Here is a 121,896-nt window from a genome sequence, read left to right as displayed (position 1 = left end):
TATCCAGCAAAACTCTCAATTATCACAGATGAAGAAACCAAGATATTCCATGACAAAACCAGATTTACACAATATCTTTCTACAAATCCAGCCCTACTAAGGTAATAGATGAAAAACTCCAACACAAGGAAAGAAATTACACATGGACGGACCCATGGCTCCAGCCTCATGTGTAGCAGAGGATGGCATTGTCCAGCATCAAAAGGAAAAAAAGCCCTTGATCCTATGAAGGCTCATCTCTCCAATGTAGGGGAATGCCAGGGTGTTGAAGAAGGAGTGGGTAGGTGGGTGTGGGAGCATTCTCATAGATGGAGGGGGGGTTAGGGAGGGGATATGGCAGAGGGGAGAAAGGGGATAACATTTGAAATGTAAATACACAAAATATCCAAGAAAAATAAAATTAAAAAGAAAACAAGTTTATGGTGAGAAGACAAACCAAAAAGAACCATTATATAAGTTTGGTAGGAATGTAAATTAGTCCAGGCACTATAGGAATCAGTATGTAGAATTTCTTTTAACAAAAAAAAAATTAAATACAGGTCTACCTTAAGAAGCAGCTATACCACTCCTGGGCACTTTGCTGAAGGGTTCCACAGAAACTTGCCCATCAGTGTCCACTATAACCCTAACACCTGTAGTCACAATGGCCAAATTATGGAACCCTCCCAAGTGTTTATTAGCAGAGGAATGGACACAGAAAATGTGATCTGTGTACACAAAGAACTATTTTTCAACCATAAAGAATGTGTCTTGCAGGATAATAGCAAAAACTACAGATTATGAGATGAAATCTCAGGCCCAGAAAGGCAAATATCCCATTTGTGGTTCCTAAGTTTTATATAGAAGGGAAGAAAGAAAGGAGGGGTTGTGGGACAGTGAAAGGCACCCTGGTTCCTGGTTGAGGAAGCTGGAACACTGGTGACCCTGAAAAGGGCAATAGACCTTTTCCCTGACCCTCTGGAAACCAGGCCCATCACTAGCCCACAGCCCTCCATAGATTTGTGGCCATCAGTCACTTAAGAACAACTCCCCAATCCCCTTCACAGGTAGAGGATGTGACCACAGGCCATGTAGACTCAAGACATATTCCATTATAAAGAGGTACCTAAAGCCCTGGAGGCTTAACCAATCATCTTTTCTTTCCAAACATTCCTCCCTGCAAAAGGTATTTCATCTCAGGCTCACTCTGAGAAGTGTGAAAGGGTTTTACTCATCCATTTTCCACCATGACAATAAACACCTTAAAACCACAGACTGTCTCTATGGATCTATCATGGGGAGCCTTAAAGAAGACCTTTGCTTACAGAGCCTCTGTCTAATATCCCAAAGAAAGCCTCCCTGTGCTCCTAACCACCACCACCAAGCCTGCAGCCCGCCACTGCCTTCAAGCCAAGGGCTCTCCCAATGAGACCAGCAGCAGCTGCTTGTTTTCCCCCTCAGCCCCAGGCTAGATCCAGCCCTGTGGGCCCCCACTCTGCTAGGGGAAATGAGAGGAACAAGGTCAAATTATATCATACGATAGAATAAAAATCTTTATGGCTTTTCAGTACTGTGCTCAATGAATATATACCAATATAATAAAGTACCAGCAAGATGGCTCTGTGGATCAGGGTGCTTGTTGTCAAGCCTAATGACCTAGGTTCATTCCCTGGGACCCAAATGGTAGAAAGCAAGAACTAACTCCCTCAAATTGTCCTCTGATTTCCTCATGTATGCTATGTCATACATACAAATAAACGAATACAGTGAAAATGAATTTTCTGCTTTCCAATGGAAAATAAACAAATAAAAAAACAAAACTTAAACTTAGGGCAGAACATTGAAGTACTGCTTTCAAAGAATTGCTTTAAAAGCTATCCCAACTCAGTTAGTGTTGACCTAGCAACAATGACTTTCTAAAAGCTAGATAATGGCAGAGTATAATGACACATACCTGTCATCACAACACAGGGTATGTGAGACAGAAGAGTCATGAGTTAAGAGGCCAACATGGGCTACACAGCAAGCCCAACAAAACAAAACAAAACCAGACAATGGGCCAGCATCTTGTCAGTAGACACACCTAAAAGTCTACTAGCCAGTAATACTACGGGGACCCCATTTCTTCCAGACTCCAGGAAGGTTCTGAAACACAGGTTGGAGGCAGCAAGAATGAAGACACTAACCACCAGCTGTTATTCAAGCAAGTATCCCCAATAGCTCAAGCCATCTTTATTTACACAAGTTCTAAAACATTCAAGCATGAGTAGTTTCAATTTGTTTCTTTTTAATCATTTTCCAAAAATCACAATACTTACCCATTTTAGTTTCTCTTCCCCACTCTCATCATTGACCTTTACCCATATCTAAGTATTAACCATTATTTCATATCTAAGCATGAAATTTATATTGCAAGCCAAAATGATTATTAGCCAGGCACATCTAAGTCATACTGTATCCAGGCTAACAGACACAAACCCTAAGGTTTATCTTTATTAACATTATGCTATTATATTTTTGGACTCAGCAGACAGTAAGATACTATACCTAGAATATTTTCCAGATGTAAGTCTAATAATTTCTAAATGGTTTACATACCACTTTTACATTAGCAGTAGTTTTTTGATATGGTTCTGATCTTTTTTTATACATTCCCAGAATGGTAATGATTGATGCCTTATTTTAACTGTTGGGATCAAGTTACTTTTCTTCCTGGTAGTTTCTACTTTCACTATTATCTCCAAAGGGACTGGGAGACTTAGAATCCTTTATTAATTTTTTTGGCACCGAAGAGATATTTCCCACCCTTCAATTTTTCATTATGTGTTCCCATAATTTTTTAATAGCATCTCTTTTTTTTATTATTATTAACTTGAGTATTTCTTATATACATTTCGAGTGTTATTCCCTTTCCCAGTTTCCGGGCAAACATCCCCCTCCCCCCTCCCCTTTCTTATCGGTGTTCCCCTCCCCACCCTCCCCCCATTGTCCCCCTCCCCCCAACAGTCTAGTTCACTGGGGGTTCAGTCTTAGCAGGACCCAGGGCTTCCCCTTCCACTGGTGCTCTTACTAGGATATTCATTGCTTTTAATAGCATCTCTTAAGAAACCATCTCCTCGATCTCCACCTATGCCTTCAGACCCAAAACCTGCCCACACTGAGCTAGTCTTCCAGGAGCACTCCCACTCCTAAGCCTACACATATGGGACCACACTTTCTCTCCATTGCTTATTCAAAGAGAAACCCACAAGGAGCCTGCAGGACATGGGAGCTACAGGTGAGCCTGCTGTAGGACACGTTAGGTCTCCATCTGCACCCAGACATAAGGCTGTCGCACAGCGCTGCAGACCCAAAACCTGCCCTGAGAGAGCTGGTCTCCCAGGAGTGCTCTCACACCTAAGATCACAGGCTCACAGGCTACAGGCCCAAAGGAGGGACAAGATCCAGTCAGAGACAGCAAGACCAACTAACATCAAAGATAAACAGATATAGAGAGACAAGCACAAGAACCTCAGCAACAGAAACCAAGACTACTTGGCATCATCAAAACATAGTTCTCCCACCACAGTGAATACTGGTTATCCCAACACACCAGAAAAGAAATATTTGGATCTGAAATCATATCTCATGCTGATGGCAGAGGACTTTTAAAAGGACATAAATAACTCCCTTAAAGAAATACAGTAGCTTCTGGTTTCTGCCTGGGCGCACAACTGACCTGGTCCTACAGCTCTCTGTACCCAAATCCCATGTGGGAGAGAGCTGGACTCTGAAAAGTACAATCCTGAGAGGTCAGGCAAGAACACCACTGCTGCTCACATTCCTGTCCCAAGAGAAATGCACCTAGAGCCCCCTGGACACAGAAACCTAGGTGCAGTCAGAAACAGGATCCTTCCAGTCTCTGCCTGTGCCCAGAGCTGAAAGACAATCAACAGGAGTGCTGACACACCTGACAGTAGAGAAAAGACCACCACTTCTACTCCCAGGGAACCACCTGGAGCCCTCAGGACACAGGAACACAGGAGCATTCTGGGACAGAACACTTCCAGTTTCTGCCTGTGATGACCCAGTCCCATGGCTCTCTGTACCCAGATCCCACTGGGAGAATCCCATTACTCAGGAGGGTTTTGCACAAGCTTACAGAAGGGTCAAGCCACTATTAGAGGCAGCTAGAAAATGTAATACCAGAGAAACCAGATGGTGAGAGGCAAGCCCAAGAACCTCAGCAACAGAAACCAAGACTACTTGGCATCATCAGAACCTAGTTTTCCCACTAAAGCAAATACTGGATATCCCAACATACTGTAAAAGCAAGATTTGAATTTAAAAATCACATCTCATGATAATGATAGAGGCATTTAAGAAGGACATAAGAAACTCCCTTAAAGAAATAGATGACAACACAGGTAAACAAGTAGAAGCACTTAAAGAGGAAACACAAAAATCCCTGAAAGAATTACAGGAAAACACAACCAAACAGGTGAAGGAAGTGGACAAAACCATCCAGGATCTAAAAATGGAAACAGAAACAAAAAGAAATCACAAAGGGAGACAATCTTGAAAATAGAAACCCTAGGAAAGGGATCAGGAGTCATTGACACAAGCACCACCAACAGAATACAAGAGAATAGAAGAAAGAATCTCAGGGGCAGAAGATAACATAGAAAACATTGACACAACCATCAAACAAAATGTAAAACGCAACAAGGTCCTAGCCCAAAACATCCAGGAAATCCAGGACACAATGAAAAGATCAAACCTAAGAGTAATAGGTATAAAAGAAAACAAAGATTCCCAACTTAAAGGGCCAGAAAATATCTTAAAAAATTATAGAAGAAAACATTCCTGGCATGAAGATAGAGATGCCCATAAACATACAAGAAGCCTACAGAACTCCAAATAGATTGGACCAGAAAGTGTTCTGGTAACATAATAGTCAAAACACCAAATGAACAAAACAAAGAAAGAATATTGAAAGCAGTAAGGGAAAAAGGTCAAGTAACATATAAAGGCAGAACTATTAGAATTACACCAGACTTCTCAACAGAGACTATGAAAACTAGAAGACCCTGTACAGATGTCATACAGACCCTAAGTGAACACAAATGCCAGCCCAGGTTACTGTATCTAGCAAAACTCTCAATTAACATAGATGGAGAAACCAAGACATTCCATGACAAAACCAAATTTACACAATATCTTTCCACAAAATCAGCCCAACGAAGGATGATAGATGGAAATTCCAACACAAGGAGCGAAACTACACCCTAATAAAGGCAAGAAAGTAATCTAATTGCAACAAACCCAAAAGAAGATAGCCAAATAAATATAATTCCATCTCTAACAATAACAACAACAACAACAAAGAAAACAGGAAACAACAATCACTATTGCTTAATGTCTCATAACATCAATGGATTCAACTCCCCAATAAAAAGACATAGACTAACAGACTGGATACATAAAGAGGACCCAGCATTTTGCTGCATACAGGAAATACATCTCAGTGACAAAGACAGACAATACCTCAGAATAAAAGGCTGCAAAACAATTTTCCAAGCAAATGGTGTGAAGAAACAAGCTGAAGTAGCCATTCTATTAATAGCAAATAAAAGCAACATACATCCAAAAGTAATCAAAACAGACATGATGGGACACTTCATATTCATGAAAGGAAAAATCCACCAAGATGAACTCTCAGTCCTGAATATCTATGCTCCAAATACAAGGGCACCTACATTCACATAAGAATCCTTCTTATTGCTCAAAGAACACATGGTACCTCACACAATAATAGTGGGAAACTTCAACACACCTCTCTCATCAATGGACAGATCATGGAAACAGAAACTAAACAGAGACATAGAGAAACTAACAGAAGTATGAACCAAATAGATTTAACAGATATTTATAGAACATTTCATCCTAAAACAAAAGAATATACCTTCTTCTTAGCACCTCATGGTACCTTCTCCGTAACTGACCATATAATCAGTCACAAAACAGGCTTCAACAGATAAAAGAAGATTCAAATAATCCCATGTGTCCTATTAGATCAACACAGACTAAGGCTGGTCTTCAATAACAAAATAATAATAATAATAATAATAATAATAATAATAATAATAATAATAATAACAACAACAACAACAGAAAGCCCACATACACATAGAAGTTTAACATTGCTCTACTCAATGATACTTGTTAAGGAAGAAATAAAGAAAGAAATTAAAGACTTTTTAGAATTTAATGACAATGAAGGCACAACATAAAACTAAACTTATGGGACACAATGAAAGCAGTACTAAGAAGAAAACTTATACCTCCAAGTGCCTCCAAAAAGAAACTGGAGAGAGCATACACTAGCAGCTAGACAGCACACCTCAAACTTCTAGAACAAAAGGAAGCAAATATACCCAAGAGACTCCTTGAAACAAGAGACAAGAGAAAATAATCAAACTGAGGTATGAAATCAACCAAGCAGAAACAAAAAGAACTATACAAAGAATCAACAAAACCAGGAGATGGTTCTTTGAGAAAAATGACAAGATAGATAAACCCTTAGCCACACTAACCACAGAGCACAGAGAGAGTATCCAAATTAACAAAATCAGAAATAAAAAGGGAGACATAACTACAAAAACAGAGGAAATTCAAAATATCAAATACTAGGACAAAAGCCTATATTCAACAAAACTGGAAAATCTGAAGGAAATGGACAATTTTCTAGACAGATATGAGATACCAAAGTTAAATCAGGATCAGACAAACCACCTAAACAGTCCCATAACTCCTAAGAAGAGAGAAACAGTTATTAAAAGTCTCCCAACCAAAAAAGCCCAGGACCAGATGGCTTTAGCACAGAATTCTCTTAGACCTTCATGGAAGACCTACTACCAGAACTGTACAAACTATTCCACAAATAGAAACAGAATGAACACTATCCAATTCCTTCTATAAAGCCACAATTACACTTAAACCTAAAACACACAAAGACCCAACAGAGAAAGAGAACTTCAGACCAATTTCCCTTATGAATATCGATGCGAAAATAATCAATATAATTCTCGCAAACCAAACCCAAGAAGATTTCAAAATGATCATCCATGATGATCAAATAGGCTTCATCCCAGAAATGCAGGGATGGTTCAATATACAGAAATGTATCAATATATTCCACTATATAAACAAACTCAAAGAAAAAAAACACATGATCATCTCATTATATGCTGAGAAAGCATTTGACAAAATTCAACATGCCTTCACATTAAAAATCTTGGAGAGATCAGGAATTCAAGGCCCATGTCTAAAAATACTAAAAGAAATATACAGCAAGCCAGTAGTCAACATCAAACTAAAGAGAGAGAAACTTGAAGCAATCCCACTAAAATCAAGGACAAAGCTGCTCACTCTTTCCCTCCTTATTCAATATAGTACTTGAAGTCTTAGCCAGAGCAATAAAACAACAAAATGAGGTCAAACGAATACAAATTGAAAAGTGAGAAGTCAAAATATCACTATTTGCAGATATGATAGTATATTTTAGTGAACTCAAAAGTTCAACCAAAGAACTACTAAGCCTGATAAACAACTTCAGCAAAATGGGAAGTTATAAAATTAACTCAAACAAATTGATAGCCTTCATCTACTCAAAGAATTAACAGGCTGAGAAAGAAATTAGGGAAACAACACCATTCACAAGAGTCACAAATAACATAAAATATGTCAATGTGACTCTAACTTAGCAAGGGAAAGATATATATAAAAAGAACTTCAAGTCTCTGAAGAAAGAAATTGAAGAAGATCTCAGAAGATGGAAAGATCTCACATGCTCATGAATTGGCAGGGTTAATAAAAATATACCCCCTAGTTTTTCCTGAAATAAAAACTTACACTAAAAGTGGAAGTGTTATCTTGCATGCAGAACTGAAATTATATTTTTATTAATTAAATTTATTCTTACACATGACAGAGAAACTACACCTATGAATCCTCCATGTAATAATGGTTTTCCAACCAAGATCTACATGAGAAATTCTCTGGTTGAAATGAAAATGTAGATGGGAGAAATTTCATATGACTTAACCCCTAGACAAGCTACAGCCAATTCACTGGTAGTGAGAGAAGGAGAGTCAGTTTTCTCAAAGGATAAACCAAGTACATTATTAAATCCCAAGTGGTCAGCCCTATGAACATGTACATACAAGCATCTGCTCCCATCAGCTTCTAGATGAAGACTCTTGGATTATGATTGAGATAGGGACCAATCTATGACTATTGTAGAAATATTTTGAATCATTTCATTGACTTTTATTCCTTCGCCGTGTTTAGTTCTGCCATAGGTCTCTAGAATAGATCCTTTCCCCTTTGGTCTTCTTAATGCCTTGCTCCTTGCAGCCGTTCACTTGGGAGCACTCTATCTGTGCTTTTCCTCTTTTCTTCCTTCTTTCTCTAATCTTTTTTCTGTAGTCAGCAGAACCCCGAGGAAAAACGCAGGCCAGAGACCAACTGCTGGCTCCAGTGACCCAGAGGTCAACCACAAAGCCCCTGCCTTTTATGATTTCCATACAAAATGTTGGCCACTCTTTTAAGAGACTGTGGCAGTTTTAGGTAACAGGACCTAACTTGAGGATGTAGGACCACCAGAGTGGGCCTTCCACATTATGGGCCAGCATCCCACTTAATCTAGCTCTGTGTTCGTGGGACAATTAGCAAACTGCACAGTCAATTCCCACCCACTATGAGAGGGTCCCAGTCCCAAGCCTTCCCTACCAGGATGGGTTTATATCCTTAAACAATGGGTCAAAGGAAGTCCTCTCCTCAAGTTGAATGTGTAAGGTGTTTTGTCACAGCTATGTGAAATACAGTCTTTGAGTTCAGATCCCTCACCTTGAAGTAGGAAAGTAACTGTGATGTTCAAATGGTAAATGTGGAGCCTGCCCTAGGACTCAGCTGCACACTAAACTTGCTTCTCACCCCATTGTGCCAATCTCTCCTGTTCACTTCCTCTCCTGTATTCTCTCCCTCCTTCCTCCTTAGTCAAACACACAGCACCTATATAGGTGAGTTGTAATGTCTTGTGTTACTCTTTGTTAATTTCTCTGGAAAAAAATGTTTTACTTAACTCACCAGTGTCATGGCCCATCACCTATAAACAAAACCTTTACTCTGTCAGGTTCTGCAGAAAAGGAACTTGCCAGGGCAGAAAACAAACTTCCCCAGGTCTCAAATAGAATGGGTACTATGTTACTTCCTGCTAATTTCTCTAGAAAATACATAACTAGCCAAGGTCTCAAGGCTAACATCTGCAAATTGCAGATAAAGCATCTGACTCATGGCATACTTATATTGTAAAGGAATGCAATCACTAACAACCTACTTTATACTCAGTAAGCAACACCCTGTTGTAAATCATTAGCCTTATTAGTTCTTATCAGGTGGTAATAAAAGTCAAGCTCAATAAGGAATTGATATGAAGTCTTCCTTCTATTCTATTGGCTTAGTTTTTGTTATTGTTGTTATTGTTGTTGTTGTTATGGTTTTGTTGTTCTTTTGTTTTGTTTTGTTTTTTGTTTTCTGAGATAAGGTTTCTCTATGTGGTCCTGGCTATCCTGAAACTCTATTGTAGACCCGATCAGGCTGGCTTCAAACTCAGGTCCAACTATTTTTGTCTCCCAAGTACTGGGGATTAAAGTCATATACCACAACCACATGGCCTCTCTCCTATTTTTAAAGAATCTACATTTTCTCAACCTTCAGTGTTTCATATACTTCCAGAATAAACAATTACAAATAGTCAATGTACCCAGTATATACATATACAATAACATACATACATATATATTACACAGACAAATGCATACACATTACATATACACTCTATAGGCACACACAATATACACATTTACTCACTACATATGCAGTATACACACGAAGCATACACATACCATACACACTACATATACATATTACATATATACCCATACAAACTATAAACATGCACATACTATAAATACTAGTATATTATTTACATATATGCTACATACATACAATATACACATGTATACACATAAGTATACAATGATATATATATACATATAACTGTATATTTACAACAACATTAATGGACATATAACCCATCTACTCAAATTATTTATATATATATATGTACACACATATACTAGACATTTACATATATCTAAAATCCAAACATCTGCATGCAATATATATCAGTACATGCACTCTGCATATATATATTCATTCTCTTCACACACATATAACATATATACTACATAAATATATACATATATATCACATATATTTTAGTGGTGTTCTAGTATACATTTACCATCTATCTTTCTGCAGTGGGAAGCCATTACCTAACTTGACTTCTGGGGATTAATACATACTATGAGCCCCAGTTTGATAGCAGAGATCCTGACTTGCAGCACCTAGTAGTTCCTGTGGTAAGCCACAGGTGATTTCAAACTACCATCATGAGCAAGAAGGCCAGGCAAAGAAGAGGAAGGAGATCAGCAGGTCAAGTAGAGAAACAGGGGTGAGAGTGTGGGAGATGGGACAGAAGGGAGCAACAAAAAACTTTGAATAAAACATCACAATGAAACATATTTCTTTGAATGCCAAATTTAAAAATTAAGTTTTAAAAAGATAAACAGCTTCATTTTCAATAGCTGAGTAGTATGCCATTGTGTAAATGAATCACATTTTCTATATCCATTCTTCAGTTGAGGGACATCTAGGCTGTTTCCAGTTTCCGTCTATAACAAAGAAGGCTGCTATGAACATAGTGCAGCATGTGTCCTTGTGGTATGGTAGAGCATCATTTGGGTATATGCCCGGGATTGGTATAGCTGGGTCTTCAGGTAGAACTATTTCCAATTTTCTTAAGAACCTCCAGTTTCATTTCCAGAGTAGTTGGATGGAACTAGAAAATATCATCCTAAGTAAGGTAACCCAGACTCAAAAGAACACACATGGTATACACTCACTGATAAGTGGATATTAGACAAAAATTTCAGAATATCTATGATACAACTCACAGACCATATGAAGTTTAACAAAAAGGAGGCCCAATTGTGTCTACTTCAATCCCACTTAGAAGGGAGAACAAAATAATCACCAGAGGCAAAGGGCAAAGGGACAGAGGGACCAGGATGGGAGAGGGGATGGGGAGGGAAAAAGAGGGGCAGGGGAATATATGGGGTAGGTGAGAGAAGCCCAAGGGGGCAAGAGAAAGAATAAAAAAGTGCAGCATGTAGGGTTGGGGTGGTGGGAACCTCGAGAAAGTCCCAGACACCAGGGATGTAAGAGGCTCCCAGGACCCAATGGGAACGACCTTAGCTGAAACGCCAACAGTGGGAAGATGGAACCTGCATAGACCACCTCCAGTAGGTAGATATGGACCCCATTTGTGACATGGGACCACCCACCCATCTTCAAAATGCTTGACACAAAGTTATTCCTGTCTAGAGGAAATACTATACGTAGAATATTTAGCAGATGTAAACCTAATAATTTCTAAATGGTTTATATACCACTTTTATATTAGTAGCAGTTTTTTGATAGGTCCTGTTCTTTTTTTATACATTCCCAGAATGGTAATGACTAATGCCTCATTCTTAATTGTTGGGATCGAGTTTCTTTTCTTCCTGGCAGTTTCTACTTTCACTATTATCTCCAAGGAACTGAGCGATTTAAAATCCTTTGTTAATTTTTTTGGCACTGAAGAGATATTTACTACCCTTCAATTTTTCATTATGTGTTCCCATACTTTTTAATACAATCTCTTAAAAAACCATTTCATCGGGCTGACACACTGGCTTACAAGAAGATCTAGTCACTGTCAGAGATAGCAAGACCACCTAACACCAGAGATAAGCAGATGGGGAGGGGCAAGGGAAAAAACCTAAGCCACAGAACCCATGACTACTGGGCATCATCACAACACAATTCACCCACCACAGTAAGCCCTCAAAACCCCAACACAGCAGAAAAGGAAGATTTTTTTTCAAAACATGATGATGTTAGAGGACTTTAAGAAGATCATAAATGACTCCCTTAAAGAAATACAGGACAAGACAGGTAAACATGTTCCCTTAAAGAGGAAAAATCTCTTAAAGAATTACAGGAAAACAAAACCAAACAGGTGAAGAAATTGAACAAAACCATCGAAGAATCTAAAAATGGAAATAGAAACAATAAAGAAATCACAAAGGGAGACACAACCCTGGAGATAGGAAACCTAGGAATAAGATCAAGACTCATAGAAGCAAGCATTACTAACAGAATACAAGAGATAGAAGAGAGAATCTCAAGGGCAGAAGATACCATAGACAACATTGACACAACCATGTTAGAAAATGCAAAAGGCAAGAAGCTTCTAACCCAAAACATCCAGGAAGTCCAGGACACAAGGGGAAGACCAAACCTAAGGATAATAGGTATAGAAGAAAACAAAGATTCCCAACTTAAAAGACCAGTAAATATCTTCATCAAAATTATAGATAAGAAAATGTCCCTAACATAAAGGAAAGGATGCCCCAAAACATACAAGAAGCCTACAGAACTGCAAAAATATTGAACCAGAAAAGAATATAATAGTCGAGACTCCAAATGCAGAAAACAAAGAAAGAATATTAAAAGCATTAAGAAAAAAAGGTCAAGTAACATATAAAGGCAGACCAATGAGAATTATACCAGATTTCTCAACAGAGACTACTGAAAACCAGAAGGTCCTGGGCAGATGTCATACAGACCCTAAGAGAACAAAAATGCCAGCCCAGGTTACTATATCCAGCAAAACTCTCAATTAACATAGATGGAGAAACCTAGATATTCCATGACAAAACCAAATTTACACAGTATCTTTCTACAAATCCTGCCAAACACAAGGACATTTTACACACTAGAAAAAACAAGAAAGTAATCTTGCAACAAAACCAAAGAACAGAAGCACACAAACATAATCCCACCTCTAACTATGAAAATAACAGGAAACAACAATTACTATTCCTTAATATCTCTCAATATCAATGGACTCAATTCCCCAATAAAAAGACACAGAATAACAGACTGGATATGTAGAGAGGACCCAATATTTTGCAGCATATAGAAACACACTTCTGAGAAAAAGACAGACATTACCTCAGAGTAAAAGGCTGGAAAACCATTTTCTTTTTTTTTTTTTATTAACTTGAGTATTTCTTATATACATTTCGAGTGTTATTCCCTTTATCGGTTTCCGGGCAAACATCCCCCTCCCCCCTCCTCTTCTTTATGGGTGTTCCCCTCCCCATCCTCCACCCCTTGCCGCCCTTCCCCCAACAATCTAGTTCACTGGGAGTTCAGTCTTAGCAGGACCCAGGGCTTCCCCTTCCACTGGTGCTCTTACTAGGATATTCATTGCTACCTATGAGGTCAGAGTCCAGGGTCAGTCCATGTATATTCTTTAGGGTAGTGGCTTAGTCCCTGGAAGCTCTGGTTGCTTAGCATTGTTGTACATATGGGGTCTCAAGCCCCTTCAAGCTCTTCCAGTTCTTTCTCTGATTCCTTCAACAGGGGTCCTATTCTCAATTCAGTGGTTTGCTGCTCAAATCAAATGGTCCAAAGAAGCAAGCTGAGTAGCCATTCCAATATGGAATAAATCGACTTTCAACCAAAAGTCATCCAAAAAGATAAGGAAGGACTTCACATTCATCAAAGGAAAAATCCATCAAGGTGAATTTTAAATCCTAAATATCTATGCTCCAAATACAAGGGCACCTACATACATAAAAGAACCCTTGCTAAAGCTCAAAGCACACATTGCACTTCACACAATCATAGTAGGAGATTTCAACACCCCACTCTCATCAGTGGACAGATCATGGAAACAGAAATTAAACAGAGACATAAAGAAACTAATAGAAGTTAAAAATCAAATGGACTTAAGGAATATTTATAGAAAATTCTATCCTGAAATAAAAGGATATACCTTCTTCTCACCACCTCCTGGTACCTTCTACAAAACTGACCATAAAATCGGTCACAAAACAGGCATCAACAGATACAGAAAGACAGAAATAATTCCATGCATCCTATCAGATCACCACGGACTAAGACTGGTCTTCAATAACAACAATAAGGACAAAACGCCGACATATAAATAAAACTTGAACAATGCTCTACACAATGATAACTTGGTGAAGGAAGAAATAAAGAAATTAAAGACTTCTTAGAATTTAATGAAAATGAAGGTACAACATACCCAAACTTATGGGACACAATGAAAGTTGTGCTAAGAGGAAAGCTCATAGCTCTGAGTGCCTGCAGAAACAAACAAGAGAGAGCATACATCAGCAGCTTGACAGCACAACTAAAAGCTCTTTAAAAAAAAAAAAAGCAAATACACCAAAGAGGAGTAGAAGGCAGGAAATAATCAAACTCATGGCTGAAATCAACCAAGTAGAAAACCAAAAAGAACTATAGAAAGAATCAACTGAACCAAAGGCTGGTTCTTTCAGAAAAAAACAACAAGATAGATAAACCCTTAGCCAGATTAAGCAGAGGGCAAAGAGAGTATGTCCAAATTAACAAAATCAGAAATGAAAAGGGAGACACAATAACAGAATCAAAGGAAATTCAAGGAGTCATCAGATTCTATTACAAAAACCTATGTTCAACAAAACTTGAAAATCTGCAGGAAATGGAAATTTTTCTAGATAAATAGCAGGTACCAAAGTTAAATCAGGAACAGATAAACCACATAAACAACCCCATAACTCCCGAAGAAATAGAGGCAGTAATTAAAAATCTCCCAACCAAAAAGAGCCCAGGACCAGATGGGTTTAGTGCAGAATTCTATCAGACCTTCATAGAAGACCTCATACCATTACTGTCCAAACTATTCCACAAAATAGAAACAGATGGAGCACTACCAAATTCCTTCTATGAAGCCACAATTACTCTTGTACCTAAATCACACAAAAACCCAACAAAGAAAGAGGACTTTAGACCAATTTCCCTTATGAATATCGACGTAAAAACACTCAATAAAATTCTTACAAGCCAAATTCAAGAACACATCAAAATGATCATCCAACATGATCAAGTAGGCTTCATCCCAGGGATGCTCACATGGTTCAATTATAACCATCAATGTAATCCACCATATAAACAAACTCAAAGATAAAAACCGCATGATGATTTCATTAGATGCTGAGAAATCATTTGACAAATTCAACACCCCTTCATGATAAAAGTCCTGAAAAGGTCAGGAATTCAAGGCACATACTGAAACATAGTAAAAGCCATATACAGCAAACCAGTAGCTAACATTAAACTAAATGGAGAGAAACTTGAAGCAATCCCACTAAAATCAGGGACTTCCCACTCTCTCCCTACTTATTTAATATAGTACTCGTAGTCCTAGCCAGAGGAATCAGACAACAAAAGGAGGTCAAAGGGATATAAATTGGAAAGGAAGAAGTCAAAATATCACTATTTGCAGATGATATCATAGTATACTTATAACCCCAAAAGTTCCACCAGAGAACTACTAAGCCTGATAAACAACTTCAGCAAAGTGGCTGGGTATAAAATTAACTCAAACAAATCAGTATTGTTCCTCTACACAAAAGATAATCAGGCTGAGAAAGAAATTAGGGAAAAGACACCCTTCAGAATAGTCCCAAATAATATAAAATACCTAGGTGTGACTTTAACGAAGCAAGTCAAAGATCTGTATGATAAGAACTTCAAGTAAAAGAATGAAAATCGATCCATTCTTATCCCCTGTGCAAAGCTTCAGTCCAAGTGGATCAAGGACCTCCACATCAAACCAGATAAATTCAAAACAGAGGAAAAAGTGGGGAAGAGTCGTGAATACATGGGCACTGGGGAAAATTTCCTGAACAGAATACCAATGGCTTATGCTGTAAGATCAAGAATCAACAATTGGGACCTCATAAAGCTGCAAAGCTTCTGTAAGGCAAAGGACACTGTCATTAGGACAAAACGGCAACCAACAGATTGGGAAAAGATCTTTAACAATCCTACATCCAATAGAGGGCTAATATCCACACTTTACAAAGAATTTGTGAAGTTAGAATCTAGAGAGCTAAATAACCCTATTAAAAAATGGGTACAGAGCTAAACAAAGAATTCATAGCTGAGGAATATTGAATGGCTAAGAAGCACCTAAAAAAATGCTCAACATCCCTAGTCATCAGAACAATTCAAATCAAAACAACCCTCAGATTCCAACTCACACCAGTCAGAATGGTTAAGATCAAAAACTTAGGTGACAGCAGATGCTGGCGAGGATGTGGAAAAAGAGAAACACTCCTCCATTGTTGGTACAACACCTCTGGAAATCAGTCTAGAGGTTCCTCAGAATATAGACATTGCACTACCTAAGGTCCCAGCTATACCATTCCTGGGCATATACCCAAAAGATGCTCCAACATGCAACAAAGACACGTGCTCCACTATGTTCATAGCAGCCTTATTTATAATAGCCAGAAGCTAGAAAGATCCCAGATGCCCTTCAACAGAGGAATGGGACTAGATGGATGAAGCAAAGAAGTGCAGACCGACAGGAGCCGGATGTAGATCGCTCCTGAGAGACACAGCCAGAATACAGCAAATACAGAGGCGAATGCCAGCAGCAAACCACTGAACTGAGAATAGGTCCCCTATTGAAGGAATCAGAGAAAGAACTGGAAGAGCTTGAAGGGGCTCGAGACCCCAAAAGTACAACAATGCCAAGCAACCAGAGCCTCCAGGGACTAAGCCACTACCTAAAGACTATACATGGACTGACCCTGGACTCTGACCCCATAGGTAGCAATGAATATACTAGTAAGAGCACCAGTGGAAGGGGAAGCCCTGGGTCCTGCTAAGACTGAACCCCCAGTGAACTAGTCTATGGGGGGAGGGCGGCAATGGTGGGAGGGTTGGGAGGGGAACACCCATAAGGAAGGGGAGGGGGGAGGGGGATGTTTGCCCGGAAACCGGGAAAGGGAATAACACTCGAAATGTATATAAGAAATACTCAAGTTAATAAAAAAAAATAAAATAAAATAAAAAAAAAAAAACAGAGGAATGGATTCAAAAAATGTGGTATATCTACACAATGGAGTACTACTCAGTTATCAAAAACAATGACTTCATGAAATTTATAGGCAATTTGATGGAACTAGAAAATATCATCCTGGGTAAGGTAACCCAATCACAGAAAAACACACACGGTATGCACTCATTGATATGTGGATATTAACCCAAATGCTCAAATTACCCAATATGCAATGTACAGATCACATAAAACTCAAGAAGGATGACCAAAATGTGGATGCTTCACACCTTTATAAGGGAAACAAAAATATCCATAGGAGGTGATAGTGAGGCAAAGTTTAGAGCAGAGACTGAAGGAACCCCCATTCAGTGCCTGCCCCACATGTGGCCCATATATATATAATCTCCACCAAAACTAGATAAAATGCATGAAACAGGTTGACAGGAATCGGATATATATCTCTCCAGAGAGACACAACCAGAACATGTCAAATACAGAGGAGAATGCTAGCAGCAAACCACTGAACTGAGAACAGGACCCCTGTTGGAGGAACTAGAGAAAGGACTGAAAGAACTGAATGGACTTGCGACCCCATGAGAACAACAATGCCAACCAACCAGAGCTTCCAGGGACTAAACCACTACCAAAGACTATACAGGGACTGACCCTGGGCTCCAACTGCATATGGAGCACTGAATAGCCTTGTTGGGGCACCAGTGAAAGGGGAAATACAGAAAATGTCGTGTATCTACACAATTGAGTACTACTCAGCTATTAAAAACAATGACTTCATGAAATTCATAGGCAAATGGATGGATCTAGAAAACATCATCCTGAGTGAGATAACCCAGTTACAGAAGAACACACATGGTAGCACTCACTGATAAATGGATATTAGTCCAAAAGCTTGGAATACCCAAGATAAAATTCACAGACCATATGAAACTCAAGAAGGAAGACCAAAATGTGGATGCTTCCGTCCTTCTTAGAAGGGAAAACAAAATACTCACAGGAGGAAATACAGGGACAAAGAGTGGAGTAGTGAGTGAAGAAAAGATCATCGTGAAACTGCCCCACCTGGGGATCCATCACACAGGCTGCCGAACGAGTCACTATTGCTGATACTAAGAAGTGCTTGCTGACAGGAGCCTGATATGGATGTCTCCTGAGAGGCTCTGCCATATACTTACTGACACAGATGAGGATGCTTGCAGCTAATCATTGGACTGAGCATAGGGAACCCAAAGGAAGAGTTAGAGAAAAGACAGAAGGAGCTGAAGGGGTTTGCAACAGCATAGGAAGAACAACAATATCAACCAACCAGACCCCACCAGAGCTCCCAGGGACTAAACCACCAACCAATGAGTACACATAGAGAGACCCAGAGCCACAGAGCCACATATGTAGCAGAGGATGGCACTGTCCAGCATTAATAGGAGGAACAGCCTTTGGTCCTGTGAAGGCTTGTTTCCTCAATGTAGGTGATGCCAGTGCATTTATATGGGATTGGGTGGGTGGGAGTGAGAGCATCCTCATAGAAGCAGGTGGTGGGGGAAGGATATAGGAGAGGGTGAAAAGGGGATAACATTTGCAATGTAAATACATAAAATAGCCAAGAAAAATAAAATTTAAAAAAATGTCAAAATCACCAAAAAAAAAAAAAAAGTCATCTTCTAAATTCTAATCTCTTCTGTTAAATAGTTAAGTAAGCAAGAATAATTAACCTTAGTGACTTTCTCCAGCTTTAGAAACAGGCAGGAATAGTAGGAAGAACCAGTTTCTATGTTCCTAAATAAAATAAATAAATAAATGAATGAATGAAGAAATGAATGAATGAAAAAAATAGGCTCAATAAACCTCAAAAAAAATTTAATTCCTGCATAGAAACTTTTACAACGACTCTTCAGAGAAAGAGGCTTTTGTTCCTACTAAACTCAAATGCAATCATGACTGACAAAGGAAAGCTAAAAATTACCCTAAGAGTAAGCAGAGCCAAAGCTGGAGGGCCTGAGGCACAGGCATATTGATACCATTTCCAGGAGTCCTTGCCAAGTAGGCATGAATCTCCAAAGGTCTTGTTCTGAGGAGCTCCATTTGCAAAACAGGGTTACATCATGGCTTTTCACATTTCCACAACACTGTTGATCCCTAAGCTCTTGGCTTCCCTAAACCAAAATGAGATCAGTGCTCACAGCGCCACTGCCTCTAAAGCTATATTTCCCCTTGCTGAATAGCCTGTTCCTCTGGTTTCATAAGGTAGTTCTTCTTTCAGCTTCTGGTAAAGCTCTGACTTCTGATAAGTAAGTCTGGAAGCCAGGACTGTCTGCTGTCTGCCAGCCCTTAGGCAGGACATAGCCTGCTTGGGAGAAAACTGGCTAGAGAACAATCACCATATACCCCTAACTTGTCAAGAACTAGGTGTTCCTGGTAGCAACCTGTGCAGTGCCTTGATTTTGTTGCCCAGATGGCAAAGAACTTGCAAACATGGCGGTGGGCAGTGTGCCCAGAACAACTGTCTTCATAACAAGCTGTGATAAGGGACAGTGAGGAACAAGCTCCAGATAATGGAATGGCACTCAGAAGCAGGTACTACTCCCAAAGAACAGCTTTGTTACCTCTTAGCCTCTTTGGCAGCTGGCAAGCTCACTTTTATCATTAGAAGGCTGAGGGGTGGGTCCATGAAGAATGTAAGCTTAAAGAGGCCTCTTTATATCACAGTACATGTGCAGTTCAAAGAGTTTGAGGGCACAAGCCAAATCTATTCCACTACTTGCTAGATAAAATTTGTTGCAAGCAACAGCATACTGATAAGGGTTAAAGTTTTCTTTTCTTAAAAGACATAAACAATAATTGTACCAAGAGAATAGCTTCATGGGAAGAGTTGGATGAAGTCACACATAAGACATTTAAGGCTAAGTCTGGTTCATTACACCCACATGGGAAAATGTGGGGTATGCCATTCAGTTAGATTAACAATGCCTTCCCAGCATAAAACACTTCCCAGCAAGCTTTGCTGCAGGTTATGGTCATGTGACTGAGATCTGGTCTTTTTGATTCACCATGAATTGGAACTGCTCCTTCCTATGTGCATTCAACCTCCCATGATGCCCTCACATATATACCTAGACAGACTTATGACAACTTTTAAACTGAGCTGGATTACACCCTGGGGAAGATTCATACACCCACTGCTCACCCGACTCGACTTGTCTCTTCAGTGTCTACATTCTCTAGCCAACAGCTTGATACTTTCAGCTGCAGACTTGATCATGGCAGGTTTCAAGATCTCATGGGTGCATAGGAGGCTCTCATGGCATACCTACTGTGAATATGTGGCCTAAAGCAGATAGCCAAGATCAAATCCTGTCTTGACCCTCACCCATCACCCAAATGAGAGCACAGTGCCTCCCTGTTAAATGAAGATCATTAATAAACTCCAGGGGCTCATTGGTAAGAGTATGAAAGGGAATATAGGAAGTCAAAAAGCCACTTGGTTCAGGCTCAGGCTTGTACAGCTGTATCCCATGAGGGCTACGCTGGCCAGGGACCATTCTAATACCTGTGTTTTAAGCTTTCCCTGTAGCTCACCTTATTAACTTTTATACCAGGCAGGATGTCAACTGCAGGCAACAGAATACCCAAAGGACATGTTTCTGTGTATATGTACATGTTCCTGTCGGTACATTCATGTAGGTATGCCTAGGTATGCTCAGTGTCAAGTATCTTCCTTAATCATGCACTCACCATTATTTTTTTGAGGTAAGTCTGTCTGGTCTTTCACTTAATCTGGAGGCTATCAACTCAGCTAAACTGTCTTGCCAGTGAACCCCAGGGATCCTGCTGTCTCTACTGCCTCAACTATTATGCCTGGATTAGGATGGGGTAGGGGTTGGTGGGGCAGATTACACTTAGCTCTTCATACTTACAAAGCAAACACTTTACTGAGCCATCTCCCAGGCCCAGCACAACTGCTTTTAAAGGGGCTTTGTGGGAGCTGGTTTCTATGTCAACTTGGCACAAGGTTAGGATTCACCTGGGAAAACAGAACCATGATAACATGTTTCCATTAGGTTGCCTGTAGGGCATTTTCTTGATTGTGAGAAGGCCCAGCTCACTTTGGGCATTGCCACTCTTGGCCTGGTAGTTCTGCGTGTTATAAGAAAACAGGCCAAGCAAGCTTCTGTGGCCTCTGTATTAGTTCCTGCCTCCAGGTCCAACAATGACTTCCCTCAATGATAGTGATGTAGACCTCTAAGCAGAAATAAATCCTTTCCTCAAGTTGCTTTGGGTCATGGTGTTTTATCACAGCAATAGAAAACCTAACTAAGGCAGGCTTCAATGTGTCCCACAAGAATGGCTCTAGCTGTCCAGATCTGGGACTTTGCCTGGTTATCCACTCTACCCTCCTGGTCCATGTCTCCTCTAGCTGGTAGCCAGAAAGCTGCTTCAAATTCCTAGAAAGCTGCCAGGGCCCGATTCTTTCAGGGACCATCTCAGGAAAGCAGGGCTTTCTATAAGATTCTCCCCATCATCCTACGAGCCTTTCTATTACATCTGCTGAAGTTCTCCAACTTGTCTGTGTCTTCTCCAACCTCAGGTGACCTTCATGGGAGCAGACTGACTAGGGCTATCTGCACCCCCTGTGAAGACTGAAGCACACAAAAAGAAAGGGGACGCTAGGGTTAGACTAGCAGTTGATGCCTAGTCTCTGGTCATCATGTGCCTAAGGAGGCTAAAATTCAGCTAGTACTTTGGAGCACCTCCCACACACCAGACATTATGTTCAGGGCACAGTCATAAACAAAGCAGCTGCTGTCACTTCCTCATCTTGTGGTGACTGAAATGCTATCCTGAAGATTGAGGTAATGTCTGGTAACAAGACAGTAGGTAGCACAAATGTTAACCACACACCTGGGTACTACACCACTGTCTCCCAAGAGCATGGGGACCTTATTAGAAAGATGTGGGAGTGACTGCCAGCAGGGCTACTGGATTGGAGTACTAAGTGCTAATGCTCCTGGCAAGAGTATTAGCAGTTTATGTCCTCATCTATATCTGCAAAAGAGAGTTAACAATGTCGACCTGACAGAGTACTGGGAGTTCAAAGAAGCTGAAACATGAAAGCTCTTGATTGTTGATATCCACGGACTAGCACTGACAACATGTGGCTATGTAAAATAAAATAAACTGTTCTAGTCGTAAGTGGCAATGGTCATGTGTTGAGAGTTCCACAGCACAAGTGGCTGGAGGCTGACAGACTGCAGGCAATTTAACCAATACCTGGCATGGTCATATGCTATACCTGTGTGAGCTCGGAGTGACACCATAGAGTTTAATGCAGACCTCCTCACCAAGTAGTCAAATGATAGTCATTTATTGAATAAAATGAAGCATCCCAGCCCCAGGATCTCATCCTGTAAGCACCTGCACGCCAGTCAACACAACCAGTCCAATAGTAAGCATGTTCTCTCAATCTCCACCCCAGGTCCAGGAGAGCAGGAGGTTAGTAATCTTCAACATCAGAGTCCAAGTCTGAGCTTTGCTGGTTCTGAATCTGACTCTGCTTCCGGTACAAAGAGGCCACCTGAGGAGAGTGGGGGAAGGAGGTTATCAGCAGCTCACCAATTACTCCCATCTCTATAGCTCCTAACCAGAAGCAACCCTTTACCTAGGGCCTCACCTGGTCACTGGTAGTGGCCTGCTCTGGCTGCTTATCCTCACGGACACGAATGAACCGAGGGAAACGAAGGGAGATCCCTTTTTCTTTGTCCACCTGTGGGAGAGAACAGTGGTAGGGGAGGGGCTCTGCTGGGCTGCAACTGCAGTAAGCTGACAAATTACTCCCTATCTGGTCTCTTCTTCTTTCATGACCTGGGCCTTAGATCAATGGGGCTGAGCAATGGGCCGTGAGGCTTAAAGAAGGTGTTTGAAGTCTTGGTACCTGATGTTCTGTAATACTCAAAAAATGTAAGATCCTACAGTTACATATGTTGTTAGCATCCTAATAGCCTTGAGTGTTGAAAAGCAGTCAGGGATTTAACGTCATCTAGCAGTTCTCAGGGGCCAAGCAGCAGTTACCACAGCTCTCTGTGAAGCTATCTCTTTCTCACCTATGAACACAGGCGCACAATTGGCATTTCTGTGAGGATTACATGGGTGATATGCCAGTTATTAAACTATGGGTGAGTCATAGTAAAGTAGGACAAAGGTAGCTCCTTGCACTTGGTGCCAAGGGCCCTGGCTCTCTACTGTATAGTAAGTATATAAATAATAATAATAATAATAATAATAATAATAATAATAATAATAATAATAATAATGAGATATACCAAGCCTGGTAGAACTTGTTTGTAATTCCAGGTGCTTAGGAAGATGAGGCAGAAGAATCAAGTTCCAGGCTTCTGTGGGTTAATAAGAACTTGTCTCTAAATATACAAAGGTAACAAAAATACACAAAACAAAAACACAGGAGAAAAAAGAGGGGTCTGGTGAAGCAACAATACCTCAGGGAAGGGACTTGGCTCAAAGGTAAAGCCCCTGCCTAGAATTCCCCAGTGAGGGGCTGGGGGCATGGCTCAGTGGTAGAGACACTGCCTAGAATTCTCCCACTGAGCACTAAGGGCATAGTTTAGTGGTAGAACACCTGCTTAGACTCCCCCAGTGAGGGCCTAAGGGTATATATAGCTCAGTGGTAGAGCCCCTGCCTAGAATCCCCCAGTGAGGGCATGTAATAGTCAAGCAGTTATCCTAAGCACCAAGAAAACCCTAAAAACCAACAACAGCAAAAATCTAGGAGGTCCACTTTGCAAAATACAAGTCTGCTTCTACTCAGAAAGTACATACCAGTCAAGCTTCAGAACAGCAAGTAAGGTCAAAGAAGGAGCCCTTTAAGTTGAGTTGCACTGTCTCCTGGGTGCTGCTCACTGACGGCTACCAAGTCTGCATCATTGATCTGCTCTCACATATGGACATTAGCCATGGAATTACAAAACTTGGTACCAAGACAAATAATTCTGAGTGACTTCAGTAATGAAGGAAACACTGGTGAGGCATGCTGAATTTTCCTGTAAGTCTGGGTTCTCAAGTTACTTTGAAGATGAAGGTGAGATGCTACCAAAGGGAGTAATGGCACTGTCTTCTTTTATAGCTGAGAATATCTGACATCCACATATATTCAAGGCTTTTTGATTAGTATAAAACAGATTAGTATAAGAACACCACATTCCAAGATCTTTCCCCATCAACTCTGCCTTCCTTCCCTCCAAGGGTCCTTCCCAGACCCCAGCACTCACCAGGCCCCGAGCAGCAGGGTAGATGGGAGACAGGGAGAGATCAGCACATTTCACCTCCCACACAACACTCGGGTCTAGCCAGTGGTCTGGGGCCACTGCCCCATCAATCCTCACATAGGGGCGTGGGGTAGGCAATAAAAGGGCCTGCAGTAAGCAGAGAAAATAGAGATGAGTTTAAATCTCAAAGCAAGGGCCAAGAGCAAGGGATGGAGATTAAGGAATGAGAGAAGGGGCCAGAAAAAAAAAAGGAATGAGAGAAGGGGAAAAGAAAATGGAGCAATCCTTCAAGCTAAAAAGCTAAACAAGGAATATCAAAGGGAAATGGGGAAAAAAAGAATGGAGACACATTGAGACTGAGAAGGATACTAAAAATAGAGGCAGAAGCCCAGAGACAGAGATAGAGACATAAGACAAAGACACAACACACAAGGGGAAGAGAAGTTTTTGAGAGGGGAAGCACAAGCCTGGGGAACAGCAGAAAGATACCCAAAAATGGGACAGAGATGGGGTATAACCAACACATAGGGCAGAGCTTCACACTCTAAAATGTCTGAGCCCACTAAGAAAAATCATCCTTCTCTAGAGGCTCATGGCACTTTTCAGGAAAAACAATCAGAACCCAAGGGCCACATGTGTGCTTGGCTGGGACATGCAGTCCCTTGGACAGCATCACCAGGAAATTTCTGGTAGATCTGGGACTTGAACCTGGGTGTTCTGGGATCACATGCAGCCAGAGCCCTGCACAGAGTAAGTGTGGTAAGAGGTACTGGGTGGTCACAGGGCCCACCTGCATGCTCTGATGATGTTCTTCCAGCTCCTCGTCGCTGAATCCGGTTCCCAGCTGCAGGAGAAAATGGGAGATTAGAAGTTCAATTAGCCAGCACCTAACACCATTCCTACCACCTGAGATGAAGTGGAATGATGCTACTGAGCTATCAGCCACAATTCTCTGCCCTGAAAGGCTGTGCTTTTCATCCCTTGTCATTTGTTTTCTAAAAAAAACAGTCCACTCTCCTCTGTTGACTCTCTCCAATGTCTAGGCAAGATCTCTACCACTGAGTCATAGACCTAGCCCCTCACTGGGGGATTCCAGGTAAGGACTCTACCACTAAGCCACACTCCAACTTCTCACAGGGGATTCTAGGCAAGGGCTCTACCACTGAGCCATGCCCCAGCCCCTCACTGGGAGATCCTATGCAGTAGCTGTACTGCTGAGCTACATTCCCAGCTTCATATATAGGATGGCACTGGCCTTGTGACTTCTTACCTCCCAAGTAGCTGGGATCACAAGTTTGCACTGCCACTTACCACTCCTATTCTTAACATTACCAAGGCAATGCAAAAATGGGAGTAGTAATAGTCTGTGCTGGCAGCTACCTATAACTGCTTATGTAAGTTTCTAACTAGACAAGTGCTGTCTATATTAATAGCCTTATTATTTCTTGCCTTCGACCATAACAAGTGTTTTTAAACTCCATAAATATTGTAAAATAACATACTAGTGCCCAAAAATATGACAAATTTCAAGCTACTTGATCACGTGGGTAAACATGCAAAATATCACTCATTTACTCCAAGTTGACTGAACCTGCACATGCATGATCCCAGGTACATCTCAGAGTAGAACTACATCCCTCCCAATTCTGTGACAGCACCCAGTCCCCAGGACCTTGCATATGGCCTGCAGCTCTTCACTCTCCTCATCGTAGGCAGCCAACAGGAAGCCCCCATACCGGCCAGCCCGCTTCCCCCGGCCCAGGTAGGCACCAATCACCACAAGGTCTAGAGTGTCGCCCACACCTTCAAGGTAGTCCTTCTTCAGCTGGGGAGAGAAGTAAGGGATGAGAGGAGCAGAAGAGCAGGTGGGAACTTGCTATTTGAAGTTTGTACTTGAGAGCTTTGAGGAAGAAAAGCAAGACTCATGGGAAGCTACAGGTAAAAGTGCTTTTCAGCTTGAAGCAAAGCAAATGAGCTAGAGGTCTATGAGGGCAATCAATCATCTTTGATCTTCCCAGGCTGAGCTAGAATCTGGATCCTCCTGTCTCAGCCTCCAAAATGTTGGAGTTACAGTATGCACTACACACCCAGCTTGGGGGTCATCTTGTTTTCCTCTTTGCTTGCTTCAGTTCCCAAATAGTCAATGTTAATCCACTCAACCCATTCCTTCACACGTACCTACCCATTCAGGAAACACTTATAAAGCACCAGTTCAGAGTGTCATGCAGGCACTTAAGATTATGAAAACAAGAGTGAACTATCACTAAGGCAGGGAAGGTTTGTATACAATGACCTGATTCTAGACAGGAGAAACAGACCAAAACAAAGAAAAAAAAAAATGTACAGCAGGACTGGCTTGCATAGCTCCCAAGAGCCTCCATCTCGTGGCAGAAAATATTCCTGCACTCTCCAGATTTTTGCCCAATCCTACATCCACTGGCTTATTCTCTAAAAAAAGCAGCCAGAGGACACAGGATCACATGACTTTCACTAGGATCCTGCTGGCTTCCTTAAACTTTTAGAAAAGAACCTAGTTTCATCTCATAAGGTCCAAGGTGCTACAGTCTTACAGCCTGCTCCCTTGACCGCCCTTGCTCACTATGTCCTACAATATTGAGCCTACGCCACCTCTGGGCCATTGCAGCTACGGCTCTCCTACCCACTCTACTCACATAACCCACCCCTTCCTGCTGTCCACTGCTGGGCCCAGATGTCACTTGCAGAGAACTCTTCTAAATGACCCAATGCCCTCTGAAGACCCTCCCTAACCAAGCTGATTCTTTCCATGAGCTCTTCAGAGACAGGTTTCCCTGGACACAACCCAGAAACCTCTCCTTTGTACACCTCATGCAACAAGGACACAAGGAAAGGGACATAAAGACCAGGCTTGGCTTCCTCACAATGATATCCCTAAGGCTTAGGCTAGGAATAGAAAAGCCATTAGCCACACTTTACTAAGGGAGGATATCTAACTGGGGTAGAATCATATAATGGTATCCCATGCTCAATTAAGGAATGGATGGAGACTCTGTGCACAATAGGGAAAGACATCCACACTGGGAACACCAAGCAGAGGCCAGAATCACCTTGAGCCAGTTGTGTGACCTCTTGGCGATCTCATAGGTAGCATCAACATCCAGGGTCTTCACCATCAGGCCCTCACAGGAGTCTGTAGGAAACATGGAAGCCTGACTATGGAAGCAGTGGCTCACAAGACATAAGCAGGCAGGATTTCAGGCAAATCTCAGGGTTTGGGAGATGGGAACATGGTCAGTACAGGTACAGCAAACTTCAAACCCTGGGAGAGAAAAGTAGTTATACTCACCCTTCACTGACTGCTCTAAGAACTCGGCAATCTGCTCGATGTCCTTGGTGTCCAAGGAGGTGGCAAAGACAAACTCACCCTCTGTCTCCACAAAGTTCTCACGGAGTAGCTGCCGGCGTCGAGACAGGGGCTGGCGAGCCAGGGACTATGAAGAAAGAAAGTGGACAACATAGAGGAAACGAAAACTACACATGTCTGATCTTTACAGCATACACAAGGGTCATACATAATGATGTATCTATGAACGCCTTGGGGAAGGAGGAAGGAAGAGCCATCAGGACTGCTGTACTAGAGCTATAACTGTAACTGAAGGAATCAGAGAAAGGCACACCCCACTAGCATGCTGGACTCAAAATTACTTAGTGGGGAACCACCATCTTCCTGGTAAAAGATAAATACTTTGTGGAGTTATAACTTAGTTTTTACTTATTACTAGTTTATTTATGTAGGTATGGGTATGCTATGCCATGCATGCACATGGAGGTCAGACGATAATTCTGTGGGGTCAGTTCTTTCCATTCATCTTCTATGTGTTTCAGGGACTGAAGTCATGTCATGAAACTTGCCTGTCAAGCACTTTTACATGCTGAATGGTATCCCATAGGCCCCAATTCTTATGTTTTTAACCACACCCAACAAGGGTTAGGATAATGAAGTTCACATACATGTCCAAGAGGATCTTCCCTATGCTAATGAAGAATCGCTTAATGAAGAATTAAGTGAGAAACACATTAGTCAATGCAATGGTCCCTCAAAATCTATGGAAGCCCTGCCTCAGACATCAAAGTTCATACATCCTTTATAAACAAGGGTGCAGTAAGCTAGGCAGGGGTGGTGCCTGCTTACTAACTTAGGAGGCTGAGGCAAGATCACACACAGACACAAACTTTATACCTACAGACAAGACAGATATAATCTGAATGAGATGTCATCTACCCATGGGAAGGCTAGCCTCTGTTCACCTTACTTCTCTAAGGTAAACTCATCTGTCTGGTAGAAACAATCTTCATTCTGTGGCTCAGTTAGCCAGGACCATTATAGACTGTCAGTTTTCTTGATGGCCCAGTAACATAATCAGATCTGGACCAGTACAAAGATTTCACTGGCACTGGCAAGACAGAAGACACTAAGCAGAAAGAAGAGGCAGGAAAAGAATGAGAGATTTCACTACTCAGCCCAACCCTATAAGCACATAGGACAATTTCTCACCAGGCTGTGGTGAAAATGAGTTCCAGTATCCTAAGCGACCATTTTCAAACTTTTCTGTCTCAAGACCCTTAACAGTCTCTTTTCTTTTCTTTTCTTTTCTTTTCTTTTTTTAAAAGCAGATACTAGAGACTAGAGATATTTATGAGGCACCAGGTCTCATAAATACAGGCACATACTTTACTTCTAAGCTCATTAGAGAATTCTAGGCAGGAACTTTACCATTGAGAAATAACCCCAGCTTGTTAAAACATACTTGAGGATTCTGTTTTAAGAGCTTCTATTTAGGGGACGTTAGCATTTTAAACTCCACCCCCAACAGTTACCTAGCAACAGCCAGGTACGCCTGACATTATAAAAAGGGCTGCTTGTACCCCCTCATGCTCTTGCTCCCTCTTGCTCCTCTCTTGCTCTCTCGCTCTTACCCTCTTCTCCATTTGTCCCCTCTTCCCACTCCCCTCCCCACTTTTCTCCATGTGCACATGGCCACCCTCAACTCTTCTATTTCTCTACTTTACTCTTTATCTTTCTCTACCCTACCACCCTCTTAACTCACCTCCCCATGTCATGAATAAACTTGATGGGGGAAGGTTTGTTTCAGCATGGGTCCTGCTGAGGCACCCCCTTTCCTCAGACCTCCATAGAACATAATCCCTCCTCCCTTTATCTTTTTAACAACGCAACATTGGTGCTGAAACCTGGGACATAGCCTCTCTTTGTCTTTTTATAAACACATCAGGGGGAACAGAGAGGGGGTCATACTTGATATTTGTGACACAGAAATTTGAAATTTAAAGACTTGTTAATTCATTAAAAAACAGTGCATCCAATATACCCAAATAGCATTTATAGTTCCCTTTTTTGTATTCTACAAATGAAGCTTGTGACCTTGAGATCAAGCTAGACAGGTAGTCTACTCCTGTGCTACCCTACATTTCTCCAAACTGCATGTTTCAGAAAACACACCTCTATCTAAAACTGAATAGTGAGAAGAGGGGCTACAGCTGAATGTACAGTGTGCAGACCATTTTGTTCAAGAGAATAGAAGCTGGTTTTTCCATAGTTTCCACAGTCATGGGGACAAAAACCTACTTCATACAAATGTGATAGGAAGAAAAATCATATAAATGTAAAACCACAAAAGAAGTCCTCAAAAACACCCTGCAAGGGCATCTGGGAGCCTCCGTCCTCCAGAACCCACACTTATGAGAGCCACTGCCTGAGCATGAGATCCCAGCTCAATGCTGGGGTAGAATCAGAAACAGAAGCCAGAGAGACAGCTCCAAGCTCACTCCAACCTGCCACCCCACGGCCACCTGTCACAAAGCAGAACTCACCTCTCCGTTGAGGTAGATGAGGTCAAAAGCATACAGACACACTTGTACCTGTATCTCCGATGCATCAACCTCCTGGTTGGAGCAGAATAAAAGACCAGGCATGAGGGAAGGGGAGGTGGCATTCTGTGCCCTCTCTCATCATGCCTCAGGCTGATTCCTACCATCCCTCACTCCTACCTCTGGCTAAGGTCACACTGCCTAGAAGGCAGCATTGCTGCAGGTATATGCCCTAAATGAGGGTGGCTCTTGGGAAATCCTCACTTCATTCTCCTTCACAGGATTTGCTTTCCAGCCTCCCTTGTAGCTAATGATGATAAAATGCTACAATTCTAGAAATATAAATAAGTATAAATATAAAAGGAAATATAAAAGCAAAGTCATCTGAAGTACAATATATGTGACTTCCCCAATAGAGCTTTCATAATGAAATTATAGATACAGGAAAAGGACTCTTATATTCCCTAACTGGGATGCTGGGATAAGAATGTGATGGCTTGGACGATGGCTTAGCCAAAGCTAAGAGATCCACATCCAGATTCATTCTGCCCCTTAGAGAACCAAGTAGGATGCCTAAGTCAGGACTGGGAGGAAAGAAACAGAGTGTGCCACTGCTCCAGAACTGTATGGGTTGATGCTACCTTGCGCTTGCGTGTGGTGAGCACTTGGAATGGCTGGATCTGCTTCTTTTCCCGGTCCCAGGCCACAGCCTCAGTGTCCAGAATGAAAGATGTGACTGAGGGGTGTTTAATCTACGAAAGGAAGAGGTCAAAAGACAAAAGCAATCCAATGAATCCCTCTACCCTCCCATTGCTCTCACAATCCACAGCTGACCTCAGCAGGACACAAGAAGATAAATCTTCCTGAGTTCTCACCAAGGTACACTAGCTTTCCTGATGATTTGCCACTTGGTACCAAAGACCAGATACAGCAGCAGCAGCAGCCAGAGAAACTTCCCTCTTCTCTTAACCACATTCACCTTTCTGTGAACCCAGTACTTCCACTCTGAGGTCTCTGACTAAGCCAGACTGTCCCCACCTCACCACATCCTGCTTCAACCACCCCAGCTGCTGGTCTCCTGTCCTGCACTAACCAAGACTACAATAGTCTCTGGCCAGCAGCCAGGGTATCTGTCACAAACCCTGATTATTACTGCTGTACTTGATGATAAAAATGGTATGCCACTTCCCTGAGTTGTGATCCTCTCCTTGCCTGGTCCCCTCAGCCTCTCTTCACTTCAGTACAGGAACAGGTGGTCTGTGTCTCTAAGGGACAGGTGACTCACAGCACTGGGCCTTTGCACTGCTTGCCTTCCTCCCTAACCCTTTCCTGTGGTTTGCCTTCCCTGGAAATGGAAAGCCTTCTTTTCCCAGGTACACTGTCAGGAACAGTCTTTCACATTGTATCCCAGAGCTAGCTGTATGGTTTAACAGTTCTGCTTTCTTGACAATTCACAAGGTCCAATTCAAATCTACTTTTCCCTCACTCAGTGCTGGGGATTGAACATAGGGTCTTGGGTAGTACATGCCAGGCAAGCATTCTACCACTGAGCCATGCTACCAATCCCTCACTGGTGTTTTCAAGGTAATGGCTCTATCACAGAGCCATGCCTTCAGCTCCTCACTGGTGCACTCAAGATATGTGCACTACTACTAAGCCAGACCTCCAGTTTCTCATTATTAAGACTCTACACTAGTGTTCTAACCACTGAGCTTTATCTCAGCCACAGTTATGGTTCTTATTCACCACAGACGTAGGACCTTTTCTTCAGAGTCCACAATGCCATCTCTAATGAAGGTAGCAAGCCCTGGCTATGGTACCACAGGCTATGGCACACAGCATAATGTGCTAAATAAGAATGGGCATAGAAGACAACATACTGCGTAAGGCCACTTCTGGGATACAGCAAAACTAGGATGCGCTCAGTGTTTAAGAGTGATATTCTTGCAGTGGATCTGAGTTCAATTCTCAATATCCACAAGGTGCAAAGAAACCCATGGCCTAAGACCCGGCCCTCCTTTGCCTCTGAGCTTGTAAAGCTCCAGATGCTCACAGGCCAGTATCTTTGAGGTCCTCTCAGCCTCATCCCTGGACAAACTCGAGCCTGATCCAGGATTCTACTAAAGTCATTCACAGGAACCTGTGTTAGACAGTATCCACAAGCTGAAGCTAGTGGGTGTGGTGGGCTGAGTGGGACATAAGCCTAAACCCCTTTTTCCCTTTGTTTCTGTCTGGAATGTGGTGGCTATGGGGAGACAAGAAATGGGATGAAAAGCTGGCCAACCAAAGATAGTGGAGTCAGAACAGCCTACACCTGCATCCATATTGAAGAAATAAGCAACATCTGCTCAGGCCACACGGAAGTCAAGTTTGTTATATGCAGATATCTTTTTTCCAGACTTCCTAGTGAGCCCTACCCCCACTGCACCAGGTTGGTCCAGAGGGGACTGTACTACAGCCCAGGAGGCAGATGGCTCACCTTGGGGATGCGGCTGATGATGTCAGGATACTTTCCTGAGTTGTCTTCCTGGTTCCTGCTGAAGATCTTCACTTCTCCACCTTCCAGAACATGTATCTACCATCACAGGAGAAGGAAGAGGAAACCAAACAAGTCCTTCCTATATGACACTATCTTCAGATCTCACCTTCACTGTCACCTTCAGGTTGGGAAGTTCAAAGAGCTGCTACACAGATCTGAGCAAATCAGCTCAAATTTCCTGATACCTGTAACCTGTGTCTGGCATCCACCATCTTTTCTTTTTCCTTTTTTTTAAAACTTTGCTCTGTGTGTGTGTGTGTGTGTGTGTGATTGTGTGTGTGTGTGATTGTGTGTGTGTGTGTGTGTGTGTGTGTGTGTGTGTGTGTGTGTGTGTGTGTGCATGCTACTTAGGACCTATACTGAGTACCTTCCTCATACAGGAAGGGCTGTGCTTGCCCATACCTGTGCCCGCTGCCCATCGTATTTATACTCGCAGGTGAAGTCGACCTCCTCAAAGCGTTTCAGGACCTCACGGACACCCCGAGTGGGATGGGCCAGCATTGGTTTAAGAGGAACCCCTGGGAGGGAAGAAACCGAGTTAGGGGGGGGGGGGGGGCGGGGAAAGGGAACAGATAAAAAAATTAGAGAAAGAGACATAAGCTACCAATAAACCTTTGGACCTACAACTCACTTCTCCTGACATCATATAAGGGAGAGGACCACCACATTTCAGATGAGAAACTTAGGTCCCCATACCAGCCTCCCTGGAAGCTATTAATGGCCATAAATGGACACAGAAGTAACAAGTAACAGAAAAACAAATAATATGGTCACATCAGTCACATCCTTTACAAGCAACATTACTCCCCCTTTTCCCTGATCATCAGCCTTTAAAGTGAAAGGAAGCAGAGAGAAGGATAAGATAGAAGGAACCCAGGTCTCTAGATGAACACTGGAGCACAGCCATATGGTACCATGGTTGCCTGTCTTGCTTTGAATATGTATGTACATAACAAATTCTCTGCAGCCAAGCCACTGCCTTCTGGACACTTTTTGCTGCTGCACCCTATGCCCTGCTCAGTTCATAAGGGAGACCTGAGGGGGAAAGATAAGGGCCTCACCAAAGGGAACAAGTACTCAGAAACTGTCTGGGGGTAGCTGTTTACACCTGCTCCATGGAAGATAGCTGCCCCAGCCTTGAGGGCCCATGGACAGATACCTGGGCTCAGCTTGCAGTGCTCTGGGAGACTTTCCAAGCCATGTTCCAGCAGCACAGGGATGATGCGATCCAGATCAGGCACCTCACTAGGGATAGGTTGGAGAGAAGAGAGCAAGATGACAAGGTCTTTTGTTTTCTTCCATGGTGCTGGGAGAAGCGGTAGAACCTAGGCCTTGGGCATATGAAGAAAATGATCTGCTGCTGGACTATACCATACCCACAACCCAGATAGGACAGACCTAGGCAGGCAGTGGCAAGGTCCAGGAAGTGGATTCTAGGCAAGCACGCTCTTAGCCCCTCACTGGTGGATTCTAGGGAAGCAGTCAACTCCCTGATTTTATAAGACAGGATCTTGCAATATATCCCAAGTTGGCAGAGAACTTGAGATCCCAAGGGTATACTAGGATTTCATGGGTGTACCTCCACACCCAGCCCATGAAGAAAGGTTCTTTCTACAAACTCCTAACTTGAAAACTCTACTGTCTACATACAAGTGCAAGTATAGAGCTCCCTTAGCCCATGCCAGACCTGGGCTCTACTTATCTCTGTGACCATGTCCCCACTCCTGCCACCAGGTATTCTACTCTCAGTCATCACACATCATGCTGACTGCATCCTCCATTACCCCTTGCTCATATTCCAGTGACTGTGTCCCACTCAAGGATATTGCTGACTTATTCAGCTAATCTGAGACCAGGCAGAATGGATTGGACAGAGCTGGGCAGATGGTGGATACTCCAGAGGCTGAGCCACTGGAAGATGTGAGAAACTCATCACCCAGGGCAGTCAGGTGCAGATCAGGTGTGTTGGGGACATTTATGGAACTGCTCCCTGTCCTTCTTTCCTCTGGCATGGTCACCAGGTCAGTAATGATCCTAGGTCACCTGCTGGCCAAAGTCCCTCCATGTGGCTCACTATAAAGCCCTAATTCTCTCTGTGCTGGTAATATCTATTATGAGTACCTTAGGGCTTTGGCTGAAACTCTGAGCATCTTGTACCTGCAGCCCTCAAATGCTATCTCCACCTTTCACTGCTCACAACCCAGAATCATCCTTGTCTAGACCACAATCCCTTGTTATTATGAGCCCTGTGTCAATCACTCACGTGTTGGTCATCATTCTGCCCCAACCCTGCATCTCACCAGAAGGTTTGCTTCAAGATCATGCCTTGTTCTTCCAACCACATCTTTCTGGCCTCTGCTGTCTTGCCCTTCCCAGCATCCACCACGGCTGTGGGAAATTCTATGAAAAGACCCACCAGCAGCTTAGTAATGAGCAAGACCTCTTAGTTATTCAAGGGTCCAGGGTCATGGAGGGTGGTGTATGGCATGTGACAGGGAAAGGAATAAGGTAGGCTGTCTAAGTGCATTCTCAGAGGAGAATGGGGCAACAGATGGAAAAGAGAGGCCCCAGTAACAGGGTGGTGGGACGAAAATGGGCCAGAGCTACTCACCTTGGCCAGGGGGTGTGAGGCTCACAGCCTGGGCAAGAGCAGCCAGTACTGACTGCTCAGCCAGCCCAAGGCGCAGCCGCCCACTTAGGGACCTGAGGATAGAGTAGCAGGTGTGAGCTGAATGGCCACTCTCATCTTGCCCTCCACACTTTGCCTGTTCCTGTCTCCCCAGCCTCCACCCTTTGTGGAACTTCTTCAATATTCAGACAGTCTTCAAAGCCTCAAAGGGATCCAAGATATCACACAACCCCTAAAAGACGAAGAAACCAGGGCTAGCCAGAGATGGCCACGACCGATGGTCAAAGGGAGACAGAAGCAGGAATCTCACAGTCAAAGGGGTAGAGGCTTGAGAAGGGCAAGTCACAGGCCAAAGCTGAAATAGAACCTGACTTATGGGTGTGACAGTCAAAAACCTGACCCAGCCCATGCTGGCTATTTATACTGCCTCCACCTCCACCTCTATCAGCTCCAGTGAGGATAATAGGATCTACCTCACAGAGTGGCTGGGAGACTAGATGGCATCAAACAGTAGATACAGGGCAGAACACCTAAAAAATTGCTTCAAGATATACTTCAAGAGAGATCAGTAACTTTCCTCCCACTGTCATGATAGCTTTATGCTATACTCAGGCCAAGGCAGACATCAGTAATCAACTACAAAAATTTACCCTTAGCTCCAGAATCCTTCTCTAGGCAGCATTACCAATGGAGGAGAGTTAACCCATGAAAGGTGGTAATTATGGTTTGATATGAAATGTTCCCCACAGGCTCATACTTTAAATGGTTGTCTACAGCTTGGTAATACTATTTGGGGAGGCTGTAGAAACTTCAAGAAATGGGCCCTACCTAAAGACGCAGGTCACTAGGTCACTATGTAAGAGGTTATACAGACCTTGGTTCTGGTCTTACTCTGCTTCCTCATCTGCTGTGATGTGCGGAGCCTCCCACACATACTCTGGTTGCCACAAACCCTACTGTGCCTTCCCCACCAAGATGGACCCAAACCGTCCATCCAAGTCATGAACTAAAATATTCCTTTCCTCCACTAAGTGGTCTAACCACAGTAATGCAAAGGTAACTAAAATGGACTTCCAATGCAAAGTCAGAACAAATAAACTGGGTCATGTTGGTACTTTTCTCATGAGAAGGCAGTCAGGGTGTTAGCAATGTCTGCAGTTGCCAAATGCTCACCAACAGGCCCATATGCCTCCCCAGTCTCATGAGTCCCATGTTTACCTGGCAATAAACCGGGCTTCTGAGTAGCGGCAGGCAACAAAAAGGCCCTTGATAATGTCCATTTTCTTGGCCATGGACTGAACAAAGTAAAGAACAGGCAAGGAGTCATCAGAGAACACTTTTCAGCTTTGGAAAAGCTGCCACTGCCATAACCACCACCACCACCACCACCACCACCACCACCACCACCACCACCACCACCACCACCACCACCACCTGTTGTAATGTCTTAATCTGAGGCAATGACAATGAAGCTAGCTCTCTTTGCCTCTCTTCCTCTGTCCAACAAGCATTAACAAGTGTCCCGACACCAGGAGACATGGCATTAGATGCTATGTTCTCCAGAGAAAAATGGAAAGAGACATTGTAAACCACATAAGCACAAATGAACACTAAGGTCCCCACCATGCTTTGGGTCCTGGGATATCTGGGTTTTGGGATAGGCCACACTGCTCTACTTACAGCACTGCCAGTGAGCCGGGCAATGTCACAGAATTTGGTAAAGACTCCAGAAACAGTAAGTGGAGGTGGAGGCAGCATGAGCCTCTGAGTGCTTCGGCTGTTCTCCGCCACTAGCCCCACATCCCCCTTCTCAGCTACCTCAGCCCGGATGGACTCCAGCTGACGACCTTGATAGAGGAGGCAGTGGGGAAGAAAGCAGGAGAGGACACTGTAGCAACCTGTCTCTCTCCACTGGCTATGCCTCGCTAGTTATCTGGGTTTATAGGGCTTCCCCTTGTCTACAGATTGCTTCTTCCGTGCAACTAGTTAAGGACCTATCCCCATTAGGTCAGTGTAAAAAGCCTAAGCAACGGTCTATGACAAGCAGCTGGGTAAGCACACTCACACTGGGAGTCATGTGTAGATGGAACTAAAACTTATGGGATGGGGCCAGTGGAGGTTGAGAGGGCTGCCTGTTCGATCCTCAGTTGGTCTCTAACAGTCTCCAGCCTGTTTATTGTGTTTCTACTGTTCTGCCTTTCAAAAAGTATGAGGTGTGCCTTGACCTTGCTTATGGTTGAAAACAGAGTCCTAATATGGCACACTTGAGGTAAGAGCAGGAGGCTGGCAAGATGGACAAGCAGGTAGTCAAGTCAACTGAATAGCTTTCATCACCCCTCCTCTCCATCCCACAGCTCCTCCCAACACAGGCTGTACATCCCCACCCTATACTGCCCAGACCTTGAAACTCTGGCCTTGTCAAGTACTCTTCCATTGGCCTCTTCCTTCATCCCCCAGTCCCAACTCTTTCACAAACTTCAAGTGCCACCTCTTGTTGGATCCCTCCTACCTGTGGCCTGGGCAACTGCCTTGAGGAGGACACCATCACCAACACCCAGTTCTAGACCCTGCTGAGGCGGCCCAAGGCGGTTGAGGCTGAGATAGAGAACAGGGAGCAGGTCTGTTGGGGACAGGGCCACCACGGAGCGCAGCAGGTTGCTCAGTGTCTCCACCATCTTAAGCCTGGAAGAAAGGGCCAGGGTGTGTCCACCTATGTCAAGGTCAGTGGGATGTGGTATCCCAGGAAGTTAGAAGGAAAAATAAAAAGAACAAGAGAAAGGAGAAAGATAAAGAGCCAAGGGAACAATGACAGCTTGTTTGTGGAAGGGTGGCAATGAAAATGGTGGTAATCACTGACAGAGAACAGCAGCCCATGCACAGACACTTCCTCAAGAAGGCATTGGTTTTAAACCCTTTCTACCATTTAACTGATGGATTCATGCCCACTCTGAGAAAGGTGACATTATTATCCCCACTGTATAGGTCAGGAAACAGGCACAGAAAGACTTGCCCAAGGTCAGGAAGCTTAATCAGGCTGAAGTTCTGGCCAAGGCTGTCTACTCTGGGACACTCAAGCCACTGAAAATGATGGCCATGCCTCCTGTAAAATGCTAGTTGTGTAACTGTGACACAGATGGTAACTGTGTGCTTGCTGTCTGCCCAACTTACGTGGTGTAATTAAAGAGCCATATAAGCTGGGGATATGGTTAATTTGATAGAGTGCTTGGACAACACATACAAATCCCCACATAAACTGGGGTGTGAAGACCCACATGCAATCCTAGTACTCAAGAGGTGGAAGCAGAAAGAGCAGTTCAGGGCCAGCATGATCTACATGACACCTGTGTCCAATAATAATAATAATATACAAAATAAAGTGAGGCTGTGTTATTCTTAGAACAAGCCTAAAGAACAATTCTTTTAGAAAGGCAAGAGGAAAGAGAAACACAGCATCACCTTATCACCCCTGTGCAAAAACCACAAGAATGGATGGCTGATACAGAAAAAAAATCAACTGCTAGATGTTGGGATATACAGACACCTTCCTCCCCAAACCCATGTATGCTCAGCTCCAGAATGTGACATATCTGGAAGCAGGAACTTTGTAGCAAGCTGAATAAGGGTGAGCCCTAAACCCAGGGCCTCTCCGAAGAGAACATGGTAATATAAGCCTAGAAATGCCAAGGCTGGCTGGAGTCCCAAAAGCTGGAAGAAGTTGGGTCAAGTTCTCCTCCAAGAGGAGTAAACCTGCCTGCCAACAACCAAACTGTTACCACCATCTTAGCTTTAGACTTCAGGTTCCCTGCACTGTGGGGAAATAACTTTCTATTGTGTTAATTCACATAGTGGCAATCTGTTTCTGCTGTCCTGGGACAGCAACAGAAGTGAAACAAAGGTTAGGAAAGAAACAGGAAGGCTCCACAAGGTTGCCGAGAGTGAGGCTGCACAGTGAAGCAGCCAGGCGCTCAGCCTTGGGGCCAGGTGGATGATGGAGGACCAGACCAGCAACATCGTATGCAGTGAGAAAACGCACCATCTGAAACATTCTGAGGAAACAGACTACAAATCCAAACTCAGAACCTCCAAAACCTTCAGTAGTAGCAAAGTCACAAAGAACACAGATAGATGGAAGGGATAGGCCAGCTAAACACCATGAGTAAAAATCCCAGACAAGAAACCAGGACAGAAAAGGGAAAGTGTCACAATGCAAATGAACGTGGGAATCCCTGTCACTAACAGCTGGTGTCAACTTCTTGATTCTGCTCATTTTCTGACCACATCTCTAAACCAGAATAAGATAACAACAACGCAAAGAAAGGCAGTCCAGAAACATGGGGACACTCTATTGTTTTGAAAGTTCTCTTTTAAAGAAAAAAATGCTTTTAAGAAAAATCTGTACCCCAAGATGTTGGATTATAGGTCAGACAGAACAGAACGGCCATCCTGCAATTCAATATGAGATTCCCCAAAAGCTGTCTCTCCCTATGTTATTTAGATAAACTCAATCTTCATAAAAACAGAGATATAGTTTTTCCCTTTACTCATGGGGGAACTGAAGCTTAGAAAGGGAGGCCCAGCCACCTGCCACAGGCACACAACCAGCAAGCAGAGCAATGCTACCTGTCCCCTTGGCTGCCTCACCTAGCTGCTGCTATGAGCCACTTTCTGAGCTACAGATCCTTGTACTGAAAGTCCTTCCCATGTCCTCCATCACCTCACTTTGGGGTTATATCCCATGGGAAGTTCTTAAACATTCCCAAGGAAACATTTCTAAGGACAAAACATTGAGGGCAGCCTAAAGATGTATTAAAATGAAGGAATATTATAGGGATGTTTATGTATGGCAGGAAAGCTTAAACTAACATAGAGAGCTAAAAAGATTGAGGCTGAATGAGGTATACCCCATAATACTTATATCATACTAGACACATAGAAGCCCTAGGTATATATAAGAGGCCAGGAAAGGAAAGGATTTGGGAAAGAGCAAAGGAGCCAGCATGGACAACTGATGCTGACACAGAGCATCACCAGGAGGAAAGGCTCGGATCTGCAGGAGAAATTCAGCAAGCAAGGTCATCCTCACGGTACCCAAGACTAGACTTCCATTCATTTGAGATGGAGAAACAAGACTCAAGTCACTCTGTGTACTGCATCCCCTATAATTCCTAGAATCTGTTTCATAACTCTGCAGACAGACCTAGCTGATCCTGTGTCTCGCCCAAGCATGCTCAACCTTTGACACTGACAAGGGAGGTCATTTGTAAAGTTTCAGAATGGCAGAATCAAGTTACAATCAAAAAAGACTTCTCACAGTGCATTAAGTGTTAAGACATCTGTGTTCAGCTGCATTCATAACTATTTTGGCTGCATGCAGCCTCTGAGCACAGGCTGGACCCACTTAAACTAAGAGACTACACCATCAAAAATGATGCTGTAGCCAGGCCTAAGGGCCCAGACCTTAAACAGTAACACTTGGGAGGCAGATAAGGTGGATCTCTTTGAGTTCAAGGCCAGCCTGGCCAACATACTGAGTTCCAGGACAGCCAGTGTTACATAGAAAGACCCCGTCCCAAAAGCCAAAAGAAAAGGAAAGAGATGCTAAGGATCTTCTCAGGAAAGGACTCAAAATTAGTCAGCCATTTTTGTGAATAAACAGTGACCATGATGAGAAGTGAGGAAAGACTGCCAAGCAGGATGCAGCACACAATGCCGTGCTGAGAACAGTCACAAAGAACCCGCCCCCATGAGACTGAGTAATTAATTACCGAGCAGACACCTCCTCAATCTTCTCAAATGTCCGGGCCACAGCAAGAAAAGGAACCCTGAGAAAGGAAAAGAGCTGTATTAGAAACACTTGAATAGGCCATAACACCCTGTATCAATCCTGCCCTTTACATCCTCCTGGGTGTAAAATGCAGAGAGAACTATCCACTATCCCTTCCCATAATTTTGTGTTCCCAAAACAGGGATGGGAGAAATGTACAGCTCTTCCAATAGAGGCCAAAACGACAGACTCCCATAGTCACAGGGACAGAACTTAATACAGCTTGGGAAGGTTAACTCCTTACTTTTGGCCATGTTTCCAGCAGGCATCTTCAATGGGATGGTAGTTACTCTTGGAAGGATTATAATTGGTTGGATCCGGGGCTCTATGGAGGCAAAGGGAAGTTAAAATTGGGTAACTCTGAGTCTAAGAAGTTACTTTTCAAAGAAATGTTTCTACTCTGTGTTGGGCCTGGCTCACAAAGTCAAAGGTTAACACATTCCTGTCTCTTCACTGGTGGATTCTAAGCAAGAATTCTAGCACTAAGCCATGCATCTACCCCCTCATTGAGGGATTCTAAGCAGGAACTCTACCATTGAACCACTCCCCCCATCCCATCACTTGGTGATTCTAGACAAGTCTACCACTGAGCCACAACTCTAGGACACATATGGTTTTCAATAAAGCATGGATAGGGTCTGATTCCATTACATTATAGGATGTGTATCCACCTATTCACCTGATTGTCCATTTAATAAATCTTGTGTTCATAACCAGTGGTATAAGAATGACCGAATCACAATAAAACCATCATTTAGCAGCCTATTCAGTCCCATGACTCTAATCTACAATGGTTACCAGTAAAGAGAAGTGGCTCTTGATCCAAACCCATTAGCCACCCAGTGCTGGCAGAGAGGCCCTCAGGAGATTCCAATGCAATGTCTGCTGCTTCCAGAGCATGCGCTCAACCTGGTAAGCTCAGGATGGGGGAATCAGTGTTCTAAAAACTGAGGGTAGAGTGCTGAATGGTACCAGTGGGCAAAGAGGCTTAAGATTTTGTCCTGGGAAGAATGCAGAACCACTCTAGGCAGGTAAGCAGGAGTGAGGGCAAGAATTACTACAATGATTACCTTGTTGTATGCCCTTAGCTCTTTGGGGCTCATACTGGAAGCTGGAGGTCAGACAAGACGCCAAGCAATCAGTGGGTAGTGGGTATGTAAACCCCCTAAACAGTTCTTACTCTGCCTGTATCCTAAGGCTTTGAAGTAGGGTCCAATAGTGTCTAAAACACTGACTAATGACAAGCCCCGCAAGAGGAAAAAACCCAAGCTAGGGCTGAGTAATGGACATGAAGAAGAGAATGTGCCAGGAGATGTTTCTCAGACCTGGGCACTGACTCACCCCTTGGTCTCTTCCTTCCTTGGAGTGTCTGACTCTTCTTGTTTGACTTCAGTTTTCACTGCTGGTTTTCGGGGTGCTGCATGGAAAGACAGGAAGTAGAGGGTCCCTACTCCTCATAGGCCCAACTCCCGTGCCTTGTTCAGCCAGCACTGCCTAAACAGAGCCCCAACATCTGCTGCCTACACAACCCAGATGGATAAAGATGAGAAAGGTGCTCACTGAAGAAACTGCTCAGTGGCTTGGCACCCCTGGCAGGAGGCTTGCTCTGTTCTTCTTCCTGAGGCTTCTGTTTCACACCTGCCTTACACATTGGAATGTTCTCTGTCTTTGTGAGGGTTACTGACTCTGAAATGAGAAAGGGTAAATGGTGATACGAACAGTAGTTGGGGTTAGTCAGTCTTGTGCACTGTGTATTCAGATGCTGAGTTCTGTGCCCCAAGATCAGGTTGCAGCCTGGACATGGGCACTGTACTGACTGATGTGCTGTAAAGAATGTTCCCCAATAATCCCTGATTGGTAAATAAAAAACTTGAGCCTGTAACTGGGCAGCACAGAGAGGAAGGTGGGACTTTGGATAGAGTGAGGTGATCTCAGGTAGGGACCATGAGGGAGAGAAGGAAAAGGGCGAGCAGAAAACAGTTGCCATAAGGCAAGATGGAAGATGAGGATGGATGACAAGCAAATAACCAAGAGAAGCTTGCCCTGAGGATACACATGAAAATAGCAATACTCAATTGGCAAGTAACAGGGTACTTATCTGGTTATTAATAGACTAATCAGGTTAGAATAGCTCAGAACCTGCTCAGCATAGTACCAGCAGTTTGTTAATAAAACCTGATGTCTCTGTGTCATTTACTATGGATCAAAACAGAAACCCCCTGTAAAATTAACACTATAAAAAGTTTCTACCTCTAAACGTTAAGATCCCAAAGTTATTGCACCTTATGAGTGTAAAACTGAGCAATTCTGACCTTTCTCCATCTACTGTGTAAATGCAGGGACTCTCTGGCCTAATGTTCATTCCTCAGTACTAATAAAAGCACAGCTGACACTGGACTGAAAATGGAAAACTTAGGAATGGTAGTGAAAAGAAACTTCATCACCCAGCTGGGAGGCCATCAGCATGAAATACCAGCTACTCGGGACACAGACGTAGGGGAATTACAAAATTACAAAGCCACCATATACCTCATAGTAAGATCTTGTCTCAGACAAAAACAAAAAACAAACAAACAAACAAGAGCTGGGGTGTGACTCAGTGGTAGAGTACCTGCCTAGAATTCCCCAATGAGGCCTTAAAAACTGGTTCAGCATTTAGAGCACTGACTGCTCTTCCAGAGGTTCTGAATTCAATTCCCAACAACCATCTGTAATGAGATCTGATGCTCTCTTCTGGTGTATCTAAAGACAGTAACTGTGTACTCATACACATAAAATAAATAAAAATTAAAAAAAAATAATAATCCCCTAGTGAGGGGCTGGAGCCATAGCTCAGTAGCAGAGGACCTGCCTCTCCCACTAGTGAGAAGACTGAGGTGTGGCTCAGAATTAAACATTTGCCTAGCATATATCAGGCCCTGGGTTCCACCACCAGCATTACAAACAAACAAACAAAAAACAAAAAAACCTAAAAATCTCAGCAAGATTCAAACAGTACCATTTATTTGTCTCATAGAAAATAGATATGTGTGTATGCCTAAAATTGTCATTGCAAACATCACCTATGACACAGGGGTCTCAAAGACAGCAAGGAACAGAAGCTGCAAGAGGACTCCCATTTCTGAATCCTGTAACTAAGCTTAGATAGTGCACTTAATAAACACCTATTCAGTTCGTTGTATCTGATTGACACCTATGACATCTAAAAGCATTTTATTTGAGGGCTCTCTCCTCTCTTCCCACATTCATGGGATAAAATAAGCAATAAATCCAATAATAAAAGCAAAACTTCTATTATCTTGGAGTTCACACTGAACCCAAGTTGGAGAGTCTGTGTCTTGTTTCAGTGAACCACTCTCCACAGACAAGTGATGCCCCAAGCAGGACCATGAAGCTGGAGAATAAGCAACTCACCAGGGGACTCTGTGGGCTCAGGGGGTACTGTGGGCTGGTCCTCCACCTGTTCTTCCTTCTGTTTTACTTCTTCAGCCTCTGTGAGGCTTTCTGTTGGGGTCTGTGTATCTGATAACAGACAGAAAAGTTAAATGGAAATGAGGCCTAAAGACACTGCCAAACAGTAGATAATCTGAAGCAGGAAGGTCACAAGTCCAAAGCCTGCCTGGACTACAGAGTAAATTCCATTTTTAGTTTGGGTAACTTTGTGAGAAACTGTCTCAAAAACAAGATACTGAAATTTAACTCAGTAGTGGAACACCTGCCTACCCTGTATATTTTTATTTATAAACATATTAAAAAGTCATGCTACCAGGGTAACTGTAAAATCACAGACACTAACCTGGAGGAAGTTTGCCTTAGAACAAAGATAATCCTTTCACTAGGAGATACTTAGAATTGCTAAAATCTCCAACTTACCATGAAACTTTTTTACTGACTACAAACTGCCAATTGGAAAACAAGCCTACACTAAATAACTAAAACCTGTCATGGGAAACTGAGCCATCTGAAGATTTTGATTCTTACCACATGAACAAGAACCTAGCTGGGTCAACAACTGCAACTGATAGAATGATATACAGTGCCCAAGATCAACACATCCACTCCAGGGCTGTTTCCCTGCATTGCTCCCAAGATAAAGGAGCTCTCTCGAGAGTGCGACAGTCTACAGCCTCCACGGGAACACTGTGACACCTGCTGGACACCACATGAAAAGCTAGCTAAGGGAATTCTGTTAGTTTCTAGTTGTCTAGTTGTCTATCCTTAGATGAACTCACCACCAATGAAAAATAATTTCCATTAAATAAAACAAGATAAAAATGAAATTATACATAAATAACAATGAATTAAGACAAAAATGTTTCAAAAAACTTTCACAATGAGCTCCTATATACTGGGGTCTAGAAAATTTATTCATTTTACTATTTAATGAAAATAGTCTTACTACACAGACCAGGCTGACCTCAAACTACAGTGATCCTCCTGCCCAAGCTGCCCAAATGCTACCATTATAAGCATAGTCAATCATGTGTGGTCCCAAGTCTGAAATGTTGACTTACAGGATTGTATATCAGATTTTAAAGTCTAATCATAAGTGTCCTCTGGATACAGAAACAAAGGAGCAGTCAGTAGCAGGAACCTTCTGGTTTCTGCCTGTGCCCAGAACTGAACTCCCACAGCTCTCTCCACCCAAATCCCATGGGGGGAAGAGCTGGACTCTCAGAAGTACAGACAATCCTGAGAGCTCAGAAGAGACAACCACTCCCGCTCACATTCCTGGCCGAGGAAGAACCTGCCTGGTGCCCTCTGGATACAGGAACCCAGGAGCAGTCAGGGGTAGGACCATTCCAGTTTCTGCCTGAGCCCAGAGCTGAAATCCTGTCGCCTGGAGGGCTGACACACCTGAGAGCAGAGGTAAGACCAAGTCTTCTGCTCCAAGCCACCAACCTGGAGGTTCAGGACACATAAAAACACAAGCAGCTCTCTGTTCCCAGATCTGGCTGAAAACAAACAGGTCTGTAGGAGTGCTGACACACAGGCTTAAAGAAGGGTCAAGCCACTGTCAGAAACAGCAACACAAGCCAACACCAGAGACAATCTGATGGCGAGGCAAGCGCAGCAACCTAAGCAACAAAAACTAAAGACTACTTGGCATGATCAGAGCCCAGTACACCCAACAAAGCAAATACTCGATATCCAAACACACCAGAAAAGCAAGATTTGGATTTAAAATCATATCTCATCATGATGACAGAAGACTGTAAGAATGACATAAATAGCTCCCTGAAAGAAATACAGAACACAGGGAAACAAGTAGAAGCCCTTAAAGAGGAAACACAAAAATCCCTTAAAGAATTACAGGAAAACACAACCAAACAGATGAAGGAATTGAACAAAACCGTTCAGGATTTAAACATAGAAATAGAAGCAATAAAGAAAATCACAAAGGGAGCAAACACTGGAGATAAAAAACCTAGGCAAGAGATCAAGAGTCATAGATGCAAGCATCACCACCAGAATACAAGAAATAGAAGAGAGAATCGAAGGGGCAGAAGATACCATAGAAAACATTGATATAATAAAAAAAAAAAAATGTAAAACGCAAAAAGCTCCTAACACAAAACATCCAGAAAATCCAGGACACAATGAGATCAAACCTAAGGATAATAGGTGTAGAAGAGAGCGAAGACTCCCAACTTAAAGGGCCAGTAAACATCTTCACCAAAATTATAGAAGAAAACTTCCCTAACCTAAAGAAAAAGATGCCCATAAACATACAAAAAGCCTACAGAGTTCCAAATAGATTGGACCAGAACAGAAATTCCTCCCATCACATAATAGTCAAAACAGCAAATGCACAAAACAAAGAAAGAATATTAAAAGCAGTAAGGTGAAAAGGTCAAGTAAACATATAAAGGCAGACCTATCAGAATTATACCAGACTTCTCACCAGAAACTATGAAAGCCAGAAGATGGAGATGTCATACAGATGTCATACAGACCCTAAGAGAACACAAATGCCAGCCAAGGCTACCATATACAGAAATACTCTCAATTAACATAGTTGGAGAAACCAAGATATTCCATGACAAAACCAAATTTACATAATATCTTTCCACAAATCCAGCCCTACACAGGATAATAGACGGAAAATTCCAACACAAGGAGAGAAACTACAGCCTAGAAAAAGCAAGAAAGTAATCTAATTGTAATTAACCCAAAAGAAGATAGCCACACAAACATAACAAAGAGAATCTGAGGAAATTCAAAAAATCATCAAATACAACAAAAGCCTATATTCTACAAAACTGGAAAATCTGGATGAAATGGAAAAGTTTCTAGACAGATACAAGGTACCAAAGTTAAATCAGGATCAGATAAACCATCTAAACAGTCCCACAACTCCTAATGAAATTGAAGCAGTTATTAAAAAATCTCCCAGCCAAAAAAGGCTCAAGACCAGATGGGTTTAGTGCAGAATTCTATCAGACCTTCATAGAAGACCTCATACCAATACTATCCAAACTATTCCACAAAATAGGAACAGAAGGAGGACTACCCAATTCCTTCTATGAAGCCACAATTATTATGTTCATACCTAAACCACACAAAGATTCAACAAAGAAAGAGAACTTCAGATCAATTTCCTTTATGAATATTGATGTAAAAATACTCAATAAAATTCTCGCAAACTGACTCCAAGAACACATCAAAATGACCATCCATCATGATCAAGTAGGCTTCAGCCCAGGGATACTGGGATGGTTCAATATACAGAAATCCATGAACGTAATCCACTATGTAACCAAAGTCAAACAAAAAAAACACATGATGCTCTCATTTTTAATGCTGAGAAAGCATTCACAAAATTCAACACCCCTTCATGTTAAAAGTCTTGGCAAAAGCAGGAATTCAAGGCCCATACCTAAGCATTGTAAAAGCCATATACAGCAAACAAGTAGCCAACACCAAACGAAATGGAGAGAAACTTGAAGAACTACTTTTAAAATCAGGGACTAGACAGGGCTGTTCACTCTCTCCCTACTTATTCAATATAGTTCTTGAAGTTCTAGCCAGAGGAATCAGACAACAAAAGGAGATCAAAGAGATACAGACTGGAAAAGAAGAAGTCAAAATGTCACTATTTGCAGATGATATGATTGTATACTTAAGTGACCCCAAAAGTTCCACCAGAGAACTACTAAGCCTAATAAACAACTTCAGCAAAGTGGCTGGATATAAAATTAACTCAAACAAACCAGCAGCCTTCCTCTACTCAAAGGATAATCAGGCTGAGAAAGAAATTAGGGAAATGACACCCTTCACAATAGTCCCAAATAACATAAAATATCTTGGAATGACTTTAACCAAGCAAGAGAAAGAAAGAGCTGCATGACAAGAACTTTGAGAATCTGATGAAAGAAATTGAAGAAGATCTGTGAAGACGGAAAGACTTCCCATGCTGATAAATTGGCTGAATTAATAGAGTAAAAATGGCCATTTTGCCAAAAGCAATCTACAGATTCAATGCAATCCCCAGCGAACTTCCAACTCAATTCTTCATAGAGTTAGAAAGAACAATTTGCAAATTCATTTGGAATAACAAAATACCCAGGATAGTAAAAACTATACTCAACAATAAAAGAATTTCTAGGGGAAATCCCTGACCTCAAGCTGTATTACAGAGCAAGAGTGATATAAACTGTGTGGTACTGGTACAGAGACAGGCAAGCAGATCAATGGAATAGAATTGAAGACCCCGAAATACACACACACACTTATGGTCACTTGATCTTTGACAAAGGAGCTAAAACCATCCATTGGAAAAAGGATAGCATTTTCAACAAATAGTAGTGGTTCCACTAGAGGTCAACATGTAGAAGAATGCAAATTGACTCATTCTTATTGCCCTGTACAAAGCTTAAGTCTAAATGGATCAAGGACTTCCACATTAAACCAGATACACTCAAACTAATAGAAGAAAAAGTGGAGGAGCTTCAAACACATGGGCTCTGGGGAACTTTCCTGAACAAAACACCAATGGCTTATGCTCTAAAATCAAATGGGACCTATTAAAATTGCAAAGCTTCTGTAAGGCAAATACACTGTCATTAGGAAAAAACGGCAACCAACAGATTGTGAAAAGATCTTTACCAATCTTCCATCTCATAGAGGGCTAATAGCCAAAATATACAAAAGAAACTCAAGAATTTAAGACTCCAGGGAGACAAATAACCCTATTTAAAAAAAAAAAAAAAAAAAAGAGGTACAGAGCTAAACAAAGAATTCTCAGTTGAGGAATATCAAATGGCTGAGAAATGCCTAAAGAAATGTTCAACATCCTTAGTCATCAGGAAAATGCAAATCAAAACAACCCTGAGATTTCACCTCACACCAATGAGAATGGCTAAGATCAAAAACTCAGGTGACAACAGATGCTGCTGAGGATGTGGAGAAAGAGGAACACGCCTCCATTGTTGGTGAGACGGCAAACTGGTATAACCACTCTGGAAATCAGTCTGGAGGTTCCTCAGAAAATTGGACATTGAACTGCCTGAGGATCCAGCTATACCTCTTCTGGGCATATACCCAAAAGATGCTCCAACATACAACAAAGACACATGCTCCACTATGTTCACAGCGGCCTTATTTATAATAGCCAGAAGCTGGAAAGAACCTAAATGTCCTTCAACAGGTATGGATACAGAAAATGTAGTACATCTACACAATGGAGTACTACTCAGCTATTAAAAACAATGACATCATGAAATTCATAAGCAAATAGGTGGAATTTGAAAATATCATCCTAAGTGAGGTAATCCAATCACAAAAAAAACACAGATGATATGCACTCACTGGTATGTGGATATTAGCCCAAAAGCTTGAATTACCCAAGATACAATCCACAGACCACATGAAGCTCAAGAAGAACAACCAAAGTTCGGATGTTTCACTCCTTCTTAAAAGGAGGAACAAAAATATTCAAAGGAGGGGATATGGAGACAAGGTTTGGAACAGAGACTGAAGGAATGGCCATTCAGAGCCTGCCCCACCTGGGGATCCAGCCCATATATATAAAGCTACCTAAGCTATACAATATTGATGAAGGCAATAAGTGCATGCTGACAAGAGCCTGATAATAGCTGTCTCCTGAGAGGTTCTGCCAGGGTATGACAAATACAGAAGCCAATGCTAGCAGCAAACCACTGAACTGAGAACGGGGTCCCTGTTGGAGGAGTTAGAGAAAGGACTGAAGGAGCTGAAGGGGCTTGCTACCCCATAAGAACAATACCAACCAACGAGAGTTCGTAGGAACTAAACCACTACCCAAAGACTACACATGGACTGACCCATGGCTCTAGCTGAATATGTAGCAAAGGATGGCCTTTTTGGGCACCAATGGAAGGAGATGCCCTTGGTCCTGCCAAAGCTGGACCAGCCAGTGTAGGGGAATGTCAGGATGGAGAGGCAGGAAGAAGGGTTGTTGGGGAGGGGGAACACCCTTATAGAAGGGGAGGGGAATGGCATAGGGAGCTTATGGACAAGAAACCGGGAAAGGAAATAACATTTGAAATATAAATAAAAAAATTGAATTAAAACAACAACAACAAAAAAAGAAATCTAATCATCTTGTACTACCCATACCTCCCCTCCCCTTACAGATTCCCGTTCGGTGTCCCTTGAAGCCATACGCACACAAACATGCCCCTCTTATCCTACTCCCTCACCTTCTTTTTTCCTTTTCTTAGCTGCTTTGTCTTTGTCTTCATTGTGCTCCTCAAGAGTGTCTTGAATTGTCCGTTTTGGGAGCTGCTTCCGTGCTGGAAAGGTAAAGGGAGTTTGTCTGTGCCTGCCCCAGTGATCAGACATACTGCCTGGTGAAAGGGGCAACTCAGAAGGTTCTAGATCCCCTCTCTCTTCCTAAGCACCATAGCCACTACCCCAATGTACGCCTCATCTTTCCAGCTCAGATTCTGTAACCTTGGTTGAGTTATTTATTCTCTTTCTGTCCCTCCCTTTCTTGCATTTTGAAAACAGAAACAAGTTTCATTAAATAGAACAGGATTTACTCAGCACCCTCAGCCTGGTATCTGAGAACCTTGAGGATCAGCCACTACACTCTTCTCTAGCTCTTGCCATACACTATCCTTGTCAAGCTGCCTCTTCAATCTACATTGTATTCTCTAGAAACACCATAGTGTCAGAATTCCCACGTGTCCTGTTTTCCCTACCTCTCAGTCTTTGCACACGTGACACCTATCTGGGAAAGCCTCCCTTGCCTTTTCTGAACCTTCCCTAGGCACCATGGACAACTGACTTCTGAGTTCCCAGAGCAGTCCTGTGACTAGTTCTGCCCCATGGAAGCATTCAGGAAGCTATGTATATATGATACTAAACTTGAGCGCTTAAAGGAGAGAAAAGCCAAACTGGAGAACCTAGTTTTAACAACACCTCATAATCTGAATACAATTTCAATTCTAAATTATGAGCAGACATTTTTTAATGCTGATTGTGGGTTCATATTCATTGTAACTCGGACTTCATCTGGAATTCCTAGGAGATGCACCTGTGTCTGTGAGGGTGTTCCTATTGAGGTTTAACTGCAGAAGATTCACCCTGAATTTGGGTGACACCATACCATGGGCTGGGAACTGGGAATATATAAAAACCAAGAGGGAAAAGTCAACTGAACACTAGTATTATTTGCTTCTGCTTCCTGACATGATTCCGCTGTCATGCCCTCCCATCATTATGGACTGCACTGTCAAACTGTTAAACGAAATAAATGTTCCTATCTTTTACATGCTTCTAGAAGGTATGTATGCTTTTGTCACAGTGTGAGAAGGGGAACAAAAGAAAATAAATAAGTTTTACTACACTAAGTTTTCAAAATCTGACATGCTGTATTATGAACCAGTCAATTCACACATCATGTTTAGGGTTTTGAAAATAAACAGCGTTCTATATGAAAAGCAGATGCCCACACCCAAGTTGCTCAGGGGAGACTGGAAAGACTTTCCTTGCTGAGGCCTGCTGTGGTGGAGCACTCTGTATGAAATGCTTGGGTCCAGAGGTGTTGCAGAGTTTAGGATTTTCAATTTAAGTCTGTAGACTGCACTGGCTGAAGCGAATGAGTATTCTGATCTTACAGCATGCACCAGCTTCCCCATGTCCCCTAGTTAACACACTGAAACTTTACAAGTACCCATCTCAGTCACCACACTACAAACAGAGCAGGCTCAGCCCTCAGGTCACATATGGCCCTCACCTAAATCTTTCCCATACCAACTGTTCTTCTTCCATCTAGGCCTCCTGTCTCAGGCTGATTTTCTAGAATGTTCTCTAATCTCTCCATTCAGTATCCCCTAAATTCTGTGGTCTCTGTAACAGAATTCCAAACTTAAGTGAACCAGATGTTCCCAATTCACTCACACTACCTGGAATTCTCTTCCTTTCTCCTATCCCAGCTGGCTCCCTTTGCCTTTTAGGGCTCAACTTAGTTACCAGTTCTTCCAGAAATCTCCATATTTGCACTCTTGTGTTCCTACTCAGAATCTTGTACAGCAAGTATCACACCCCATGACAATCACAATTTCCCACATATACCAAGCTCTGACTGTGGGTCAAGTCAGGCCCATACACTTCACAGGAATCAGCTTTTAATCCTGGCACTTCTGGGCAGTTAGTACTGTACTTCAGACCACTTGTTCTACAAGTGAAGTAACCACACCTCTGCAAAGGTGAGGTTGTTTGCCACAGGTCACACACCTCAGGGACAGTTAACCATGCTCACTACCACGGTTCTATCATCAGAGCCACTGAAAGGATGATCACCAGGGGTAGTATGGATGGAAGGGATGGAGCTGGCCTGTCCTTACCAGTTCGGCGCTTTGGGAATCCTGATGGGGAGATGTCCATGGAGGGGCTGCTGTTCTCAGGACAGGAGTCAGGGCTGGGAGGAGAGCTCTGTTTGGAGTCTGACACAGGCTTCTGAAAACAGACAGAAAGAACAGTTTTAGAATAAAGAAGATATATGCCACCACCTGGCAGCTTCAGCTACCACATGCTTCAGAGCAGAACGGACTCAGCCTCTCATATCTAATGTCACTTCTGGTTCCTCAGTCCCATTCCCACCCAGACCATCTTCTCTCTCCTAGCTATCACTAGACCCATGAATACAACTTTTAGTGTCCCAGATTCACTCCATTATGAAACCCAATCTTCCTTTTTACACTTATACGTATGGTGGCCTAACTAAAGATCCCTTAGAGTTAATACAATCATGGGCCTGAGGACGCTATTTCTCTGCCTCCTTTGCAACTAGTATGGTCATAAGACTAAGGACCACATTTTCAGTCTCCCTTGTACTTCCAAGGTCCTAGGAGAGGACTAATTCTTGCACATTATCCTGTGATACCACACCACATGGCATGTGCTTGCATGTCACACACACAGAGACTCACACACAAGTTACAAAAAAAAAAAAAAAAAAAAAATTAAGTAGAAGAAGAGTCATAAGGAAATGTGACCACAGAAATCACAGACAGAGAACATAAGACTGTCTCAGTTAATGGAAAAAACAGGCTTCTAGAAAAAAAGAAATGACATAGAAGTAATCTTTCCCTAGAGGCTCCAGAAACAAAAGGCCCTGCCCACACCCTAAGATAATCCACTCCAGGTACCTGACCTACATAATTGCAGGATAACTGTGAAATAGCCAGCACCACAGGTATGTTCTCCATGAGGTACCTGAAGTACGATGATGTCAAGGGGCCAAATGAGCCCCACCACCTAGAGAAGAGGTAGACTGGAACCCTGTGCCCTCCTGCTTCAAAAACAATGGCAGAGATTGCCACTCTCCTGAACAAGTCCCCAGAGTCTTCCTGTACTGCCACTATACTCAGCTTCATGGGTGAGTAGGAAATTGGCAGGCTCGAGGTCTGAAAGATGGCTCAATAGGTAAAGGTGCTTGCTGCACAAGCCTAGAGACCAGAATTCAATTTCTAAAACACATGTCAAAGTGGAAGGAGAGAATACCACAAATGTGTCCTCTGACCTCCATGTGCAAGGCAAGGATATACACACATACATACAAAAATCAAATTTTGAAAAGAAACCAGCAGGCTGCTGGAACCTACTTGGACTTGGGGGGTGCCAGGGGCTTCATCTTCGTCCTCCCCTTCACTGCTCAGAACCTGGGCCACCTTCCTTCCTGGCCTCTTCACTGGAGAATCACTCTCAGGCACTGCTCGATTCCTCTCCTTCAATGCCACCCTGGAAGTCAGGAGAGAGATGGTGGAGCACGTGGCAGGCAGTATAGGGAAACCACCCACAAAACTCTGCATTCCCTTCTCTTCCATTTCAGTGAGCAGTGAGCATCTACTAGGTATCTCCATGGCATTCACTTTTTTCTATTTTCCCTTTTGAGATGGTCTCATGTAGCTAGGCCTAGCCTCAAACCCAGTAAGTAGCAAAGGCTGACTTTGAACTTCTGATCTCCTGCCTACACCTCACTAGCACTGGGAATGTGAGCTACATATCTGACTTCATTATATGTACTTAAGTATCCTTCCCTCCCTCCCTTTCTCTATCCCATGCCTGAGGCATCTGTGAGGACTTGTCACGAAGAGTAGGTGGATTTCTCAGCAGGGACCGGCTTCACACTAATATCCATTTGAAGACCTTCTCTCTTTAAGTCACAAGAGTTTGAGCAGAAGACACTGTCACCCAGGCAACAGCATAATAGCCTGAAGTCTTACATGAGCAAAGGGATACATATTCTAAGTCAGTGTCCCCTTGATGCCAGCTCCAATCTCCCAGCTTAGGAGGACACAGGCATGGTGTCATGCATGCTGGTGGCAGTCACTCAAGTGCTAAGTGTCCTCAGAAAGTTCACAGTCTGAACAGAGGCCATTATGAGTATCAGCAACTCCTTATTCCTTACTTATGTGACAGGCACTTATCCTACATAACTTCTTACAAAGAGGGAAGCAGGTTCGTGCTCAGCACCACAGAGTCCCACAAGCTTTATGGAGAGTAGAGGAATAGCAATGCATTTGGTTCACCTCAAAGCCCAGTGCCCTGAGCTATAGCTGACACATAGAAAATACTTGAGAGCTGTTTTCTAAGTAAATGTATATGTACAATACCATGAACATACCACCTATACAGGCGATTTACGTATATAATAGTAGCCTCCCTTTTGTTATTTAAAAGTAAGCTAAAGGTGTTTATGAATGTGTATGGATTACATGTCAGGCATTGTGCCAGCCACTTGAGTTCTAACAGTGTCAAACAGGCAGACCCTGTGCTCTATTATGATAGATACCCATCCATCAAGTATATTAAGCATCTAATGCGTCAATAAATGTGTTTGCTAGAGCACTGCACACTGGTCGCAGTACTTCCTCTGGGAAGAATTAGTGGAAAGAGTTCAAGAAATCTCAAATTAAAAAAAAATATATCCATTTATTTTCATGTGTATGGGTGCTTTGCTTACATGTATTATCTATATTCCATATGAATGCCTAGTGCCTATAGAAGCCAGAAGGTATCAGATCCCCCTGAGTACTTGGAAATTGAACCCAGGTCCTCCAGAAGAGAAGCAAATGCTCTTAACTGCTGAGCCATCTCCAAAGCCCCTAGATTTATGACTATTATTGTTACTGTGCATGTCTATGTGCGAATAGGCGCGAATGGGCACAGGTGTTCCAAGAAGCCAGAGGCATCAGATACCCTGGAACTAGAGTTACAGGTAACTGTGAGCCACCTGACAAGGGTGCTGAGAAGCAAATTGTCCTCTGCAAGAGCAGTTTGTACTCTTAACTACTATACCATCTCTCTAGCCCAAGGTCAAATTTCTCCTTAGTTATCTCAGTGAATGTTTTTATGATTACCATGTATAATTCCTCATATGGAGACCTATGTCAGACAAAAACACCTACACACATATTACACTTACATATAATTAAAAATAAAAGCAAACCTATTAGTATAGAGCTGTAACGCCTACAAAAAGGAAACAACCTAAACACTTGCCATAAATGAAACACTAAATAATTTCTTTAGGATAGCCATAGATGGGAACGCAACATAAAAAGTAAAAGAACTGAGTTCCTGTGTTCCTTAAAGAAAAAAAAAAAAAGCAAACTGATGAACAATAACATATAACATACATAGCTTGACCTAAGTAAATCACAGAAAAGAAAGGTTCTTATGCATTTGCACAGAGCAATGTATATGACACAGTGACCTACTTCAACATTTATAGCTTGACTCCATATGCACAGAGTGCCTTTCTGCAGTAAGTAATGTTACAAATGGCACATCTGGTTGGGCAGTGGTGGCACAGGCCTTTAATCCCAGCATAGAGAGGCAAAGGCACGTGAATCTCTATGAGTTTGAGGCCAGCCTCTCTACAGACTGAGTTAAAAAACAGCCGGTTACACAAAGAAACTCTGTCTTAAAGAATGAAAACAAAAATATATTTACTCACTGACCCCACGCAGAAAAAGCCCATCAGCTCTTAGGTACCTTTTTACTCCTGCTCAGCATCTCAATCTAGAGATTATGAACCACCCAGCATCTTTCCTGAGAATGTATGAATCAAACTATGGTCAACATCACTTCCCCGTGGAGAGAGAGTCTGGTCTAAAATGAATGCAAAGCATGTGCAAACAGAGCCCTAACAAGAATTCTGTTGGCTGTCAGCTACCTAAACTAAATTATCATTTTGAGGCCTGATATACATCTGAAGTAGGTTTTTAACACATGCAGACAAAAGAATCTTGACTGGTAAAGGCATATGCTGTCCCATCTCCTTACATACTTTGGAGGGGGTTCCTTCTCTCTGATGCTGCTGGGTATCTCCTTCTCTGGCTTCTTCGCTTTACCTTCTGTTGTTGTGGGTTGGAAAAATGACCTGAAGGAGTACAAGGGGTGAGTCGTTAATAGTACTGATGCTCTGTACACCTGGACATCATCCCCAGCCATGCAGATTCCTCTACTTTTGTATAACTTTAAGGAGTGTTGGGGGATGTGAGATAGGAACAACAGTAAGAATTTAATAGTACAATGGTAGAAGGCTTCCCTAGCATGGGCAAAGACCCTAGGTTTTATTCTACTCTGGACTCTTGGGGGAAGGGAGGGAGTGTAAAAGGCAAGAAAAGAACAAAAAGCATATAAACAAAGAGTTATTATCTCAGGACAGGCCATACCTGGGTTTCCCATCACATGAGTGCCTGGGGATTTCCCAGGAATCCAGGGTGAATAATCAGTTCTGAATCTACTAGTATCTATTCCCTCCTTTATCTGATACACCCTTCTACCTCTTATGAATGACTAACACTTACATCTATAATACACGGACATATAACCCAGGCCTTAAAAATTAGTATAGTACACTGCACACCTATAGCCACCATGATTGTCACAAGCCAAAATTTGTCTATAAATAGCCCTGGGTCAGAAAGGAGAGAAGAGGATGACGAGGAACCAGAGGCTGGACAGCCCAGAGACTCAGGATTGAACTAAACATGACTGGCAGGGAGAAAAAAAGTCAATGAAATGATTCCTAATGATATTCTGCTATACTCACAGATTAGTGCCTAGGCCAACTGTCATCAGAGGGGCTTAATCCAATAGGAGCAGATGCAGAGACCCACAGCCAAACACTAGGTGGAGTCAGGGGAACCCCACAAAAGGGGAATAGGAAGAATTGTAGGAACAACAAGGGTAAATGACACCAGAACACAGCCCACAGAATCAACCAAGCAGAGCTCATAGGGGCTCACAGAGACTAAATCAGCCATCACAGACCCTATACAGGTCTGAGCTAGGTCCTCTGTATATAGGTTATGGTTGTGTAGCTTGGTATTCTTGTGGGACTCCTATAAGTAGGAGGGGGTATCTCTCTTTTGCCTCCTCTTGGAACCCTTTTCCTCCTAGTGGGTTACTTCATCCAGTCTTGATATGAGTATTTGTGCCTAGACTTATTGTAAATTGTTATGCCAATTTGGCTAATGACCTGGGAGGCTTGCTCATTTTTTGAAGGGAAATGGAAGAGGAGTGAATTGGGGGGAGGGGTGGGAGGAGAAAATTGTCAGAATATATGTGAGAATATGAAAAATAAAAATAAATTAAAAATATAAAGAAGATTGCTGGGATTGCTAATCTTAGGAAAGTCAGCCTGAGTGTAACAGCAAAAGTAAGAGAGCTGACCACAGAAAGATAAGACCATGACGATGTTTTGATAGCCTGCAACTGTGGAAATCAAGTGCAAGTTTCCTCTCTCATGTTCCTAAAGCTATCTTGCATTAATACACAGATTCTGAACTAGCACTGAGGCTGTTCTGTGCACTGAGGGCGGTTTAGGCCATGTCTAACTTTTGTCCACTAGCTATCAAAAGCAGATTGCAGACCCCCTAAACTGTCAGGACCAAAAATGTCTCTAGTCATTGCCACATGTTCCCAGGGAGCAAAACAGATGACTGAAAACTATTGCATTAGGGATACATACCCTGAAACTAAAATTTAATGAATTAACTGAGTCATTACCCTTCTCACATGTCCCACTTCCCATTTTCCAGACTACTGAACTCTAGGAAATTTCAACTTCAGGGCTCCCTCAAGGTCTTCTCAGAGAAGGCAGAGATGAAGCAGAAAGCCCAGAGTTTTAGAGAATGTATTATGTGGACACTCCCTCTTGCAAGGAGGAGGGAGCTCAAGAATCAGGAAGCACAAGACACTGAAGAGACTCAGAAAGTTACAAGACTCACTAGCCCCTCCCCAAGGGTAGTCCAGCAATTGCTGAGGGTGAGGGGACTCTTCAGTGGAGCTGCCTACAGGTTAAGCAGAGAGCTCCAGGGATGTAGCTTTCAGGAGCCATCGCCCATGCTCGAGTGGGCTTTGGAGTGATGAGGTTGCCTCTGAGGCATCAGTTTTCTCTAAGTAACACCATAACTCACTGTTTTACTAAGCTAAATTTGGGTAGAATCGTTTCTTTGGCTTGTGTCATCAGTGCCCTATCTGGGATGAATGTTAGTTCTCATTTTCCCAGGAAACATGACAACACAAAGAGCCTTGAGCATGGCAAGGGCCTTACATAATACTTCTCTGCATGTTGGCAGAATTCTCTCCCTTCCTCTCTTGCTCTTTTTTTTTCATCAGTTGTACCTGAAAAAAGAAATCCAAAGACCAGCTAAGACTTGGGGAGAGATGGGGTGGGGGGGATGGAGCGGGGGAGAGAACTCTTCTTAAGGAAATAAAAGAAGTGTAATCAGGGACTGCAGAGATGGCTCAGTGGGTGAGAGCACTTGCTGTAAAAGAAAGAGAACATAAATGTGAATCCCCAGCACCCAAGTTAAAAAAAAAAATTAATGTCAAGCATGGTCATAAATGCCATGCATGTATAAACCCAGCATTATGGGGTGGATACAGGTGGATAAAGGCAGATCCCAGAAGCTCACTGGCCGGTCAACCAAACTAGCCAGAACAATGACTGAGCTTCAAGGTCAGTGAAACCCTATTTGAAGACAATAAGGCAGAGAGTGGTATTTGCACACATGAGCCTGGATTCCCACGTGCATTACCAAATACATTACACACACAATTCCTAGTGTACACACCCACACACAAATGGCTTTACAATCTGAAGCATGTGTTTTTTGTTCAGGAAAAACACCCAATTTTAAAAACCAATATGGAACTTTGATTTAAGATTTACTATTAAGGCATAAAATTTCCAGATCAGAAAGTGGAAAAACCTATCTTACTGCTTTCCACCTAATATAAAAATTTTACTGAGGACATGTAATTTTTTTACACATTTTTATTCTTTGAGAGTTGGCTCGTTATCTGCCCCCTCCCCCTTTATATTACTGAAGACAGAATCCAGGCAGGGTTTGTTGCTGCTAGTCAAGCACTCTTTCACTAACTATATTTCAAGCTCTCCTTGGCTGCCAAATGCCAGCTTCCCTTTCCAAATGTCCGTCCTCACCCTGACAACTTCCTTCTGTTCTCCCTGTCTAAGTTTCTCTGCCTCCTCAACCACACACACACTAAGCAACAAGACCTGACCCTCCCTAAGTGTTTTCCGGCCTCACTTCCAGATGTCCAGTCTTATCCCACTCGTGCCCCTTCTGACAGCCAAGCTCACCTTTTCCCTGACTCCTGACAATCATCGCGCCAAACTTCTCTAGTGTCCAAACAGGACCGCTTTCTGACCAATGACGTCACCTTGTTCTCACTACAAACACCTAGCATCCTATACAGAGTGATGCCTGATCGCAGGCGTCCAGGGTTAAACAGGAAACTCACAAACCTTCCCTCCAGCCGCAGGTCGCCCCTCCTCTCCTAGCACCACCAATTCCGATGGCCACGCCCACCACCAGCCTTTCTCCCGAGACCAGCCTTTCTCCCGAGACCGGCCCTTCCAGGCCTCCACCAGTCCTCCACAAACACTGAGGCTTCCAGCCTGCTGCGGCCTTAGTCAACCAGTCAGCCAGAGGTTCTCCCAGTACGCCTCTCCTTGCTGCCCTCTCTCCTGCGCCCTCGGTCGCCGCGACGTCCCCATGCCCAGTCTGCTGCCGGCACCCAGAACCAGCGAAGCTCACCAGCTACAAGCGCTCGACACTCTCGCCGACCCCAGCCTCAGTCCCAGCCACGTGCCCACGGCCCCACTTGCCTCTCCAAATCACTTTGCGGGACACCACACTAGCTCGCTCGGAGACGCAAACTCGAAAGCCCCAAATTCGCGCCACACAGATTTCGCGCGCAGACCTTGGCGGGATGAGAGAGAGACGGACGAGGGCGGGGCTTGCGAGTAAAGCGCGCCGCAACTATCGCCCAGAGGCTGCTGGGAGTTGTAGTCTCTAGAGCGTGAGGCAGTCTGGAAATGGGACAGAGTAAGGAGAGGAGGGGCGCTGTCCCGCATAGCATGCTGGGAAGCGGCCCGGAGCCTATCCTCCCCGTGGATGAGCCGGTGAGGCTGCGAGGTCGTAAAGGTGACAGTCGGGGAGAGGAGAAGGGCTGGTGGAAAGCCACCTTGTCAGGCACTGGGGGAAGAAAGGCGGGATACCGCGCGGGGCATCCCGGGAGCAAGGGCCGGGCCGGGTTTGGGCGCGGGGCATTGTGGGAGGTGGACGCCGCTTTGGGTTGGGTAGGTGAGTTGAGGGGGGAGGGGGCCGGAAGGGTGCACAGCTTTGGGAGTGGAGAAGCACCGTTGTGTGGGATGGTCAGGCCGGGAGGAGCGGAGGGGAGACGGGTTGGGAGAGTCTCTAAAAGTGGGAACTGGATAAAAGGGGCTGTGCAAGGGAAAAGAGGCTTAGCCGGACGTGAGGGATGCAGGGAGAACATTAGAAGTGAAGAAGCCCATCTGAAGACAAGGGGCCATGTCCAGTACGAAGATACACATTGAAAATAATAGATAAGCTACTGCTGGGAAGAGGGGGCTGCAACTTAGCCCAATAGGAGAGTAAGTCTTAGGAGAAGTATGGACCAAAGATGACTATTGGTGACAACTTCTGAGTTGAATTTGCCACAAGTGGGCCACACCCCTGTAGGCGAAGGATCCATGACTGGAGTCACATCTGAAGATAAGAGCTTCTCTAGGAAGCATAAGCCACAGATCAAAGTAGCAATTCAAGGCGGTCATATCTGAGGAGCAACAGCTGCATATCTGACACACCTAGGGAGAAGAAAGCCAAGGTGTATGAGGATTATGCCTGGGATGAGAGATTCATGCCTAGCTAGAGAGTAGATATGAGTTACAGTCAAATGTAGGCTTGTGGGAAAAGGGAGTTCCAGATGATAGGACCACTAGGTGTTATCACCAGGTATAGGAGACATATCTGGAAGGAGAAATCTTAGCCAGAAGCTAAGATATCCGCAGCTGTGCTGAAGGTAGAGTATTTAGAAGAACTGATTGCATTTGTACCTAGAGGTCACATCAAAGGCAACTGGAACTGGAATTAAAATTAATTAAATGCCAACTGAACCATACAGATGAACCATAAAAATGGGATGGAGATTCCTATCTGGAAAGCAAACAATAAAACCGCTTTGATTTGTATGGGATATACCTGAGGTACCAATAGCTGATAAGACAGTCCGTGATAAGGAAATTGGGGTAACCCAGGTGGAGATGGGTCTGATGTCCAGCTCTTCTCCCCACTTCCACTCAGGGTCCCAAGATGGAGCTGACAGAGCCCTCACCAAGCCCAGCAGTGCAGAAGGAGGAACAGGAATTGTTGGATCGAACCTTCTTCTCTTGGGCTGAGTTCAGCCGATTCTTCGACAAGTGGTGCCAGCAGCGGCTGGTAGTCTTCTCCGTGAAGAGCTCCACACGTGTGGCACGAAGCCCCTGGGCCAACACACCCCCACTCTACAGGCTTATCCACGTGCTCAAGTATAGCTACGTGCTGCTGGTGTGCAAGGATGTACGCATGTCCAACAAGTCCACAGCGTGGTGCGTGAGCCTGAGCTGTGACCCTGCAGGGGGAGGGGAGCAAGGGTGAAGCAGACAGAGCTTCCTACCCACAGATTCAATACCTGGGAGAGAAGCTCACTGACTCTGCCAAGTACAGAGAAGCCAGGCAGGACAGATTCAAGGAAGGACACTTACTGAGACAGACAGAGAGAGACTGAGCCTGGAAATAAGTACTCTCACTACAAAACAACCCAGGCTTGATATATTTAGTAGAGGCCATTGTAATGAGTGAGAAGGAGGGAGGCCAAAAGAAAGGAGAGAATTGGTTTCCCCCAAAATACCAGAGGCAGTTAGAGAAGTCGGAGGGCAGATTTTTCACATCTACAAAAAGCAGTCTGGAAGACTGAACTGTGAGGAAAGCCACAAGACAGGAAAATATCTCCATTCAATGTAGAACCAGATCCTGTCCAGGGAGCTGGGGATATTTTAGACTAAAATCTACCCATCTGGAACTTTCCAACTGACCACAAATGGGTAGTGCCACCAAAGGGTTGGTAAATAGTCAAAGAAAGCCATTTGGGACTAGGGAAGTCTTCCCTGAATATAGGACAAAACAAAACTATGCTTCTATATAGCAAATGGTCAGCTGATGAGATGGGCCTTTAAGAGTTCCTGTGTGCCCCTTATTCTACTTCTGTTTACTGCATCATGCTCAGAGCTGCCAACATTCTATCCTGCCTCTCTGGTAGTCTCTGTGTGTGTCTGAGAAGAGTTTGAGAATATTAGTTTGAAGCCATGGATAAGAGCAGAGTATTTAAGAATACAGGCTGTGCCTTTGGGCTGCCAGACTCCAGTCCTACCGCTTACTGCAGTAAGGTACCATTGGGCAATGGATTTCACACTTCCAAACCTCAGTTTTCACATCCCTGAAATGGGGCTGTCACATGTATACTTGCTTCTGAGGACCACTGTGAGGATATATGAGCATACATAAGAAGGCATTTTATCCATGTCTGTCATCCAAGGCAGCCAATTAAGTGATAGTTGTTACCAAAGTAGGGGTACAGACTCAGGACTGGTGTCTACCTATGATTATGGTCATGGAGGAGGCAACTTCACCTTCTTGGGCCTCAGTTTGCTCATTTGGGAAACGAGGAACACAGAAGTGTCTGTGTCATAGGTTTTTAATAAATGAATTAATGCCTATTAATTATTTGGCAGGGCATCCCACGTGGAGTAAGCACTCCACCACTGTTCTTACCTAAAATGTTTCAGCGTTTGTTGTGGAAGTATGCTCTGGTTTGTCCTTTATTGTAGAAGTGGAGCTTCAGAGGTCTAACACCAGAGCAACAACTTCAAGCACGTGTCTAGAGAGTGAGCACTTGCAGAAGAGACAGGCCTAGTCCAGAATCTGCCTTTGCTAGCAGGATCCAATTCAACATTTAACAACCATTTATTGAGTGCCTCTTGTGTGCATTCACGGTGTTTTGAGACCAGAGTTGATTATCCTAGCCCTTGAACCACTCAGAATCTAATCGAAGAGACAATGACTAAAAGAATGGAAGGAAGGGAGGAGAAAGCATAACACAAACAAAGGAAGAAATTTCAAACAGCCACCTGTAGTAGTGAGAATCAAGTTGAGAGTGGGGATGGGAGGTGGAGAAAAGGGAAGTGGTCAACTCTACTTAAAATCTTTTTTTTTTACATGTGTTTACTTTGTGGAAAAAGAGAAGCATGCCACAGTCTAGGTGTGGAGGTCGGAGAACAACTCGAGGGAGTCCACTCTCTCCTTCCTCCATGTGGGTACCAGGGGTCCACCTCAGACCCTTATGCTTGGCTTGACAGCAAGCATCTTTACCTACTGAGCTATCTTGTACTTGGAATCTTAGGAGTGGTTCTAGAAATGACCAGTAGACAGGTCCTTGGAAAGTTTTATTTTATATATTGGTGCATGTACAGTTTTGGTTTTTTTTAACACATGGTATTTACTATCTCTAGTTACTATCCCAGGTGTTCTACAAATGCCAGGAAGAGCCATTCGGCAGGGGGTCTGTGAAGGGAGAACAGTGCTGTAAATTTGAGTCTGATGACCCAGTGGACAGAAAAATTGGTTACTTGGTAGAAATCTCTGTGGTAGTGGGGCTGGTGACTCATTTGGGGACAGTGACTTGAACTCATTATTTCTAAGCTCTTGCACCTGCCCTACCCAGTTGCACAAAGCAGAGTCTCTCTGATGCCACAGTCCAGGGACAGGCCATGGCTTAAAGTCTGCAGCAGGGGATGTGTCAAAGCCAGGACCTGGCAAGGCTGAGTTCGAGGACTGGGCCTTCATCCTTGGATACTGCAGAGTTCCCAAAGGCCGTGAGCAGAGTCAGGGCAGAGTCAGGAAAGTCTCAACCATGCTGGCATGGTCTAGAGGACAGGGTTGAGAGGCATGGAGGAAGCTGAGTATCTGGGGAGTATTTGAGTAACCCACTTTCCAGAGATTCAGTGGCCTCGAGTTGCTCTCCATACACCTCCAACTCTACAACACCAGTGTCATTTCCCCTAACATTTTTCTCTGTAGGACAGAATTCCTTAACCCTTCCCAATATACCCCAGCCTTCAAAAACACAAAGTCTTTAAAATCTGCAAGATGAAGAACAATTCTGTCAGGCCAGTGAAATGTCTGTGAGTAAACATGCTTGTCACCAAGCCTGACCGCCTAAGGGATCCAAAGGGTAGAAAGGAAAGAAATGAGTCACACAAATTACCTTCTAAGTTCCACACCCACTCTAACACAATATTTTTATTTTTTAATTTAACAATAAACATGAAGGAAACACCAAACAGATGAAAACCACATCCTTTTAGAAGAACGTTTTGGGAATGTTGACTACTGTTTGTTAAATCTTTGCTCATCCCTCTAACCACTGTACATCATTTAACTCTGTTCATCAAACCTGGAAGAATAGCAGTATTTCAGCCCCAGTTTCCGGGTGAGAAAACCAAGGCATGGGTAGTTAAGCAACCCACATACAGAGTTGCCCAGCTGATGCAGGAAAGCCAAGACTTGAACCCCACAGTCTTGATTACAAAGATCATGCTTCTAATTTTTGATCTACCCTGTCCCACACATCTAAATTTAAGTCATGGGTTGTCAGTAGAAGAGTCAAGTGTTCCAGTACCTGACAGTTCAAGGGATCAGCCCATTGGTCCAGTCAAGAAGGATGTCAAGTGTATGTCTTGAAATGGAATGGGAACCATAGGATACACGCAGGCATTCTTCACACTCTTACCTTAGTATGTGTTAGAATCTACCCTAGCCTGGAATTCATCAGAAAGGACTGTCTTACTTGAAGGAGGCGATGCTGGTGAATAAGGAAGAATAAGTCAAGTGAGTGTAAAAGAAAGACAAAAGATGTTTCATGACAGATGAAAGAATGGTGGTGGCTGTAAAGATGGAAAAAAACATGGATGGTCCTGAGATGTTTCAAAAACATGACAGGCAAGGCATGGTGATTGATGGGTGGTTTTGATGAGATGAGAAGGGATGCTGAACATGTTGCCAGGTGTTTAGGTGGGATCCAATGATTCACTCAGTATACACTTATCTTTGCATTGATTCCAGAACACCAGAGTCTACAGGTACTCAAAGTATACAGCATTTGCGTATAGCCCATAAATATCTTCCTTTGAAGTGTTTTAAGTACCTCTACCTACCTGACTTGTAATACCTACTGCCTGCAAATGCTTAACCCTGTTGTACTGCTGGAGAACATGACAAAGAGAGTGTGTACATAATGTAGTCAGTATAAATGGTTTGGGTTTTTGGTTGGTTGGTTGGTTGGTTGTTTTTGTTTTTCCTAAATAATTTTGGTTCCTGATGGGATGATTTGCAGATAGAACCAGTGGGTATCGAGAACTACTATATATTATTATTGAGCCTCTTTGAGGGTCAGGTGCTGCTATAAGTAATGGGTAAAATGGATAATTCCTGTCCACACGGAGTTTGCATTTAAGGGTGCTGGCATTACCCACCTCTATGTGCAGGGAAGCAACTGCTAAAAATGACAGGACCCCACAGAGGACATGTGTTTTCTGACAAGATGGATGACTTCACAGACATGGTGGCTTCCCTTGAATTAAGGTCTGACCTAGGGGCAGAAACCAACTAGTATCAAAGAGACCAGATAAGACTCCAACAAATAACTATTATCTCTCCTTAGAAAATAGACTGTATGGAATTTCGGGAATGTGCCATTTTTGGTGGCTACATGTTGCTTTCACCTGATGGCCACTGTGGGCCTGCATATTTTTTACTTGTTACAATTTATATATGTAAGAATTTTCTGATCTAGTACTGAGTCAGGGAGATTATAAACTCAAGGCCAACCTGGGTTATAGTGCATGATTCTGTCTCAAACACCAAAATAGATTACTTTTCTATCTTTATTTTTTACTATTTTTAAATAAGGGGAAAGTCCAAATTATTTAGATTTTTCTTTTTAATCTGTGGGGTTCTTGAGGGTGCATGTAGAAGAAAAGAGATATTTCATGGAAATTTTTCATGCTCTTTATCCTGAGGACAATAACCTTTCTCAGGAGTGATTTGGAGACAGTAGAAGATCATTTGTGGGTGAACCCACTACTGACATTACTAGATCACTAAAGAATGAACCATGACTTCCTAACTACATAGTAGACTCTGTAGGTTTCAAACAAGGGCCATCAAGCTAAGAAGCTTTTGGACTCCATCCAACCTGAAATTTATTTTTATAATGTTTTATTGAAACATAGCCACACCATGCATTTGTATATACTTGTGAATATTTTCATATATCTGTTTGCAATATATCTATTTTCTCACCCTTAACAGAAAATATTTGCTAACCACTATTCTATATGTAAAACTTCCTTTCCAGGGAAGAAGAAATGATGTTATCACACCACTCCATAGAGAAATACCACTAAACCCTATTTCAAGATGTCGATTTAAATATTTATGAAAATACTCATTTTTTTAAGATACTGGGATCAAACCTAAATACTGATTTGTATTTTCATCTCTCATTGGTTCTTTACAATAATGATTATAATCCTGAAGTTGATTTCATGAAATGGGCTGTGCTCCAAACTCACTCACACAGAGTGTTATCTAAGAGAGGGGCTGAGGTAAACAACAGGGAAATCACTTAATAGATGTCAGAGTCATGGAATGCAGCAATAACTAGAGAAAGGCCTGGGGAAGAGTCTAACAATCTTCAAAGGAAGTACAGGGGTGCCCATTGTCATTGTCTCCTGTTTTGTAACCAACTACCTCAAAGATGGTGGCTTAAGCCTTTTTTTTTTTTTTTTTTTTTTTTGAGACAGGGTCTCATGTAGACCAGAACAACTTTGAGGATGACCTTGAATTTCTGATCCTCCTGGAGGTACAGAAACAAGTATATTCTACCCTTTTAGCTTCTAGAGCCTACACAAGCCACACAAGTGCTTTGCTTCCTTCTCTGAATCTTTTACTTCTCTCCCATATAAAAATCCTGGTAATGATACCAGCCCCCTTGCCACCACTATAATGCAGAATTGTCCCATCTCAAGGTAATTAATTTAATCATATCTGAAAAGTCTGTTGAACAACTGTAAATGACACATATGACTAGGATAGGATGCGAGGGCGCATCAATTTTCCTACTGTACAACCACTATAAAACAAAGGAGTATTTTTCCAGAGTGTAACACACATAAAGAGAAATATACACACTATGCATGTTAAACATGATAATGTTGCCCAAAATAAAATACACGTGTAAAAAACCTAAAACATAGCCTGGTCTAGAATAAAAGTTCCAGGACAGCGAAGGCTACCCAGAGAAACCCTGCCTCAAAACATAAACAAAAACAAGTTCTCACTTGTTAACCACTCCAAGGCCACTACTATCTAGTTTAGTAGTAAAGGGGAACTTAGTCTACCATTGAACTTAATGTAGATAGGAATCCCACAATGGATTGCTCTTCTGTTTCTGGCTTTGTTCAGGTACATTGGAAATGGTAGTTGGTTCTTCGTGTTGTTTGCTGTCACATTTCTTTAGAGTATATCAAAGCCTGTTTTCTCAACCTGTGGCTTGGTTTCAGGTTCTGGCTGGTGTACAGTCCTGTTGTGTACATGCCAATCAGTGTCTTTCAGTGCCCATGTATAGGCAGTCACATTGATGAGGGTCATATGGTAGAGGGCTCCATTGGTAGGTACCACCCTGGTTCTCCAAAGTGCCTTTGACATATCCATGACAGGTACTACATATCCTGATGGGCATTATTCTCAGTCTCTATTCTTGGACTTTTTTTTTTCTTTTTTTGACTTAAGTCTATCTGTGTTGCCCAGTCTAGTTTGGAATTCCGGGACTCAGGTGACCTTTCTATCTACCTCTAGCCAGAGTAGAGTATATGGATATACAAAGTTTGGAAGCAGAAATATATTATCCATTGCTTGTGGTTTTGAAAATATACCAAGGCAAGATACATAATTACAGGTTGTGGTTGTCTCTGAGGGCAAAGGGAAGGGAGAAATCACTAAGACCTCATCTGTGGAGATGATATTGTGAAAAGCAGATACAAGACAATCTGAAGTGTTTATATGATTCTATTACATTTATTTACTTACTGCATCATGTCTGCATATGTGTGTGTGTGTGCTCACATGTATGTGTAGCAGTCAGAGAACAGTTTGCATTAGTCTTGTCCTCTCCTTCTAACATGTGGGTTCCAGGGATGCAACTCATGTTATCAGGCCTGGTGGCAAGTGTCTACCCGCCAAGCCAGTTTTTCAGCCCCTGAAGTATTTTATTGCTAAATATTTCTGGCAATGATATAACAAGGTATGTGGTCGTTTTGGGATAGAGTTGGGTGTATGGGTGAAGACATTACCAATGTGTAGTATTTGCTATGTTAGATGTTTCGGTCTTAAGGGTTTTAAGCATACCAATTCTTTTTCATCTTCACAAGGATCCTATGAGACAAGTTATTAATTCCCTTTGACCATATAGAGATGAAACGTAAAAACTTGTACAAATTCATCCAGCTGGTGTATTCTTAAGCCTCTCCATTCCTCTATCCTTGAAACTTAATGAGAAGAGAGGGAGTGGGAAGGGAGAGAGAAAACAGAAAAAGAAATTACACAAAGGATTGTGACATAGGCGCTGGTGGTTCCCCTGCAGGCCTCCCCAGCCCAGCTGCCCGGCCTTCATCACTGTCAAGCTGAGCCCTTTGCGAGATCGACTTGTGGTGACTGAGTGCCAGCTGACCCACTCACACCCAGCCTGCCCACGCGAGTTTGCCTACCACTTCCGCCCAGGCCACTTGCTAGCCAATTCCTGCCTGCCAGTCCGCATCACCAACCAGATCTCCAAGCAGTTTGTGGCCCCTGCTGACGTGCACCGCCTGCTGACCCATTGCAAGGGCCCCGACCACGGGGTCCTAGATGCCCTGCAAGTGCTTGAGGGGCTCTTCCGCACAGATCCAGAGGCCAAGGTAGGGTCTCACAGGAGGTAGCATTGGGTGGGAGAACCACATTGATCGACTTCTTGGTTTATTCATTCATTCTTTTGCTACATTTATCATTCATTTATTTAGTAAGCACCTACTAGGGTGCTCAAGATGTAGCCACAGAACATCCTCTAGTGTGGACTAGAGTCCAACAGTAACTTTCTATCCTTTACAGACTCTTTGATTCTACACTGCATTGTATAGGAGCTCCAGACATGCGTGGCTGATTAGCGCTTGAAATGTAACCGGTGCCATAAGAGTCTGAGTTTTAATGGACTGAAAGTTAAATAAGTACGAATGGCTGTTGGCTGCCTTGCAGAAGTTCTAGTGGCAGAAACAAAAACGCCCAGATAGTATGTCAGTTGAGTACTAGGAGAAAGAGGACCCAAGCCAGGGAAAATGAAATCTAATTTTTTTCAACTTGGATTATACAAACAGAAAGTACATAAGTCCATTGTTCAGTGAATGTTCCCAGGATATGCCCCTGAACTCACCACATAGGAAACTGTGTTATATAATGTGATAGAGTGCAAAGTATTGTAAAGCAGAAGCTGGGGACATGCAGAGATTGTAATGTACTATTAACTATCTGTTGTTTATTTTTACACTCCAGGGAATAGAACTCAAGGCCTTCTACATGCTGGGCAAGGGAGCCATGCTCCCAACCCTCATTGGGGGACTCTATTCAGGTGTTCTCCCACTGAGCAATGTTCCCAACCCCTTAATGAGGGATTCTAGTTCTGCTATCCAATATAGTGGCCATTTGCCTCATATACTCTTGATCATTTGAAATGACTAGCTAGGTTTTGTGGTTGGTTGGCTGTTTAGCTGGTTGATTGGTTTGGGGTTTTTGTTTGTTTTTATTATTGTTCTTTAGTTGTGGGAGGTGCGGCACACATAGGCACCTGAGGTTGACCCTGATTACTTTCCAATGATTTTTAAATATATTATATGTATTTATTTGTGGGGGATAGATCTGCAGGTATACCCATGCCACAGTTTGCATGCAGAGGTCAGAAGACAAATTGCAAATGTCAATTCTTTCCCTCTGCCATATAGGTCCTGAAGATTGAACTCTGGTCGATTGGCTTGGTTGTAAGCACTTTACCTTCTGAGGCACCTCACTGTCCCACCCCCACCTTCCCTAATTTTTAAGACAAAGACTCTCACTGAACCTGAAGTTCATTAGTTTGACTAGGCTGGCTACCTGGCCAGTGAGCTTGAGGGATCTACCGGTCTCTGCCACCACCTTCCACTAGCTTTTTAAGTGGGTTCTAGGCATCTAAGCTTAGGTCCCTATACTTGAGTGACTGGCAGGTTCTTTACCAACTATGCCATTTCCCCAGCCCAGAGCTGGAGTTTTTAAGTAATTAAATTTAAACAGACATCATCATTAGTGTGGCTTTTGTATCAGGTAACACAAAGCTGTACATGAACAGGGTAAGTTTGCATTTCTGTATTTAAAATAAATGGTTTTTATATATCTAATGCACAAAGCTATACATTCATGAAATTTCCATTCAAGTGTACTATGTACCTGAACCTTAGTCACCAACCTCCTCCCTCCTTCTCCTGCTATCTTCTACATCCTCTTTCCTAATAACCCTCCTTGACTTTCATTATGTATACTTGTTGGCTGTATGTATGAAAGAAAACTGCAGTAGTTTTCTATTTCAGTATGACTTGCTTAATATGATCTCCAGGCCCATCCATGTCCCTGTAAATGACAAATGACCCAATATTGTTCTTCTTTATGACTGATTGAAATTCCGTTAACCATAACCTGACCCAGCTTGCACACCCATGGATGAGTTTACTCTCGAATGTACACACACACACACACACACACACACACACACACACACACACACCACTCATAGGGTTGTCTATTCTACACATCATTTGCATCTTCCTTTTGGTTGGTTGACTGGTTGAGATAAGGGCCCACTGTAGCCCAGGCTGGCCTGGAACTGGCTGTGTACCTAAGGATGACCTTGAACTCTTAGTCATTTAGTCTCTGCCTCCTGAATGCTCGCAGTAGTGTGCTACCATGCCTAGCACACAATAGTTTGTCTTACATTGCATGCTGAAGAATGCTATCTATCAACATCTTTCCTTCTTTCTCTGGGGCTTGATCAGGTCCCCTGAGAAAAGTCTTCTCACTTCCTGATTGGGGGTGAAAGCCAGGCTGCCAGAGTCTAGCAGCCATGTGGGGAAGAAACTGGATCTGGCAGTCAGCATGATGCATGCCGACCCCTGCATGGAGCTTGGAATCTCCCTCCTTCATTCTCAGGTGGGCCCACTGTCCCCAAGGGCAGCAAATCTTTCCATTTACCCTGTTTACAGAATAAACCTCCAGCCACTTGGAAGAGTGACAGCCTAGAGGGAGAAGAGAATCACAGGGTTTCCAACAGCCCTAACCTGGTCTTATGAGAAAACCCTATATTGCCTGGTCCTAATGGGGATTCTCCTATTGGGTTATCAATCTGCCCACTTAGGTTTCACAGTTTTTGTGGGTGGGATAACCATCAGTTTCCACACCTGCTTTCCAGTTCCCAAGGTAAGTGTTGCACCTGTCATCCTTTCTCTCATCCCCCTCTTTAGAGGTTGAAAAGAGAGTGGGATGCTCAGTTCATCCCCTTGTGTAGTCTCACCCAGGCTCTTTCACTTCTTTTGAAAGATTTCTATATTATAAAGCATATTAGAATCTGAAAGGGAGTTCTTTATTGTCATCCCAAGACTAGATAAACAGCATTCATTTTTCCTTTCATATTGCAGCAGTTTTCTGAGGAAGGTTGTATTAGCTTTACATCACCATACTGAAATACCCAAGGCCATAAACTTTATAGAGTAAATAAGTTCGTTTATTTCACAATTCTAAAGATTCAGGTCAAGAATCAGCAACCGCGTTGCTTTGGGCCTCTGGCATAATGGCATGTCATGTAGGAAACACATGTCAGAGCAAGCTGCTCAAAGCCCTGGCAAGACAAGAAACACAGAAGCTTCAAGGACCAGTGGGAGTCATAGTCTTTCAGATGCATACCTAATGAACTAAAGACTTTCCATAAGGCTCTGAGGAGCACCACATGATCATGAGCCTGTAATACAATATACCATCGCAGGACACTACTGGGACTAAAAAGCATAGCAGAGATTTCTTTCAGAAAGCTTAGCACCTGGCCCATCTCTTTATATTTCATTGACCAAAGCAAGTCATGATGCTGCCCACTTGCAGAGCATATAAAGTACAAAATACTAAGTGCCCAGGATGGAGAAAACCCCAGTCACTTGTCATGTTTTGCTTGTGAAATGTTTCTTACAGGCTCATGTGCTTGAACATGTGGTCTGTAGTTTGTGACACAATTTTGGAATGTTGTAGAGCCTTCACAAGTTGCTAGAGGAAGTAGATCACTGAAGGAGTGTCTGGAATCTTTACAGCTTGGCCCAACTTCCTGTCAGAGCTCTGCTTCCTAGCTGTAGCCACAGGTTACCAGCCACTTCACACTCCTCCATACCCTCCACCCCTTCCATGAAAGACTATTGACTCAAACTGTAAGCCAAAATAAACTCTCCTTACTTCAGTTGTCTCTTAGCAAATATTTGGTCACAGTGACTAGAGAAATAACCAGGACATTTGGCAAAGGATAAAATCAGAGGTCACATCATCAAGACCTTTCCTAAGTTTTGCCAGTGTTTATACCATGTCAGCCATCTTGGGGGTGAGGGTGAATATAGTCAAAGCTGGCAACTTGATTTATTACTATTGATATGTTCTTGAAGCTTCCCATATATTGTGACTGTGCTGTTTACTAGCTGTAGGACAATGAACACGTTATGAACAGGTAACTTAGGTTCTTGGAACCTCAGTTTGTTCATCTGTAAATGGGGATGATAATAACAGACACTACTTTGTAGGGTATCAGGGTTGTGGATTAAGTATCTGTGTCAGGGAACGTGTGAACTTTTCCTCAGATGAACAAATTTCTATTCACTGCAGATAGGGCATCAACAACTTACCCAACATGCAGTTCCACCCAAGTCTAGCTTGGTAAACTGATGGTTTTATTTAGGGTTACAGAAGCATGGGCAGTTTACAAGGAGCTACACTGCTAAAGAAAATGTCTTTGTCCTATCAACTAGTAACAGCCTACACATCCTTGGGGAGGGTTGGGTCCTCATGAGCCACTCCCCACCATTACAGTGTAACTTAAATAGGCCCAATCTTGTACAGGTCTCAGACAGAGAGACAAAGAAACAGAGAACCTCTGCTAAAATCTCAAGAGAGCATCTATCATGTCATGCCTAGATGACAGTGTCCCACAACAGTGAAACAGGGACAGAAAGAAAAAGAATCTAGAAAGTAAGAAACCCTGTATATTTTAATTTAGCTATTGTTGTCCCTCCCTCATTTTTGCTCCTTCAGGACAAAGTTGGGAGTACTATCACTCTGATGTGGAAGGGAAAGGACATACTTGCATATAGGGAGATGTGAGTGGTAATGGAAAGTTCTGTGGTTGGTCTCTACCCACTACCTGCACACACCTGAAGCAATGCTCCTTAAACATTTCCATCTCTGCAGATGCACCACTGTGCACAAAGCCAAAGCCTATGAGTCTGGCTTTGTGCCCAAGCTGCATGGACTCAAAGCCTTATTCTACCAGTTATCCCTGGATAAGCTGTGTCTGTTTTCCCCTATGAAGGGAGGGGTGTGGTGCATGCTTTGTGTGGTTATTAAAGAGTTTGGAGGAATGTCTTGTAGAGAAGCTGCTTCGTGCATGACTAGTATTCCTCAGCACTCACCCAGAGTCACCAACTTGAGATGTATTTCTCTTTGATTTTCTGCCTGTTACACGTACACACCCCATAGTGCACCTTATTTACACTTTTCTATGCCTAGAGCAGTGGTCTGTATATCATGCTTGCTCCAAAACAATTTGGAAGAAAGCTAAACTTGTTTACATAAGAGCTCTACCTTCATCAGATGGCAGCACACCCATTGTCACCCACACTACCTTTCCTTCTGCCCCACCACTCCTAAAGGCCTAAGCCTTTTCTAGCCTGAAGACATGGGCAAGTCACTGCCCTGTTGCCATTAGAGACCTTTTTGGCCACTCTGGGGTTCAGTGATTCACTAGGAATCACAGAACACAGAAAACATGTTATTCTCACACTTAAGTTTATTACAATGTGACACAGCTTAAATTGAACAGCTCCATGTGACTACCCTATTGGATACAGCAGATATGGGTTGCACATCTTTTAAGTAAATTCAAATGACAGTGTAAATGATGGAGACCAGAGGGATGAATCAGAAGTTAAAAGCACTGGCTGCTGGGAGATACTGAGCTTGACTCCAGGGATATGCTGCAACTTTCTTTTTTTTCTTTCTTTCTTCATTCATTCATTCATTCATTCATTCGTCAAGCCAGCATTTCTCTGTATGGCCCTGGTTGTCATGGAATCCACTCTGTAGACCAGGCTTGCCTCAAACTCAGGGCTCTGCTACACATTTTCAAAAAGACTGCCTGGTTACTTAAACAGCAGGTAGGGAATGGAACTTGTTTTGTGTTTGGTTTGGACAGGTTTGAGTACAGCCTACCTCTGCTACTAGCTCTGTGACTTCTAAAGCATGGCTCAATCATCTCAGCCATTTTCCTCCTCGTAAATGAGATGTCACAGCATTGTCCTTAAGGGTTAATATACATAAAATGCTTTTGACAGCATCTCAGTTTTGTTTTTCTGTCATTCTTTTTTTTTTTTTTTTCCGGAGCTGGGGACCGAACCCAGGGCCTTGCACTTGCTAGGCAAGTGCTCTACCACTGAGCTAAATCCCCAACCCCTTTTTCTGTCATTCTTAAAGAGACCTTTAAAATGCTGGTCCATCTGTGATATAAAGCTTGAGAGTAACTAACCAGTCTCTGGACACAAGGCCTACTCCATGAACTAGAAACTGTGGTGATTTGAATGAAAATGACCCCCAAAATTCATAGAGAGGGGTACTATGCAGAAGTGTGGCCTGTTGGAATAGGTCTGGCCTTGTTGGAGGAAATGTGTCACTGGGCACAAGTTTTAGGGTCTCAGTGTCTTACTCTGTCTTCCTCCTGCCTCTGGATCCAGATGTAGAATTCTTGGCTTCTTCTCCAATGCTGTGTCTGCCATACTTCCCGCCATGATGATAATAGACTAAACATCTGAACCTGTAAGCCCCCAATTAAATGCTTTCTTTTATAAGAGTTGCCATGTTCGTGGTGTCTCTTCAAAGCATAGAACTTTGACCAAGACAGAACCCATGCCTGACATGGCTCAGATGGATCAGAATCTGAGACGAGAGAGGACAGGAAATTAGAGGAAACCCAAATACTGTTCTGCTAAAGGAATGTAGCAATAAAATGACTCCTAATGACATCCTGCTGCACTCACAGATCAACGTCTTGCTCAACCAGCGTCAGAGAAGCTTCCTCCTGCAGTGGAGGAAAACAAAAGCAGGGACCCACTGAGACAGTATGCAGAAAGTGAGATACCTTGGAACACTCAGCCCTAGTTGGAAGGTCTCCATCAATCCCTCCCCTCAGAGTTCAGGGACCCCAGTGGAAGGAAAGGTGGAAAGATTATAAGACATGGAGGACACCAACAAAACAAGGCCTTCCAAACACAAGAACTGATGTCCATATGAACTCTCAGAGACTGTGATAGCATGCACATAGCCTGTGTGGTGGTCTGAATATGCTTGACACAGGAAGTGGCACTATTGGCTTAGTTGGAAGAAGTGTGTCATTGTGCAGTGGGCTTTGAGACCCTCCTCCTAGCTCCTTGGAAGGCAGTCTTCTTCTGTTTGCCTTCAGAACAAGATGTAGAACTCTCAGCTCCTCCAGCACCATGCCTATCTGGGCGCTGCTATGCGTCCTGCTATGATGACAATGACTACACCTCCAAACCTATAGTCCAGTCCCAATTAAATGTTTACATAGAGTTGCTTTGGCCCTGGGTCCTGCTAAGACTGAACCCCAGTGAACATGATTGTTGGGGGGAGGGCGGTAATGGGGGAGGATGGGGAGGGGAACACCCATATAGAAGGGGAGTGGGGAGGGGCTAGGGGGATGTTGGCCTGGAAACCGGGAAAGGGAATAACAATCAAAATGTAAATAAGAAATACTCAAATTAATAAAGATTGAAAAAAAAAAAAAGCACTGGCTGCTCTTCCAGAGAATACAGTTTCATTCGCCATCCACATAGAGGCTCACAACTGTAACTCCAATTCCAGGGGATCCAACATCCTCTTCTGGCCTCCGAGGACCTCTGCCATACACATGATATATAGATATGTATGCAGTGTCAAAAAACATACATGTAAAATAATATAAAATTAAGTAATATCTGAAAATTATAGAACTATAATTAACTCGATGATAAAACTTGTTTGCTTTCTTAAAACATAATGAATTTCAGTACCCTTTTGGGTGCTAAGTGTATGATTTTAGGGTTAGGTAAGCAAAGCCTTTCTTCTCTTTGGACCCTACCAAACCTATTATTTAGCAAATATCTATGTATTTCAGTCACCTGAATGTGTGTGTGTGTGTGTGTGCGTGTGTGTGTATTTTGCCTGTACCTGAACAAAATAATGCATGTTCCATGAAGAAGTCAGAGCAGAATGTCACTGTTATTGCTTTGATCTTCATGCTGAACTAAAAATTGCTATTTTCAGCTAGACTGTCTGTCTCTAAACTCTCAGGATCTGGCTGTCTTTGCTTCCCAGTGATGGAGTTACAATCACACAGCTGTGGCCAGTATTTTATGTGGGTGCTGTGGATTTGAATCAGGTCCTTGTGCTCACTCTGCCCATTGAGCCATCTGCTCAGTTTGTCCACAGACTATTTAGTAGATTTTGTGAAGGCTAGACATTATTCGGTGTTTCGTTTTTGTTTTCTTAAGTCTTGCAGGATGAGGTTGGATTATGGCAGAATGGCTGTGGAGAGGTCTCTGATTAAATGGGATTCAAACTCTGTTTCCACCACTATTGGTTATTTCTTACATAAACTGGCTCAAGGATCTCCAACCACTGGCCCAGTACTTAAAGAGATCTGGCTCAGTTGGTAGAGTGCTTGCTCAGTTGACTCCCTTTGTTCCATGCCCAGCACCTCATATAAGCCAAGTGGAGTGGCACATGCCTGTAGTCCCACAACTGAGAAGGTAGACAAAAAGGACCACAAGTTCAAGGTTATCCTTAGCTACATAGTTTGAGACCAATGTAGGTGACAGGAAACTGTCTTGGGGGAGGGGGGAGTCTTTGAGTAAATAATGAATATGGTCACTATGAACCTGGACTCTTAAGAGAGTATGTGTATACCACTTCTTAATAATAAGGATGTTGCTTACATCGGGGAATGTACAAGACTGATTCATACATTTCATATCTCTAGTCTCAGGACTTGCTGTTGCCATTTTAGAGATGAGCTGGAGATGAGACAAGCTGCCAGAAGCCACTTAGCCAGGAAGAAGTAGGTGTAAACCTCAGGTGATGCAGTCTTGTCTAGAAAGCTTTGTTCTTAACTGCTGTTCCCTCTCTCAGGACTGGGAGGAATGAACAGTCAGTTCCTAGAAGAGGAAACCGGCAGGAATGGAGGTTAAAGAGGAAACTGAGGCAGAAAGGTAAAATCAAGCCATAAGGCGGGTAGGGAGGCTCAAATCCAGACCATCTGATCTGCCTCCACAATCTGTTGCTTACCAGTGGCCCTCAAACTAAAGCAGTGGAGACCCTATTGGAAGCTTATCTAAGTAAATTCACAGTCCCTGCTCCAGCAGGCACAGAGGAGCTCCAGATGGCTGCTTGTCTCTTGCAGTTCTTGCTGTCTGTTGTGGTCCAAGGCCCTTGCATATACTGCTGCTGGGTGCAGGAAAGAGTAACAAATACCTGGCTTCCAGCAGCAGCAAATAGGACACATGCAAATGTCCAGTATTATCAGGTCAGATCAGGATGTCCTGGTCACAAACTGTGGAGAGCTAAGAAGTTACAAGAACTCCTGATTTTGATTTTCTTATATGTCTCTTGCCAATCAAAAGAATCTGTGCAGATCCATGAACGAATGGATTTGCTTCACACACACACACACACACACACACACACACACACACACACACACACACACACACACACGGTGTACCCTAACCTCTTTTCTTGACTTTCTGCCCCTGTCCGCAGGTGAAGCTGGTGTTCGTGGAGGACCAAGCAATGGTAGAGAGTGTGTTCCTTCTGACATCGCGCACCAGGGCACTGCTGCGACGCTTCCCGCGCATCCTATTGGTGGACCGGCTGCCTGGGTTGCAGGGCGCGCTGGACCTGATGGCAGTGCTGTGTGTGGACAGCGCTGGACGTGCACGCCAGGCTGCCTGTTGCGTGGCGCGTCCTGGCACCCCTAGCCTGCTGCGATTCATGCTGGTCTCCCTGCTGCAAAGTGCTCCTGACGTCAAAGGGCGAGTGCGCTGCCTCACAGCTGGACCAGAGGTGGCTGGACAACTGCGTGCAGTTCGGCAACTGTTGCCATGTGCTCGTGTTCAGATCTGTCGTGCTCAGGGTCTGGAGACGCTCTTCAGTAAGGCACAGGAGTTAGGTGGTGCCAGCCAGGAGGATCCGGACCTGTGGCCACTCCTCTGCCGCCTAGCAGATTCAAAATCCTATACAGCTTACAGTGAGGCACTGGCTGAGTTGCGTTCCCAGGCACCAACTGCCTTCATCAGATATTTTGAGCACAACTGGGCACCCCGCCATGACATGTGGGTACGTTTCCGTGCCTACGAAGCAACCCGAGACCTTGATGCCTGTGCTCTAGTTCGAGGCCATCGCAGGCGACTCTTGCGACGCCTCAACCCCTCCCATAGTGTAGCTCAGTGCCTTCGTGACCTAGTGGCCATGCAATGGGCTGATGCAACTGGAGAGGCAGCTTCAGAAGGTGTTAATGGTGACAGAGTGTTGTTGGAAAGTGAACCCAGGAATAGGGCACAGATGGAGAAAGAGAAGGTGAGGGGCACAGAGGCCAGCAACTGGGGAAGGCCTGATCGAGAGAGTGAGAAAGGGAGGGGATTGCACTTGAGAGATAGTCAAGGAGTCTGGTTAGAGAATCAGAAGGTGAGAGGGCCTGAAGGGACAGGAGCCCAGCTGGAAAAAGAGCATCTGAGAGAGCCAGAAGTCAGGGACTGGAAGGGAACCCAGACAGAGAATAGAAGGGTTAAGGTACTGGGGCCCACAGATCAGAGAGGCAACCAGGTTGAGTCTGAGAAGGCCAAGAGTCTTGAAGAAAGGCCCCGGAGGGAGGTACAATTACAGGGTGAGAGGGCACGTGCACTGAAACCGCAAGACTGGAAAGAGCCTCGTTTTGAAATAGAGAAAGGGATCGATGTTAGAAAGTGGAGAGAGGTCTATGTGGAGAAGCCCTTAGAGTTAGTCCCTGAGAATGGAGATCAGAGGGGACCATACTTGGGAGCTGATGGGCAGAAAGGGCCAGATATTGCAGAGGAGAGAAGTGGAAGGTTTCTAGTCAAAAGGAGACGGGGCCTGGAGGACATTGTTGTTGTTCATTTAGAGGATGCGAGAGCTACAGGCATAGTGAATGGAAATGGCGGAGGACCCCAACCTGTAGGTTTCAAGAATGGAGGACAGCAGATTGAGTTTGGGGATCCTGGGGGGAGGCTTCCAGGAATAGGGAATGGTGTACCATGCACTACCCCTGTGCAGACTGTGCTGAAGGGCAGTCCAGAATGGGCAGTGAACAGGGTTAAGTCCCTGGCTGCGGAAGATGCAGTTCAGGGAAGAGATGAAGAAGGCCCCAGGGAACCAAAGAGGCTCTGCCGTCCCTGTAGGGATGAGGGAGTGGACTGTGAGCCACTAGCCAAGTTCCGAGCAGCGTGTGGGCCAGAGTTGGCTGATCTAGTGGCAGAGGAGCTGGCCTTCGCCAGGCAGCACGGGACCCGAGGTTTCCACTGGACTGGAGCTGGCTTTGCCCTTAAGGACGGCATCTCAGACTTCTTCCTGGATGGGGCCCTGACACACTGTAGCTGCTCCATCTATGCTGCCAGACACCTGCCCTGCAGACACCTTTTTGCAGCACGCCTCCTCACAGGGGCAGCCTTGTTCCACGTGGACCTACTTAGAGATTGCTGGGGGAGATCTCAGGAACCCTGACCCTGTGTACTCCTGCCTACTGCCCTCCACATGGAGGGGAAGAACATATTCTTTGATCCCAAAGATAATAGGGCTCATGCCCAGTGGGCCACCCCAGCCCTTCTAATCACCTCCTGAGACATCTAAGGACCTCTCTACATCCTAGGGGATGCTGGCTATTATTTCTGAGATCCTGGAGCCACACCTATGGGTGTGCTAATGGCCAGGGCACATTGAAAGGACATTACCCTGGAGAAGAAATACATGAGAAGAGATCATGAGAGACAGGGTCAGACAAGACAAGACAAGAAAGAGATAGAGCTGAGGCAGAGGGAGGCACAGTGGAGGCCATGGAAAGGAGCTAAGGTATAGGGACCTTATCACTGACAGGAGTAAAGACCGAGAGCCCTAGGGACTATAAGGTTGAAATGGCAAAAGCGAGGAAGGATGAGCAAAACTGAAGAGGAGAAAATATAGGAAGGAGGCAAGAGATGGCTGGGGAAGTAAGCACGCAAGGAGAGAGGGTGATAAGGGGTAAGGATAGTTTTTAAAAGGAGATGACAAAGCATAGGAAGACAAAAGATGATAGGATGACCTGGGGAGTTGGCCATTTCTCAGGGTAGGGCAGAGGAGATGGCTCTCTGGTGGAACAACCTACGTACTGCCTCAGAGGAAAGGGAACTAAGTGAACAGCTGTGCTTTGAGATTGAAATAAACAGCATTATTTTGTTCTCCAGGCTGAGTTTTTGGCTTCTGGGAGAGTGTAAGGGAAACAACCAGAGGGAAAGTGAAATTGACAAAGGATTTCTTCTGGGGCCAGATGAATGGAGGGTACACAGTTAATTCATTGCAAGGACGGCTGATGTCTCATCCTTCTTATGAACCACTTCAGAACCATGGCAATTTCCAGAGATCTGACCATGCTAAAATTGTCTCAGCAATTAGTTTGAAAATGGGTTTTTGGCTAAATTCTGGCCAGTGGAGTCTTCTCAAGTGGAAACAGGACTCTTAGGAAAGATTGTCTTACTCCTAAGATGTTCCAAAATGAGATGACCGTAGGCCTGCTCACTGCCGACCACCTCAGGGCAGTGTGGGGATGAAACCTACACTGAGGAGCAGAGAACTGGGAGCTGAAGTACATATGCCAGACAGCTCAGCAAGTTGAAATTTCTTAATGGTTGCCTTGCAAACCTGATGATATGAATTCAAACCCCAGAACCCATGGTGGAAGGAAACAAGAGACTCCGAAAAGTAGTTCTCTAACCTCCACATGTATATGTTCACACACAGAGAGACAAAAGGTAGAATCAAAAATGCCTAGATTCTTGCTGGGTTCTGGATCCAGATCTTAGGCTTTGTTCTAGTGTGGTACTTTGAAGTAAAGGTTCTTAATGATAAAGCATGGATTGACTTTGAGGTTCTGTGTGCACAACTAATACAGGGGACCTAAGTAGTACCCTACAAAATCCAGCTTGAGGTCAATTTTGTTCAAACCAACCTCCATGTAGACATGAAAAGGGGAACTTGTTGAAGCACAGAATTGAATTTGACAGGTCTGGAGAAGGTTGGAACTTCTAGAAAGATGATGCTTTTGTTTCTAGTGGATTACAAGGCACACTTAGAAAAGCAATAGATGAATTTTAAGGCAGAAGACAACTCAGTGGCTTAGACAAGGAGTCAAAAGCTCTATACCTGAATGTTGGAATTCCAATGACAGGTTTCTCCTCTTTTGTCTTGCTCTTTGTGTGATAGAACACACGCATACACACCCGCACAGCCCTCTTTTGGCAAAAACAAAACAAAACAAAACCTGTTTGAAGTCCTAGTATCACATGTTCATATTTACATCCCAGAAGACCTTTGTATTCTCATCCATAAATCTCAAGTTTGACTGGACTTACTGAACGTCAACTGTCTGTGGCTACAGTGATGCTATGCTAACAACTGAAACACACCCTGGATATGCATCAATAAGCAACTACTTCTGATGTGTCCTGGGTCACCCAAGAGGACTGTCTATATACCCTTGCTTCCCACAATCCACAAAACAAAATTGATATGGGAGCACATAAGAAATGGGAATGCAAGGTGTTAGAGAGAGGGCTTAGTGGTTAAAAACCACTTGCTGCTCTTGCAGAAGACCTAAGTACAATTCCCCCAGTATGACATGAGTAGACTTGCAACCATTTATAACTCTAACTCCAGGAAATCTGATGCCCTCTTCTGTCCTTCATGGATACACACATACACACAAACACATGCACACACACACACACACACACACACACACACACACACACACACATGTGGGTAAGGCAAAAAAATAAATTTAGAAACAAATAGAGCATAGAGATTTAGTGAAATGGGTATGGTTCTTCTTATGAAGCACTTCACCTTGAAAGAAATGTTTGCCAAGACAAAAGAAACAAGAAACAGGGTGGTGTGTGTTTTTGGTACAGGACAGTATATATGAAAAGATTTTGCTTCAGGGAAGGCAAAACAGAAACTCAAAATTAATTGCTCTCATAGTTTTTGTCAACTTGACAAATCTAACTTACCTGGGGAAAGGGATTATCAGCTTTTAAAAAAAAATACCTCTGTCCTGGTTAGGTTAGAGTTTTGTTTTGTCTTGTCAGTTTGACACAAACTAGAGTCAAATATAAAGTGGAACCTCAATTGAGAAAATGCTATTAGACTGTGTGTAGGGACATTTTCTTGATTGCTCCCTGATTCAGGAGGTCCCAATCTCTGTAGGTGGTGCCACCCCTCAGCAATGGTCCTGAAAAGAACAAGCTGAACAAGTCATGGAGAGCACACCAGGATGCAGCAGTCATCCATGACTTCTGCTTCAATTCCTGCCTCTAGCTTCCTGCCTTGAGTTCTTGGCTTGGCTTCCCTCAGTGGACTTTACATAAGCTGGGATATGTAAGTCAAATAAATCTTTCCTTCCCAAGTTGCTTTTGGTCATGCTGTTTTGTTGCAGTGACAGAAAGCAAATTAAGGTAGCCTCCGAGGTTGCCCTGTGGACATGTCTGAGAATCATTTTTCTTAGTTGCTAAATGATGTCGAGGGACCCAACCCACTGTACATAGTGCCATCTTTAGACAAGTTGGCCTGGGCTATTTAAGAAAGGTAACTGAGCAAGCCAGTAAGTAGCATACCTCCATGTTCTCTGCTTCAGTTCCTGCTTCAGGTTCCTGTGCTGCCTGACCTGGATGAAGAACTGTTACCAGTAAAGCAAATAACTCTTTGTTTTTCTTCCCCAGGTTGCTTTTGGTCATGGTGTTTATTACACAACAAAAAGCAACCTATGACTGTGACCCCCCGGAGTACACTCCAAGTGCTCAAGTCATGAGTAAAATCAGTCCCTTTAGGCCACTACAAAGCTCATCTCCTCCCGAAGACCATCCCTGAGTACTTTCTCCACAATCACCTCATCTTGTTCTCCCACTTTCTCTGCCTCATTCCTTTGACACACACCGTCATCTGGAAGTCTATCACTCATTTTCCAGTTTAGCACTGCAGCTAATTTCTTTAAGTACAAAAACCTATTGCCTGTGCCTACATCCATGGCACCAGCCATGTAGCTTTCAGTTGGTTAAACTCTTTAGATGTTACATTTTTTGTTTATTAGTTAGTTTTGAGTAGAGGACAGAGTAGGACCTTGCTTCCATGTGTGTCCCTGGGATTCGATCCTGGTTGTCAGTGTTGGCAGCAACCTGGTGAGCCATCTTTCTAGCCCCTTTTATGTTACAGTTTGGCAATAATGATAGCACTTACTTCATAGGACTCTGTGGGGATAAATGAGTATATGTACAAAGATTCTAACATTTCCTGAATTTCTTTATTCAAAGCATATTATTCATCCATTAACATACTGATTTCGGTCACTGACCCATATTTGTAGTTGTTATCAGTCTATGAGCAATACTCTACACTCACCAAAAAAAAATAAATAAATAAATAAAAATCTAATTAATTCTCCATCCTATCCCGGATTCCTGGTGCAAAGCGGTAAGATGAAAAAGTAAGATGAAAAAGAACTGGCCAACTAGCCAGGACTCAGTCTGTTGTTTCTGTGGCTGTGGCGACAATTCTGCCTACCCTTAAGACCCCAGTTTGAGAAACCTGTCCCCATCCAATTCACCCATTGGTCACCAGCTGTAGAACTTAGAAAACTACAACTTCCATGAGGCTGAGCGCCGCTCTGCTGCTTGAGCGCATGCTCTTTGTGGTAAGCTAGCGCTCGTGCCGAGTGCCCAAACCTTGTTGCTAAGAATTCAAGCCCATGTCCATTCTTAACTGGTGGAAAGTAGGAGCTTTTAGGCACCTAGTCGAAGGGAAAGTAGAGTGGGTCTTTTACTACCCAAACAATAGGGGATCCCCCATGGCTCTTACTCGGGTCAAGAGAATTCCTGGGCCCAGATCCTGGCTTGGGGTAGAGGAGCGAGTCCATGGCAACAGGCACATCTCATTGTGATGGGGATCTCATTGTAATGGAAAAATCCAAAGGTTGCTGTTGCCATAGTGATCCTGGTGCAGAAGGGGGTGAGATAAAATAAGGGGGATTAGGAATGTCAGTGGGGGGACTCAATGACCAAAGCAAACTGGGATGAACATGAAGGAATGCAGTGTGATGGGAAGATTGACTGGAAACAAAAGGGATTGGGCTAATATTAGAAAAGCTGGGATGTTTCAAAAGAGTGGAAATGTGAATGTATTTGTAATAAGAAGATTGGAGGGGTTCTGAAGATACCGCTCAGTGGTTAAGAGCACTGACTGCTTTTGCAAAGGATCAGGTGGGACTCCTAGCATCCACATGACAATTCACAACCATCTGTAAGTTATGTCCCAGAGGATCCAATGTCCTCCTCTGGCCCCTACAGTACACTTACACACATGCAGGCAAAACATCCATACACATGAAATAAATAATGTATTTTTTTAATAAAGAAATGTAGGGAGGTCCCTGAGAAACCAGGATGTGAGAAGATAGGGCAGGGCTTTAGGGGAAGTGGAAGTGCCCTTGGGGAAATTCCAGTCAGTTATCAGTTATGTGTTGCTCTAGTCTATTATTCTGCACAGTTATTTATAGGGTCCCTAATAGCTCAGGCACTGATAACCATAAAGAATACCACAGTTAGCAGGGCAGAATGTGACTAGAGGAAGAAATTCAGGTCTTTGTGTGGTACAGAAATAGGGTACTCTTGCCCCTGTGGGTGTGACTTGGGGGGCAATCTGAATGAATGAATGAATGAATGAATGAATTAATTAATTAATTAATGAGGGAAACAGGAACCCAGTGCAGGAAGATGAGCATGAGTACTACTGAATAAACAGGTTCTTTTTGGGGTTCTCATAAATAAAAGCACTTGAGACTATTAATTTCATTAGTATTTGAGGGGATAAAAAAACACAAGACAGGGCAGGCAACCTGTAACCTATAGAGATGCTGGGATGATAAATTAGAATAAAAGAGAAAGCCTTCCTTTCTAGGTCAGGGTTCAAGAAAGCTGGCATGTTCAGCAACTAAAGTCTGCAAGCATCTGCATGGCAGAAAAGGGATGGGATGGGGACTTCAGAAAAAGACCAAAAATTTCCAGACCACCAGGCAAAAAGTCAGTTCATTAAGAAAGGAAAAACAAAGTGATTCATACCTTTAATCCCAGCGCTCACTTAGGAGTCAGGAACAGGTAGGTTGCTGTGGGTTCAAGGCTGGCCTGGTGCACATTGTGAGTTCAGGGTCAGTCAGAGTTACATGCTGAGACCCTGTCTCAAAAGAAAGAACTGAAAGTGGGAACTACTTCCAAGAATAAGAGTGGGTTAGGGAGATGAAAGAAAAAGCCCCAAATGACCAGGTCATCAGGCATATGACCCCCTTATATGACATTTACACTTGCATTATACCCCCCAACACACACACATACACACACACACACACACACACACACACACACACACACACACACACTGTTTGCAAAGCAAGGATTCTCTGTACCTTAGATGCAGTCCAGGTAATAACCTTCCAGTCCTCTTGTACACATTAGTGAATGTATGTTATTTCATGTATGACAATCAGATTGGGAAGGGCTTCCAGTCTGAAACAGGCCTGTACATGCTCTCTTTGTTGTATGAAGCCTAGGCTGCATGGACTTTCAGTTTCTCTGGCAACTGGCTTCTTATGTTAATCTTGATGTGGCTATCTCCAGCCCAGGTTCCCACCATATTCCTTCATAACCTCCTGTAACAAATGAGGACAAATACAGAGACCCATAGCCAGACATGCAGAAATGAGAGACCTTGGAACACTCAGCCACAATAGGATATCTAGATCAAATCTTTCCCCTCAGGGCTAAGGGAACCTTGTGGAAGAAGAGGCAGAAAGTGAAGAAAAGAAAAAAAAGCCAGTGAGGTGGAGGACGCCAAGAAATCAAGGCTCTCTAAATGAACTCACAGAGACTGAGGCAGCATGCATGGAGCCTGCACAGTTCTGCACCAGCTGTTTCATGTATGTTACGTTTTCCAGGTTACTATTTTCATGGGATTCCTGAGTGTGTGAGCAAGTAAGCTTCTGTTTCTTGTGTTCCTCCTTGGGATCTTTTCCTTTTGTTTGTGAGTTGTATCCAATTCCAATTTGGTTTTGTTTTATCTAATTTTTTTATTAGAAGAAGAGAGAAACACAGTGAAGTAATTCAGTGCATATGAACCAGATTCAAGTTCCAATTTTTATACACTAGGTGACCTTAGTCAAACAATTGACAATTACTGCTTATAATAACAACTTGACAATCTAGAGTCAATGAATGATTGACTAGATCAAGTACACATGTGTACTGTATACATGACTCTGGATATTTTCTTGATTCTTAACTGGTGTTAGAAGCCATAGACTATGGGTGGTACCATTCCCTAGGAAGGTGACATGGACTATATAAGTATAGTGAGAGTGATAAGCCAGGAGGAAGCATGTACACATTCATTTCTCTCAGCTCTCCATTGTGGAGGGCATGTGACTAGCTGATTTAAAGTCCTGATGCTGTGACTTCCTCCACAATAATGAGCTTTAACCTGGAATTGAGAGCTAAGATAAAACCTATCTCCCTTGAGTTGCTTCTCTTCAGATATTTTATCACAGTAACAGAAATGAACCTACGACACTATACTTCTGTCTAATCTGTAAAATAGGAATAATGTTTTAGTTACAGTTCTATTGCTCTGATAAGATACCATGACCAACTTATAAAAGAAAATGTTTATTTGGGGCTCATTGCTTCAAAAGGTTAGAGTCCATGACCAGCATAGAAGGGAGCATGGCAGCAGATAGGCAGATATGGCATTGGAGCAGTAGCTGAGAACTTACTTCTCAATTCACAGACATGACACAGAAAAAGACATCTAACTGGGAATGGTATGGTCTCTTGCAACTTCCAAGTACATGCATGTAGAAGTCCATGGTTGACATCAGGAATCATCTTCCATCATTCTTCCACCTTTATCCATTGAGGGGAACTATCCATTCCAATCAGGCCCAGAACTCACTGACATATCTAGTCTTCCCAGCTAGATTGCTCTGGGGATCCCTGTCAGCATCTTCTGAGTCTGAAATAGGCAGGCCTCCACAGACACTTGGCATTTAATAGGCTCCAGGGTTCTGAGCTCTGGTCCTCATACTAGCATGGCAAGTGTTTTATCCACAGAACCATCTACTCAGCAAAGATATACTTTTTCTACATGCTAAATATGGTACACAGCTTCTTATTCTGAATTATTTATTTGCTGTCACTAATAAAGTACCAGAACATTACGGGTATGATTAACAAATGTATAAATAAAAATAGCTCAGGGAAGAATAATTTCATAAAAGATCAACCATACATGCAACAGTAAACTTTCTACTTGCTGTATTTTTCTTAGAATTAAAGTCACCTTTCTTTTACACCACAATAATCAATGATTAGGATGGAGAAGAACAAACTTAAGATGATGAAGATTGAGATGCCAACTTGCCTGAAGTTGCTGTTGATGGCAATTCAAAATGCTTGGAAGTAAAAGCCCATAAAATCCTTGGCAGACCTCAAGAGAAAAAACTCAAGACATTTGCACTGAGCAAATGGGAAAACCAAGGCAGGTTGTAGGTCACTTGGGGAAAAATGTGATTTTGTGCTATAAAATGACACTAGATTTCATTGCACTTAAAATTTGGGAGCATTATCTATTGGACACTCTATGTAGTTATTAAAAGAGTTCACATGTACACATGTACATATAAAGTAAATTATAATACTATTTCATATTGGATTTGTTCAGTGTAAAAGTTAAACACAAAGTCATATAAAACTGTTAATTTCTTAATATATGTTTGTTCCTATGAAATCTTCCCAGTCTCATATTAAAAACATACCACCTCTTTAAAAATTAGATGGGTCAAGAAGAACAGGAGTCTAAGGTCATCTCCAGTACAAAATGACTTTTAGGCCAGCACAGCATATGTGAAGCCCTGTCCTTTAAAAATGAAGTGGTTAACCAAGATAATCCCAGCACTCCAAAGGCAAAGACAAGTAAATCTTTGAGTTTGAACCCAGCCTGGTCTATGAAGAGAATTCAAGGACAGCCAGAGCCACACAGAGAAATCTTGTCTCGAGCAACCAAAAACAAACAAACAAAGCAGTATCTGCCAATTCTTAACCATGGTTATTTTTGTCAGATTGATAAAGAATCTGCTAAGGAAGAAGTAAGTTTAGGATGTCAAATTAGCCATAGCATCCTCTTGTAGAAAAGATACATTCAGAGTTTGATAGGGAGAAAATGAATTTGGAAATAATTTTCCTATTGTTCATCAGAACATAAGGGCAGATGATTGGGTAGCCTAAAGATAAAACTCTAGTAATCATATCCAATAGTGGGCTGTTCTTAGGTCTATAAAACAAATAGAAGGTGACAAAAGTATTTGAGCAATAGAAAAATATGAAGAAACCCACAAGCAGAAGGATGCTGTGGGTGGCTTTCTTTTCAGAAGATGCATGGAGAGACACACTGAAACTGTGGACATGCCGTGTTCTCCTGTTGTGTCTGAACAGGACATTCACCAGGTAGAGGCTGGACCACATCATGAGAAGCACAAACAGGATGTCTCTAATCATTAGTGAAGTGACAATTGACATGGTGGAGTGATAGCGAACCTGGCTACTTTGGCAGTATATCTGGGAATACCTAGAAGCCACAACAGTGAAGTTGATTCGTCCCTTTATGTTTTGAAGCATGGGAAAATAGATAAATGTGTTGATGATCCAGATGAAGAGGAGTGATGGAAAAATGTATGACTCAAGCTTGGATTTAAGCCATGCCCACTTGGAATGGTTAGAACGAATAGTCATGGCTTGAAATAAACTCAGTAGAGAAGTAGTGCAAATGGAAAGGCCCCTAGTAACACTGTATGCATATAAAACTGCCTTACATGCAACGTCGTGGAAAGGGAGTCTGACTGCAAAGGAGGCCATGACATCTGGTATCAGCCTAAAGACAATGCTCAAAACATTGACAAGCATTAGATGTGTGAAGATCATATCTACGGGCTTCTTCATACGAGGCTGAATTAAGAAGATGTACATGTATAATATTAAAAGCAGCAAGTTTCCCATGAGTCCAATGAAAGTTTCTAACAGGAGGAGGAATCCAGTAATTAGATCACTTGGAATCATCTTAACGAAGTCTTCAGTAATCTTCTGCTAGGATAAGGCAAATCAAGAAAATATAAATTCATGGCGTTGTGATATTAAAATCAATGGAAGCACTCAAGCAGCAGGTCCCCTGTGGTCCAGACACCCTTCATAATAGTCCCAAATAATATATAATACCTCGGTGTGACTTTAACCAAGCAAGTGAAAGATCTGTATGATGAGAACTTCAAGCCTCTGAAGAAAGAAATTGAAGAAAATCTCAGAAGATGGAAAGATCTCCCATGCTCATGGATTGGCAGGATTAATATAGTAAAATTGGCCATTTTACCAAAAGCGATCTACAGATTCAATGCAATCCCCATCAAAATACCAATCCAATTCTTCAAAGAGTTAGACAGAACAATTTGCAAATTAATCTGGAATAACAGAAAACCCAGGACAGCTAAAACTATCCTCAACAATAAAAGGACTGAACTGAAGCAGTAGTACAGAGCAATAATGATAAAAACTACATGGTATTGGTACAGAGAGAAAGAGAGATAGACCAGTGGAATAGAATTGAAGAGCATGAAATGAACCTACACACCTATGATCACTTGATTTTTGACAAAGGAGCCAAAACCATCCAATGGAAAAAAGGTAGCATTTTCAGCAAATGGTGAAGGTCAGCATGTAGAATTCAGATCGATCCATGCTTATCACCCTGTACAAACCTTAAGTCCAAGTGGATCAAGGACCTCCACATCAAACCAGATACACTCAAACTAATAGAAGAAAAACTAGGGAAGCATCTGGAACACATGGGCACTGGAAAAAATTTCCTGAACAAAACACCAATGGCTTATGCTCTAAGATCAAGAATCCACAAATGGGATCTCATAAAACTGCAAAGCTTCTATAAGGCAAAGGACACTGTTGTTAGGACAAAACGGCCACCAACAGATTGGGAAAAGATCTTTACCATCCTACCACAGATAGAGTGCTTATATCCAAAATATACAAAGAACTCAAGAAGTTAAACTGCAGGGAGACAAATAACCCTATTAAAAATGGGTTTCAGAGCTAAACAAAGAATTCACAGCTGAGGAATGCTGAATGGCTGAGAAACACCTAAAGAAATGTTCAACATCTTTAGTCACAAGGGAAATGCAAATCAAAACAACCCTGAGATTTCACCTCACAACAGTCAGAATGGCTAAGATCAAAAACTCAGGTGACAGCAGATGCTGGCGAGGATGTGGAGAAAGAGGAACACTCCTCCATTGTTGGTGAAATTGCAGACTGGTACAACCATTCTGGAAATCAGTCTGCCATTCAGGTTCCTCAGAAAATTGGACATTGAACTACCTGAGGACCCAGCTATACCTCTCCTGGGCATATACCCAAAAGATGCTCCAAAATACAACAAAGACACATGCTCAACTGTGTTCATATCAGCCTTATTTATAATACCCAGAAGCTGGAAATAACACAGATGCCCTTCAACAGAGGCATGGATACAGAAAATGTGATACATCTACACAATGGTGTGCTACTCGGCAATAAAAAAAATGATTTCAAGAAGTTCATAGACAAATGTATTGAACTAGAAAATATCATCCTGAGTGAGGTAACCCAATCACAGAAAAACACATGGTATACACTCACTGAAAGTGGATATTGGCCCAAAAGCTCAAATTACCCAAGATGCAGTCCACAGACCACTGGAAGCTCAAGAAGAAGGACGCCCAAAATGTGCATGTTTCACTCCTTTTGAAAAGTCAGAACAACAATATCTATGAGTTTAGAGCAGAGACTGAAGGAATCTCATTCAGAGGATGCTGTACATGTGGCATACATGTATATATAGCAGCCACCAAAACTAGATAAGATTGATGAACCTAAGAATTGCATGCTGACAGGAACTGGAAATAGATCTTTCCTGAGAGACACAGCTAGAGCATGTCAAATCCAGAGGTGAATGCTAGCAGCAAACCACTGAACTTACAACAGAACTCTTGATGGTGAAATTCAAGAAAGGATTACAAGGGCTGAAGGGGCTTTCAACCCCATAAGAACAACAATACCAATGAACCAGAGCTTTCTGGTACTAAACCGATACTCAAAGACATGGACAGACCTATGGCTCCAACTGCATATGTAGCAAAGAATGGCCTTGCTGGTCACCAATGGAACGAGAAGCCCTTGGTCCTCCCTAGGTTAGAATCCAAGTGCAAGGGAATGTCAGGGGGCAGTAAGGGGGTTTATAGAAGAAGGGGAGGGGGATCAGATAGGGTACTTATGGACAGGAAATTGGGAAAGGAAATAACATTAGAAATGTAAATACAGAAATATCCAATTAAAAAAGCAATAAAATTTGCTAAAGAATAAAATTTTAAAATATGAAAAAAGAAAAGAAAAGAAAATTGGACATTGAACTACCTGAGGACCCAGCTATACCTCTCTTGGGCATATACCCAAAAGATTCCCCAACATAGAACAAAGACACGTGCTCCACTATGTTCATAGCAGCCTTATTTATAATAGCCAGAAGCTGGAAAGAACCCAGATGCCCTTCAACAGAGGCATGGATACAGAAAATGTGGTACATCTACACAATGGAATATTACTCAGCTATCAAAAACAACGACTTTATGAAATTCGTAGGCAAATGGTTGGAACTGGAAAATATCATCCTGAGTGAGGTAACCCAATCACAGAAAAACACACATGGTATGCACTCATTGATAGGAGGATATTAGCCCAAATGCTCAAATTACCCTAGATGCACAGAACACATGAAAATCAAGAAGGATGACCAAAATTCAAATTCTTCACTCCTTCTTTAAAAGGAGAACAAGAATACCATTGTGAGGGAATAGGGAGGCAAAGTTTAGAACAGAGGCAGAAGGAACAAGCATTCAGGCCCACTTGTGGTCCATACATATACAGGCACCACACTAGATAAGATGGATGAAGCAAAGAAGCTCAGGCCGACAGGAACCGGATGTAGATCTCTCCTGAGAGACACAGCCAGAATACAGTAAATACATAGGCGAATGCCATCATTAAACCACTAAACTGAGAACGGGACCCCCGTTGAAGGAATCAGAGAAAGGACTGAAAGAGCTTGAAGAGCCTTGAGACCCCATATGAACAATAATGCCAACTAACTAGAGCTTATAGGGTATAAGCCACTACTCAAAGACTATACATGGACTGACCCTGGGCTCCAACCTCATAGGTAGCAATGAATAGCCTAGAAAGGGCACCAGTGGAAGGGGAAGCCCTTGGTCCTGCCAAGACTGAACCCCCAGTGAATGTGATTGTTGGGGGGAGGGCAGTAATGGGGGCAGGGAGAGGAGGGGAACACCCATAGCGAACGGGAGGGGTAGGGGTCAGGAGGATGTTGGCCCGGAAACCGGGAAAGGGAATAACAATCGAAATGTAAATAAGAAATACCCAAGTTAATAAAGATGAAAAAAATAACATAAAATAAAATCAATGGAGTAGGTAGATGAATATAGTGAATATAGATGAATAAGCATGGGGAGAATGTAGTGAAATGTGTACTATGGATTAGGGGTGACTCTTCCAGGAATCGGATTCCATTATTTCTGAGAACCTGAGAGTAGAAAAGTCAGGGTTAAAGAACTCATATGGAAACATCGATCACGATAGTATATGAACCAGGACATATTTGAAAAATATGTGAAAAATGGATTTCTATTGAACAGAAGTAAAATCCTGAACATCAGAAAAACAAATAATCAAAAGTTTTTAAGGTATAAAATTAAATAGAGAGTTCTCAAAAGACAAATACAAGACAAATGGCTGAGAAACACTTGTTTTTTAAATGTCCAACATCATTAGTCATCAAGGAAATGCAAATTAAAAATATTTTGTGCTTTCACCTTATCCAAATCAGAAAGGCCAAGATCAATAAAACAAATGATAGCACATGCTGGGAAGGAAAAGGAATATGGGTTTCCTCAAACAGCTGAAAATGGATCTACCACAAGATCCCTTATGACCAGAGGACTATACATCTCACTACAGAGACACTTGCTCATCCATGTTCACTGCTGCTTTGTTCATAGTAGCCAGAAATTGGGAGCAGACTAGAGCGTGATCATCATCATCATCATCACCACCACCACCACCAGTTTAATAGATAATAAAATGTGAGATCACACACACACACACACACACACACACACACACACACACACACACACACAGACAATTACCTATGTAAGCTATCCAGGTACAGACTTTGAGCTCCCTGCCTCTAACTTTGCATTCTGAGCCAAATGTCAGTGTTTGAGACAATGAGGTTCCCACAACTTCTAAAGGATGCTGAAATAAAGAGGGTAAAACTATACCTAACAATCCAATCATATATATATATATAAATATATATGTATGTATATGTATATGTATATGTATATATATATAAATATCATTCATGAAGTCTGCAGGTGAATGGAGGGAGTTACAAACAACCATCCTGAGGGAAGTAACTCTGTCCCAGAAAGATAAATGCTGCATGATCTCTCCATGTGGATGCAGGCTTTGCTATTGTCCTTGTACTTCCTCTCTAAACAAATGTATTCTTAGTTATTTGACATTTCTATAGAACATTATAGCACACAACAAGCATGTATTAGCAGTTCTAACCTTGATTAGGATTCTATTACAAAACTCTGTTAGGATAAGCATCGTTTCAACAATTACCCATGTAAGCTATCCAGGTACAGACTTTGAGCTCCCTGCCTCTAACTTTACTTTCTGAGCCAAATGTCAGTGTTTGGGATAATGAGGTTCCCACAACTTGTAAAGGTTCCTGAAAAAAAGAGGGTAAAACTATACCTAACAATCCAACTGTACAAAACAAAATCTTAAAGAAAGAATTTTCTAGACAAACCAGCATTCATGCCATAATAGAGAAACAAAATCAGATCAGGAATTGAAGTGTCATGCCAAGTAATATAACATGGACATGCAAGGGTAATATTTGATATGCCTTTATGAAAGATCACTTTGGCATTCTCAAGCATAGTACCAATGAAACTGATACATATTGGGGAGATACAGAGATGAAAATTTGCACTGATCCTGAGAGATGAAAGCATTGAGATGTGGTCACAGAGTGACACCTCTTTGCACACAAGAAGCAGCACTACAGACCTAGGTCTTGGCTGGGGGCATTGAGCATCTCACTGACTCTGTTCTAGTCCAGCTGAGCTGTGTGCTGGAGCTAATCAAGGTCAGCCAGCATTCAAGTGCAACCTTAACCACCCTGGCTCAGTTACATGATCCTCATATGCAGGATGAAATCTACACCCTTAAGCAGATCCTTATTCCAAGGCTAGCTTTTCAGATCAAGATCCTAAACAGGGACCAGGATGGACCCAAATATGTTGAAATGTCAGGCCACAAGACAGGCAAGATAGGTTGTTTGTACAAACCATGTCACATCCATGAGACCCAGGCCCACTGTCATTCAGCTATGAATGGGGAGGGAACTAACCCACCCAGAATGCTTTCCTGAAAAGTTTAGAAAGCTGGAAATGGCCTTGGCCTCTTCTATGCACAGATCTCAACACAAGGCAATATACACAATCCATATTCAGGTAAACAGAAAGGAAACTGGGCAAGCTGCATGGATGTGCCTAGGGTCTGGATGCATCATAGGTGCAAATGTCAAAGCACCACAGGCTGTGGAGACAAAGTGGAAACGGAACCCCAAAGCCTGAGGTTGAGTCTCCATGAATCCCCTAAATAAACAGACTGAGAAGTAACTCCCTACCATCCACTGGCTGGGAATGTAGAGTCAAAGGAACATGAAACCTATGCCTTTAAGCTGGGTAAGCAGTCTGGATGAAAGGCTTGCCGAGACAAGGCTCTCTACTTCCAATGCCCCTGAACATTACTGGGATCACAGGTGAAGCACAATTGTTCTGCTTCAGGTTAAGCTGGGCTGACTGTCAATTACTACTGTAGCTCTCCCTCCCCACCCCACGCACTGGGATAGAAAACATAAATTCAGCTGAAGGCAACACACTGAACAGACATAATAAAAGAGGCAAAATGAACAGGGAAAATGAGAATTAAAAACTAGAGAGAAACATCCATCACAACAATGTGTGTGTGCATGTGTGTGTGTGTGTGTGTGTGTGTATTCATGCGTGTGTGCATGAGAAAACATTCACTGCCATCACACTTCAAATAGAACAATACAATAAAAAGAACCAGAATTAAGGAAAAGGGGGAGGGGTTGAAATTTCCAAAAACCATTTCAGATTCTTAATGTACAGAAGATCCACAGCCTTGTACAGGATGCAAATTGGTGAAAGAAGTGGGCGAATTATTTCAGGCCCTAGATGAGAAAGTTGGCAGAGTGGATGAAAGGCCCAGCAATTGAGAGGGTAATTAAAGACACAAAAGAGAAACTTGGTAAGATAACTAGAACTCTGGGAGCAAACAGAAACTTGGCAGATGACAGAGACACTCAATCAAGTCAAAAGCATGGCTGAAAACTGAAATAGATGAGACCAAGCTGAGAAGAAATTCTAGGCTGGAGGACGACATCAAGAACACAATACATTGAGGTGTATGTAAAGAAAGGAATGAGTGTGTCCAGATCTGCAGGATATACTCAACCAAACTAAGGTGAGGTAGAGCATGGTGAGAGAAAGTCTACAGGCACTGACAGATTAACCAACAGAACTAGAGTCGATGCTTTCCAAACTTACAAAAGAAATGAAAGTCTAAACCCACCATGAAGAGACACGACCAGAAAGGAGCCATATCATAGTCAAGATATATAAAGAGCATGAACCGAAGAACAAGTCTTACATGTTATAAGGGTAGATTGCTGACCCTCCCTTCCAACACATCCCTGTGAGAATGACATCAGTTAACAATTCGGCAACTTCAAAAGCCAGGAGGACTTGAAATGACAGATTCAGAACTGTGACAGTAACTGGCCTTTCGACCACAACTGCTATGCCCAGCACAGTACTCTTCCATTTGATGGTGATGTAAGTGCCTATCAAGACAAGCATAGAGTAAGGCAGTCTGCAAGCTAAGGTGGCAGCTCAGAACTTACTTGCAACATCCTTGCAACAACACTGGAAAGAGGATGCGCTTTAAGAGGGATGACTGGAGAAAGGAGCTTGAAAGTCATCAGTACCTTGTGAAGAATAAGCTCCTGTGAGACTGTGCACTGCCCTGGGCAGGGGAGACTGTATCTGCAATTAAATGTAGATGGCAGATGGCCAGTGCAAATACTTGTGAAAAGATGAGAAGATGGAGCCCTAGAGCAGTACATCTAGAACACGTGCTAGAACACATGCTAAGATAAAGAATAGAAAATGGTAAATGTGTGTGAAGGTAAAGAGATGTAGAGAAAATAAGAATGAGGACATGCATTTAATAGGAGACATGAGACAAGATATCTGCTAAGATCACAGTCCGCATAAGGAGGCTGGGTTATGGGGATATTGACAGGGTGTTCATACCTCCCTCTGAGTCTCAGGCAAGAGTGTCTTGGCATCCTCACTGGAGGCAACTCCAACCCACAGACCCAATGTGCTGGGAAGGCTTCCTAAACACACCCACAGCTAAACTGCACACAGAATGGCAGCATGCCTACTTCCCAAGGGTGTGGCCCTCTATTGTACCTGAGGTGTTAATGGCCTCCTTTTAGTACATCCTTTTGGGGTACCCAGAGAATTAATATGTCAGTCTTCTTCCTTTAAAATGAGTCTCCTGGTGCCTTTGAGGACATACCTTTCCCCAAGTTGAGATACATCAGAGTCCACTCTGGGAGCTGGAAAGTCATTAAAAGTTAGTTCTTCTGTAGTGGTGGTTCTCACCACAGCCATTCAAACATCTGAGCACTGAACAGGCTCCAGAGAACACACTCTCTGTTCCACCTGAGACCATTGTCTCTTACTCCCACAATGTGCTTTGGACTCCTCGATGCTCCATATAAGGGCATGATGCCCAACCTTGAATTTTACTTTTACCCAGCATACAAGGATTAGTCATGGCTATAAGACATTTTGTTTCCCCTAGACTCTTATTTGAAATTCCTTCCTATGATAATGAGGTATTCCTCTAATTATTGTTAACTATTTCTGATAATCACTTGCTGCAACATGAAATTATACATATCCCATGTGGCAAGTAACTTTGTGTACACAAATATGTACTTATGTCAAAGTAACCCTTTCCTTTTTCCTGGAGCAACCATTGTTATCATTCCATATAGCCTTTGTTTTTAGGTTTAATGGCTCTAATTAAGAATTAAAAGCAAAAACTAAGCAGACATAGTGGCACACGTGGAAGGCAGAGATGACTGTATCTCCATGAATCCTATGCCAACCTGTTCTTCACAGTGAGTTGCCAGACAGGTAGGGTTACATAGCCTGGCCTGTGGCAAGCAAGCAAGCACACAAATAAATTACACTATACAATAAAGAGTTAAGAGGCTTACTCTCAGTGAATGTAATTGAAGTTCTATTTTTTAAAATATCATTTTGTGGTGGTAAGAACTTAGTTTTGAAGTTGTAGTTAATTCATTTTTGTTACTATGTTACGTTTAATTCCATAAAACTTTTCTTCTGTTACTCAGTTTAAATATGAGATCATGGGATCCTATGTCAACAAACCTTGAAAATTTATTTGATTGAAGGTCCCACAGCTTAGCAAGCAGATGAACAAATTGTCTTTTAAAATAATCTTTATGCCTATTTGGAATTTCATGCATCACAATTTGATCAGATTTACCCCCCTCAGCTTCTCAGCTTCTCCTTAGCCTCATTAACCATACAACCCATTGTCATATTCTCTCTCTCTCTCTCTCTCTCTCTCTCTCTCTCTCTCTCTCTCTCTCTCTCCCCCCCTCTCAGTCGTGTGTGTGTGTGTGTGAGTGGGTGAGTGTGTGTGTGTGTGTGTGTGTGTGTGTGCGTGTTTCTTTCTTTTTAGGTTCTCTTACTAGATATAATTTAAAAATCCCATTTATTCTTGTCTACATTCGGCCACATGAATGGTACCTGTGCTCAGGTGCCATGCATTTATCTGGTCACATCTTCCTCCTAAATGCCCTGCCTCATTCGATTCCCAGAATCTTTCCTGCCTCTTGGACACCCCACCTCTATTTCCTGCCTAAGTCATAGGGTTTTAAATTGACAGGTGATGCATCCATAAAATACACAAGGTATTTTCTCTACAATTCCCCATTTTAGTTCAAAGAGACTCGTTTTCTTTTAAATATAAGTTGAATGCAATTATAATAATTAGGAAACAATTATGAAAACTATAAGGTGTGCTATACTTTTACAATGTCCAGTCTAATGTATTTTGGAACTTTAGAACATATTCTATACTCTATCGTATTTTGGTATGTTCAAAGTTTTATTTTAATACAATTTCAATCTTAATTTGCATTACCATTGTAAAACCATCTTCTTAGATCTAGAACATTTTTTTCACATTTAAACTCACATTTTATATATCAAATACTTATCTTTATATATGGTTAAAAAGTTGAGAGAACATAATGAAAAAATAAAAGAAATATATTTAGAAAAAAATGCTCTTAATCAGAATTGACCATGCATAATACATATATATATATATATATATATATATATATATATATATATATCTTAAGCATCTGGTTCATGACAAAACAGAGTATACTATCCTAGGGACAACTGAATTTTCTATTCTAGTAGTGCATTTGAAAGTTATCTTTTTTTTTCTCCATCTTTATTAACTTGGGTATTTCTTATTACATTTCAATTGTATTTATTTCCCTTTCCCGGTTTCCAGGCCATCATCCCCATAACCCATCTCCCTCCCCTTCTATGTGGGTGTTCCCCTCCCCATCCTCCCCCCATTATTGCCTTGCCCCCAACAACCATGTTCACTGGGGGTTCAGTCTTGCCAGGACCAAAGGCTTCCCCTTCCACTGGTGCTTTTACTAGGCTATTCATTGCTACCTATGCAGTTGGAGCTCAGGGTAAGTACATGTACATTCTTTGGGTAGTGGCTTATACCCTATAAGCTCTAGTTAGTTGGCATTATTGTTCATATGGGGTCTCAAGCCTCTTCAAGCTCTTTCAGTTCTTTCTCTGATTCCTTCAACGGGAGTCTCATTCTCAGTTCAGTGGTTTGTTCCTGGCATTCGCCTGTGTATTTGCCATATTCCAGCTATGTCTCTCAGGAGAGATCTACATCCACTTCCTTTCAGATTGCACTACTTTGCTTTATCCATCTTATCTAGTTTGGTGGCTGTATATGTATGGGCCACATGTGGGGCAGGCTCTGAATGGGTGTTCCTTCAGTCTCTGTTCTAAACTTTGCCTCCCTATTCCCTCCCAAGGGTATCCTTGTTCCCCTTTTAAAGAAGGAGTGAAGCATTCACATTTTGGTCATCCTTCTTGAGTTTCATGTGTTCTGTGCATCTAGGGTAATTCAACGATTTGAGCTAATAGCCACTTATCAATGAGTGCATACCATGTGTGTTTTTCTGTGATTGGGTTACCTCACTCAGGATGATATTTTCCAGTTCCAACCGTTTGCCTACGAATTTCATAAAATCGTTGTTTTTGATAGCTGACTAATATTCCATTGTGTGAATGTACCACATTTTCTGTATCCATTCCTCTGTTGAACGCCATCTGAGTTCTTTACCCCTTCTGGCTATTATAAATAAGGCTGCTATGAACATAGTGGAGCATGTGTCTTTGCTATATGTTGGGGCACCTTTTGGGTATATGCCCAAGAGAGGTATAGCTGGGTCCTCAGGTAGTGGAATGCCCAATTTTTGAGGAACCTCCAGGCTGATTTCCAGAGTGGCTATGCCAGTTTGCAGTCCCACCAACAATGAAGGAGTGTTTCTCTTTCCTAGATTCTGGGATCCTGTGATCCTGAGATCCTGTGTGTGTAAGTGCTCCTGGGAGTCTAGCTATCTCTGAGATCCCAAAATCCTGGTGTGAGCAAGCTCCTGAGATCCCGTTTTGTCAGAGCTCCTGGGAGTCAAGTTTCCTCAGGGTGTTGCAGGAATGTGTGGGGAACCAGTTCCCAAGGATTGCTCAGGGCACTGGTTCAGACTGGAAGGGAACCATGCTCCTGTATGGGCAAGGGTTCCTGCCTCCCTGGATCCTGGGGGACACAGTTACCCTAGATGTTGTTGCAGATGTTGTGGTCAACTTATCTCTGATTCTGGGTATGTTGGAGCACCTGGGAATTTGGCTTCCTCTGTGCATTGTGGGACTGGGTATGGAGCCAGATCCCAAGTTCTGCTCAGGTTTCTGGTCCAGACAAGAAGCAGATTCTGATTTAAAATGTTATCTCATGATAATGACAGAGGACTTTAGGAGGGACAAAATTAACTCTCTTAAAGAAATACAGGAAAGCACAGGTAAACAGGTAGAAGCCTTTAAAGAGGAAACATAAAAATCCCTTAAAGAATTATAGGGAAACACAACAAATAATGCTGGTTCAACTAGAGGTCACGATGTAGAACAATGCAAATCAATCCATTCTTATCACCCTGCACAAAGCTCAAATCCATGTGAATCACAGACCTCCACATAAAATCAGATACACTGAAACTAATAGAAAAGAAGTGGGGAAGAGCCTTAAACACATAGGAACAGGAGAAAATTTCCTGAACAGAACACCCGTGGTTTATGCTCTAAGAACAAGAATCTACAAATGAGGCCTCAGAAAATTGCAAAACTCCTGTACAGCAAAACAAAATGGCAACCAACAGATTGGGAAAATATCTTTACCAATTCTAATCTGATAGAGGACTAATATCTATTATATACAGAGATATCAAGAAGTTAGACTCTAGAGAACCAAATAATCCTATTATCAAATTGAGTCCAGAACTAAACAAAGAATTCTCAACTGAGGAATATTGAATGGCTTAGAAGCACCTAAAGCAATGTCCAAGATCCTTAGTCATCAGTGAAATGCAAATCAAAACAACCCTGAGATTCCACCTCATACCAGTCAGAATGACTAAGATCAAAAACTCAGGTGACAAAAGATGCTGGCTAAAATGTGAACAGATAGAAACACTCCTCCACTCTTGTTAGGACTGCAAGCTGGTACAGCCACTCTGAAAATCAGTCTGGCAGTTCCTCAGAAAATTGAACAGAGTACTACCTGAGGACCCAGATATACCACTCCTGAGCATATATCCAAAAGATGCTCTAACATATAACAAGGGCACATGCTCCACTATATTCAAAGCAGCCTTATTTATAATAGCCAAAAGCCAGAAACAATTCTGATGTCCTTCAACAGGTGAATGGATAAAGAAAGTGTGGTATATTTGCACAATGGAGTGCTACTCAGCTATTAAAAACAATCACTTCATGAAATTCTTAGGTAAATGGATGGAATTAGAAAATATCATTCTGAGTGAAGTAACAGAATCACAGAAGAACATACGTGGTATGCACTCACTGATAAGTGGATATTATCCCCAAAGCTCCAATACCCAAGAAAAAAATTCATAGACCATATGAAGCTAAAGAAGAACTAAGAGCAAAATATGGATGCTTCGGTCCTTCTTAAAAGGGAGAACAAAATAATTATGCAAATAAATACAGGGACAGAGAGTGGAGCAGAGACTCAAGGAAAGGCCATACAGAGACTGCCCCACCTGGGGATCCATCCCATATGCAGCCACCAAACCCAGTAACTATTGCTGATGCCAACTAGTGCTAACTGACAGGAGCCAGATATGTGTATCTCCTGAGAGGCTTTGCCAGAGCCCTACTGATACTGATGAGGAGGCCTGCAGCTAACCATTGGACTGAACAAGGAAACCCCAATGGAGGAGTTAGAGAAAAGACTGAAGGAGCCAAAGGGGTTTGAAATCCCATAGGAAGAACAACAATATCAACCAACCATACCCCACCAGAGCTCCCAGGGCCTAAACTAGGAACCAATGAGTACACATAGAGGGACCCATGACTCCAGCACATATGTAGCAAAGGATAACATTGTCCATCATCAATAAAAGTAAAAGCCCTTGGTCCTGTGAAGGCTAGTTTCCCCAATGTAGGTAATGCCTACATTAGGTGGGAGTGGGTGGGCAGGAGTAGGAGCATCCTCATAGAAGGAGGGGGAGGAGGGACTGGGTATGGGTGAGTGGGAAGGGTGATAACATTTGAAGTGTAAATACATAAAATATCCAAGAAAATAAAAGTATAAAAAATATAAAGATGCAAACAGCAAAAAGAAAAAAGAAAAGAAAGAAAATACCATCCTGAGTGAGGTAACCCAGTCACAAAAGAACACACATGATATGCAGTCACTGATAAGTGGATATTAGTCCCAAAGCTCGGAATTTCCAAGATACAATTTTCAGACAACATGAAGCTCAAGAAGAAGGAAGACAAAAGTGTGGATGCTTCAGTCCTTCTTAGAAGGGTGAACATATTATTTACAGGAAGAAATACAAAGACAAAGTGTAGATCAGAGACTGAAGGAAAGACCATCTAGAGCCTGCCCCACCTGGGGATCCATCCCACATACAGTCACCAAACCCAGAAACTATTGCAGATGTCAAGAAGTGCACGCTGACAGGAGCCTTATGTAGCTGTCTTCTGAAAGCCTGACAAACACAGAGGTGGATACTCGCAGCCAATCACGGGGTTGAGAACAGGGTCCCCAGTGGTGGAGTTAGAGAAAAGACTGAAGTAGCTGAAGGAGTTTGCAACCCCATAGGATGAAAAACAATATCAATGAACCAGAAAACTCCAGAGCTCCCAAGGAATAAACCACCATCCAAAGAGTACACATGGAGGAACCCATGGCTCCAGCTCCATATGTAGCAGAGGATGGCCTTATCTAGCACCAGTGGGAGAAGAGGCCCTTGGTCCTCTGAAGATTCAATGCCCCCATGTAGGGGGATGCCAGAGCAGGGAGGCAGGAGAGAGTGGATGTGTGGGTAGGGGACCACCCTCATTGTAGCAAGGTAAGGGAAGACTGGGATAGAGGTTTCCAGGAGGGAAATGGGGAAGTGGACAATATTTGAAATGTAAATAAAGAAAATATCCAATAAAAATGCATTCTCAAAAGAGTTTTAAGTTTCATTTACATGGTGGTTAAGGAATGAATGGAAATCTGCAGCTACCAGGGGTAGGTGGAGTGGGGTGGAGTGGGGTGGAGTGGGGGGAATCTCTTAAAAGTCACAGAGACCAGGGATTGGGGAGGCTCCCAGGAATCACTGTGAGTGACCTTAGCCATGAAGCCTAACAGTGGAGACATGGAACCTGAAGAGGTTATCACCTGAAGCCAGACAGGACCCCTAATGGAGGGATAAGGACATCAACCCACCAACAAAACTTTCCACCCAAAATTTGTCCTTTCTAAAAGAAAATGCAGTGACAAAGATAGAACAGAGACTTAAGGAATGATCAACCAATAAGTGGCCCAACGTGAGACCCATTCCATGGGAAAGTACCAGCCCCTTACACTATTAATGGTAACACTGTTATGCTGCAGACAGGCGCCTATTATAACTGTCTTCTGAGAGGCTCTACCTAGCAACTTACTGAAACAGACACAGTTACCCACAGCCAAGCACTGGACAGAGTTTGGGGACTCGTATGAAAAATTTGGGGGAAGGGTTGAAGGCCTTGGAGGGGATGGGAACCCTACCAGAGAACCTATAGTCAAATAACCTGAACCCCTTGGAGCTCTCTGAGAGTAAGCCACCAATGAAAGAACATGCAAATGGCTAAATTAGGCCCCTGGCACAAACATAGATGTGCAGTTTGTTCCCCAACAACTGGAGCAGATGCTCTCCCTACAACTGTAACCCGACTATGATATTTGTTCACCAACAGGGCTGCCTTGTCTGAGCTGAGTGGTCGAGGGTGTGCTTAATTTGGCAGGGACCTGATGCATCAGGGTGTGGGGACACCCAGAGGGGGTACCCTATCAAAGGGGAAGGGAGTGGGGGATAAGGGGAGAAACTCTGTGAGGTGGGGGACTAGAAGGATGGGCAGCCTTTAGAATTTAAATTTTAAAAAGATTTCAAGAGCCGTTGCTAGTTGTAGTTAGCTCTCTCCTCCTTCTGCATGTGTTTAAAGATATAATGTGTAAGTTTTTCTTGAAATCCACACCTACCTACCTGCTGCCATGTCTGGCTATGATAATCATGGATTCTAACCCTTTTAAATTGTAAGACACAAAATAAATGCTTTCTTTAAGCATTTAGTTACATTGGTCATGGTGTTTTGTCATAGCAATAGAAAAGTAGTTAAGACAATACCTAAAGGACTCTGTATCCTACCACACAGACTCCTGCTCACCCATATTGATTGCTGCTCTATTCACAGATACCTGGAAATGAAAACAATCTAGATGTTCATCAATTGTGAATAGCTAATAATGTTATAATATATATTTAAATTAAAATATGTATACATGTTCTTCTTGCACATATATTTGTGTGTCTGTTCCTCCTGGAAGTCAGAAGAGGATGTGGGATCCTCTAGAACTAGAGTTACAGATTATTGAAGCCACAGTGTGGGTGTTGGGAACCTGACCTGGGTCATGTGGTAGAGTCAATGAGTCCTCTTAACTGCTGGGTCATCTCTCAAGTCCTGATTATCCCTTTTTACAACACTGGTCTAAGAATAACGCACAAATAATGGCTTCTTTTCATTTAAAATGGCCAACACTTAATTTGGGGAAATTTATTTGTTGAATAGTTATAACACATTCTTTAGAATAGGACAGTTCAAGTTGGTAATGGGGCACACACCTTTTTTTTCCCCATCACTTGTGCGGAGGCAAGCAGATCTTTGTGATTTTCAGGCTAGCATGGTTTACACAGTAAGTTCCAGGACAACCATGTTTACACAGTGAGACTCTTTCTCAAAACCAAAAATATTAAAAATGAAAATGCCCAGTTAAAGGAAATTTTATCGGATCCTGCCCACAGCTCCCTGCTCCCAAACCCCATGAGAGAGAGAGCTGATCCCCCAGAAGTGTGGGCAATCCTCAGACTGCAGGGTAGGACGATCTTTGCCCACATCTTTGCCCCAAGAGGAAACTGTATAGTGCCTCTGGGCACGGGAAGAGTGGCACAGTCAAGCTGCAAGAGCTCTGCAGTATAGACTGCGCCCAGCTCTAAAAGGACCCGGTCAAACAGCTCCCTGCCCCCAAGTCCCATGGGAGGGAGAGCTAGACCTTCAGAGGGGCAGACACACCTGGGAAACCAGAGGAGACTACTCTCTGCCAACATTTCTAAATCTAGAGGAAAACACCTAGCATAATCCAGGCCACCTGTCACAGGCACCTAGGAAAAGTAGGGGCAGGCCCTTCTGTTTCCTACCCACAGGGACAGCTGAAAGCCAGTGGACAGGAATGACTACACACCTGAGAGCAGAACACTCTGTTCCCAGAACTGGCTGAAATGAAAACAGGTATACAGCACTCCCGACACACAACACTATAGGAAGGTCAAGCCACTATCAGAAATAGCAAAACAAGGTACCACCAGGGACAACCTGATTGTGAGAGGCAAGCGCAGGAACTCAAGCAACAGAAACCAAGCCTACATGGCATCATTGGAGCCCAATTCTCCCACCAAAGCAAACACCGAATATCCAAACACACCAGAAAACCAAGATCTAGATTTAAAATCACATTTGCACAAGACGATGGAGGACTTTAAGAAAGACATACAGAAAGGGGTTGGGGATTTAGCTCAGCGGTAGAGCACTTGCCTAGCAAGCTCAAGGCCCTAGGTTCAATCCCCAGCTCCGGAAAAAAAAAAAAAAGAAAAAAAAAAGAAAAAAAAAAAGAAAGACATACAGAACTCCCTTAGAAAAATACATGAAAACACAAGGAAATAGGTAAAGGAATTGGAAATGGAAATACAAACAATAAAGAAAGCACAAAGGGAGACAACTTTGGATATAGAAAAAAAAATGAAGAGACAAGGAACTGTAGAAACAAGCATCACCAACAGAATACAAGAGATAGAAGAGAGAATTTCAGGAAAAGAAGAATCAATAAAATCATCAACACAATGGGCAAAGATAATGTAAAACAGAAAAAGACACTGGTCCAAAACATACAGGAAATCCAGGACACAATGAGAAGATCAAACCTAAGGATAATAGGTATAGAAGACAGTGAAGACTCCCAACTCAAAGGACCATAAATATCTTCAACAAAATCATAGAAGAAAACTTCCCTAACCTAAAGAAAGAGATGCCCATAAACATACAAGAAGCCTACAAAACTCCGAATAGATTGGACAAGAAAAGAAACGCCTCCTGTCACATAATAGTCAAAACGCCAAATGCACAAAACAAAGAAAGAATATTAAAAGAAGTAAGGGGAAAAGGTTAAGTAACATACAAAGGCAGACCTATCAGAATTACACCAGACTTCTCACCAGAGACTGTGAAAGCCAGAAGATCCAGGAAAGATGTCATACAGAACCTAAGAGAATGCAGATGCCAGCCCAGGTTACTGTATTCAGCAAAACACTCAATTAACATAGATGGAGAAACCAAGATATTCCATGACAAACTTTTTCTACAAATCCTACATGACAAAGCATAATAAATGGTAAAGCCCAACACAAGGAAGCAAACTACACCCTAGAGAAAGGAAGAAATTAACCTTTTTGCAACAAAACAAAGAGAAGCACACAAACATAATCTCTCCTCCAAATACGAAAATAACATGAAGCTACAATCACTATTCATTAATATCTCTCAACATCAATGGACTCAATTCCCCAATAAAAAGACACAGATTAACAAACTGGATACACAATAAGGACCATGCATTCTGCTGCCTAGGGGAAACACACCTCAGAGGCAAAGACAGACACTACCTCAGAGTGAAAGGCTGGAAAAGAACTTCCTAAAGAAGCAAGCTGGAGTAGCCAGTCTAATACCGAATAAAATCGATTTTTCACCCAAAAGTCATCAAAAAAGATAAAGAAGGTCACTTCATATTCATCAAAGGAAAGGAAGAATTCACTAAGATGAACTCTCAATTCTAAATACCTATGATCCAAATAAAAGGGCACCTACATACATAAAAGCAACCTTACTAAAGCTCAAAGCACACATTGCACCTCACACTATAATAGCAGGAGATTTCATCATCCCACTCTCATCAAAGGACAGCTCATGGAAACAGAAATTAAACAGAGAAATAGACAAACAGAAGTTATGAACCAAATGGACTTAACAGATATTTATACAACACTGTATCCTTAAAAAAAAGGATATGCCTTCTTCTCACCTCTTCATGGTACTTTCTCCAAAGCTGACCATATAATGGGTCACAAAACAGGCCTCAACAGATACAGAAAGATAGAATTAATAATGTTCCTATCAGACCACCACGGGCTGAAGCTCGTCTTCAATAACAATAAGGGGAGAATGCTGACATATACATGGACATAGAACAACAATCTCTTCCATGATAACCTAGTCAAGGAAGTAATAGAAAAAGAAATTAAAGACTTCTTAAATTTAAAAAAAAATGAAGGTACAACATACCGAAACTTATGGGACACAATGAAAGCTGTCCTAAGAGGAAAACTCATAGCTCTGAGTGCCTGCAGAAAGAAATAAGAGAAAGGATAAATCAGCAGCTTGAGAGCACACCTAAAAGCTCTTAAAAAAGAAGGAAATACCCCCAGGAGGAGTAGAAAGGAGGAAATAATCAAACTCAGAGCTGAAATGAACCAAGTAGAAACAAAAGAGACTATACAAAGAATCAACAGAACCAAAAGCTAGATCTTTGAGAAAATCAACAAGATAAACCCTTAGCCAGAATAACAAGAGGACACAGAGAGTGTGTACAAATTAACAAAATCAGAAAAGAAAAGGGAGACATAACTACAGAATCAGAGGAAATTCAAAAAATCATCATATCCTACTACAAAAGCCTATATTCAACAAAACATAAAAATCTGCAGGAAAACCTTCTGTAAGGCAAAGGACAGTGTGGTTAGGACAAAACGGCAACCAACAGATTGGGAAAAGATCTTTACCAATCCTACAACAGATAGAGGCCTTATATCCAAAATATACAAAGAACTCAAGAAGTTAGACCGCAGGGAAACAAATAACCCTATTAAAAAATGGGGTTCAGAGTTAAACAAAGAATTCACAGCTGAGGAATATCGAATGGCTGAGAAGCACCTAAAGAAATGTTCAACATCTTTAGTCATTAGGGAAATACAAATCCAAACAACCCTGAGATTCCAACTCATACCAGTCAGAATGACTATAATCAAAACTCCAGCGACAGCAGATGCTGGCGAGGATTTGGAGAAAGAGGAATACTCCTCCATTGTTGGTGGGATTGCAGACTTGTACAACCATTCTGGAAATCATTCTGGAGTTTCCTCAGAAAATTGGACATTCCACTACCTGAAGACCCAGCTGTACCTCTCTTGGGCATGTACCCAAAAGATGCTCCAACATACAACAAAGCTATGTTCATAGCAGCCTTACTTATAATAGCCAGAAGCTGGAAAGAATCCAGATGCCCTTCAAAAGAGGAATAGATACAGAAATTGTGGTACATCTACACAATGGATTACTACTCAGCTATCAAAAACAATGACTTTATGAAATTAATAGGCAAATGGATGGAACTGGAAACTATCTTCCTGAGTGAGGTAACCCAATCACAGAAAAACACACATGGTATGCACTCATTGATAAGTGGATATTAGCCCCAATGCTCGAGTTACCCAAGATGCACAGAACACATGAAACTCAAGAAGGATAACCAAAATGCCAATGCTTCACTCCTTCTTTAAAAGTGGAACAAGAAACCCGCGGATCCCGGCCCGCAGCAGCTCTCTGCTCCCAGGCCCTGTGGGAAAGAGACCTCACCGCCTGGTCAGGTGGGCACTCCTAAGGCTGCAGAGTGGAAGAGACCACCAATACTGCCCACCCCTGCCCACATCCCTGGCCCAAGAGGAAACTGTATAAGGCCTCTGGGCTCCCGTGGGGGAGGGCCCAGGAGCCACAGGACACCTGCCTGAGACACCACAGGAACCTGAAGAAAACAGACCGGATAAACAGTTCTCTGCCCCCAAATCCCGTGGGAGGGAGAGCTAAACCCTCAGAGAGGCAGACACGCCTGGGAAACCAGAAGAGACTGCACTCTGCATACACATCTCGGACGCCAGAGGAAAACACCAAAGGCCATCTGGAACCCTGGTGCACTGAAGCTCCCGGAAGGGGCGACGCAGGGATTCCTGGTTGCTGCCGCCACAGAGAGCCCGTGGGCAGCACCCCGCGAGCGAACTTGAGCCTCCGGACCACAGGTAAAACCAACTTGTCTGCGGCAAGAAAGCTGCCTGATGAAATCGGGACACAGAGGCAGAATTCCTCTAGGACCGGGCACTTCCTGTGTTTACCGGAAGTCCCACACCCGCGGATCCCGGCCCGCAGCAGCTCTCTGCTCCCAGACCCTGTGGGAAAGAGACCCCACTGCCTGGTCAGGTGGGCACTCCTAAGGCTGCAAAGCGGAAGAGACCACCAACATTGCCCACCCCTGCCCACATCCCTGGCCCAAGAGGAAACTGTATAAGGCCTCTGGGCTCCCGTGGGGGAGGGCCGAGGAGCGGCAGGACACCTGCCTGAGACACCGCCGGAACCTGAAGGAAACAGACCGGATAAACAGTTCTCTGCCCCCAAATCCCTTGGGAGGGAGAGCTAAACCCTCAGAGAGGCAGACACGCCTGGGAAACCAGAAGAGACTGTACTCTGCATACACGTCTCGGACGCCAGAGGAAAACACCAATGGCCATCTGGAACCCTGGTGCACTGAAGCTCCCGGAAGGGGCGGCGCAGGTATTCCTGGTTGCTGCCGCCACAGAGAGCCCGTGGGCAGCACCCCGCGAGGGAACTTGAGCCTCCGGACCACAGGTAAGACCAACCTTTCTGCTGCAAGAAAGCTGCCTGGTGAACTCAAGACACAGGCCCACAGGAACAGCTGAAGACCTGTAGAGAGGAAAACTACACGCCCGAAAGCAGAACACTCTGTCCCCATAACTGACTGAAAGAGAGGAAAACAGGTCTACAGCAATCCTGACACACAGGATTATAGGACAGTCTAGCCACTGTCAGAAATAGCAGAACAAAGTAACACTAGAGATAATCTGATGGCGAGAGGCAAGCGCAGGAACCCAAGCAACAGAAACCAAGACTACTTGGCATCATCGGAGCCCAATTCTCCCACCAAAACAAACATGGAATATCCAAAAACAACAGAAAAGCAAGATCTAGATGCAAAATCATATTTGATCATGATGCTGGAGGACTTCAAGAAAGACATGAAGAACTCCCTTAGGGAAACACAGGAAAACATTAATAAACAAGTAGAAGCCTACAGAGAGGAATCGCAAAAATCCCTGAAAGAATCGCAAAAATCCCTGAAAGAATTCCAGGAAAACACAACCAAACAGTTGAAGGAACTAAAAATGGAAATAGAAGCAATCAAGAAAGAACACATGGAAACAACCTTGGATATAGAAATCCAAAAGAAGAGACAAGGAGCTGTAGATACAAGCCTCACCAACAGAATACAAGAGATGGAAGAGAGAATCTCAGGAGCAGAAGATTCCATAGAAATCATTGACTCAACTGTCAAAGATAAGGTAAAGCGGAAAAAGCTACTGGTCCAAAACATACAGGAAATCCAGGACTCAATGAGAAGATCAAACCTAAGGATAATAGGTATAGAAGAGAGTGAAGACTCCCAGCTCAAAGGACCAGTAAATATCTTCAACAAAATCATAGAAGAAAACTTCCCTAACCTAAAAAAAGAGATACCCATAGGCATACAAGAAGCCTACAGAACTCCAAATAGATTGGACCAGAAAAGAAACACCTCCCATCACATAATTGTCAAAACACCAAACGCACAAAATAAAGAAAGAATACTAAAAGCAGTAAGGGAAAAAGGTCAAGTAACATATAAAGGGAGACCTATCAGAATCACACCAGACTTCTCGCCAGAAACTATGAAGGCCAGAAGATCCTGGACTGATGTCATACAGACCCTAAGAGAACACAAATGCCAGCCCAGGTTACTGTATCCAGCAAAACTCTCAATTAACATAGATGGAGAAACCAAGATATTCCATGACAAAACCAAATTTACACAATATCTTTCTACAAATCCAGCACTACAAAGGATAATAAATGATAAAGCCCAACATAAGGAGGCAAGCTATACCCTAGAAGAAGCAAGAAACTAATCGTCTTGGCAACAAAACAAAGGGAATGAAAGCACACAAACATAACCTCACATCCAAATATGAATATAATGGGAAGCAATAATCACTATTCCTTAATATCTCTCAACATCAATGGCCTCAACTCCCCAATAAAAAGACATAGATTAACAAACTGGATACGCAACGAGGACTCTGCATTCTGCTGCCTACAGGAAACACACCTCAGAGACAAAGACAGACATTACCTCAGAGTGAAAGGCTGGAAAACAATTTTCCAAGCAAATGGTCAGAAGAAGAAAGCTGGAGTAGCCATTCTAATATCAAATAAAATCAATATTCAATAAAAGTCATCAAAAAAGATAAGGAAGGACACTTCATATTCATCAAAGGAAAAATCCACCAAGATGAACTCTCAGTCCTAAATATCTATGCCCCAAATACAAGGGCACCTACATACGTAAAAGAAACCTTACTAAAGTTCAAAACACACATTGCACCTCACACAATAATAGTGGGAGATTTAAACACCCCACTCTCATCAATGGACAGATCATGGAAACAGAAATTAAACAGAGATGTAGACAGACTAAGAGAAGTCATGAGCCAAATGGACTTAACAGATATTTATAGAACATTCTATCCTAAAGCAAAAGGATATACCTTCTTCTCAGCTCCTCATGGTACTTTCTCCAAAATTGACCATATAATTGGTCAAAAAAACGGGCCTCAACAGGTACAGAAAGATAGAAATAATCCCATGCGTGCTATCAGACCACCACGGCCTAAAACTGGTCTTCAATAACAATCAAGGAAGAATGCCCACATATATTTGGAAATTGAACAATGCTCTACTCAATGATAACCTGGTCAAGGAAGAAATAAAGAAAGAAATTAAAAACTTTTTAGAATTTAATGAAAATGAAGGTACAACATACCCAAACTTACGGGACACAATGAAAGCTGTGCTAAGAGGAAAACTCATAGCGCTGAGTGCCTGCAGAAAGAAACAGGAAAGAGCATATGTCAGCAGCTTGACAGCACACCTAAAAGCTCTAGAACAAAAAGAAGCAAATACACCCAGGAGGAGTAGAAGGAAGGAAATAATCAAACTCAGAGCTGAAATCAACCAAGTAGAAACAAAAAGGACCATAGAAAGAATCAACAGAACCAAAAGTTGGTTCTTTGAGAAAATCAACAAGATAGATAAACCCTTAGCCAGACTAACGAGAGGACACAGAGAGTGCGTCCAATTTTCAAAATCAGAAATGAAAAGGAAGACATAACGACAGATTCAGAGGAAATTCAAAAAATCATCAGATCTTACTATAAAAACCTATATTCAACAAAACTTGGAAATCTTCAAGAAATGGACAATTTCCTAGACAGATACCAGGTACCGAAGTTAAATCAGGAACAGATAAACCAGTTAAACAACCCCATAACTCCTAAGGAAATAGAAGCAGTCATTAAAGGTCTCCCAACCAAAAAGAGCCCAGGTCCAGACGGGTTTAGTGCAGAATTCTATCAAACCTTCATAGAAGACCTCATACCAATATTATCCAAACTATTCCACAAAATTGAAACAGATGGATCACTACCGAATACCTTCTATGAAGCCACAATTACTCTTATACCTAAACCACACAAAGACACAACAAAGAAAGAGAACTTCAGACCAATTTCCCTTATGAATATCGACGCAAAAATACTCAATAAAATTCTGGCAAACCGAATCCAAGAGCACATCAAAACAATCATCCACCATGACCAGGTAGGCTTCATCCCATGCATGCAGGGATGGTTTAATATACGGAAAACCATCAACATGATCCATTATAAAAACAAACTGAAAGAACTGAACAAAACTAATGATCATTTCATTAGACGCTGAGAAAGCATTTGACAAAATTCAACACCCCTTCATGATAAAAGTCCTGAAAGAATAGGAATTCAAGGCCCATACCTGAACATAGTAAAAGCCATATACAGCAAACCAGTTGCTAACATTAAACTAAATGGAGAGAAACTTGAAGCAATCCCACTAAAATCAGGGACTAGACAAGGCTGCCCACTCTCTCCCTACTTATTCAATATAGTTCTTGAAGTTCTAGCCAGAGCAATCAGACAACAAAAGGAGATCCAGGGGATACAGATCGGAAAAGAAGAGGTCAAAATATCACTATTTGCAGATGACATGATAGTATATTTAAGTGATCCCAAAAGTTCCACCAGAGAACTACTAAAGCTGATAAACAACTTCAGCAAAGTGGCTGGGTATAAAATTAACTCAAATAAATCAGTTGCCTTCCTCTATACAAAAGAGAAACAAGCCGAGAAAGAAATTAGGGAAATGACACCCTTCATAATAGACCCAAATAATATAAAGTACCTCGGTGTGACTTTAACCAAGCAAGTAAAAGATCTGTACAATAAGAACTTCAAGACACTGAGGAAAGAAATTGAAGAAGACCTCAGAAGATGGAAAGATCTCCCATGCTCATGGATTGGCAGGATTAATATAGTAAAAATGGCCATTTTACCAAAAGCAATCTACAGATTCAATGCAATCCCCATCAAAATACCAATCTAATTCTTCAAAGAGTTAGACAGAACAATTTGCAAATTCATCTGGAATAACAAAAAACCCAGGATAGCTAAAGCTATCCTCAACAATAAAAGGACTTCAGGGGGAATCACTATCCCTGAACTCAAGCAGTATTACAGAGCAATAGTGATAAAAACTGCATGGTATTGGTACAGAGACAGACAGATAGACCAATGGAATAGAATTGAAGACCCAGAAATGAACCCACACACCTATGGTCACTTGATTTTTGACAAAGGAGCCAAAACCATCCAATGGAAAAAAGATAGGATTTTCAGCAAATGGTGCTGGTTGAACTGGAGGTCAACATGTAGAAGAATGCAGATCGATCCATGCTTATCACCTGGTACAAAGCTTAAGTCCAAGTGGATCAAGGACCTCCACATCAAACCAGACACACTCAAACTAATAGAAGAAAAACTAGGGAAGCATCTGGAACACATAGGCAATGGGGGGAGGGTTGGGAGGGGAACACCCATAAGGAAGGGGTGGGGGGAGGGGGATGTTTGCCCGGAAACCGGGAAAGGGAATAACACTCGAAATGTATATAAGAAATACTCAAGTTAATAAAAAAAATAAATACTCAAGTTAATAAAAAAAAAGTGGAACAAGAAGACCCTTTGGAGGGGATAGGGAGGCAAAGTTTAGAACAGAGACTGAAGGAACACCCATTCAGAGCCTGCCCCACATGTGACCCATACATAGACAGCCACCAAACTAGATAAGATGATGAAGCAAAGAGGTGCAGGTTGACAGAAACTGGATGTATATATCTCCTGAGAGACACAGCCAGAATATGGCAAATACATAGGCGAATGCCAGCAGCAAACCACTGAACTGAGAAAGGGACCCCTGTTGAAGGAATCAGAGAAAGGACTGAAAGAGCTGAAGGGGGCTGAGACCCCATATGAACAACAATGCCAACCAACCAGAGCTTCCAGGGAATAAACCACTACCCAAAGTTTATACAAGGACTGACCCTGAGCTCCAAAACATAGGTAGCAATGAATAACCTAGTAGGGGCACCAGTGGAAGGGGAAGCCCTTGGCCCTGCCAAGGCTAGGCCCCGAGTGATTGGGTTGTTATGGGGAGTGCAGTAATGGTGAGAGGATGGGGAGGGGAGTACCCACAAACAAGGGGAGTCAGAGGGGTTATGTGGTTATTAGCCTAGAAATGGGAAAGGGAATAATATTTGAAATGTAAATAAGAAATACACAATTTAATAAAGATAAAAAAAGAGAGATCAAAAGATTTTTGTCTCTATTTAAAAGGTTCATCACTTACCTCATGTGGTATCTTTCATTCAGGACATCTCTTCTAAATTCAAACTGCTCTAATAAAAACCTTTTATGTTTCAAAAAAGAGAAATTTTATCACAGACCCAAATAATTTTTTGTCTCCTAATTACCAATTTTAAGCTGAAAAACATCACAGAATAGAATGAAAACATTTCTAAATTAGTCTGCTGTGGTGGGTATGACTTTATTCCCAGCTTTCAGGATGCAGAGGCACTAATATCTCTTGAGTTCGAGGCTATCGTGGTCTACATAATGAGTTCCAAGAAAAGCCTGGGCTATCTACAGAGATCCTGACTCAAAAAACAAAACAAGACAAAAAAAATACAAGTGAAATAAAGACTTTTCAAAGTGTCAAAAATTTTTGAAAAAATCTATCCTATATCTATTGCCTATTGATGTACCTAGCTACCTACCTATCTGCTTTATCTATTTATCTTTGTGTGTGTAAGTATATCTGTATGGTCATGTGTACAAAATGGGAGTGTGTTTATCATGGCACTTATGTGGAGATTAAGAAGACCAGTTTTTATTGTATATGCTCCAAAGCATTAAAATTTCAATAGACAGTAAATATGACATGGTGTAGATGCATTTTTATTGATCCAGAATATTAAAAACCTAAAACCTGAAAAGTGTACAACTTGTGGGAATTCCAATTACAACCATAGCAAGGACTCAAGAGCCACACAGCTTCCAACATATCACAAAAATCCCTAGACAGACTTGTTTGATGATGAGAATACCTGGACTTCATATCAGTCACCAACTGCTCTTTGATAACAAGTAATTCTCAGTATTGGTAGGGAAGAAATATACTGTGAAATAATTTTATGAGTGTTCAACAGTAAAAATGGGCAGAGAGTGGGGTACAATGATGCCACAATGGCGATAATTGCCCCCCAACTTGGCATTCTTTCATTAGTACAAAACTTGTCATAAATGGTGGAAAAGTTGTTCAACAAATAAAAGAACACAAAACAGTTTACAATCAACAGGATTGTGTGAGTGGCTTTGTGTTCAGGAGAAGATTGGGAGGAGAGGTTTGGGTTGCGGAGATGTTTGGCTCTTTTTTGGTGCCTGCAGAGGAGGGTCACCATGTAGAGGCTGGTCCATACCAGGATGGCCATAAAGAACAAATCTCTTATTATGATAACACTCAGGAATAATTCCACATTGGGATACTCAAGTGGAACATTTCCACAGTAAACATGAGAATATGCATATTCAATCTCAGTGTAATTGATTTTCGCTATCACAGTCTCAATGAGGAGCACATATATGACCAGGTTGATGAACCAGGAAAACAGGAAGGAGTCAAATGTCCATATAGAGAGTTTAGGCTTAAGCCTTGCCCACTTAGAATTACTGGGAGTGATGGTGATGGCTTGGAATATGCTTAGAATAGAAGTGGTAGAGATGGACATAGCCCGGGTGACTCTGTAGGCATACACAATGGCCTTACAGCCAGCATCATCCAGAAAATTGGGTACTCCAAAGGATGAAGTGATATATGGTATCAGAGCAAATATGATTGTCAACATATTGACTATCACCAGGTGCATGAAAATGGGATTGATTGGTCTACTAATGTAAGCTTTAACCAAGAAGTTGTGCACATACACCATGAAGAGCAATGAGTTCCCTATGACACCCACACAGAGCTCAGATATAAAGAAAACCCCCAAGAGGGTGTTGCTTGGAAACATCATCTCAGGCAGGCCTTCAGTGAAAACAGATCCAACTGAAGTATAAAGCTCATTACATACTGATGTTGTGGGGGAAAATATACTGACTGACACATCAGGAGGAGGGAAGTTTAAAGAAATGTCGAGCTCCCCAGTATTGCAGGTCCAGGTGTGGTACCTCTGGGAACTTCATTCCAGGGATTCTTGAGAACCTCAGAGGATAGAAAGGATTGAAGTAGGTGGGTTGAAAGTAAAAATCTTCTGACTGCAGTTATATTAAGAAGCAGAATGTTAATGACCTAAAAGGCAAATATGCATGTTATAAAGAATTTTATTCAGTAGATCACACTATAATTTTTAAAGAAATATATTTTTCTTTTTTGTATATAAGTACACTGTAGCTGTCTTCAGACACACCAGAAGAGGGGATTAGATCCTATTGCAAATAGTTGTGACCCACCGAGTGGTTTCTGGGAATTGAACTTAGCACCTCTGGAAGAACAGCCAGTGCTCTTAACTGCTGAACCATCTCTCTAGCCCATACTGTATATTTTTAAAACTCCATTTGAAAGTTCTAATCTTACCCAAGTAGACAGTAGCATACATAGCTGAACACTTTTGGAGGTTCAGTTGTACTCTTAAACTATTCCAAGGTATTTATCTTTAAATTCAAAACAGAAATGAGAGAGGGTTGAGTGGTTAAGAGCAGCAGCTGCTTCTTCTATAGAACCAAGATCAGAGTCCAGCCTTTACAACTTTAAATCCAGTTCCTAAGGATCTGAAAACTTCTTCCTGCCTCTGTGGCACCAGACATAAACAAACTTCACAAACATACATTCAAGAAAGAACTGTACATGTAAAAGAAAGAGTAAATTAAAAGCAATTCTCAATGAAAGATATTTCATTTGTGATTTGTTTCTGAATCCAACCCTTGGGTCATTTTGGAGGCTCAAACACAGTGTAGAGTTTCTGTTAATCAGAACACAAAAAGACAGTTGCTAATACATGGCCCAGGGTTGCGTGCATTCTCAGAGAAATATTTTTCTGTCACTCTTTTTGTTATTTGTAGGAAATTGAATAGAATTGCAGATCATTATATTATGTAAAATAAGGGAGTCTCACACAGATAAACATGACAGACATTCTCATATATGCAATCTGGTGAAGAAATTAAAAAACACAACAGGGAGACTCTTAGTCATATGTGAGAAATGGAAACTGTAGCATGATACAGTAGGAAATAATGGGCAAATGTCATGAAAATCATGCTTGCGCATGTAATCAAATTCATAATACAATATACAAATATGATGTGTATCTGTCAATAAGACCTCATACGACTTCAATGAATCAACAACAACAAACCCCAAATTGGATTGAATATGATAAACATATAATGTTTTATATTATATTTAAAATGTCATAAATCATCACTAAAATTCCAATTACCTATTCGTATGTCAATAATTTTAGAAAAACCCAGGCTGAACACCCAGAAGTGCAGACATCCTGAGACCAGAGGACAGACTGCCACCTCTACACACCTCTGCCCACATCCCTGGTCCAAGGGGAAACTGCACAGTGCCTCTGGACACAGGGATATGGAACAGACAACCGCCTGTACCTGAGGTTCTGGTCTGTGCCCAGGACCAAACTGAACTGGACAAAAAGCTCCCTGCACCCAAATTCCCAGGAGAGAGAGAGAGCTGGACCTTCAGAAGTGTGGATACTCCTGAGAAATCAGAGGAGATTACCCTCTGCCCATAGCCCAGACCCAAGAGGGAATCGCATAGTGCCAACTGTGCCTGCTGGGTGCAAGGAACTAGGAGAAATCAGGGGCATGACCCTTTGATTCCTGCCCTAACCTAGAGCTGCAAGACAGTCTCCAGAAGAGTCAACACACCTGAGAACAGAGGTAAGACCACTTTTCTGCTACCAAGTGACCTGAGTGGTGGATTCAGGATACACAGAGGCAGAAGTCCTCTGGGTCAGGGCACTTCCTGTTTCTGGCTCTGCCTGAAAGTGAACTGATACCATCCCACAGTTCCCTGCACCGAAATCCCATGGTGAAGAAAGCTGAACCCCAAGGAATGCAGACAACCTAAGACCACAGTGCAGACTGCCACCTCTGCACACCTCTGCCCACATCCCCAGTCAAAGTGGAAAGTGCCTTTGGACACAGGGATATCAGAACGGATAGCCGCCTGTACCCGTGGTTCTGGTCTGCTCCCAGGACCGAACTGAATCAGCCAAACAGCTCCCTGCACCCAAATCCCCTGGGGGGAAGAGCTGGACCCTTAGAAGTGTGGATACTCCTGAGAAGTCAGAGGAGACTACCCTCTACCCACAGATAGAAATAATCCCATGCATTCTATCAGATAACCAGGACTAACGATGGTCTTCAATAAAAACAATAACGACAGAAAGCCCACATAAACATGAAAGTTGAACAACACTCTACACAATGACAATTTGGTGAAGGAAGAAATAAGGAAAGAAATAAAGGCTTCTTAGAATTTAATGAAAATGAAGATACATTACCAAACTTGTGGAACACAATGAAAGTGGTATTAAGAGGAAAATTCATAGCACTGAGTGCTTGCAAAAAGAAACAGGAGAAAGCATATGTAAGCAGCTTGACAGCACACCTAAAAGCTCTAGAACAAAAAGAAATAAATAAACACAAGAGGAGTAGAAGGCATGAAATAAACCCAGGGCTAAAATAAACTAAGTAGAAATGAAAAGGATTATACAAAGCATCAACAAAGCCAGGAGCTGGTTATTTGAGAAAATCAACAAGATAGATAAACCGTTAGCCAGACTAACCAGAGGTTGCAGAGAGTGTGTCCAAATTAACAAAATCAGAAATGAAAGGGGAGACATAAGAACAGGATCTGAAGAAATTATAAAAAATCATCAGATCCTACTACAAAAGCCTATATTCAACAAAACTGGAAAAACTGGAAGTAATGGACAATTTCCTAGACAGATACAAGGTACCAAAGTTAAATCAGGAACAGATAAACCATCTAAACAACCCCATAACTGCTAAAAGATATAGAAGCAGTCATTAAATGTCTCGCAACCAAAAAGAGCCCAGGACCAGGTGGGTTTGG

General features: G+C 42.6%; 4 protein-coding genes and 1 long non-coding RNA gene across 13 annotated transcripts; 1 reads left to right on the top strand and 4 right to left on the bottom strand.

Annotated features, from left to right (window-relative positions):
- Nucleotides 1–22,408: 22,408 nt before the first annotated feature.
- Lig1 (DNA ligase 1) lies at nt 22,409–61,073 on the bottom strand. 3 transcript variants are annotated; one of them, NM_001024268.3, is made up of 28 exons: nt 60,839–60,946; nt 59,258–59,328; nt 56,984–57,076; nt 54,294–54,429; nt 53,034–53,145; nt 50,883–50,975; nt 44,614–44,721; nt 42,760–42,885; nt 42,541–42,616; nt 41,444–41,524; nt 41,141–41,197; nt 37,885–38,057; nt 37,056–37,222; nt 36,594–36,670; nt 35,358–35,449; nt 35,047–35,146; nt 33,906–33,991; nt 33,149–33,264; nt 32,687–32,782; nt 30,849–30,959; nt 30,211–30,282; nt 27,668–27,812; nt 27,429–27,511; nt 26,015–26,167; nt 25,133–25,186; nt 24,346–24,489; nt 22,734–22,826; nt 22,409–22,637 (listed from the first exon to the last, which is right to left on the bottom strand). In NM_001024268.3, the coding sequence occupies exons 2-28, from the start codon at nt 59,272–59,274 to the stop codon at nt 22,557–22,559; spliced, it is 2,742 nt and encodes a 913-aa protein (NP_001019439.1). In that variant the 5' UTR covers nt 59,275–59,328; nt 60,839–60,946; the 3' UTR covers nt 22,409–22,556. The 3 variants fall into 3 exon arrangements, with proteins under 3 accessions (NP_001019439.1, XP_038947878.1, XP_038947883.1); XM_039091950.2 differs by having other exon boundaries at nt 22,412–22,637; nt 60,768–61,073; XM_039091955.2 differs by lacking the exon at nt 60,839–60,946 and adding an exon at nt 60,311–60,508 and having other exon boundaries at nt 22,412–22,637.
- Nucleotides 61,000–81,983, top strand: Zswim9 (zinc finger SWIM-type containing 9). Of its 7 annotated transcripts, none has more exons than XM_006228322.3 (4): nt 61,000–61,135; nt 62,337–62,620; nt 69,772–70,084; nt 79,296–81,983. In XM_006228322.3, the coding sequence occupies exons 1-4, from the start codon at nt 61,049–61,051 to the stop codon at nt 81,270–81,272; spliced, it is 2,661 nt and encodes an 886-aa protein (XP_006228384.1). In that variant the 5' UTR covers nt 61,000–61,048; the 3' UTR covers nt 81,273–81,983. The 7 variants fall into 7 exon arrangements, with proteins under 7 accessions (XP_006228384.1, XP_006228385.1, XP_006228386.1 ...); XM_006228323.4 differs by having other exon boundaries at nt 61,027–61,157; XM_006228324.4 differs by lacking the exon at nt 61,000–61,135 and adding an exon at nt 61,168–61,312.
- Nucleotides 76,697–84,645, bottom strand: LOC134485101 (uncharacterized). The gene is made up of 2 exons (XR_010062970.1): nt 84,413–84,645; nt 76,697–78,691 (listed from the first exon to the last, which is right to left on the bottom strand). It is a non-coding gene; the product is annotated as an uncharacterized LOC134485101 (long non-coding RNA).
- Nucleotides 84,646–89,587: 4,942 nt separating this feature from the next.
- Vom1r62 (vomeronasal 1 receptor 62) lies at nt 89,588–91,130 on the bottom strand. The gene has a single exon (NM_001008943.2). It carries the CDS (start codon nt 90,947–90,949, stop codon nt 90,002–90,004), a length of 948 nt encoding a protein of 315 aa, NP_001008943.1. The 5' UTR covers nt 90,950–91,130; the 3' UTR covers nt 89,588–90,001.
- A 25,630-nt stretch (nt 91,131–116,760) lies between these two features.
- Nucleotides 116,761–120,256, bottom strand: Vom1r61 (vomeronasal 1 receptor 61). The gene has a single exon (NM_001008935.2). The coding sequence runs from the start codon at nt 118,802–118,804 to the stop codon at nt 117,851–117,853; it is 954 nt and encodes a 317-aa protein (NP_001008935.1). The 5' UTR covers nt 118,805–120,256; the 3' UTR covers nt 116,761–117,850.
- Between the last annotated feature and the right edge of the window lie 1,640 nt (nt 120,257–121,896).

The sequence above is a fragment of the Rattus norvegicus genome, chromosome 1, assembly GCF_036323735.1.
Source record: "Rattus norvegicus strain BN/NHsdMcwi chromosome 1, GRCr8, whole genome shotgun sequence".
Taxonomy (NCBI): Eukaryota; Metazoa; Chordata; class Mammalia; order Rodentia; family Muridae; genus Rattus; species Rattus norvegicus.
This window is presented reverse-complemented; position numbering and strand designations above follow the sequence as displayed.

Bases quoted from the DNA above. Each gene is read 5' to 3' on its own strand.
- Vom1r61 (NM_001008935.2), bottom strand. From the start codon at position 118,804: ATGATGTTTCCAAGCAACACCCTCTTGGGGGTTTTCTTTATATCTGAG.
- Zswim9 (XM_006228322.3), top strand. From the start codon at position 61,049: ATGGGACAGAGTAAGGAGAGGAGGGGCGCTGTCCCGCATAGCATGCTG. The intron at 61,136-62,336 runs GTGAGGCTGCGA...ACTTCCACTCAG, and splicing joins TCCTCCCCGTGGATGAGCCG to GGTCCCAAGATGGAGCTGAC. The intron at 70,085-79,295 runs GTAGGGTCTCAC...CCCTGTCCGCAG, and splicing joins GCACAGATCCAGAGGCCAAG to GTGAAGCTGGTGTTCGTGGA.
- Lig1 (XM_039091950.2), bottom strand. From the start codon at position 59,319: ATGAAAAAAAAAGAGCAAGAGAGGAAGGGAGAGAATTCTGCCAACATG. The intron at 27,813-30,210 runs GTGAGTTCTGCT...CTTTCTTCATAG, and splicing joins TCATCTACCTCAACGGAGAG to TCCCTGGCTCGCCAGCCCCT. The intron at 24,490-25,132 runs GTGGGCCCTGTG...TGCTTACTGCAG, and splicing joins AACATCATCAGAGCATGCAG to GCCCTTTTATTGCCTACCCC.
- Vom1r62 (NM_001008943.2), bottom strand. From the start codon at position 90,949: ATGATTCCAAGTGATCTAATTACTGGATTCCTCCTCCTGTTAGAAACT.